This window comes from Ruditapes philippinarum, unplaced genomic scaffold, assembly GCF_026571515.1.
Source record: "Ruditapes philippinarum isolate M1 unplaced genomic scaffold, ASM2657151v2 ctg2159_1_1_1_1, whole genome shotgun sequence".
Classification (NCBI taxonomy): domain Eukaryota; kingdom Metazoa; phylum Mollusca; class Bivalvia; order Venerida; family Veneridae; genus Ruditapes; species Ruditapes philippinarum.
The window spans coordinates 1-144,179 of NW_026858069.1; the positions used below are offsets into that span (position 1 = coordinate 1).

Sequence of the window (144,179 nt, forward strand, 5' to 3'; positions counted from 1 at the left end):
GCCAAATATGACACAGTCAAACATTTCATGTCCCCTATTTCGTCTGGACCAATAAAGAAAAATATATCAGTCTGAAGCTAGCTGTTGGAAAAGATTTGCATCTGCAGTGCCAGGCCAGCCTGCACATTCTTGCATTTTGACCAGGATCTATATTGTAATTATGCTTCAAGCCAAATTATATTATTTTGATAATGAAATTCTTTTAAATTTGATTAAACTAATCCAAATTCAAAGCAGGGACATAAATCAAGCAGGTTAATAGTTTAAAGCCAGTTCTATATTTTCTTCACATCAAACAAAAAAATATATACTGTATGTGTAGAAATATTCGCGGGCTTCAAACTTTCGCGATCTTCGCGGTGACATTCGATCCGCGAATTCATGTTCAGCGCGAATATTTCTACACCAATAATTTTTTAATAGCCATATTTTCGCGCATCTATAGAACAATGTATATCAGTGTGTAAACGGCTGCCATAAGTCTGGTATCCGTGGCGATTTCAAAGAGTGATGTTACTGTTGTATAAACTGTACATGTAACATTTAGCTCTGTATATAAATCAGTTTGCTAGTGTAGTATTGTTTGACTGATCTGATTATCGGATTCTTGTAGAAGTATAAACATGTTTGAACAATACCATTGTATCACGCTATTTATTTTATAGTCTGAGTCATAAACGTCTTTACATCTGATCAGATTATATTTTGTTTTTCTAAAAAGCAATTATACAAATAACACAAACAATTAACGATTCTAACTGATGAAAACATGGAAAACAAAACACAATTACTCAGCCAACATTTTACCAAAATTGGTAAAAAAATTATGGTCTCATTCAGTGCTGTTTAAAACTGTGAAAAACACGCGCGTTAACGGACATTCTTTTGTTTGCCATAATATGTCCTCTAGACAAATTAGTGTCTTTGTTCTGTACAATAGCGTATAGTTTGACACCAGGTGTTGAAAATAACTGTGAAGTCCAAAATGATTACAGTTATAAGTATGTAAACAAGAACTGTCAGAGGACAGTAACGCTCGACTATTCGAAAATTTGTCACAAGGGTGTTTCATTGAGTATAATAATGCTTACCTATATGAATACATAAAATTGTCCGAAAAGGTACAAACTCTTCAAGTTTCAATACATTCCCTTCAGTAGTTATGGAGAGACAAGCTTACATGCAAAAACTTTACCAAGAATTCATGAGTCGAAAAAGGGGCATAATTATGCAAAAAAGCAAATCAGAGTTATAGGACTTGTACCAATCATCTTAGATAATCACAGAGACCAAGTGTGTGAAGTTTCAATCCATTCCCTTCAGTAGTTATGGAGATACCAGCTTACATGCAAAAACTTAACCAAGAATTTCTAAGTCGAAAAAGGGGCATAATTATGTTAAAAAGCAAATCAGAGTTATGGGACTTGTGCCAATCATCTTAGATAATCACAGAGAACAAGTGTGTGAAGTTTCAATCCATTCCCTTCAGTAGTTATGGAGATACCAGCTTACATGCAAAAACTTAACCAAGAATTTCTAAGTCGAAAAAGGGGCATAATTATGTAAAAAAGCAAATCAGAGTTATGGGACTTGTGGCAATTATCTTAGATAATCACAGAGAACAAGTGTGTGAAGTTTCAATCCATTCCCTTCAGTAGTTATGGAGATACCAGCTTACATGCAAAAACTTAACCAAGAATTTCTAAGTCAAAAAAGGGGCATAATTATGTAAAAAAGCAAATCAGAGTTATGGGACTTGTGCCAATCATCTTAGATAATCACAGAGAACAAGTGTGTGAAGTTTCAATCAATTCCCTTCAGTAGTTATGGAGATAACAGCTTACATACAAAAACTTAACCAAGAATTTCTAAGTCGAAAAAGGGGCATAATTATGAAAAAATGCAAATCAGAGTTATGGGACTTGTGCCAATCATCTTATATAATCACAGAGAACAAGTGTGTGAAGTTTCAATCAATTCCCTTCAGTAGTTATGGAGATAACAGCTTACATACAAAAACTTAACCAAGAATTTCTAAGTCGAAAAAGGGGCATAATTATGAAAAAAAGCAAATCAGAGTTATGGGACTTGTGCCAATCATCTTAGATAATCACAGAGAACAAGTGTGTGAAGTTTCAATCCATTCCCTTCAGTAGTTATGGAGATACCAGCTTACACGCAAAAACTTAACCAAGAATTTCTAAGTCGAAAAAGGGGCATAATTATGAAAAAAAGCAAATCAGAGTTATGGGACTTGTGCCAATCATCTTAGATAATCACAGAGAACAAGTGTGTGAAGTTTCAATCCATTCCCATCAGTAGTTATGGAGATACCAGCTTACATACAAAAACTTAACCACAGGGACGCCGACGCCGACGCCGACAAATGGGTGACTGCATTAGCTCGATTATTCTGCGAATAGTCGAGCTAATAAAAGAAGGCTGCTTGCGAAAACCATTGCCTTATCGTGTAAAAGTAATTCTCTTAATTTTAACCTGATGGGTGTACGCGAATTTATGATTTTCGGCAGTCACTTCCGCAAATTCAAAATAGCGCAAATATTTTATATACCCCAAAAATGGACATTTCCGCGAAAATTTGCTTCCGCGAATTTAAATACACATACAGTATTTTACCTAGCCAAGCTCTATCCAGATGGGCAGGGACAGAGCCCCCGCCCCCCATCCCCCCTGAATGGTTACAGTCTCGGATTTAGCATGTACCCTACAGAACTCTAGGTTTGAATCCTGTCAAGGAATGGGGATTATTTTGATGCAAGGATGGTATTAAGACGGCTTACAAAAGGTAATTTTTTTTCCAAAAAGGGAAATAACTACAAAATTATACCCTTCAGTAATCAATTATGTCCCTTGTCTTTTAATTGCACCTTATCATGATAAGCAAGTATTCCTAGTTTTGTGTTGATAACTTTTAAAATGTTTGAATAACGGGCTAAATTAAAGTTTATGCATGACAACAATGACTACGATGCATGGATAAAAAATAGTTGGAGGCGGTGGGGATAAAAATAAAGCATCTTACTTGAAAGCATAGGTAGGGATAGTTTGACACTTGAACCAGCCGTACTCTCACATTGCTCATGATGACCTAATCTCTCATTTCCTCCAGAATTATCATCGGATGTTGATGATAGCTCTTGTTTAATACTTGATTCCTGGTCGCCATGGAAACGAGGCATTTTTGCATGTTGTAAGTAAGTCTTTTTTCTACGTTTTCTTCTGTGTTCTGAATAACCTGATGTCATATAAACTTTGAATGCTTAACTTTATAAATATATAGAAGATATTGAATGAGTGCATGTTCAATACTGAATTTATTGAACGAGTTAAATGAAATTATTTTTTGCGAGTCTTTGGCGACAGGTTCAATAAATTCAGTAATGAACTTACACAAATATAATATTCTATTTACCACATACCAAAAATAAAATACTGTTCAAAGTGAAAAAGAATCATTTTCATTGATGCGCATATAGTGTAATGCTAACATCTAGAGCGTCTTTACACTATGTTTGTATTTCAAGCACAAATGGGCATCTGAGTAGAACCAACTTTCGGTAAGCTAGCTGGATAGCTTTCCAACATGGAAGAATCTGTAGACACTTGCTTAGTGAAAGGCAAGTGGTTTGAAGTCACAGTCATAACCTAAACTCGACATGATTTAGTACTTACCAGAATCGTTGGATATTTTGGGTCCTAATGAAAGTTGACCTGAGGATAAATCTCTATATATTTCCATCCGCTCCCTTATATCAGAGACACCTGAAATTATCAAATCTGGTTCAAAACCCATCCAATAAAGACTTTTTTTATCAATACCCTTTAAATGCATTCAAAGTGTGATTATATGCTGCAATTTAAATGATTCAAATTGCAGTAGTTGTATTTAAACATTATGAATTAGTTTTATTTTGGATTTTCCTAGATTTTCTGAGGTGTAACATGTGATAATAACACAGAAAATATTAATTATAAGCTGATTAAGTTCTTGCTTCTTCATTCTGTCCAGACTTTTAAAGTCACCTGTAAACGTTGACAGCTTAAAATTGTTGTAATTTAATCGAAGCAGATGTCTTGAAGTTTCTAAGCAAGTCCCTTCAAGTTTGACTTGCGAAGTACTACTGTAGATATTTATTTTTTAATTGCATTTACATGTAGTGTTCAGAGGCCTTATAGTAAATTTCTTTAGTCATCATAATTTTGTGAGTCTGAACTCAAACAATACAAGAGAAAACAACATTACAATGAGCACAAGACCTGAACTGTTACCTTACGATTTGCGGCGTGGCCGATCGGTTAACACCTTGGACTAATAATCTAAGGATTGCTGACCACGTGGGTTCAAACCCTGTCAGGGGCAAGCTGTTGTTTCCTTGAGCAAAAAACCTTTACACATTCATTGCCTAGTAACGGTTGGTTCCAGGAATTGATTTGAGAGTGTTTTAATAAGCTTGTAGTTTCCAACACAATGGAACTAAAATAAAATGTGCCTCGTCAAGACAAAACCAACATAATGGGTTTGCGACCAGCATGGATCCAGACCAGCCTGCGCATCCGCACAGTCTGATCAGGATCCATGCTGTTCGCTATCAGTTTCTTTACTTGTAATAGGATCTGTAAGCGAACAGCATGGATCCTGATCAGACTGCGCAGATGCGCAGGCTGGTCTCGATCCATGCTGGTCGCAAACCCATTATGTTGGTTTTGTCATGGCGCGGCTCAAATTTGTATAAACTAACACTTACCTTGACAGTAAGACTTGAACTCTGATTTGACATTATGAAGGTCAGACATAGACAAGAAGACTTGACCTCTAGGTGACCCCATTTCAGTTGTTCCACCATCTTTCACACTCACTGTTAACAGAAGAGCTTCCTCTCCAACTTCAGCCAATCTCTGCAGCTAAAAATATGCACATATGATATTGTCAACAACTACTGTGAATCAGCTTAGTTTTGTTTGCATGAAATTTCGTGGTTTTGTAACAAATGTACATTTTTTTGTGGCTTCTTAAAGGCCCATTATGTCCCAGAAATAGTAAATCGATAACAGTGACCCTAATTTATTTTTCGCTTAAAATGTTTCTTTTATCATATTCTAACAACATGCCAAGTTTAAAGAAGTTCAATTGAACAGTTTTCATTTTGCCTGTATGTCTATATGAAAACTCTCGAAATCGTCCTTAAGGTGCTTAAATGATTAAAGATGACATCCTAGACATTCTTTGCATTCATTTAATCACTGAAAAATTTAAGTTATGCATTTTCCCCCAATTTTTTAACAAAACATCGCTAAAATTCCCAATACCACGGATATGGGTCATGTTTCCAAAATCCTGGAAAACACTATCTTACTGCTTGTCAAATAGTTGAGCTAAAAAAATTAAAAAAGTTACCAAATGCTGAAGTTCCCATTTCAGCACTGTTTTTAGTGAGGTATTATTCTCCTCAGTAGACCAATCAGGACTGTTACTCATCTTTCCCACCTGCTTGACAACCACACTATAACACGCTGGTTCTAACTACAAACATCCCCTCCTGTATAATAATAATGATAGTTTTATCTGAACATAAAATAATAATAATACTCAAATAGTCACCAATGAAAATACCGTCTAAATCTAGCTACACGAATAAATGCAAAACGGACATATACTTCTTCTCTCATCAGGCTGGTGAAAATGCCAAATCGGGCGGTATCCGGACAATTCCCCTCCCGGACGATCCCCCTCCCAGTAAATTTGAATGTTTTTTCACAACCTGGACATTTCCCCTCCCGTTATTTTTTTACGGCGGACAATTCCCCTCCTGTTCTTTTATCAACCCGGACAATTCCCCTCCCGTTCTTTTAACAACCCGGACAATCCCCTCCCGCTGTTGTCAGAGCGGACAATTTCCCTCCCGTGGCTGTTGAATATATATATTATATAATATTGTTTATTTGAAAGGTATTTTTAATCAGCTTTAAATACATTTTGCTTGTCTGCTTTAACGATAATTAATAATTGTAAATAATTGGTTTTGCAATTCAGGACACATTTAATTAAGGGCGGCAATGATTAAAGATTTTTTATTGACAGTTTGTTTATCTTAAGCAGCGGCGGCAATGATTAAAGGCAGTATAATGTCAACTGATGATTGTTAAAAGTTCCGATCTTTAACAGTTTGTTGTTAAGAGTAAAAACTGTCATCTTTAATAAGAATGTTTATAGATTTTTTTATACGCAGTGGCGGCTATGTATAAGGGCCGTATAATGTCACATTCCGCTCTGTGAAAAAAACGGGCTCTGCTTAAATAACAGGAGGGGAATTGTCCGCCCTGTAAAATTAACGGGAGGGGAAAAGTCCGCCCTATTAAAATAACAAGAGGGGAAATGTCCGGGTTGTGAAAATAATATGGAAGGGGAATCCTCCGGGAGGGGGATTGAATGTCAAAAGATTTTCATGTTCTCTGTCAATGTCATTTCAATTATAATTATTTCTTTTCTCATTTTTTCAACTACACCGCAACAAAAAAGAACCTGAAAACGTATCTTTGCCTAAAAATTCATCACCGCGACTTATGCCTAAAAAATATACTCGGTTCCTATGGTATCAAGGGTTCTATGATATCAAGGTATTTAAATTTTCTGTGACTGCTAGTAAAAGAAACACATGATGATGCTAATATTTGTAAAACTTGCACACTAGATTCATTTTCATCTGCCAATAAATTTAATTTGATGAATAATGAATGTATTTGTGGCAAGAACCCTATTTTATAAAACCTTTATATTTGACTACCATTTTCCATAATGGTTTTTACACAGTCAATTAAAATATGTTATAAACACATATACTGACATATAGTCTGTTCATATAGTTTTAATTTAACAGCAAGTTAACTGTTGGAAGTTTTTCACAACTTAACTTGAAAGTTTTGACTCATCTATCCTTCCATACTTGCTTTTTTGGGGATTACCTTGATACCGTAGTAACCTCCTCTGAAATTACCCAAAATGGCAGACATTGAAAATATTCTAAAAAATTTCATTTTTATTGGTTCTTTTGAAATAAGTTTTTGACAAACAGTTCTGGAAAAGGTTCACTTATAAGATGGACGAAAAATCTCACTCTCTTATGATATTTATATTTAAATATTTTAAACGTTAAGTACCTTGATATCATAGAACCCCGGGCTAATTTTTATGGAAGTGGCTAGCCGTACGGGCCCGTACGGCTAGCCAAAAGTTCTAGCCATATGTGAGTCACGTACGTCTAGCCAGGACACACTGTATTGGCTAGCCGTACGGCAATTTTCAAAAATTTATGGAAGGCGAAAGTACATATGTTTATTATGACTTTAAGCGAGGATTTTAGTCAAGAATGTTTACTTTTTATAGATTAATCAACGTGTTGGCTTCAGTAAAGAATTAATGTTCGTACTTTAATTGTCATCTCAAGAGGTCGAGAAAAAATAGCGTTTGGATGCAGTTAAATAACATCAATTGAAATAGTTTACAAAATTTTGATAATAATCCCTTTTTGTTTCATTAAGTTTAATTTTTAAATTGAAAAACAAAACAAAACAATAAACACCGAAAAAAATTGTTGTTGGGCTCTGATAATTGTGTCAATTACCGACGGTATAGAAGTTTGTCCATCGTCCATCATTAAGGAAAGTTTGCATTATTAAAATTATTTTTTCCTTTTCACCGTTTTTCTTATATTCTTATTATTCCCCTCCGATCATTATTTATTCGATCCATGTGCTTAATTAACAGATTTAACATTTCATCTTTCATACAAATCATAAAATTAAGGACGTTATAACATGCAACTTTTCTTGACACTTAATTTTATTAAGATAGCCTATACGTATACAACGCTTACGTACTGTATTCGTATTCATTTTTTTTTTTTTTTTTTTTTGGAAAATTGCGGAGCATCTTTATTAAGGTGAACACATGTTACTAGGACAAATGCGGAGATTTGATTAAAATAGTCGTTAAAGACACAAAATAACATATGCATTTTTCGACTTCCATATAATTTTGAAAAGTGCTGTACGGCTAGCCAGTACAGTGTGTCCAGGCTAGTCGTACGTGACTCACGTACGGCTAGAACTTTTGGCTAGCCGTACGGCTAGCCACTTCCAATCCAATTTTTATACGGGTCAACGGCATAACTTTTGTGAGAATTATTTCCCGCTTTTCATATTTACATAACACATAATTTTCCAAGTCCTTAAAAATATGTTTGTACTGCGACTAGATGAATGGGAAAGGGGGTAGCGTACAGGATAATATCAGATTAAAGCGTTTTATCCCTCTTTTTTGGGGGGGGGGGGGGGGATTTCATATTTTTCTGAAGATATTCGTTCATGTTTAACCTTTCAACATTTTTTTTTCTTAGTATAAATGTATAAAAACAAATAATGTTTAAATTACCATTGACCATGAGCAGTATTACGCAAAATACAAATATTTTGTTGAGTTCGCACGAAAAAGTTGTTTTGGAAGACAGCCGGAAGTGACAATTATTGCATATTTATTCGTCCTCGTTTTGTTTCGACCTTATTTTGTGCTTGCTTGATTGAACACCACTAAATATTTTCCTAAAACTAAATTAAAGTAGAGAAAGAAAAACTTGTGGAGAGCTTCAAAAAATGTGAGCTGAAGCCTTTAAATGGCAGGTTAAATTTGAAGGACACTGACAGAGCCTAGCTAGAATCAATGAATATGAGCAAATATATTTTATATCAATGTAAACTGTAAATGAAAGAGGTCTGAAATAAAAATGGTCATAATAAAAATATAAGAATTGGATCAATTTTAAGTTAAGATATACATACATACATGTTAATATCTATATTTATCTATATCAAACTCCATGGTTATGGTTATGGAGAAATAAATATTTATTTGCTAAATATCAGGCTATTATAAAAGGAGTTCTAAAAGATGTTCTATCACAAGAATGATGATTCAAAGGATTACAAATATATATTTATTGCAATATTTAAATGATATATCAAATAAGAATAAACAGCAACTGTCTTTGCTCATCATTTTAAGTGTTAACTACTGATGTTATATTTGAAGGCAATGAAATGCTGCAAATTTTGTCTTAAATAAACTTTTCTCCGAAGCTTTTAAAGCTAGTTAATGAATCTAATAAGTTATCGTTATATTAGAGATTTTTCATATCTAAATTAAAGATTTTCTAGACCAATTAAGCACTTTAATATCAGCAATTTGACGTACATTGTCTTCAAAGCAGATATTTTTGGAACCTTCATAAAAATGACAATTCTGGTATGGATGGGAATTAAGTATGATAATTTTGATGATTACTTGACATATTGGTGCATTATGATAAAGCAGTACGGGCCCATGTTTATACTAATTGTCATGGAAGTATTGTAGTTAAAAGTATAATATTGTTGAGTAACCAAAAGAAAGCAATTTACACATTATCAATTGCACTTGCAACCCATGTAAAATACCAAAAAACAACGAGGTCAAAATATGCAAAAATAGTCCTTCCTGTGTTAGTAACGCAGTAGAAATATAATTATGAATACTGAAGTAAAAAAAAACAGTCATAAATCGCACATTACATGTAAATTATATTACTTTAATCTTGAACCTTTTACGTATCCTAAAACCTTAGTACATTTTTCTCAAAGGGCTATTAAACAGTCAAAATCATGCTCGAAAAAGTATCTTCAATTATAAATACTTATAAATAGGATCAATATTTCTGAAGAATAGAGGTGAAGGCAACATAAACCTAGAAGTTCAAAAGGGGCCATAATCCAACAATCAACAGGAATGGGCCTTGAATATTGACGTGCAGTTATGATCAATATTAAAGACGTATAGTTTGAACTAACCACTACAATCCATTAATAGCTCAAACAAACCCAACCTGCGACATTTTCAATTTTGTCGTTTTGGATTTTTTAAATCCTTTTTCCAGAGGTTAAGTTTCAAGTGTTGCACACAAAACATTTAACCAATATTTTTAAGTTATTGTCCTCGGATAGTGTCATTCATCTGCAATTTGAAATCCATATGTGAAGTGACAAGAGACATAAGTGTTATGACGATACTCGATAGCTTTACTTTGATTTTTTTTAAGCTAAAAGATAATAAAAAGTGAAGGAAAGAGGGCAATAATGGCTCTGGATCACGCTCCAGAGATACATTTTTATTTACACCAGTTGCATATGCAATTTACGTCTGCTGGGAATATTATACAACAAAAATCTATAATTTTCAAGCAAAAAAGTTTTAAATGTGTTTACCTTGTTAATCTACATAATTTTACTAATATAACTAAGTATCCCCAGGTGGTGCTCATTTTAACCAAATGGTCCAGATTTAAAATCTTTAAAAGAAAACAGTAAGAAGAAAAGGTGATGTTTATGTAAAATATCGATGGTCTGACCATTTGGTTAGGGAGAAAAAGATTTTTAAGATACACATACTATATAAAGGCCTAGAAATGTATAAATAGCCTAGGAAGGGCTATTTTGTAACTCTACGATTCATACAATTTGTAGCCACCCACAGAGCAATGCTACATGCATTGTCATACATCTCAGCTCTAGGTTTTGCAAAAATGAACAAAGGGCAATAACTCCAAAATTAGGTAAGACAGAGTAATTGTTCTTTAACACTGCACTTTTACACAATGAGATCTATCTACCTACAAAGTTTCATGTTAATATCTCTTATAGTTATGTCCCTGACAAAGTTCAAAATGTAAAAATAAACAAAGGCAAATAATTAAAAAATTAGGCAAGGCAGAGTTACGATTCTTGTGCACTGCATACATACTTAATGAGATCTATCTACCTACAAGTTTCATGTTGATACCTCTTATAGTTTTAGAGTTATGTCCCGGACAAAGTTCAAAGTGTAAAAATAAACAGAGGGCAATAATTCAAAAATTAGGCAAGGCAGAGTTACGATTCTTGTGCACTGCACATCCACTCAATGAGATCTATCTACCTACACAGTTTCATGTTGACACCTCTTGTGGTTTCAAAGTTATGTCCCGGACAAGAATAGCGGACGGACGGACGGATGGCCGAAATGGAATAAGGGGCCATTTCTTTTCTTATTTTATATTGTTTAATAGAGGGCCAATGACCCCTTACTCTATTGTTACGGAATGAACTCTATTGTTCTCTTTTGTTCTGTTAACAGTTAGATGGCCCCTTTCCCTTTTCGGTAGTGCGGGCGGACGGACGGACAAAGCGGCGACTATATGCTCACCCTTCGGGGAGCATAAAAAGGAAGTGGCCCATACTTTTTGCCAGAAGTACTAGTTGTATGTGAGTCGCATACAGTGCTTGTCTTTACACACTGTAGAGGCTAATAGTACAGCACTTTAAGGGGGCAGGGGACATATCCGAATGATGGCCCCGTCAATTTTTTTAATAACTCACACATGGTGTTTTGAAGGTTCTAGAAACTTTTGATATTTCTCTGTTATTGTTATTCTTTCTTGTTTGTGTGTAGGAAATGAGCAGTATTTTTGTTTTTTTTTATCAGAAATTAAGCATTTCTGTAGCTTTGTATGTATTTGTGACTTTCCGAATGGAGGTGAAAAAGTTAACAAGAGCTGTCAGAGGAGACAGCGAAGCTCGACTAATAAAATACTTGACGGAAGATAAAACTATGAAAGAAAAATCAATTATGTATAATTATGTATTAAGTTACAGTAAAAAAATAACATGTTAACATAATTCCAAGATCAAGGGGAATAATTCAGGAAATAGTCACGCTAGAGTTGTGAACCTTATCACACAATATGTGAAGTTTGAAGTTCCTTAAAAGTAAAGAAGTTATAATATTTCTTAAAGAAAATCCTAAGTTCAAAGAGTGATAAATCTGTAAATATTGCTTCAAGAGTTATGAACTTTGTCACATAAAATGTAATCGGTGATAAGGAATAAGTATTTGAAAATCTTGCAAGATTGGTGCTAGAGTTATGAACCTTGTCACATAACATGCGGTTAATGATAAGGTACATATGTTTCACCGTGTACATGTAGTAACGCAGGAATGTGCAAATAACGCTGGAATTGTGCAAAAGTTACGCAGAATTGTGCAATTTAGTGGCTTAAACGAGCACCGCGATAAGTAAATGGACCAATATTTTTTTTATTGTACACCAAATTGGAAGAAATGAGTTAGCGCATACGGTTGCTGAGACATTATACTTTAAACCTTATCAAAAATATTTCCATGATAATGTTTATTTTTCAAGATCATTCGTGAAAATGACAACCTGACTAGCGTTTTGGTGGCGATTTTTAGTTTCGTTGATATCTTTAAATACAATAACATACCTATTACTTTATGAATTATTATATTCGGTGTACCTGAGACATTTGCCAATCTACTCGTGTCATATTACACTTAATTTAGCAGATTAAACGTAATTGAGACCATTTTAACGAGGTAACGCCGAATTCGTGAATGAAGCACTGAAGTTACGACGGTTATCTCATTAAAAGTTGCTAAATCCTATTTTACCAGATTCCTTCTATTGTTATACGACACTTGTAGTTTGACAAATGTTTTAGGTATACAGAATATGAAAAATTAAGTTTTAGATATGTTAAATGTACATATTTATTTGACGAAACCCAAAAGTCACATTCAAAACGGTAATCAGATTGTCTTTCTCACGAATGATCTAAGAAAGTAAACAAATTCCTGAAAAAAAATGAAAGGCTGGTTAAAGAATAATGTCGTAGCAGCCGTATGCGCTAATTCATTTCTTTAAATTTGATTTAGAATAAAATATTTTGGTTCGTCTTCTTACTGTGTTATTCCTTTTGGCAATAGCGTTGCACAGATTCGGCGTTACTTTTACGATAATTGCACATTCCTGCGTTACTGGATATGCACGGTGTATTTCAAGTATGAAGTTGATCCCTTAAGAAATAAATAAGTAACAGTAAAAAATAATATTTTAAAAGAAAAATTCTAAGTATAAGGGGAGATAAATCTGAAAATGTTTGGTGCTAGAGTTATGAACTTATGAACCTTGTCATATAAGATGTGGTTGGTGATAAGGAAGATATATTTGAAGTTTGAAGTTGATAATTTAAGAAATGACAAAGTTATAGTGTGAAAAATATTTTACTGCACCAAAACTTTAATCTGAAATCTGGACGCAGACACCAACGCCAGGCCAGTAAGACAGCTCTCCATATACTTCGTATAGTCACAGGAGATTGATATTCTATTAATAATTGAAAAATATAAGCAAATAATTAAAACAATAACGGCAAATGTACCCCTCTTTAGTATAAATAAACAATAGGAATGCAACGCCTTTTGCACACTCGATACACATTTGATCTAATTACATGTGTATTAAATCAATTTAAACTAGTTAAGCATTTTCGATACACAATACAGAATTATACCTTTTATAACCGCTGATATTTTGAATCAAAACATTGCATAATAATAAATTGGCAATATTAACTAAAATGTCAACAAATAATTTTGTCTGGCACTCCTACAATTAAGGTTATTGTTTCAAGTTTATATTAACATTAGCGCAAAAGAAAAATATGTTTTATCAAACCATTCCCATTAGCTTAATCTACCTATTTTATACTTATAATTGTATGGGTCAATGTCTATAATAATATATATAAAGTAAGATTAATCCACAATCCGCCTTATGTCGTGTGCACATGATTAATACATGAGCTAAGACATATAGACTTCAGTAATTTTGAACCCATTTAGAAGTCTTAATTAAGCAATCACGCAAGGCGTTGGATACAATTATGTTGTCTCAACACATAAAGGCAACCTGTCAGTCACGAAAGGTCCCTTTGAATTTGAAACAGTTCATTCAAATTTTTATGAATTTCAATATCGACATACACAAATTTAGCTATCAACAGCATAAGGTATCGTCAAAAAATTAAGTAGTACAGTACTAATACGATCGACGAAACGGACGACTACTCTCAAGTTATAATCTGTTATGAAGGGAGACAATTCTTTTTTCTTTTTTTTAAAGTATTTTAAAAGTCAATATATGTGTAGCCTTTTGTATCAGCTGTATTACTGCAAGTACAATGTATGTGTTAGTCTAAACATATCAGCTTCAGATATATAATGAATTATGTCATCTTTGTTTTAAATGTTAGTTTTTAAGGGACACAAAACGTACCTCTAAATATACTCTATATTCTACTTAAGACTTTCCTAGCGTAGATCTGCTGAATCAACTTTTTCTTTCTTCCATTTTTTTTAAACTGTCCATAATCAATGTTGGGCGTATCATGATGAAAATATAATTCAAGTCAGACAACAATATACATGCTGAACATGGGTTCAGGTAGGATAAAAACGAGATCAACATATTGTATTGATATATTATCCAGCAATGTTTAATCTTGATGGACACTTTAATCTATACGTGAGTAACCCTAGTAAATATCCAGCCGCCAGTACCAAAGTAAGTAAAAACGCAAAGATTAGTTGCCATCTAAGAGAATATGCTTATTATGTTAAAATATAATAGCAATGATTTGCACTAAAGGCACTGTATGAACGCATGTGAAATAATTGCTGCACATGAAAATAACGGTTCACAAAAAACAATTGAAAGAAACATGTTAAATAATGACAAAAGAATTTATCACTTTATCGAAAGTAATTTTTAAACTAACAGCAAGTTAATATGAAATTTACCCCTTAACCTGCCGGATTTACGTGACGGATTTGCCCAGCTTTGAATTCTAATTCATTTACGGTGCACCAAAACAGTTTAGGTCATTTTGCTCCCAAACAGTAAGCTGAGTGTTACAAACTTAAAGCAACACCAAGGTCCAAAACCACCTCACCTGGTGGAGCTTAAAGATACATAGACTATAGTAATTTTGAACCCAAATGAGAGGTCACTTCGAATTTTGGAACAGTTCATTCAACTTTTTATTATGGATTTCAATATTGACATACACAAATTTAGCTATCAATAGTATATAAGGTATGGTCAGACTGAAATGGACGTTCAAGCTGACCTGGCTTTTTACTGGCGATAAAGGTTTTATAAGAATTATTAACATTCTTAAAATTCTAAAATTCAAGTAGTTCAAAATGTTGACCTTTTTCCGCTAAAAGTTTTCACATCATGTTAACGTCCCCGCCTTTTTAGCGACGTTAAGGCCGGTAGATTATCCGGAAGTTACATACATTAAAGCAAGCGATATTTGAAGTAATTATAATTATTACAGTAAATATTCAGGATTGTTAGAATCGCTACTCATTGCTACATTTATATGAAATTAAATGACGCAGCGCATTTCTTACTTGGTTTCCTCAATCCTAAACAGGTAAATTGAATTTAATTCGAGCAGGTTAAGGGTTGAGTACAAAAAATGCTCTTCCCGAAAGGCTTTACAACTATTGAACTTACATAACCTTCATAACCTCTGATCCCCTTTCAAAATTCCATTTAATTTAGTTCCGCCCATTGTTTTCTCGTTTAGGGCACACGCATTTTTTACTTGGGGACCATATGCCGCTTTTCACGGAATGGCACTTACGTGTCACATTGAAGGTTCCATGATAACCAAGATATGAACACATCTGCAGATGTTTCAAAATTCAAAATTGTACCAGTTCATGTTAAATGTTGAATTCTGCTGAAGCCGGTGCTAGGGGGCGTATACGGTAGTTTGCACTTGACAGTACCGTCCATGAACATGCTCAATCAAACCTAGCCTGCAACTTTTTCAATTTTGCCGTGTTTGGCTTTTTTTCTTTTTTTGATACTTACTTTCTCTATGTTACAAATATGCATGCATTTCTTTACTATGATAAATAACTACACGTAACCCGGGTTTTTCAAATATAATTGAATCTATTTGAAAGACTCGGATGTAACACATAAATAACAAAAAAATAACAGATGGAAAATTCACTATTAACCAACTTCTTTAAACAAATGGAATATTAAGTTTTAGAAAATATAAAATGATACAAAAACAGCATATAATTTTCAACAGTATCACAGAAAAAAAAAACATAAATGGTTCATTATAGTATAAAATAAAAATATTAATATACACATATTAATTTAAAGGATTAATATATAATAATTTCAGTACTCAAATAATTAAAGAAACAACTGCAAGTAGCAATTTCCCAATATATATATGTATATATACTAGGACGAAAAAGAAACACCGGGTACATAAAATATGCAACACATATTTTATTGCTTGGCCTAAAATAATGAAAATCGGTCAGATTTATATAATGCCCCATGTCGCCAGAGTTTGCCAGCAATTTCTTGCCAACAGTAACATACACCCACTCGATTGGCCAGCATTCAGTCCAGATTTGTCCCCAATTGAACATTTGTGGGACGAACTGGATAGGAGGGTAAGGAGACGTCCAAATGCCCCCACTAATCATGTCCAGCTCACACATGCCTTGCATGAAGAATGGAATAACATCCCCATGGCCATGATTAACACCCTGGTGAATTCCATGCATAGACGGATCAGGGCTGCCACAGCTGCGCATGGAGGACACACAAGATACTGATATGTCCGGCCGTGTTTCGCAAAACAAGAAGGGTCATCGTTAAAAGGGGGTATTTTTTCACATAATCAGCATCGGAAATCGATTGAAACTTCAACAGCTGGTTCCATACAGATGACATTTCATACAAAAATGAATATAATAATCCAATAATACAATTTATCCCTTAAAACAATCATTATAGGTTACCCGGCGTTTCTTTTTCTCCTAGTATATATATATAATATCCTATTTTGTTTCTTAACAAAGAAAATATTGCAGTCTCTTTGAAACAGCCATTTTCCTATTGGTCTCCATTAACAATGAAGTGACTACAAGTTTAATCAATCAAATGCTAACAATAAGCAAGAGGAATAATACATCATAATTTATGTTAGAATTTTACAAAAAAAAATTTCATATCAAAATATGACTTAAGTTTTTGGTTTTGGGATTTCAGAAATTTTATGATCATAAGGCTGATGGAGGAAGAGCTTGTGTGCCCTTCCATCCAATATGTGTAAATTATACATTGTATAAGAATATCAATACAAGACAGTAAGATTGTAATAATAATGAGTACTAATAAATATGAACTTAGAGACTTATATTAAAATGAAAATGTGAACTTGTGTGATAATTAATCCCTGATACAGACTTTAAATGTATGAGGTCATAGCTTCTTCTCCACACATTATGCCTCAAAAGTGATTAAATTGTTCATTCTAGAAAAGGCAAACATGACTTTATAAGATTTAAATAATGGTTTTAGAACATTTAAGATGGGTCTGAAATTTTCTGTCATAAAAGTTGCAAATGTAAATAAAGAAGTATTTTGAAAGGAAGTCAAAATACTAAATAACTACATATTTAACTGATTGCCAAAATGCAACAGATGCAAAAGATGGTTCAGTTAATTGGCCAATTAGTAATTTTGGAAACTGTAAAAGGACAAAAAATAAAAAGCTTTTGAAAAATGAAAATAAAGAAATTCCGGGCCATAATGGGCCTGTAAAAAACTAAGATAACTTTAAACAAGACTGACATATCAAAATCAAGTAACAAGATTATCCTATCAAATGCAAGTGTTACAATATGACGCATATAAACTTTAACTAAGTGCATCACAATCACTATTCAGCCAGCCCACATAGCGTTAATCGGTTAGAGAGCAAAATTTGTAATCTAGACATTGTGGGTTCCGATCCCGGGCTAGCCAACTAAAATTACTAATCAGTCTTTCGGATGAGACTTAAAATCGAGGTCCCATATATGAGTGCTTAAACGCTTGGTGCGTTAAATAACCAGGGGAAGTTTTTGGAATTCGGGTATCTTTCTGTATCTTGCACTATCCTCCAAAATATAACAGGGTTTGAATCCCACCAGAGATTTGGGATTCTTTCGTGTATCAAAGCTGTACAGCTTCATAACACGAAAGAATCCCAAATCCCTGGTGGAATTCAAACATACAATGTACAAAAGTTACAGGCAAGTGGTTCTAAGTCAGTGACCTCAATTATTTGCAATGAAGAGAATTAGTGCGGGAGATGTAGGCTACATATTCCATAGTTTCACAAATCCATTTTAAAACTCAAATGGCAGCCTTTTTACTTAAAGGTAGGTTTAAATCATAACACGAACTTTGGATTATTTCAAGCGTGTAAGAAGATATCCATCTATATAGCTTACATGAAGTCAGTGATCACAGAGTCAAGTTGACTAAAGATTGTTTTTTGAAATTGTTGTTATATTTTTTGTATTTTTTTTTTTGGGGGGGGGGGGCAGAGTTGGGGTTGTTTACTGGATTATTTTAGTCTATTTTCCTAACCTTTTCTTCATGATTTTTGTAAGCTTACTGGATAGCTTCCTCACATACAAACAATCTAGATAACATTGCGGTTATTGAATCATTAAGAGCAAGCAAATGATAATTTGAGATTTTATATTTCACAAACAAAAAACCAAGAGGGCCATGATGACCCTGAGTCGCTCACCAGAAACAACTGTTTTTCAGTGTATATTCTAATAAAACATTTGAGCATAGAATATGTGTAAACAAGATATGTTTGTAAAACATGTATGCCCCCTATCGGCAGCCAATAAGTCATGTGATCAGGTTATTATGCACGACTTCTGACCCAGTGAACAAACAATTAATAAGGGTTATCTAGTATCTACTGGTCATGACTAGTCACAAGGTAATAATTATTGTGACCCAATAGGTTGTGTGCAGCAATTAAAGTTATTACAAATCTTACCAAATAATATATGCATACATTTTATGAATCATGTAGGCCTCATTAATGACAGCCAAGTTCTTATATTACATAAGACCTTCAAATGTGTATACCAAAAGCATTTTTAGTTTAATATAAAAATATCAACCAAGGCAACTTGAGTTGTTGAGTTATTGGTCAGAAACCTTCATTAAGTACAAGGTCAATATGACATTGACCCCTTGACCCCAAAATCAATAGGGGTCATCTACTGGTCATGACCAATCATCATACAAAGTTTGAAGTTCCTAGGCCTAAGCGTTCTTTAGTTATTGATCGGAAACCGTTTTTACCTACAAGGTCAATGTGACCTTGACCTTGGACCCCTTAACCCCAAAATCAATAGGGGTCATCTGCTGGCAATGACCAATCATCATACAAAGTTTGAAGTTTCTAGGCCTAAGCGTTCTTTAGTTATTGATCAGAAACCATTTTTACTTACAAGGTCAATGTGACCTTGACCTTTGACCCCTTTATCCCAAAATCAATAGGGGTCATCTGCTGGTCATGACCAATCACCATACCAAGTTTGAAGTTCCTAGGCCTAAGCGTTCATTAGTTATTGATCGGAAACCGTATTTACCTACAAGGTCAATGTGACCTTGACCTTGGACCCCTTAACCCTAAAATCAATAGGGGTCATCTGCTGGCAATGACCAATCACCATACAAAGTTTGAAGTTTCTAGGTCCAAGCGTTCTTTAGTTATTGATCAGAAACCTTTTTTACTTACAAGGTCAATGTGACCTTGACCTTTGGCACCTTGACCCAAAACTCAATAGGGGTCATTTGCTGGTCATGACCAATCACCATACCAAGTTTGAAGTTCCTAGGCCTAAGGGTTCTTTAGTTATTGATCGGAAACCGTTTTTACCTAAGAGGTCAATGTGACCTTGACCTTTGACCCCTTGACCCCAAAATCAATAGGGGTCATCTACTGATCATGACCAATCACCATACCAAGTTTGAAGTTCCTAGGCCTTAAGGTTCTTTAGTTATTGATCGGAAACCGTTTTTGCTTACAAGGTCAATATGACCTTGACCTTTGACCCCTTGACCCCAAAATCAATAGGGGTCATCTACTGGTCATGACCAATCACCATACCAAGTTTGAAGTTCCTAGGCCTAAGGGTTCTTTAGTTATCACTCGGAAACCATTTGGTCTACGGACCGACGGACGGGACGGACCGACAAGTGCAAAGCAATATACACCCTCTTCTTCGAAGTGGGGGCATAACAATAATTTGAAGAAATGCCATGACCTGGGACATTTAAGCTTTAGCTTAAACTGGGCTAATCAAATAAATATAAGCAAACTTGATAAAAGACTTCCTAAGAATGCTACAAAGTTTGGTGATCATCTATCAATTATTTCAGTAGGAAATAATGTTCGAAGACTTTTTCTATTTTTAGCTTTAGTGACCCCTAGAAGGGGCTAATCAAATTAATATAAGCAAACTTGATAAAAGAGTACCCAAGAATGCTACAGTTAAAGTTTGGTGATCATCCGTCAGTTGGTTCTGAAGTAGAAGATGTTTAAATGTTGTTTTTTTCTATTTTTAGCTTTAGCAGCCCCTAAAAAGGGGCCAATCAAATTAATATGAGCAAACTTGATAAAAGATTACCCAAAAATGCTACAGACAGTTTGGTGATCATCCATTAATTATTTCTGTAGGAGAAAATGTTTAAATATATTTCTATTTTTAATTTTAGCAGCCCCTAAAATGGGCTAATCAAATTAATATAAGCAAACTTAATAAAAGACTACCCAATAATGCTGCATACAAAGTTTGGTGATCATCCATCTATTAGTTCTGTAGCAATAGACGTTTAAATGTATATCTATTCTTAGCTTAAGCGGCCCCTAAAAGGGGCCAATCAAATCAATATGAGCAAACTTGATAAAAGACTACCCAAGAATGCTACAGACAAAGTTTGGTGATCATCCATCCATTAGTTCTCTAGAAATAGACATTTAGAGGTATTTCTATTTTTAGCTATAGAAACCCCTAAAAGGGGCTTATAAATATGAGCAAACTTGATTAAAGACTACCCTAGAATGCTACAGACAAAGTTTGGTGATCTTCCATAAACTAGTTCTGTAGAAATAGACATTTAAAGGAATTTTTTTCTTTAGCTTTAGTAGCCCCTAAAAGGAGCTTATCAAATTAATATGAGCAAACTTGATAAAACACTACCAAATAATGCTACAGACAAAGTTTTGTGATCATCCATCAATTAGTTCTGTAGGAGAAGATGTTTAATGGTTTTTCTATTTTTAGGCCTAAAGACCCCTAAAAGGGGTCAATCAAAATAATATTAGCAAACTTGATAAAAGACTACCCAACAATGCTGAAGACAAAGTTTGATGATCATCCATCAATTATTTCTTTAGAAATAGACATTTAAAGGTATTTCCATCTTCAGCTTTAGCAGCCCCTAAAAGGGGCTTATCAAATTAACATTAGCAAACTTGATCAAAATACTACCTAAGAATGCTACAGACAAAGTTTGGTTATCATCCATCAATTCATTCGTTTAAAGTTTTTTTCTATTTTTAGCTTTAGTGGCAACCAAAAGGGGCCAATCAAAATAATATGAGCAAACTCGATAAAAGACTATCCCAGAATGCTACAGACAAAGTTTGGTGATCATCCGGCAATCAGTTCAGTAGAAGAAGATGTTTAAAGGTTTTTCTATTTTTAGCCCTAGATAAAATTTGAGCAAACTTGATAAAAGACTACCCAAGAATGCTACAGACAAAGTTTGGTGATCATTCATCAATTAGTTCTGTAAAAGAAGATGCTTAAATATGTTTCTATTTTTAGCTCTGCTGGTCCCTTAAAGGGGCCAATTGGAATGACATGAGCAAATTCAAGTGTGACTGTCACAAGGATGCTACAGACCAAATTTGAAGTAAACCTGCTTAGAAGTTTCAGAGAAGAAGACGATTGTTGACGCATGACGACGGACGCAAGAGCATCCCCCTTTACCTTTACTAAAAGCTCACCCTGAGCCTTCCGCTCTGGTGAGCTAATAATTATTGACCTCAGTGTGGTCTTTTAAGCTTACAAATGTCTTAAAAAATAAACTGAACTTCTTAAAACATGCATAAAAGTATACACAAAATATAAGTATTATACAAAATAAAAGTAACATGCAAACGAAAGACCAAAACAAAAATATTGTCATTGTAAGTGTTGTAAAGTTCATCTTAAACATTGTACATGCAAAGTAATCACGAAATATTATGCATAGAATGTTGACCTAAAAGTAAGTGTCAATACCACAATACCAAAGGGGCCCTTTAAAATTAGTAACTGGTAACATTAAATTCCCTTTTTTTTTTAAAAAAAACAACAAAAAACAAAAAAAAAACAAAAAAAAACCAACAAACAAACAAACAAAACCTTGTCAGTTACCATTTTCCAAAACTTTGGAAAATGCATACCTCTTTTATTCAGACTACACTGTTCCTTTAAAAAAGTAACATCTAATTTTACAGGCTATTATATATTAATAAAGTGGTCAATTAATTCCCATTCCACTTCACTTATAATGTATACATGTGTACTGTTTTTACATTTTTGTTTCTTTGTTTTTATACTGAATTTTACTAGTGTTTTTTGTTATCAATTACAATATGAAGTTTCTGCATATTGTTTAAGTGCGCCAAAATATATACATGAACATTGTTGTCTTTGACATTGTATGATGCTGACATTATTTCCGGTAGATAACTAAAATTAGTTTTGAGTCTTCAATTGAATCAGTGTCTTTCAGAAAGAAATTATATCACTAGTCAATTTTCCACAATCATTTTCTTCCATGAAAAGTACACATATTTTTTTCCTTTTTTTGAAATCATATTTTCTTTTCTAAATAAATTCCTGTAATACTTAGACAGTGATTTCTTTCCGCTGTATTTTACAGCCGAATAAAGGCTGTTTCCCCTTCCCAAAATAAGTATATTTTCACCTACAAATGCTTCTATTTTCCCCAAAAATGCCATGTGCACATTCTTCACTAGGTTAATGACTTAACAGCAGCTGACACATCAGCTAGAAGACAGAAAGCTGTCCCTATACAAATGTAGATAATACTAGATATCCTCTGCTATGTACCATGCATGTTAAATTGAACTGAAATTGAAAATTTTATAAAATGTGTGAGTAAATTTCATTTTTAGTTGTTGGAATATGCAACAATATATGCCCCTTTTCTGAGTTATCGCGCTATATTTTCCCCTTCAGAAAGCTACAGGTTGTTTTGAAAAATTGAAAAAAACACTGTTAGATATTTTCAAGAAAAATATGTAATAAAATGGTCAGGCTGAGTAAGGGTTAAATTTCCAATCAAAACTTTTTCGAAAAGTCACACTTTATATCCACATGCTTCCTGAATTTGTTTCAAGAATATACTGTCCTGTGTGTCAATGGATGAATCTCCGACTTGGCCATCTTCGTACACAAAGAAAAATCGTGTACACACATTGTCCGGTTCAGGACATACCCATATTGCATTGTTCTTCTTCAACGGTGATGTGATCACCTCGCATATGGCAATACATGTAATATTGCTAGAAGTTAAGAACCGCGTCTTTGTGTCTGGCTTGGACTTGTTTTTGTTTACGCTGTGTGAGCCATAACCCATCCTGGAATAGTCCATCGATGTTGAAATATGTGGGCTCAGGTATATCCCTTCACCATAGGCAGCACCATTCACTTGCAACTTCGTACCCGACGCATTCATGAGACCTTGCCTATAAATAGATTTATGTGAATAAAATTTTACGATAATTTTCATTTACACTGTCTGACTGACATTCATAGTTTCATCAAAAGACATGCTAGACTAATGGCAATAAGGCAATGACCCCATAGTGAAGTTTCATTTACACTGACTTTATCTACTTTTGAGTTTGTTTAATTACTTAGTTATTTCTTTATCTTTCTTTAAGTTTTTTATTCACTTTTCTTTACTTACTTTGATCTTATTTATTTTCTTTGGGTAAGTTTTTTTTTACTTTGTGTAAGTAAGGCGGTTTTCAATCAAAGCACAAGTAGAATTTGATAAGTTAAAAGTAAACTACATGTAATCAGATATATTATGTATCAAAAATTTGAAAACCATGTGTAAAGCATGTTTCAAAAGTTTCTGTAACCTCATAACAACAGCATGCTAGACTATCCTCAGTACTTGATAATAAAACAAGAGCCAGAATAATCTACCAACTTGCACCAAAGTGTGACGCTGATGTAGGGATGAGTACAATAGATCTCTCTATTCTTTGAAAAATGAAACTGGAAAAATGGAAGTGCATGCAAAACTTTACCTGGAAGTCACTCCTTTGCTTAAGCCATAATGAGTGTTGCCACCTAACTTATCTTTTAAAAAGGCAAGGAAAAGATAAAAGATAAAATTCTGAAATGTTCTCATAATGATAAAGGTGTACCTTATTATAGAATGCCAGTTTTCTATACTGGATCCATGAAAGGCAAATGTACTTCCATGTTTTTTCTTGGCTTCTTGAAAGGCGGCCTCCTTTGCTGGGGGGCTGGATAGAAGTAAGAACTGGTGTGGTGTGTGCATGAATTCTAGCCGTCTCTCTGGTGACAACTTCACTATATGCGATCTGAAATATCGCAATTTATTTCTTAATATTTTGAAAACATTTCAAAGTAGTGAAGAAGCACAAAATAATATCCAATGAATATCAAACAATTAAATGTTATTAATGTTGATCTGTCTGTAATAATCAAATCTGTCATAAAACTTATATGAAAAACTTTCGGCATTCAACAATTTTTCAAATAATGGTCAAGGTTATATAAAGGTCAAGGACCAGCTGGTTTTGTCCTACTTAAAAAGTAGAGTCAAGAGGGTTGTTATGTTCAAGTAAAATGTATCCTCTATAATTAACAAAAGTTATACCCAATTATTATAGCCATTTCCACAATATGGGTCAATGTACTTTATGGGTAAATGTTAATCTCCTTACAATTTGTGCAACCAATTTTCTGTCAAGTTTTATTGAAATTTGTCTAGTTAATTGTTTTAGAGCAGAAGCACATACAGAGAGCCAGAGAGACGGATAAAAAGGCTAAAACCTGTGTACCCTCCTTGCATTTTCATTAAGCAGAAAATTATATTCATACTTACTTCTATAAAAATATACTTATCTCCTTGTGAACTTTTATTTTCGTAATTGTCTTTAATATTTAAAGTGTTCAGAAAACTGTATACATTTACGAGTCCTGCATTTAACATAGGTCTGTCATTAAATATATCACAGTATCGATATATCATTCGATACAATATCGATACACACTTTCAAAATATCAATACAAGGTAAAATTTATTTATTTATGTTGGTGAATATACCTCTCTATTTTGCCTAATAAGAGAAGTCACTTTTTCCGGTTTTCTTGGCTAACTTGAACTTTAAACTCTGTTTTCAAATGTCAGTGACAAAAATAACAGAACAAAACTTCATATAATAGTTTGTTGTATTTGTAATCTCTAATACAAGCATGCATAACACCATGATCCCAATTTATAACACATATTTATATGTTTTTCATTGAACCTACCGTCAAAGTCGATACATTAATGTATCGTCGATATTTGTCTCTCGATATATCAATATAAAATTTTCCATCAATGACAGCCCTTATTAAACATAGTTAAAAACTTACAAGTTAGCAATAGCTACTGTACAAACCTGTTACTAGTTATAATCCACTGTATTACGGGATATACACTTCGGTTACTCTGATCCAACTTCTGTTTTAGTGATGACGTCATACATGCCATATCTGACATGCTGGGCATTTCTTGTAACACCTTTTTAACTAAGTCATAGTCACGATTGTTTGGTGTAAACAATAAATTACGCGTGTTGTCAGGATCGATAACCGTTGGAAAAGGGTCGAATATAATATGATTACAGTTTGAAAGGGCCGCTGCACGCGTCAAACTAATCAGCAAATCAACAACTTCAATGTCTTCTACGGCATCTGCCATAACACCTAAATTCAGAAATGCGAACACGCAGAGTTCTTTGCCACAAACAGTCGGTTTTAACATTGCACCATTTTGAAATACATGTCGGGCATCACAGATTACGCAATACTCGTTCATTGTTGGAATTCTTTGTCGTACATATCTGAAAACTTGAATCAAGAATCCATCGGCAATACTTGGAACAACTTTGGCATTTTTTCCGTCCAATTTAGACAAATGCATTAAATTCAAATCTTCAATAACACACGAAGTGCTATGTTCAGGCATTACACTGGTTGTGCGTGCAAGACTTGGTAACATACGTTTCAATTTATTTAAAACTGTTGGATGCGACAACTGTCTCTTCAAATCAGTGCTTGCAATCTCTTCTGGTTTTTCTTTTGGTTTTTCAGTCTTTGTGCCTTTGTATAAATCTTCATTAAATATATCCACTTCTCCAAACTGAAAAACATTTTCGTCTTCAGACAATTGTGATATTGACCTAAAAGGTTTCTGATTTTTAATTTCGGCAGGAGATGACGATTCTGACTTAGATGGTACTGCTTCAGCAATAACATCCTCAAAAGTTTCTCCATTTCCTTCCGCGCATTTATTTGGATTTTCAAGAATCAATTTGGACGCTTCGTCAATATTTCCACGTGTAATGATTAACGCATTCCTTGCTAAATCAGGTTCTATAGAACATTCAAAACCCTATTGGTGTTTTTGATGACGGACCGCTTTGTGGCTTTCATTTCTACGCTGCAAAGGAATGCTTGCTAAATCAGGTTCTTTAGTAGTTGAAATACTAACTTAAGACGACCCATACTAACAAGCTGGGCAAAGTAATGGAATAATAACTTTTTTCATCCCGAACATTTCTTTATGGCAGGCAATTTTTCAAATAATGGCCGCTATTGGTGCTTCAGCTTTGATGTTTTCCGGAGCGCTTTGTGACTTTCGCATTTTTTCTAACTTCAGAAATGCTCCTGATAGTCCCCTCCACACAAATGATCCCATTCAGACGACAAAAAATTCTCAAGACATTTTTACGTACTTGACTTCCGAACCTAAATCCCTCCTTCTTAGATAGTTGAAATACTTCAACTTTAGGTGGATTTGACGACTCGAGGTATTGTGATAACGACAAATTCAGGCGTGTTACCAATGGCTCTGTCCTCAAAACTCCCCATGCATCTGCAGTAACCTCATCAAGAAGAAATCCAATTGGAACGTGCAATTCAACGTCAATTTCGTCAAGTGTTTCAAACAATCGGTAACTAATAGACTTTTTCTCCGTAGAGAAATATCAACCTCCCATATAAGAATAACTGGGGATTCATGGACGCTTTAATAATGTTCGTCACTTTTGAAAAAAAGGAACATCGCAAATATCATCAAATATCTCGTCTTCGTCATCTTCGAAACTGGACAGAGCATCGGTGTAGTGAGATGCTTCTGACTCATGGCTAATGGATCTGAAAATAAAAATTGATACTGTACTGCTAAAAAAAGATCAACCTTTATTTTAATTGAAATGCTACATTGACTACATTGTACAAACAAAAAGTATTGAAAAAATATAAATCAATATCAAAGTTACATTCTGATATGAACAGTCCCTCCATTAATCTTTATAAATTATAATGGATTTGTTTTGTTTTATTTGAAATTTTAACTTTATAAAAATACTTAATCGGCCTACTTAATATGGAATGCGCATATTAAAAGAATCATATTGGAATCATCATAAACACATTAATCTCCTTATGGGCATGAATGCAAAATTTTGTACAATGATATAACTGTCTTCTTTTCATGCATATTATTGAATTCCCTCGCTATGAAATTTTCGTTAACTATCCACTGAGACTTTAAAATTTAACAGCAGAATGTTCGCGGAACAGCGTGTTCCACACATTAAACAAGACAGCCAAGATGGCCAATAAATCCCTCAGCTGACCCATCAATTCATCCGACATTAGACATGCATCCTGACCAAGCTTTATGACAATTGAGTCAAAAAATGTGACCACTAGAGTGTTAATGCTGAAGGTTTTTCAATAATTGGGCGAGGTGACCTAGTTTTTGACCCCAGATGACCCATATTCAAACTTGACCTAGAAATCATCTAAACAAACTTGCAGTCCAATGTCCAGAATATTTGGATAACAACAGTAGCCACTATACAGTTAACAAGATTTTTCTATTTTTAGCTCATATGACCTAAATTTTCATCCGAGATGACCAATGTTCTGACACATAACAGCAATAACCTAGAAAAGCATCCTGACAAAGCTGACTCAAAATGTGACCATCAGAGTGTTAACAAGGGTTTTCCATATTCCGCCCGTGTGACCTAGTTATTCACCCAAGGTAACCAATATTCAAAAATGACCTAGAAGTTTTCAAAACAAACGTTCAGATTAATTTACAGAATATTTTGATCAAAACAGTAGCCACTCGAGTGTTAACAACATTTTTCTATTTTTATCTCCTTTGACCTTGTTTTTCATCCCAGATAACCCATGTTCAAACTCCTCTGAACAATCACCTAGACAAGCATCCTGACCAAGTTTGATGACAAATGAGTCGAAAATGTGATCATTAGAGTGTTAACAAGGTTTTTCCACAATTGTGACCTAGATTTTGACCCAAGGTGACCCATATTCGAACTTGGTCTAGAAGTTATCAAAACACACTTTCAGACAAATTTCCAGGATATTTGGATCAAAACAGTACCTACTAGAGTGTTAACGAGATTTTTCGATTTTTATCTCCTGTGACCTAGTTTTTCATCAGAGATTACCCATGTTCACACTCATTAGAGCAATTACCTAGACAAGCATCCTGTCAAAGTTTGATGATGATTGAGGCAAAAATGTAACCACTAGAGTGTTAAGGAACAAATGTTGACAGATGATGGACATTAAACGAATGTAAAAGCTCAACCTGAGCTAGCTCAGGTGAGCTGAAAAGGAAGGGAAAAGTAATAATGGCTTTCAGGACTCAAATATCTGCTCATCAGAAATTTATTTTTTAAAAATTGATATTAAACAAGTACTCAAAAGGTAAAGTGAATACTTTTATACTTCTAGACATAATAACTAACAGTTTCTGAGAAAAATGAAAGTTCTTAAACAAAAAGGCTTGCCTCTGATGGCTTAAACTGACATGGCTAGAGATAATCATACATTAGAATATGTAAGACTTGGGTACTATAATAATATCAGGAACAGAGAGACAAACATAATAATAGAATTCAATCTTCCTAGAAAGACTAGTGGTGCGATCATCCATGTTAATTCAGCTAAATGATTTAAGATAATTGTGTAAAAAGTGCAATAAAATCCCCAACTGCAATCAATAAATTTCCCTTTAAATTGTCGTAAAAATTCAAAAAACATTCCTTCAAATACATCACGTACACGATTCATAAACGGTCATAATGTTCATAAACCTTTCACTAGAATTTTCATAGAAAAACGGTTCAGGCCATCGTTTTAAGATGGTCAAATTTTCGTAAGCACATTAATTTCTGAACAGTACAATGTCATAAACGGTGCATAAAATGTTCATAAATATTCAGGGAACAAGTTTGATTTTCATGTAATAAATGCGGAAAGTCCATACCTAACAAATATCCTTTCCAAATAATTAAATTCCATCTACACATTAAGGTTGTTCATCCCTGGAAGTTTAAGCAAAATCTGCCATTCGGTTTAAGAGGAGTTTTGTTCACAAAATTTCTTTATGGTATATAGTGAAAAAATCAACAAAGGGCCATAATTCTGTTAAATTTGGTCGCAGCAAAAATTTCTTCCTTTAATGCCATCTACACATTAAGGTTGTTCATCCCTGGTAGTTTAAGCAAAATCTGCCATCCAGTTTAAGAGGAGTTGCATTCACAAAATTTCTACATAATATATAGTGAAAAAATCAACAAAGGGCCATAATTCTGTTAAATTTGGTCGCAGCAAAAATTCCTTCCTTTACTACCATCTACACATTAAGGTTGTTTATCCCTGAACGTTTAAGCAAAATCTGCCATCCGGTTTAAGAGGAGTTGCGTTCACAAGATTTCGGGACGTACGGACAGACGGACGGACGGACAAGTGCAACGCTATATGCCCCCCCCCCCACTTTGTGGGGGCATAAAAACAAATACATATATAAGATTTCAATCTTACCTAGATAACGCTGGTGGTGTGAGATCATCCATGATTTAATTCAGCTAGAATTGATTTAGATTAAATTGTGTAAAAGTGGCAATAGAAATCCCTCAATCTGCAAATCACAATATAAGAATATCTTATTTTAATGGTTAAAATTCAAACGAAAACAGTCACACATGTTCATAAACGGTCATAAATGCTCATAAACACTTTCAACAAATTTTCATTATAAAAAGGTCATGGGCATGTTCTTAGATGGTCATAAATGTTCATAAGCAGTCATTAATGTTCATGAACAGTCACAAATGTTCATAAACGGTCATAAATGTTCATAAATATTCACGGGAATCAGAGCTTTGGATAATGCATGTCATGTAGATAATGCGGAAAGCTCCATAACTCTACAAATTGTCTTTTCAAAAGTAATTAAATTTCATGATTTTCGTTCTCATTTTAATTTACTATCCTAAACATTAAACATGTACAGTACACATACATTTAGTTAAAACATGAATGAGATATTGTTAGAAATTTTAACATAATTCACATTTATTTCCTTATCATACCCAAACAAGAGCTGTCAGAAAGACAGCAACTCTCGCCTATTCTTAGTGCTTGATAGTAAAAGTGCCTTGATAATGTTAATAACAAAAGGACAATTTTTTTTATTTAAATCCATGTAACAGTTATAGGCCCTGGAGAGAGTCCTATTATGCTCTCAAAGAAGAGTATAAAATTTCAACTTGTTTCAATAGAATATGAAAATAACTGAGGTGGTATGCAAACCTAAATGTAAATTCTAAGTTGAAAAAGGGGCATAATTCTGACAAATGCTTGATACAGTTACCTCCTCCTGTCTAAAGGTTGGGGTCATGATGGTGAACAAGTGTGCAATGTTTCAAAGCCATATGTCAATGGACCTTGAAAATATTTGAGGTATTACAAAAACTTTAACGTACATTCTAATTTGAAAAAGGGGCATACTTCTGTCAAAATATTTGATACAGTTACCACATCCTGTCTACAGGTTGGGGTCATGATGGTGAACAAGTGTGCAAGGTTTCAAAGCCAGAGTCAAACTTACGTTCCATATCCGAAACTCTTTTATCCAAATCCTTGACACTGCATTTTGAACCACTAGACGAAGCACGTGGTTTAGTGTTCGATTTGGAATGAAGCGATCTTACCGAAGATTTGTCACTTTGTCACTTTTCTCGGTGTCAATAATACTGTCATCCTTATCACTAGCGGTCCGAACCGCTGCTTCAGTCATAATAAAAAAAAAAAACTAATAAAAATCTAACAAAAAACTGCATCGCTGTAACAAGCGAGCATAAGTGTAAACGTCCGATTGTTTTCACGCTAAAAGTAAAACTGAGGGGCGCATGCTGTTTCGGTCTTAGACGCTTGCTTTTTATTTTAGTTTTACACATGCGCCTCGGCGTGTCCGATTGTAAACAAAGGGAAGTAAATCCTACATGTATATTTATGACTGGTAAGTTTAACGAGTGAAATATAATTATGCAAGACAGAGATATGGTTCTTTATCACTGCACTTTTACACAATGACATCTGTCTACCTACAAACTTTCATGTTAATATCTCTTATAGTTTTAGAGTTATGTCCCGGACAAAGTTTACAGTGAAAAAAATAATCAAAAGGCAATAATTCAAAAATGAGGCAAGGCAGAGTAACGGTTCTTGTGCACTGCACACCTTCCCAATGAGATCTATCTACATGTACCTACAAAGTTTCATGTCGATACCTCTTATAGTTTTAGAGTTATATCCCGGACAAAGCTCAAAGTGTAAAAATAAAAAGGGAAAATAATTCAAAAAATAGGCGAGGCAGAGTTACGGTTCTTGTGCACTGCAGATCTATTCAATGAGATCTATCTATCTACAAAGTTTCATGTTGATACCTCTTGTAGTTTCAAAGTCATGTCCCGAACAAGAATAGCGGACGGACAGACGGCCGAAATGGAATAAGGGGCCATTTCTTTGGTTATTTTCTATCGTTTAATAGAGGGCCAATGGCCCTTTACTCTATTGTTACGGAATAAACTCTATTGTTCTCTTTTGTACTGTTTACAGTTAGATGGCCCCCTATCCCTATTCCATAGTGCGGACGGACGAACGGACAAAAGGGCGACTATATGCTCACCACTCGGGGAGCATAAAAAGGAAGTGACCCATACTTTTTGCCAGAAGTTCTAGCTGTATGTGAGTCACATACAGTGTTTGCCTTTATACACTGTAGAGGCTAGTAGTGCAGCACTTTAAAGGGACAGGGGTCATATCCGAATGATGGCCCCCGTCAATTTTTTTAATAACTCAGACATGGTGTTTTGAAGGTTCTAGAAACATTTGATATTTCTCTGTTATTGTAATTCTTTCTTGTTTGTGTGTAGGAAATGAGCAGTATTTTGGGTTTTTACCAGAAATTAAGCATTTCGGTACCTTTGTATGTATTTGTGACTCTCCAAATGGAGGTGAAAAAATTAGCAAGAGCTGTCACAGGAGACAGTGACTAATAAAATACTGGACGCAGTAAGGAAGATAAAACTATGAAAGAAAAATCAATTATGTATAATTATGTATTGTTATATTAAAAAATAACATTGTTAACATAAATTCCAAGATCAAGGGGAATAATTCAGGAAATAGTCACGCTAGAGTTGTGAACCTTATCACACAACATGTGTGTAATGATAAAAAATATATATTTGAAGTTTGAAGTAAATACCTTAATAAGTAAAGAAGTTATAATATTTCTTAAATAAAATGTAATTGGTGATAAGGAATAAGTATTTGAAGTTTGAGGTAGATACCTTTAAAACTAAAGAAGTTATAGTAAAAAATAACATTTTTCCAGTAAAATAAATCTAAGTTCATAAGGAGATAATTCTTGCAATATTGGTGCTAGAGTTATGAACCTTGTCTCATAACATGTGTTAATGATAAGGTATATATATTTGAAGTATGAAGTTGATCCCTTAAGAAATAAATAAGTAGAAGTAAAAAGTAATATTTTTTAAGAAATGTTCTAAGTTCAAGGGGAGGTAAATCTGAAAATAGTTGGTGCTAGAGTTATGAACCTTGTCATATAAGATGTGGTTGATTATAAGAAAGACATATTTGAAGTTTTAAGTTGATATCTTAAGAAATGACAAAGTTATAGTGAAAAATATTTTACTGCGCCAAAACTTTTTATCTGTAATCTGGACGCGGACGCCAACGCCGGGGCGAGTAGGACAGCTCTTCATATACTTTGCATAGTTGAGCTAAAAATCAAGCTTCGACAGGTGGCGCAAAACAAGTACGAAATTTCGAATAAATTTTGTGAAAAATCTAAATGTTTGACAGACACCTTTTGGTCATTTTTGAAAATGTCATTGATTGCACTGTGTGTTAGTGATATTTTTAAAGGAATCGGGCGAATTCTGGAGTACATCTACATCGTACGTTTCCGCAATCACACTTGATTAAAACGCGACGGGAGGTGCTAGGTCAAGAAAAAGAAATATACATGAAATGATAGAAAGTGAGAAGAGGTTGGATAGGTCAAAAGAAAGAGATATAGACAAAAAGTCTGGCCAGCTATATTTTCGCCTCTTCAACCCAAACCTCTCCGGTTACGGTGGCCGCGGCTGGCACAGCCTTGGATATCACTAGTGGGTACTTGTAGCCGGGCCCCTTATGGCGGATTAGAATGTGAGGGATGATAACCCCTGCTTGAAGGATACCAAGTCAGGGGACTCTGCAATGGGTGCAGGTAGGCTTTTCCAGGCTGTGGCTGTACTAGAGAAGGAGTTCTTGTAGTACGATGTAGATGTGGATGGTTGGTGTAACTTCTTGGAGTGGTCACGTCTAGTGCGGCTTGGGGCAGGGGTGAGGTAATCGCTGACTGGTATGTCTACAAGGTAATTGATGATCTTGAACATTATGGTCAGCTGGGATTTAGTCTGTCGTGACTCTTATATCTCCCACCCCAAGTGTTGGATCATGGAGTATACGCTGCTGGTGTTGTGGTAACGGTTCGTCACATATCTTGCAGCTCCCCACTGGACCATCTCGAGCTTGCGTGTAAGGTCCTTGGTATAAGGGTTCCAGACGGTGGAGCAATATTCAAGGCCTGGTCGCACGACTGACATGTAGGCTGTGCTCTTGACCTGTTCGTTGCTGATGCGCAGATTGCGTCGAAGGAAGCCGAGTGTGCTGTTGCCCTTCTTCACAATCTTGTAAACGTGTTGGTTCCAGGAGAGGTTTCCAGACATATAGACTCCGAGGTACTTGGCTGTCGAGTCCATCTCGAGTGTGTGGTCCTTTAAGGAGTACAGGTATATGATGGGGGTTTTCTTCCTGTGGACCCTGATTATGCTGCACTTCTCTGGGTGGAAACTCATGCCCCAGCGTTTCTCCCACAATGCCTGTAAAATGTGGCAGTCCTCTTCAGTGGCGATTTCCCGGTATACCACACAGTCGTCCGCAAAGAGCCTGGCCTTGGACGTGACATGAAGTGGCTGGTCGTTGATGAAGACCAGGAAGAGTATGGGTCCGAGCACGCTTCCCTGGGAGACTCCGCTGATAACGGATGATGGGTCGGACGTTGCTCCATCAACGACTACCCGCTGAGTGCGACCTGTGAGAAATGCCTCAAGTATGCTGCACCCAAATTCAAATAGCCCAGATTGGTATATTTTAGGTGTGATTTTTGCTGGGTGGGGGTAATCATAAATTGCTGTCAGTCAGTATTTTTTGCAGCAATGCATGCAAACTATTATTTTTTCAATGTTTGTCTTATATCCTTAAATAATGCTGTTATCTGAAACAGATTTTAAAATATTTGGAATAATTGTTTCTGGCCACACTGAAATACAAATTTGTTCATTTTTAGGTGCCCTGCGCCCTTAAATGTTACTTTAACTAAAAAAATAATTAGTAATGCAAACTTAGACTTCTAGATCGATCTTACTTAGATGAAAGTTTCTTTAGCTAGATCGATCTGACCCCTTAATAAAGAATGGAATTTTCATCCATAAAAACACACTATAATTTGCACCGAAAAAACAAGCCGACAAAAACTGTTTGAACTAATAAGTCGAAATGACTTTGGACCGAGTTAGTTTCGGGATAAGATAAGATAAAATTATCTCAAACACAGAACAAACACCGATGAAACAGATATAGATTTAATAAGAGCTTAGACACACTCTTATATATTAAATCAAATGAACACTACTGGGATCCTACATATTACCGGACAAAATATGATGTTTTTCCGCTGTAACTTTTATTTAAAATAACGAAAAAGAATTGAATTTTACCCAAATAATTTTGGGTTCTTGATACACGTAAACATTCCTTTATCAAACATGAACTTAAATATTTGACCGTAGAAATGTGTCTTTAGAGTAGGGCATTATAAGAGGAAAAAATCGTGTAGACAACTCAATTTACCGGACATTGCGTTTCAATTTTTTTTAATTCCTGAATTGAAATTAATCTTTAAATAATCAGCAAGGAAACTACGACTATTGAATGGCAAGGTTAAGATATTGGAAAAACCCAGTATGTCAGTAAAATTGACACGGCAGCCATGCTTGTTACGAAGAGGCCAATATAGGGGTGTAATTGAAATTAACACTATTAACTCAATTAAAGTATTGATTCTTCATAATCTTTAAACGTATGAAACATTTTGATATTCAAATGGAATTATGTTCTTTGTCATACAGTTCCCTTTTGTTCATCATGTAGCATGGTACAAAAGCCATAAAATCTATTTAATTTACATCTCATGTAGAGTTTCCTCCCATGGGCGTAACCCGTTTCCTTATATGTTTTATAATTTGCATTTCTTTGTAAAAGACAACAACGAGATACAGTTTGAACTAAATTTAAAATTACTTTTTATCATTAGAATATGTTACGATTGTCTCCTGAGTTAACGTTGAGAAGAATTAACAGTAAAACCCATCTAGCATAACCCATTAAGGGCCATAATATTTGGGCATACGCAGAACAGATTATTCCCCCCGCATGACCAGGTCATGGAATAACTAGTAAACAAAAGGGTATGATGTTAGTAAATAAAGAACTGAATCAACAATATTTGCCTGAGAGTGGTTTTGTTGTTATATACTTTGAAATAGAAAGTGCGTGTACGATTCAGACCGGATGATTTTTTAATCGAAACAAAAAATAAAGCCTTATTTCACAAGAATAAATTTTGTCCGGTAAACTGATTGTCCGGTAAATATGTAGGACCCCAGTAAAGTAATTTCTAAATAAACAATGAAATATACTAAGCATATCAGTCTAAAGGTAAGACAAATCATCAACTTGAACAGATATAAATTATGACTTATTTCAGACCAATAAAAATATAGATTTAAATGAACACAGATCAAAATCGCACAAAACAGAAAATCACATAAAATAAAAGTCAAACTGACTTTAATTGAAGAAAAATTAAAATACATGAAAGGAAATTTAACAAACAAAAAAAAAGTCTTAGAAATCTACTTTGTAAAAACAAGCAAACAAAAATAAAATGGGTTGGGAGGGAGAGGCGAAAAAGATCTGTATCAACCAATATGTGTCTAAGAACTGTAAAAAACTGAATTTATAACAATTAACGCGTAGGAATACAACTAAATCAGTGACCCGAAAAATACGAATACCTAAAGAATGACCCATCAGATGAACCAATACAAATTTCTGTATTTTATCGGTAATTAATAGATTTTAGATAAATCGAAAATACTCTACATTATAAAGGTAAGACGGACGGACCGGAGTTAACACGGAGTCTCTTAAGTTATAACACATCCTTATCAGATACATAAAATGTTAAAAAGACATGTCGGTTAAAAATACTGATAATGATACTTACAACTCTGTTCTTGTATTACTTGCAGTCCGGTCTGTTGACTTTGCAATTCCACAACCGCAACTATTCGGCCCTTTCCATCAGTCTTCGGATTGACCTGCGGCATTTCGGTCTAAACAAATAGTAATTTAATGCTGGAAGTTGTTGACAAGTTTATTTCAAATATTTGTTGTAAAAGTCCACCTAAAATAAGTGAGCAAACAATACATTATTTCTATATTTATTATTATGGTTGTAGAAACCGAAAGTACAAAAAACCAACCTGTTGACTTTTAGTCGGATGTTTCCACAGCCGAGATAGTCTGGTTCCCGGTCGTACTTTGCTACGTAAAGAAACAGTTATATTTTCAAGGGTAGAGTTTTTTAACGTAAAAGCATCTTATATTAAATATTTTTTTCTTGATAACTATTAAAAATAGTTTTACTAGGCCAAGGTACATTACAATGATATTTAATTCTAAGATTTCTATATCTACTACAACAAAACAATAAATGATATTCATTTTCAATTACATTTTGGTTGCAGATATTAAGTAATACAAATAATCTATATTCCTCTATACAGCTAAAATGTTATGAATGGTATTTATAAAAATGTTGCAATGAAGGTGATGATTCAAGTTTATATTAACATTAGCGCAAAAGGAAAATATGTTTTATATATAAGATTTTCTCAAACCATTCCCATTAGCTTACATTACTTATTTTATACTTGTAATTGTATGGGTCAATGTCTATAATAATAGATATAAAGTTAGATTAATCCACAATCCGCCTTATGTCGTGTGTACATGATTAAAACATGAGCTAAGAGATACATATAGACTTCAGTAACTTTGAACCCATTTAGTAGTCTTCAGCAATCACGCAAGGCGTTGGCTACAATTATGTTGTCTCAACACATAAAGGCAACCTGTCAGTCACGAAAGGTCCCTGTGAATTTGAAACAGTTCATTCAATTTTTTTATGAATTTCAATATCGACATGCACAAATTAGCTATCAACAGTATAAGGTCTCGTCAAAAAAATTAAATAGTACAGTACTAATACGATCGATGAAACGGACGACTACTCTTAAGTTATAATCTGTTATGAAGGGAGACAATTATTTTTTCATGGGCAGTCTTTTGAAAGTATTTTAAAAGTCAATATATGTGTAGCCTTTTGTATTAGCTGTATTACTACGACCGAATTACGGACAGGGCGGACAGTGAGACAGGGTGGAACGTACCAGGGTGGACCGTATGTTCGGATGGGGCGGACCATATTTTGGGACAGGGCGGACGGTGACTCGAGACGAACGGACCATAATTTAATGTATTAAAAATATTTAAATACTGAGGTTGCCTTCTTATTACTTTTAATATCATTATAAACATATACATATACGCCCTGTCCTACGACCGATTTATATGTATTTGTCAAAAATCCCAATATAGTCTTAAGATAGATTTTTAAAGAATATTACATTTATTTATTCCATTTTAACCTGTTGTTATCTACTTATGCATCGTATTTGTATTTGTATAGGATTACCTACTGATCGTTCCTGTAAAGATTGAACAAAATCAAGTATATTGTTTTGAACCAAAGGTTGTATAAAGAAATCGTTGATAAGGCCTAAAAACGGACACACTGCCGTAACAAAAGCCCATACCTGAGAGTTACAATATCAGAACACACAAGTACTGTATATATGCTCTTTCCTTATATAATTATGATTATTTTTGTATAATAAGTTTAAATGTATTTCAAGTTCCTCGTACAAGTATTATATTATGTCTTATATAGGGAGATAGTTCAAAAAGTCATTTATGTGTAGTTACTGTTCTTCAGTACTATCATTCTTCTGACGGGTAAAAACGGAAGCGGTGCATAAAATACCGAATGACACCTTTAACCCATTACCGCATGAGAGTTTTGTGAATAAATGGCTGTTTTCATTAAAAAGCCTCCTGTTACAAGTTCGAGGTGAAGTTTCAATAAGATAGCATTGCCAGTTCAGAAGTTGTTCTGTGGAAAAGCATTATTTAAAAATAAATAAGTATCATAAAGGTAGATAATTAAAAAATTAAACAAGATAAAATTATGACTTCTGTACATTTCACTTCGTCATATTATTTTCTATCACTGTATGATGTTTTAATCAAATTAGTTCGATATTTTTCAAATCATTCTCCGAACAAGCATTATTTAATATTACAAACGAAGATAATTAAAACATCTAAGTAACGTACAGTTCTGATTTTTTGACACTGCACTTCTTCTCACAATTCGAAGTTTCAATGAAATATCAATGATGGTTCAGAAGTTATACTAAATTAAAGCAAGATAGAATCACGGATCTTTAACACTGCAGTTCCTGTCACTGGTATTTATAATTGTGTAAAGTTTTAATAAAATTCCTCCAATACTTTTCAAGTCTTTTCTCTTCAGAAAAATACTAAAAGTACTTCCTCTTTTAGTCCCTACAACTGTGTGAAGTTTCCGTTAGATATCATTGATGGAATTAAAATAATGATAATTCGGACAAGCATTTTTTTCTTAAGGTAGATAATTATGGTTCTTGGATACTGCACATCCCCTTAAAAGTCTCTATCACTGTGTAAAGTTAAAATAAAACTCCATCATTACTACAGTTTCAGGTTTTTCTACGGAAAAAAGTTCAACGGACAGACGGAAGGTCGGACAAGTGGCAATTATATGCCCACCCTTTGGAGCCAATAAAAATGGGCACAGGAAGTGTGCTGTGAATTTGTTTGAATTAAACTATATTTAGATTAACATTATTTGATTGGTATACACGTGTACTCGTACGGCTTAAATTCAATCAAAGCCGATGTTACTTTTCTGTCATGTTTGTATTAAATAAAATAGCTTTAATAGTTCATTTAATATATATAGAATGAAGTTGAACGATTACGTTATATATGTCTGAATGGTTAATGAATAAGCTTGAGTATATTTTTTTTTCTTTATAGTAATTTTAAGTGTATATATGTTTATAAAGCCTGTAACAAGCAATAAATCATGTTAAGTTGAGTCTTCAGTCGTGTAGCTATATGTGTATTAGGCAAATAAGCAATAAATTGAAACTATATTGCCATGCATTAGTTTCTTGTGTTTTTTTATTGCTGGCCATCACTGTCTTGGGTGGTAACCGGTTATACAATATATGTATATAGTATATTCTGAAAATCTTTTTATAATTAAGAAAGAAAGAAAAATATTAGATTCTACAGCCTGATCTCTTTTGGTCGAATTAACTTGGCATGTCTTGAACCGGTTTGAAATATTCTATTATTTTACATACAACCTATTGAACATCACATTTAAAAAAATATGTTATTTTTTCATCCCAGTTTCTATATTTTTCGGAATTAAGCGTCCTTTTGCCCAATCCGCGTTTTACTTTCTCCTTTCAGGCCACGTATAACGACCAAATACACGGAGTAAAAATTGTAGTGACACCGTTTGCCACGCTGGAGGCCGCCATCTTGGAATAACAAACCGGCAATATTGGTTTCTAACAAAAACAAACCGTATTTTTTAGTTTTATAGACAAATTATCCATCTATTTCAAGTATGGAGCATATATTTTACATATTGCCATTGATCGCTGTGTGTATATGTGTCTCATATGCAGGAGAAATGACATTTGAGCTCCCAGATAATGAAAAACAATGTTTTTATGAGATGATCGACAAGGATGTAGAATGCACACTTGAATTTCAGGTATATACATGACCTCGCAACCTTAAGTTATTTCTAAAAGATATATATATTTCTTTTTCAGCTTATCAAAACTAAAAACACAACACAGATATGCTAGTTTAGGTGACCTAAACTTCCTAAAAAGTGTTGGATCAGCAAATAAATACCATAATTTTGTGATTGACATATTTGCATAAATTATACGAATAAGGCAATGCCTCAAAGCAAGCTCTTTGACAGAAATTAATATGAAAAAAGGCAAAGGAAATGAACGGGGAAGTCGGTCAAAAAATCCTTTTGTGACATTTGTCATACTTTTGGTCGCACTATTCACTTAACACCATATTTTACATTTGTTTTAAAACTGCCATTCTGTATTTTATGCACTGCTTTTGTTTATACTGGTTCCCTGTCCAATTATGGTTTCTGTAAATGTGCACAGGAGACCAGTCTACGCATCCTGATTAAAATAAAAAATGAAAGAAATTTTCTTATCTGACTTTCCTGTTCAAAGGCTTTGCCTGCTTTCATAATATGAAATTAGGCAAAGCCTATGAACAGGGAAGTAAAAAATCCTTTCATTTTTCTGTTTTGAGGTGTGATTCGGTATTATATGTACACACTTCCGTTTTCACTCGGAACACTCGACGATTATTATTAATCCAAAAAGTTGAGATTTGTTATGTTATCGGAATGCACCACCTTTTATCCTTGAGTTACATTGTAAATGGCGGCGCCTATCTAGAACTGACACTGAAAATTTCATTGATGGGTATAGAATTCTATATATATTTTTTCAATTGTTTTTTATTTGAATTTTCTTTTAAATATACATTTGTAGTCTATAGCCGGGCAAGCCAAAGCCCGGGCCCGCAAAGCGACTTTGTCTTCCCCGTAATATTAAATTAGGCAAGGCCTATGAACGGGGAAGTCGTTAAAAATTCCTTTTATTCTTTCTGTTTTAAAGGTGTCATTCGGTATTACATGCACCGCTTCCGTTTTCACTCGGAACACTCGACGATTATCATTTATCCGAAAAGTTGAGATTTGTTCCGTTATCAGAATACCCCGCCTATTATCCTTGAGTTACATTGTAAATGGCAAGACAAGAACTGACACTGAAAATTTCATTAATGGGTATAGAATTCTATATATTTTTTAATTGTTTTTTATTTGATTTTCTTTTAAATATACATGTGTAGTCTATAGCCGGGCAAGCCAAAGCCCGGACCCGCTTCGCGGGCCCGTTCTTTGACTTCCCCGTATTAATGGTTGATAATATGAAAAAGGCAGAGCCTCAAAGCGAGCTCGATTTTCTTTTACCGTAAGATATATTAAAACAATCGTTCATTTTTATTTTACATTTTCCGTTTTAAAATTGTCATTCAGTATCTTATATACTGCTTCCGTTTATTCTGGTTCCTCCTTTCTATTATGGTTTCTATATAAGTGCGCGGGACACCAGCCACGCTTCCGTTTTCAATCAGAGTACATCAGCTTTTATCCTTATCTTGTAATTCGAAAAGTTGTGATGTGTCCCATTCGGTACTTCGGACGAACGTTTTCAAAACCATAACTTAGCAGGTACTAGCGTTACCGTAAAGCTCGCTTTGCGAGCAGGCCCTTCGGGCCAGCTCTTCGAGCTAGCTATTAAATTTAATTGTTGTACAATCAATTTTCTGAACTCACAGTATCAGTTTTGTAAGCAGATTCTAGTACATGTTGGCTTATCAGTTGGGTTTGATTTTCTCTTGTCATAGGTTATAACTGGAGGTCATTATGATGTAGACATGGAACTTACAGATCCCTATGGTAAATCTCTATACAAAGATGTGAAAAAACAATATGACAGTTACACATGGACAACAGATTCAAAGGGGGTCTACAAGTTCTGTTTTAGCAATGAGTTTTCGACGTTTACACACAAAGTTGTATACTTTGACCTGGAAGTGGGAGATGAAGACCCCCTCGCGAAGAAAGAGGGAGGTGACGCACACGCCACTGCTATGACAATGGTACAGAATTTTTATCATCTTTTCTCTTCTTTCTGCCCCACCCCCCATACTGTCCCGCCTAAAATCATACAAAACTCAACTTTGAAGATGAATTCTTCTATTTCATAGGTAAAGATGACCAAATTTGCTTTTTTAGAAATAACTTAGTAAATAAGTACTTCCATTTAAATCTATCCATGTAGTCAGTAGCATACTGTAAACATGCCTTTTCTCAGTGTCACTACAGGTGAGATTACCAGACCCATCTCCAATGGCAAATATGCTTATTTTGTTCCCAATTTTCAAATAAAAACGGGTTAGGTACATGTAATGGCCTGATAAAAATAGCCATTTTCTTGATTTTGATTGTTTTCTAAACATACATTTGCTTAGCTATTAAATGTTGTTTGGTATAGATATGTAATGCATGCATGCCTTTACTGTGGTGGTATTGTTTTATTTTATAAAATCTGGTGATGGCAGTTGATAGAGTACAACAGAAAAAAATCTCTGTTACAGGGTCGAGAAAGGTCGAAAAGACGGTTATTCCGTACACTGTGCCAATAGTTTTCATTTATTTATAGAACAGATTTCTTAAAAAATTGTTCATGAATCATGTTGCTATGGAAAATCAGCATTTCTAACAGTCACAAATATGATCCATAAATTGAGATATTCAATTATAACCTGCTGAATCGTAATGGAATTGCCCTGCTTTGAATTTGGATCAGTCAATGCAAAATTCCAGGGATTTCAAATTTTACAAAAATTGAACTATAATTATGTACCAGTAGAATACTAAAGAGCCTAAAAAGACTGCACAGAAATTCTGTAGGCTGGCCTGACTCAATACTGATGACAAAGGCCATTAACTTACTGTTCCAGCAAGTAAATTTAAAGGCACATTAAGCCTTAGAATCAAATAAATTTCTACTTCTTAGGTAAGGGCATACATGAATATTATAATGTTAAAAAAAATGGTTTTAGAGAATGTAGGCTGCTTGTTACCTGAAGAAAGTAGTGCTTAACGTGAAATAATTTGTCATAAAAGTAGCAAAATGTAAAGTTGTATTTTTGACTTCCATACAAAATACTTAATCACTTTAACTATACAAAGTTCCAAAAGGCAACACAAAGAAAAATTGGTTCAGGTAATTGGCCAATGTGCAACTTTTTGTTAAGTATAAAAGTACACAAAATTAAAAAGCTTTTGAAAAATAAGAGTAAGAGCATTTTGGGGGCTTTAAAGTAAATGTGATGCAGTACAATACAATAGAAATAATTCAGTACAATACAGTCAATACAATACAATTATGAATAAATGCAGTACAATACAATAAATGCAGTACAGTACAATAGAATAAATGCTGTACAATAAATGCAGTACAATACAATAAGTGCAGTACATTGAATACAATAAATTCAATAGAATACAATAGAATAAATGCAATACAATTAATGTAGTACAATACAATAAACAATAAATGCAATACATTGAATACAATAAATGTAGTACAGTGCAATAGAATACAATAAAATTAATACAGTACAATACAATAAATGCAATACAATACACCACACAGTATTAATTCATGGAGTTTATTATATATTTAAGTAAGATGACAAAGAATCCTATCATTTAAGTGTTTAAATTGACATCATCAATAAAAAAATTGTTGATATCAATGTAGTAAATGTTTTAACTGTCACAGTCTGTCTTATGCTGTCAATAAAGAGCCAAGGGGTCCATTACATGTGTAGTAATGGTATAAAACATGAATTAAGACAATGTCAGTATATTTAAATTTATCATTATTAACTGACTTAATTCTAAATGAAGAATCTAAACACAATTTGACGTGTTTAGAAATTTGAATGTTAAGTCTTTTAAAGGGATCTTAGTCCTGTTACATGTACTTTACAGAAAGGTCTTTGTGTTATTGTTCTACTCAGACACCTGTTTGTGACCAAAAAAAAAAACATGCACAGAAGAGCCTGAAGTCTTCTTCCATTGTGAAAGCCTAACAAAAAATCATTAAGCAAGTCCTTTAAATTCTGGTATGTTAAGAATAAATTATACCACCACAGCAAAGGCATACATGTAGTTATATAGTTTAATATCGGATAGTGAAATATTACATTATCATTTAAAATAGATCTTCAAAAACCAAAATTAGAATTTCAACTACCTTTTCCCTCTGATTGGGGTACAATCATGTAAATGTTTATTTATAGTTTGTTTTCCTTTTTCTTTAGATAGATGTGTTGGGAATTTTTCGTAAATTGTTTCTTGGTTTTGAAGCATTTCAATTTAGGACCCACTCCTTCCTCTTCCTTGATTAGATGTAGATTTTGGTACATGTTCTCTTCCAATCAATTATACCTATCCTTTCTTTAGTATAAGTAGCATTGTGTTTGAATTGTTTTTTTATGTGCCAAATTAAATTGGACCAAAATTTGGTCACATTCCCCTTTCCAAAAAATATATTTGTTTTCTCCAACTGCTGACAAAAATTATCCTCCATGGTTTTTTATAAGCTCACCAGAGCCCAAAGAGTTCAAGGTGAGCTAACTTGGACCTGTGTCTGTTTTCCGCCATTAACATTTTTACTACTTTATGTAGAGCATAATTATCTTCTGGTGAGCAATTATTAAGAGTCATCATGGTCGTCTATGCTTGAGATCCTTTTGTTTATTGATGGGCATTTCTTTGAAAAAGTAATAATGTTGTATACATGTAGTTAAATTTAGGCTTTTTGTAATTTTTCCCAGATTTCCCCTTCCATAACTCAACTTGATTTTCCCCTATCCATGAGCCTTGCAATTTTTCCCCTATCTATGAGCCTTGCAAATTTTCCTGTGTGAGTGATTACTGCAGTCAGGGTCTATGACACTGCTTTGTTCAGGATTTTAAAATTAGCAGAATTTAAAGCTCTAGGTCCCCACCTACATGTCTATGGATTGGAATATGGCTAGTTACAATTTCTTTTAAGATGACAAGGTTTGTTCAATGATGGTACTACACTGAAATTATATACCTGTTTGAATTTTTATGCCACCGCAGCATCTGCGATGCGGTGGCATATAGCGATTCACCTGTGTGTGTGTGTGTGTGTGTGTGTGTGTTTGTTCGTTTGTTTGTTTGTGTGTGTGTGTGTTATATAGATTATATAGTGAACTTAAAAAATCTTCTTGTGAAAAACCACTAGTCCAATTTCAACCAAACTTGGCAGGATTGATCCTTGGGTGAAGGGCTTCCAAAGTTGTTCAAAGAATTTAATTCCATGCAGAAATCTGTTTGCCATGGCAACCAAAAGGAATTATAAGAATAAATTTAAAAAATCTTCTTGTAAAGACCCAAAAGGCCTAGAGCTTAGATATTTTGCATAAGGCATTGTCTGGTAGACCTCTACCAAGATTGTTCAAATTATAGCCCTGGGGTCAAAATCGGCCCCACCCGGGGTCATTGATTTTCACTATATGTACATATAGTAAAAACTTAAAATACCTTTTTGTTAAAGACCCATAGGCCTAGAGCTTAGATATTTTGCATAAGGCATTGTCTGGTAGAACCTCTACCAATATTGTTCAAATTATAGCCCTGGGGTCAAAATCAGCCCTGCCCCGGGGGTCATGGATTTTCACTATATGTACATATAGTAAAAATTTAAAATACCTTCTTGTAAAGACCCAAATGGCCTAGAGCTTAGATATTTTGCATAAGGCATTGTCTGATAGACCTCTACCCAGATTGTTCAAATTATAGCCCTGGGGTCAAAATTGCCCCCGCCTCGGGGTCATTGATTTTCAATATATACATAATATACATATAGTAAAAAATCAAAAAAATCTTATTGTCTGAAGGTACAAGGCTTAGAGCTTTAATATTTGTTAAATGATATCATATATAGGTACTCTACCAAAGTTGTTCAAATTTTGCCTCTAGTGTCAAAATTAAAAGTGAACTTTGATATCAGCTGACCTAGATTTTGACAAAGTGTATTACATGTTGTCCTTTGATGCAGTCATGAAATTTTAGGCTGTGTGAAATATGACCTTCATCACCAAATTCACTAGACTCAAGTGCATTGATATATTCCTACTCTGATCTTTTATAGAGTTAACAATAGATTTAACCACTAATCTGATAATAAGAATTAGATATGCATTATGACAATTTTCAATTGTATAGAAACAAAAAAATCTGTTCCTACACTACTATTTAGTGTTGTTTTATTGCGGTGGCATAGCATTTTTCTCAAATGCAATCTTGTTTGTTTTTAAAGCAAACCTGAGGTCATTCCAATATCGCGCCTAGAAATAAACCATATGTCCTATCATAAAAATTTACCATATGAGTATGACTCATCTTATGACCATATCATAGACATTCACCTTTGACCTTATCATAGAAATTCACCTTTGACCTTATCATAGAAATTTACCTTTGACCTTATCATAGACATTCATCTTATGCCCTTATCATAGACATTCGCCTTATGACCGAATCATAGACATTCACCTTATGACCTTATCATAGACATTCACCTTATGACCTTATTATAGACATTCACCTTATGACCTTATAGAAATTCACCTATGACCTTATCAAAATATTCATAGAAATTCACCTTATGACCTTACCTTAGACATTCATCTTATGACCTTATCATAGACATTCACCTTATGTCCGTATCATTCACCTTATGGCCTTATCATAGACATTTACCTTATAACCTTATCATAGACATTTACCTTATGACCTTATCATAGACATTCACCTTATGACCTTATAGAAATTCACCTATGACCTTATCATAGAAATTCACCTTATGACCTTACCTTAGACATTCATCTTATGACCTTATCATAGACATTCACCTTATGTCTGTATCATTCACCTTATGACCTTATCATAGACATTTACCTTATGACCTTATCATAGACAATTACCTTATGACCTTATCAAAGACATTCACCTTATGACCTTATTACAGACATTTACCTTATGACCTTATCACAGACATTTACCTTATGATCTTATCACAGACATTTACCTTATGACCTTATCATAGACATTTACCTTATGACCTTATCATAGACAATTACCTTATGACCTTATCATAGACATTCACCTTATGACCTTATTACAGACATTTACCTTACAACCTTATCACAGACATTTACCTTATGATCTTATTACAGACATTCACCTTATGACCTTATCATAGACATTTACCTTATGACCTTATCATAGACATTTACCTTATGACCTTATCATAGACATTCACCTTATGACCTTATTACAGACATTTACCTTATGACCTTATCACAGACATTTACCTTATGATCTTATCACAGACATTTACCTTATGACCTTATCATAGACACTCACCCTATGACCGAATCATAGACATTCACCTTATCACCGTATCATAGACATTCACATATCAGCTTATCAGTAGACATTCACCTTATGACCGTATCATGGACATTCATCTTATCACCGTATCATAGACATTCACCATATGACCTTATCATAGACATTCACCTTATGATCTTATTACAGACATTTACCTTATGACCTTATCACAGACATTTACCTTATGACCTTATCATAGACATTCACCTTATGACCTTATTACAGACATTTACCTTATGACCTTATCACAGACATTTACCTTATGATCTTATCACAGACATTTACCTTATGACCTTATCATAGACATTCACCCTATGACCGAATCATAGACACTCACCTTATCACCGTATCAAAGACATTCACCTATGACCTTATCAGTAGACATTCACCTTATGAGGTATCATGGACATTCATCTTATCACCGTATCATAGACATTCACCATATGACCTTATCATAGACATTCACCTTATGACCTCATTATAGACATTCACCTACATGTATGACCTTATCATTAGACATTCACCTTATGACCTTATCATAGACATTTATCTTATGACCTTATCACAGACATTCACCTTATGACCTTATCATAGTCATTCACCTTATGACCTTATCATAGTCATTCACCTTATGACCTTATCATTAGACATTCACCTTATGACTTATCATAGACGTTCGCCCTTTGACCTTATCACAGACATTCACCATATGACCTTATCACAGACATCACCTTATGACCTTATCATTAGACATTCACCTTATGACTTATCATAGACATTCACCTTATGACCTTATCATAGATATTTATCTTATGACTTTATTATAGACATTCACCTTATGACTTTATCATAGACATTCACCCTATGACCGTATCATAGACATTCACCCTATGACCTTATCATAGAAATTCACTATATGGCCTGATCATAGACATTCATCTTATAACTTTACCATAGAAATTTACCTTATGAGTATGACCTTATAATACAATTTCACCATATGACCTTTGACCTTAATGGCTTATTTATTTCCATATGAACAGGGACTTCATCTTTAATAATTCCAGAGACCTTTAAATAGATACTTTGGGGCAGTATATATAATCAACAAGTCCATTATATGAAATATGGTGATGATTTAACTTAAAATGCAAAATTAATTCAAGGTAAAGAAAAAATCACATCATAACTTGTACCAAAAAATGATTTATTTTTTTTATTTATTTATTTTTCTTTCATTATATAAACAGGGTTGTATAAATAACAATAAAAATTATTGATACTGACATTGTTCTTAACTCATGTTATCTATTTATAGCTTGAATCAAGCGCTGTAAATACACACGACCAGCTAGAGACAATTCTAGATCTACAAACACATCATAAGTTAAGAGAGTCACAGGGGCGGGCACACGCCGAGAATCTTAACGAGCGTGTTTTATTGTGGTCTATCGGACAGACAGCAGTTATTCTCATTATAGGAATCGGACAAGTTTTAGTGTTACGAAGCTTTTTTACAGATAAAAGAAGAGGACCTTGAACTTAATTTAGGAATAATTTTTTAGCTAGTTAACAAACATTTATTAAAATTGATAAAAGAGATTCTTTTTAAAATGGAAGTTAAATGAAGTTTGAATTTTAACTGTAAGGTTTATTACTTAAAGAAAATAAAATGGATACATCTCAAATAACGATCACGAGGGAATCATTGAGGTGCTTATATAAATATTATAGCACTGTAAATTTCTTTACATGCCCGTTGTTTAAATTTTTGTTAAATTGTCAGGCAAGAGTGACGGTGTGGGTGGGGGGAAAGTTGAAGCTGATTGAAACAATTGTTAAAGTTTAAGCGGTTAAATACCAGAAGGAAAATTTCAGTTCAGAGAACTTTTGTTGATAAAAATTCAGCAACAAGCCGAAATAGCCAGAAAAAAATAAGTTCTACGTCTGTAGGATTTAAGTGCTCATTATGCAGGGAAAACGTTAACTATGATGTAATGTTCATACATATAATTTATACGTGTGACAATGTGTGAAATTTTGTGTGTAATACTTTGGGAAAAAGTGCATTTTGCAGGAATGATGACTTAAATAGTAAGAATTTGGTGTTATGCAAGCCAACTAGGAATAGATTAGCTATGAAGTTGTCAGTATTGTTTTCATACATGTAGAAACAAGGAGGAGAAACTGACAGCTTGGTGTGAAAGGGTTGTAACTCCTTCTTTATTTAATATGAGTTACAACCCTTTTGCACCAAGCCCTCGAAATGTAGTGCTCAAAGATAGTTAATTTTTTGTTCATTCGAAAAGTTTTCATTCCATGCTGGGATTTTTTTTTTTGATTTTTTTTAGAGAGAAAGATTTTTTACTGGTAACTTGTTTTTAAATGTTAACTTTATGAATGGTATTTATAAAATAACATTTTGTCTCATTAGTGTTATTCTAGGATTATACTCATCAAGTAATTCATACACAAGTGATTGATTTTTAGGAAACTAAATATGTATGCTTTTACATTTTGTTGTACATATTCATGAATTAAAATAATGTTATCTTATTTGATAAATAAACAATTTAACATTTACACCTAGTACTACATTTGTACCCGAGAATGTAGCCCTATTTTGACCCCAAAAGAAACGAAGCAAAAATTTAAATTATGCCTTTTAATATATGCCTGTACATACATGTATGTTACTATGTTACATTCATAAGTATCATATGGTACAAGAAAAATCCATATTGTATGGTGCAAGGAAAATCCATATTGTATTGTATAAAGAAAATTTCATTTTGTATGGTACAAGGACATTCATATTGTATGGTATAAGAAAAATCCATATTGTATAGTATAAGGAAAATCCATATTGTATGGTACAAGGAAAATCAATATTGTATGGTACAAGGACAGGGCTTGACAAAGGAGTTAATGCGTATGTGCCATGGCAACTTGTTGGCTTACTAACTTCAGGTCTTCACCTTGATTTCCTCCAAATTGTTATTTGGAGTGGGGCAAGTCTATGAAGAAAAGGAGCTTAACCCATTACCAGATATATACGCCTTTTCACCCCCCCCCCCTTTTGCTTTCTCAAATGGTGAAAAAATGCCTTATTTAGGCCCCCAGACACTTGTTTTTGTTTAAGAAATGTTGTTTAAAAAATTGACCACTTTTTCGGCGCGGCCCCCCATCCAAAAGATACATCAGGGGGTTGCCAGAAGGGGGATGTGCCCCCTTCTGTTTGGGGGGTTTGAAGGGGGGCGGAGTCCCCCTGATCGCCAAGAACATTTTGGACTTGTGGGAGGCTAAAAATGGCCCCAGGTCGATCATAAGGTACCGTGTAAGTAGCAGCACTTTGAAATCAATTTAGATGGAAAAAATCAACGCAAAATAGTGATTTTTGGCAATTTTTGAGATGTCCCCTCGTTGCCATGGTAACAGGAAATTTCAGACTGAGCATGTTGTTACAAAGGCAATGGTCCAGTCAACATTTGTGCCAAGTTTGATTAGTATTGAAGCAGTTTTTATAGTTTTATAGCAACTTGAACTTGTAACGGGAGACTTTTCAATGAAAACAGCCATTTTTCACAAAATGCTCATGGGGTAATGGGTTAAGAGTTAAGGCAGCAAATCTTCAGACAAGTTTTATGAAAAGTTGAATTTTCTTTAATGAGTAAAAATTTTAATAATAAAGTACTATGAATTGTAAGACTTTTAATAATGCTTAATTGCTTAATTTTCTTCATTGTAAACAGAGAAAATCATCTAACACTTCTTAATGGGTATTATTAGATATAGTTCACTCCAATCAATCCAGACTTTACAGGGCATAACCATTTAGCCCACTAACATGTGATTGATTGAGACTGAAGAATAAGGTCAATTTATTGATTTTGGAAACTTTAGTATTTCAAATAGTTCTAATTAATGTATAATTGATTGGTCAGCATTTTTTTTTCAGCAAATAATTTGATATTCCAGTATTTATGGATTTATCATTCCATACAAATAGTGTATGTTTGTTCTTTATATATCATAATACCATATTTATATATTTGATAAAGGGATACAATGTATATTTGAAAGACTAATATCAATATGTAAACTTACACCAGACATTATTTTGGACTTTCATTGATGATTTTCACACAGCAATTATAATACCTCCCCCGACCACCATTGTGAGGGTTATTCCCAATATTATATCATTTGCTTTTAAGATATGATAAATATCTGCCATAATTCTATCATTTTCATGAAAACTGATAAAAATATTTTATGTATTGGCGCTTTAACAATATTTTGCTTCATATGTACAAAAATGTATTAAATAATTTGACAATTCACAAAAATCAGCTGTTTATATTGTTTTCTTTTCATACTACATATACTTCATTTAAATTATACTGAATATTGACCCACAAAATCTCTGCCACAAAGTTGTGTTTAGGATGGGGTCCTCTTAATTTGTTACAGAGGTACCGTATACATTGCTGTAACGTAGCTGAATTAAATTTTGCTTGCATTTTGTAATTAGGCTAATACAGTGAAGTATGGATTAGTCAAAATACTATTCACATTTTTGCTACAATTGTCACAAATATTATAGTTTTCATATCCAGCGCTATTTCCTTCAGGAGAAAATTATCAAAAATTCATTATTATAACATGTTTGCCCTATCCAGGGTGTGACAGAAAGAAAATGAGCCGCGCCATGACAAAACCAACGTAATGTGTTTGCGGCCAGCATGGATCCAAACCAGCCTGCGCATCCGCACAGCCTGATCAGGATCCATGCTGTTCGCTTACAAACCCTATAACAAATAGAGAAAATGATAGTGAACAGTTTGGATCCTGATCAGACTGCGCGGATGCGCAGGCTGGTCTGGATCCATGCTCATCTCAAACCCATTATGTTGGTTTTGTCATGATGCAGCTTAAATGATTTTAATGTGGAACATTGAAGCTGATTTCTATAATATGTTCAAAATAATTAAATTAATGTTTGAATGTGCTAAATTAAGTATTGTACACTTGTATGACACTGTAAATATATTTAACTAATTTTATGTTTTGTGTTTTGAATGTGTGAAGTTTGAATCCATTTCATTATAATTATATGTGATGTGTTTTTTGTTTATATACATATATGTACATTTTGGACATAGTGTGTATTGTGTAATAGATGATGCAAAACTATCACTTTGTTTGAACTTAATTCAGAATATTATCCCTCCTTATTTTTGTCATGTTAATTTCCCATAGGCCAATGGGATTTATTCTTAATGTTAATTCAAGTGTAGCATGTGACTAAAAATAGGTAACAGTGCTTTTTTACAGTAAAAATCTGAAAAAATAAAAACAATTGAAAATCTGAAAAATAGAAACAATAGAAAATCTGAAAAATAAAAACAATAGAAAATCTGAAAAGTAAAAACCTTTAGAAACAGTGTCACAATGAAGTGTTTGTCCAGGGCAGGGTTTTTCATATAGAATCTTTCTATTTGAAAGACCCTGTTCAGGGTAATAAAATAAGTAACAGCAAATATTATCCGCCGGATGATATCCTAGCCAATGTGTTATCTATATAATATTTATACGTCCTGTGTAGTGCAAGAGATTTTTTTTATCAGTTTTGATATTAAGCAGTATTCTTAAGAGTAAGCCAGTTTTGACCACGTCGACTATAACCTTACATTTTCTATTAAGAAGTGGTTTGTCCGTCATTAGCAAATTGTTTATCATACTGAAAGCATTGTGATAGTTTGAAATCATCTACTAAAAACAAAAACATGTATGTTATTGTATTAATAACTAAAAAAACACATTATATACGTCTCAGATATTGTCTAATTATTTCTATTGCTTAATTTAATTCAGAAAACATATCTGATATCAGAGTAAAGTAAAAAAAAAATCAGCAAAGACTACTTATTTTTCTTTAGTCATATACCCAACAAATGGCTTGAACCATTTGCTCCTTACAGCTGTGCAGGTCCGCTGCAGAAACCAGCCAGTGACTATTTATTCTTCCATGTGAAGAGACTTAAAGCTAACTTACGGAACGTCGGTGGTTCTACTCAGATTGATGGCTTGTGGTTAATGTATTGCTTCTAAACTGCATATGTGACCAACACATAAGTGGTTTCTTGCATGTCTTTGGGACAATGACCAAGAGTCGTATATACAAGATACTCAAAAATACTCGTCTTAGTTAAGTTCTACATTACAAAGGTTTTTGTTTGCTACTAAGCAAAGAACTGGGAATAGTTTGTCCTATTGCCAGGATAGTGTTGTTTCGAAGTGTTCTCCATGGCATTCTTTGCAGCATTGGTGTCTACCCTATAAAACCAATTTTTAATCGAGTACATGTTATTGTTTAGCTTTAGTTTTATATAAAATGCAAAACTGAACGGGTCTAACTTACACTTATTCTGCAGGATTACTGCATTATCACCGAGTTATGAGGCTTTGATGACTGCAAAATCTATAAATTTCGCTAAAAAAAGACACATATTAAAGACCAATTCAAATGTATTATAAATCTGGTCTGCAAAACCGGGATTTAACCTTAGCTCAGCTTAAAATTTAAACATGTCATTACAATTTGTAGGGTTTTTAAAAAATTGTGACGAAATACTGGATTTTATGCATCTTTAAGCTACAATGGTTGAGGTGGTTTTGACCCCTGGTGTTGCTTTAAGTTTGTAACACCGAGGTTAGCCCTGTTTCGGCGCCATATGACCTAAATTGTCTTGGTGTGCCGGAAAAGCAAACGAATGAAACAAAATTTAAACAATATACATTGAGGGTCCGCCAATAGCATGGTCAGCCAGCCTGTACAGATGATTGTCTTCATGTTACAGAGCCTAATAACTTTCAGTTTCAGGTTGTTGAGGGTTATAAATATGTCTGAAGAAACAAAGCTATACTTACGGTGTTCTCGCACAAACAAAACTGACACATCTGTGCTACTTTTTGTGTATTGTTTCAGACGCCTACTTTGGCACAACCACTGACCTTCCTAAAAATCATTCTTGGAATCTGAGACAACATCCTCGGAATTTCATTAGGAGGAGGATTGCAAATGGACTATGTTTATATAAAAAATCTTAGAATTAAGTCTTTCCAGATTTATTCTCAAAATAAATCATCAGAGTCTTTGTTTATTATTCTTGCTGCATGTTTTCAATTAACACAATTTAGGCCTAGTATATTTATAAGGTTAAATTATATATATTTCAAGTCTGCGAAGAGAAGCCTTTATTTAAGAGCATAATGTTAATAAATTTAGTATGATGTCAATAATTTTTAATGAACTTTTCATAAGTTTATTGAATAAACAGGGAACTTGGTATCTTACAAATGTTAGTGTTGTTTTTTGTTGTTGTTTTTTTATAAATAAGACTGGCACAGGGCAAATATGATTTATTACATAGCGGGCCTGGTAACAATGTAAGTATTTTAGAAGGTATACTGTGTAGTTGGTGGATGAATATGTGCAAGTTTATTTTAAAAAATACATGAACTGAACAAAAAGAATATTTGGAACTTTTTACAAACAGTTTCTTGTTACACTATACATATCAAAGACAATAAATAGCAAAGCACATGATATAATTCAAACATTTAAAGTATATTGAAGAATGAACATATATTGCTGCAGAAAAATAATTACACAGCATTTAAAAAAAATCTATATCAAAATAATATAATTTTATTATAAACATCACTAGCGTTAACTGAACGTTTACAATACTTATGAAAAACGTTTTAAACCAAGCTTATAAACATATCTTTTCTTTTACTATTTTTAAAATAAATACTAATACAGACTTTTCCAGTGACTGAAGTAATTCTATGAATTGATACACACTAGGTCTTGTATAATAATACATATTAATGAATTTTAATACGGATTTTCTGGTATAGACAACAATACAAATAAGTATAAAATGAAATTAATTGAACATTTATAATGATATAATTATTTCTCATATTTTGTACAGATGGAGACGGCGGGACACACAATGTACGAGAGCCTTAGTGACATTCTTGACGATCAAACACACTTCAAGTTACGTGAGGCACAGGGTCGCATATTTGCGGAGGAACTCAACAAGCGTGTGATGTACTGGTCAATCGGAGAGTCAATTGCGGTGCTTATAATTGGTATAGGACAGGTGCTCGTACTGAGAAGTTTTTTCACTGAAAAGAAAATGTCTGGCATGCCAAATGCTCATTAACAAACGAATGGTTTCCGGCTTGCCTGTTACTCATTAACGAACGAATTGTTTCCGGCTTGCCTTTTGCTCATTAATGAACAAATGGTTTCCGGCTTGCATTTTGCTCATTAATGAATAAATGGCTTCCGGCTTGCCTTTTGCTCATTAAGGGATGAATGATTTCCGGCTTGCCTTGTTCTCATTTATGAACGAATGGTTTCCGGCTTGCCTTTTGCTCATTAACGAATGGTTTCCGGCTTGCCTTTTGCTCATTAATGAACGAATGGTTTCTTGCTTGTCTATTGCTCATTAATGAACGAATGATTTCCGGCTTGCCTAATACTCATTGATTTGATTAAAAAATATTCGAACAAATTTGAGATGTACGAATGAATTAATTGGTTTACATTGGATAAATCTCTACAAACCTTTATTACAGCACTATTTTTATTGACAAGTAAAAATTATTGTTCACACCATTTAAGATTTTATTCACAAATCACTATTTTAACATTGTTATTGTAGCCTGAATAAAAGGTGACATCATTTGCTTGTTTGACAGATTTAAACAACAGTTGTTTCGAATTTTTGTTCACTTTGGAAAAAATATATATATCTATGTGTGTACACCATTGTAGATACGATGCCTTAATGACTTGTATATGTAAAAGATATTTCTATTATCTTTGTCTAGTGTACACCAGCATTTAATTTCGGTTATAAGGCAATGTAGATTTTTCTCTTAAAATTCTTAGAAGAAAAAAATGTTGTATATAAGTACGAATATGTACGAATTAAGAGCTTTATTTAGTTTAAATTTACATATATAGTGTTTTGCCTTGTTACAAAGGCCTGTTTTATCTAGTCAACTTTTGTTCATATGTCACGTTAGTATAGTAATATGATTAATGTGGTTTCTTATTCATTATGTACATGTATAGGTTAGTGTTTCTTTGTAAGCATTTTACAAAATCATATTGTACAAGATCGGCATATTTTGATAAATGCAAACTAACGAACATTATTCAAATTGAGTGACAATATACCCATTCTTGGTCAGTGAACAGATAACAAAAGTAACTTGACATTTTGCCATCATTGTGTTCAATTTAAATTTTTTCTATCAATAATCCGCTGGACAGATGGAAATTCCTATAAATAACACGCAGAATGTATTCTTTAAAAGAAAGGGGACAATCTTCTTATGATTTAGGTAGCTTTTATACTGCATTATAAATGTATTTTTTTCTTTTCTTAATTTCTTCTTCATTTATTGGCCAGTAACCATTACTAGTAATACTAGTAATAGCCAATCTTTTTAAATATATATTGCTAAATCAATTCAGCAACACATCTTGTCATTGACAGCGAAATGAGTATAATGTTCGTCAATTACAAGATCGATAAATGATCAGCCGATCTATCAAAGTAAATGTAAATACACATGTACTCCAATCTCACTGGGCTAAAAAAGTTTCAGTCACTAAATAATATAAATAAATGTTCTTTTTTATATTTTTATATATACGTTAGTACTCATAAGTAAGCAATATCAAATTATAATTCGGGCAATAACAGCGGAAATTTAGTGTTTGAAATTTTTTTTTACAAGCAGTCCATTTATTACTACACTTTTTAATATCCGATTTATTAAGTCAATGTGTTACGATTAATTTGAAATACTGCAATCCTATTGGACAAATATAATTTCAAACACTTATGGCTTTTATATCGTGTATTAATGTTTATTTTTAGATTTTAAATAAATTTTAGAATTGTAGAAAAAAATAGTTACAAAATAACTTACTTAGCAGAATTTTTATATAGATATATTGAAGTTGATACTTTTACTGTACAATTCTTCGATCTCTTCTACCAGGATAAACTTCACGTACTGGCATACCAGTTTATGTATGTACTTATGTTCAGAAAACAGTGTAATTGTCAGATCAAACAATGGGTATATTTCTTTTCTTTGTGTTTCAATACATACTTTCTGGGAATACGTAAAAGATACTTTATAATATACCATTGTCTTGAACATATTTATATCTGTAAATAAAGTAAATAATTGGTTTACAATTTGTTTTCTTTCTGTTATCACTTTCCAAACTTTTATTTTAGAACTGCCTCCAAATAGAAACAGCGCCACCGGACTGTTGATACCACGCCATCAATAAAACTTTTCAAATTTAGAACTTGTAATAAATGCCTTCTTATAGAAACAGCGCACCGGTCTTTGGATACCACGCCAAGAAATAAAATATATATGCTTTGTAACTATAGAGAAATAGGATGTGAGCAGCACTATTTTCTTTAATACCTACCCAGATAGCAGACAGTAGTTGGCCCAACGTTGGGCCAATTACATTTGCTTTGTTGGCCCAACACATAATGCCAACGTTGGCCCAATGTCAATTTGCTAATTGGGGCAACGGTGGGCCAACGGTTGGTATATGGTTGGCCCAACGACTGCTTTCCTACTCTTATCGTTGGCCCTCCATTGGCCCAATGACTGGTTTTCCTTCCTATCGTTGGCCCAACAGCAGATTTCCCTTCTTATTGTTGGCCCCCCGTTGGCCCACTGACTGGTTTCCTATAATAAACATTGGCCCTTCGTTGGCCCAATGCCTTATTTTCAACTATCTAAGTTGGCTCTCAGTTGGCCTATCACTTTGTTTCCTACTCTTATTGTTGGCCCTCCATTGGCCCAATTACTTGTTTCTTACTACTAACGCTGGCCCTCAGATGACAAGACCAAAAACAGCATGTCTCCTAGAATTCAGAGAGACCGTAAAATAAAAGAACATAAAATATTCTAATTACTACAATTTATTTCTAAATGTTGTTCACATATCATTTTCATTTTCTTCTCTTTGTTGTTGCAACTTTTTAGTCAGTCTCTTCCTCCGCCCGCCTCCCCTATCCTTGGCATATCTTAGCCACTCCTTCATTGTCTTCTCGATTTCATTATGAGTAGACCCCTGTCTACTTCCTCTTACAGCATCTGAAATTTATACAGTTTACTGATTTTATTTAAATATACACTACTAATTAGAATTTACTAGTTTAAAGGCAAATAAAACTGAAAAACTGCAAACAGAGCTAAGGGATAAGACTTTGATAGTAAAGAAATATTTTAAATTACAAGTCAATAGATTTAATAGTAACAGAGATATTTGACATAATTAAAAATTTTAACCTAAAATTTTCAAGTTAAAAAGAGGCATAATTCTGTCAAAATGCAAACAGAGTCATGATGATCATTTACAACACAAGAGTCATATCTTACACCCACGGTGTAAAATAAATTTTTAGCACCGGTGAAATCAACTTTGAAAAAGTAAAAATACAAACCTAATATGACTGTTTTAAGTCTAAGTTTTTCGAATGGTTTTTTCGAGCCTTTTCCAACCCAGTTGTATTCTAGGGCAACTTCCTGAGACAAAGTGTGAGACATAACACGGCGAACATTGCTCTCCACACTATCTCCTCCAATTAGACATAAATTTGCTGTCTGAAATGAAATAAAAACAATTTTGCAGTCGGGTAAAGTAATTTGTGTTTAATGCGAAGTTACACTTTAAATTAAATTTACACAAAGTTTCGTATACCACTACCAAACATATTAATATAAATTACCTATTTATTACTCAGAGCAGATTGTATGAGCTTAACAGTGCTTTGTCAGTTTGTACTACCTTGCAACTTATCAAAGATTTTTTGCAGTTATCACAATAAATTTAGATGTAAAATTATGCACATATCATATTTTAAGCTGATTAACACTGATATAATTAAATGGTTTTAATTTCATTACAAAAATCAAATTCATTTTGGCTTGTTTACCTGAAAACATCAAAGTATTTTCCATTACCAATCCGCCATTTTGTATTAATCACATGACCTGGTCACGTGGATAGTATAACAGGTTTTAAAGCACTAATTATGTGCAGGTTTAAATACATATATATAAGTAAGTAAGTAAGTAAATTATTTATTATTGTGACATGTGCATAGTCAAATACAAATAACAATCGTATATGTGTACAATTATAGCACCCGGCCCAATGGGCCTATAAGTCACCAATGTAATGATTTCATAATGCATCACATAAAACATAGAATGTATAAATCATGGTATAAACAAATATAAAGTGTAACCTGATTCTGGTTAATGCTTACAAACAATATTTCAAGGGCCTCAAACGTTTAACGTTCTATATGGAACTTTTTATTATCATTGTCATTATTTTTGGATATCACAGTTTTTTGTTTTGTTATGAATAAATTCGTTTTCGCCTACACATAAAGGCAGCAACAATATATTTAGACATTTTACGAGGATATTTTGTCATTAAGTGTTCGAGTTTGTGTTCGGTCACTAGGTTTACAAATGAAATGTCTGTTAATAAGTTGTCAAATACAGTATTTCTAACATTTGAATATAAACAGCATTCTAGTAAGAAATGTGTCTCTGTTTCTATGGCTCCGGAATTACACAGTGTACAGTGTCTATCTTCTACAGATTCGCCGACATATCGACCTGTCTCTATCCGTAAAGGTAAAATGCCAGTCCTGAATTGAGCTAATAATGACCTTTCATTTTTCTTTAAGTTTAATAATAAATATTCCTCAGTTTTAAATTCCCTTTTGAACAGTCTGTATGTTCTTAATTTTGGTAAGTTTTGAATGTTTTGAATGTCTCGAGCCCATATGTTTGAATAATAACTATTAATGAGAGTTTTTGCTTGAGTGAGATTATATATTAGAAGCGTTTATTTTAAAGATTAAAGTAAAACACTCTAGATCTACTTACATTTTTCAGTGTTGAGAAATTGCAGTCTAATTCAAATTTATTTAAATATATCTGTAAACACGTCCATGCAGCTCGAAATCAAGGGAGGGAACGGATGGGTAGTGCCAAAATGATCCTATTTCCATTCATTGATTACATAACGAGAGGTTAATTATCATGTTTACAGGGTAATAGTAATGTTGAAAGAAATCTGAACACCCTCTACACCGTAGGCATGATACAGTTTATTGCTAGTTTTTTACCGGCTTCAACATTGGGATTTTAGTCTGGTTCCCTGTGATTATTGACGTAGTAACAGGGGCAGGTAATCCACACTAAGTGGATTATGGGTAAAACTAGTTAACTCCCACATCCGGTCAGTCATTCCTCCCTTCTTTGAGATCTGGAGCATGTCATTACACAAAAAAGTACAAACGCTAAGTTGATAAATACTTATGACTGGATGGTCATCAAACTAAAGCACGGCAATCATGCAAAGAAGACTTTCAACATGGGCCGTGTCCTTCACTCATAAATGACATGTGACCTTTACCTTGAAGTTCAAATGTTTAAGTTTTGCTTGATTTATTGTTATATATAATTGTAATTTTGGTATTTATAAATGGGTGGTCTTCATTTTCTCCATACTTATATATACACTACAAAATAAGGAAGATTAAATAATCGTGACCTTGACCCAGAACTGACCTTAATTTTTTTCCCCTTTAATTTGTCATAAGTTGGTAATCCTTCTTTATTGGAAACAGCAATCCTTGGTGAAAGACAATTAAGTGTTGTAAGTATATTCAAAATTTTATTGATTTCTATTACACGGGGACAGTTGAGGGGGTGTATTATATATCACTTTTTAACACGTTCCAATAGCTTATATAAAGCTGCATGCCTCCAGGTGAATCAAAATATTTTTTTTCAAAAATCAAACTTTAGAAAAAGGCACTGAGCTTTTAAGAAAAGTAAAGAGACATATAAGATAAAAGTAATAATTCCCATGTTTTGTGCGATTTCTACTGCGTTTCTAACGAAGTAAGGGCTATTTATGATGCATACTTTGGTCTCTTTTTTTTTTTCAACAAAAAAAATAACATAAATCTTGCTTTAAAAAATGTCATATATACATACTTTCACATGTCTACACAATCCTGTAGTATTTAGAACATCATTTTGTAATATGTATGTAGCGTGTTATTTTATTAAATTAAATAATAATGTAGATGATTAAAAAAGCAAATTGTATTATAAATGTTCTATTATAGTAGAAAGAAGTGAAAAAACGACATAAGGAAACAGGACATTAACGTTGCCGGCAGTTTGCGTTTAAGATAACGATTGTAAGGTTCATAAATTATATTTTTAAGTACATGTAACTTTTTTTTAAAAAAGGGGAGTCAAACAGAAAGAGGGGAACGAAGTTTAATTTCGATGTTAAAGGAACTCCACTGAGGTTAATAAGCCTAAAACATATTTTTTTTTTATTTTTTCGCATAGATCAACACGAGCACTTAAAACAGAAATAAAAATAAAATATAAGAAAGAATACATTGAAAATCGTGTGTTTGTGCGATTCTCTTTCCGATTTGAGTGAAAAGCGTTTAAACACTTTCCAATTTTGGGTCATTTTCCACTTTTATAATAATTATTATGGAAAAAAACGGAGCGAGATAATGATCTGAAATTTTGCACATAAGTTATAAGTATAAATCTACATCAAAATAATTATAGAGTAATAATCTCAAAATAATATTTCCAGTCCCGCCATGTCAAAAATGTATGAACTCTTTTAATATAAATTTTAGACAACATTATAAACTGTTTAAAATGTCACTTTAGGGACTCTGTAAACTTGTATAACTTTTCAATTGAGATCAGCCGTCTGAAACACACTACAGCTATAAAAATATTTTATTGGTACGCACACCATCAAGTGTGTGATTGTACCAGAGATAGGAATTTTCAATCGGAACATCCTCGGCTATTATACATAATAACTTCGGACATAATACGGATTGAAATTAGTTCTACCACGTACTTTTAGATGTAAACAAAACCAGAGCGTGTAATTAACAAATGTGTATATTTTATATACATAGGAAATTAAGGTTTATTTCGGTAAAATTATGACTGAAAACATATCTGACATTAATAACGAATTTAAAAATGCCCACTGATGTCGAATTTTAAACAAATATCAATGCCAACCGGTAGTCGATTTCTACAACCAAAATAGTAAGTATATAAATTGCGTAATGTTTACTTTTATATCTTTAATTAATTTAGATGGACTTTAACTAGATATATCGGAATAAGCATAGCCAACAACTCCAAGCATTTTCACATGTCGATCTACTTTCTTAACGTAGGTGTGACCGAAATACCGTATCCGTTCTGTGTATTCGAGGTCCTTTTGGTCTCAACCCGGTACGGAATTAGACCGGACCCATTGTAGTTTAGAAAGTAGTTCTTTAAAATTTTGAAATGGCCCAGTTTAAGTCATCTAGCTCTAGTTAGATTGGTCATAATTAAAGTGTATTTATTGCATGTCTGTAGTTTTTGTGTGTTATATGATGACATTAAAAGTTATTTTTTGTATATTCTCCAGGAACTCATTTGTTGGTGGAAGGATAAAAGATGCACTACCCACCAGCTGTCAGGAGTTTTTAAAGAGGTGAATTTAAACAGTGTTACAACAGAATGAAGATTTCTGAAAAAAGTAGATGGCTAACCTATTATATTTTGGGCCTCATTGGACTTAGATAGTGTTAATGTTTAAAGTTGAAGACATTATATAATTCATCAAGAACAGTGGAATACAGAATTAAGCCTCAAATTTGACTATTTTACTATAGAACAAATAGTACGAAAATTCACTGGTCCGAGTCCAAGATAAGAAATAAGAAAAATTGGAACTGGTTGATGGATATGGATGAAACTTTGCATCAGTGATGTGTTTATTAAAAGAAGTCAGGGAAATAAAGGATAACTGACAGGTTTGAAAAATTTAAATTTTATTTCAAATTTTAAATTTTGACATTTTAAATTGGGATATAATTATGTTGTTATTGTTATCTCCCCTTCAAATGTAGATGTCTGCTACATGTCAGTAAGCAGGGAGAAGGGTACAGAGGTTTTTCATGAAAGATTAACCACATTTTATTGAATTAAAACTGTAAAGATAAATTTCGAATTAAAAATGAAATTTAAATTTTGTAAAAAGCAGTTTATAAATTGATGAATTTTATTTTTGCACCCTGTGTTTAGCAATATACTATAAATCTAGCTTATTTTTATAAGATTTATATAGAAAGTGATAATTTTTAGAGGAATGCATCTTAAATTATGGATAAATTATGCATTGCAAGGAATTGGGGAGTGTGTGGTTTCAGATTGGTTACATTGGTAAAAAAAGGGATTGGCAAGCTCATTCCAGAGATCTCTAAGGGGCCCAAGAAGCACCGGCCATTGGATTCGAACAAGCACCATAGTAGCCTTTTGCTCATATGGACCACACATTATATGTTTTGATGTTTCAGCAAAAGATTGATGCTGTAGTAATCAGTATGTAAATATTCACTATTTTCTTGTATTTCAATGAAGCAGAACTGACAATTGAACAGGACAAATGTGATTTATAAAATTTGGAAATAAAGGCATTTTCAGTGTAGTGAAACTTGATGTTTTCCTGTGTTGCAGAATGTATTTGCTATTAATATATACACATAAAATATTTTCTGGTCATTAAACAGTGTACTTTATGGATAATTGGCTCATTTAGAGTAACACAGTTTATATTATTGTTGTTGTTGTTGTTGTTGTTGTAGCTGCTACATCAGTTAATTTAGGTTAGATTTATAATGTCTAAACTGCTATTTTCATGCAGTCATGCATTTTTCAGCACACAATATTTATATAAGCTCTCCTGTTTGAATTAGCAAATCTAGCCATTGATTAATTAAGACATTATTTTCTTTCTTTTTCAGATATCAGAATTACAGCATAAATGCCTCTTATAATTTTCTTAGGCTTGTAATAGTGTTGCATATTTTTTCAGACCGTACAGTTACCAACGCCTGGGTTTGAGTACAGGACCTTACCTTATCCTGGTAAAGATCTATGGAAGGACTCCTTCAGCTCAGTTTGGCAGCAGCTTTGTCAGGACACATTGAGAAGGTAATAACTTTTGTCTAGTTTGAAACTTCAGCTATTGACGGTAGCGACTCCCAATGCTCGGGCAATATTTTTTGTACCTAGTTATTTTGATGTATATCAGGAGAAAATTTCTCTAATTCTGACTATATTAAGACTTCTCAATGATTTAAAGTGGGAGACGGTATGTGTCATCTTTTTTAAGCCTTATTTGTTTGAGAGTTGGCTAATCTTACTTTGTCAGAAGACATAGCCCATGGTTATATGGTAACCTCTTTGCTAACCTTAAGATTACCTCTGTTTGTCTTTATTGATATCTTAAGCAAACAATGTAGGGTGTGTATGTTGGTTCTTTACTTTATTTACCATGGTATATAGGTAAAAATCATAATCAGTGCGTTTTATTACAATATTGAAGGAAAAAGTTATGAAAAAAGCACATTTAATTGTGATTACTTGTATTTTAACCCAAAATTTCATGCTCCCATTTAAAGAAGTGGAGTTTTTATTACAATTTTTAAGCAATAAGGTCTTATTCTTTCATAAAAATAATTGTATGACATTAGTCGGTAACATTAAACTTTATTCGAAGAAAATCCATTGACAGAATCAAAAGATATGACAGAATTTGTAATATAAATTTTTGCGTAAAAATTCTATTGGCCGAGCCTGACTTTTCGCATGAAGGTTCATATTTAAGAAATTGTACTGCATTAATGTAATTTGTTAGAGACATGTCAAACCTATATGATTGTACTTGTATAACACTAAGTTACTAGGAAATGAGTATAAAGTTTGGCTTAACTTAAATTTTGGGTTCATTTAGGTCTCAACCCGGTACGGAATTAGACCGGACCCATTGTAGTTTAGAAAGTAGTTCTTTAAAATTTTGAAATGGCCCAGTTTAAGTCATCTCTAGTTAGATTGGTCATAATTAAAGTGTATTTATTGCATGTGTGTAGTTTTTGTGTGTTATATGATGACTTTAAAAGTTATTTTTTGTGTATTCTCCAGGAACTCATTTGTTGGTGGAAGGATTAAAGATGTACTACCCATCAGCTGTCAGGAGTTTTTAAAGAGGTGAATTTAAACAGTGTTACAACAGAATGAAGATTTCTGAAAAAAGGAGATGGCTAACCTATTATATTTTGGGCCTCATTGGACTTAGATAGTGTTAATGTTTTAAGTTGAAGACATTATATAATTCATCAAGAACAGTGGAATACAGAATTAAGCCTCAAATTTGACTGATTTACTATAGAACAAATAGTACGAAAATTCACCGGTCCGAGTCCTTATCCGGAAACTGGATCCCGATAGAAATGAGTATAATAATATATGTATACATGTATTGTATATGTCGCGGAACAGGAACGGCGGTGTTACCCGGATAACGGTTTGTTTCAGGTCATTCACAGTTGTCACGATGTAACGCAGAATTTGAGAAATGGAACATTCTCATTGGACAAAATTGTATTTCAATCACTTATATCTTTAAGGACCAGTCCAAATTAATAGTTTATTTCCGCATTAAATAGCGGACGTTTTCAAGTATACTCATTGCTAACCCTATTGCAAACGATACTTCCCTCAACATACAAAGTCATATAAAACGAATAAAAGCACAACTCAGTCAAATTGTAATTTGTAGCTAAAGCAATTAACAACAATGCATACAATATTTCATCATATTTTATATCACACAATAATATGTATCTACTACTTTAAAGAAAACACTTTGACGCCATTTTACAAATTTACAAAATTTAATGCATATCTGTTCACACTACCTATGAATGAAATATATGTTATTCATAATAATTTACTTTCTACTTTTGGAAAAAATTAACGATATAAACCGGACGGTAACCCAAAGCTGAATAAACTTACACAGACCGAAATACTCCACGTGCACTCGTGTAACGCTTTACTAAATATCCTGACAGTGACTGTATTACCCTAAGGGGAAATAATTCCATTCTAATTCGTTCCTTAAACGAAAGAAATTTTATGTCTTTTAAAAAAAACCTACAAGGTCGAGCAAAAGATCCACGTCGCTATAGATGTGCAGTGCAAAAGAACCGCAACTCTGCCTTTACGCTCTCTATATTCATACATATGTGTTGTTTTATTTTTAGGTTTTCTGAATATGGGTTTCTGTCTTAGTTTTAAGTTTTTGACTGAGATAATTTTGTAAGTTTTTTTTTTACTTTTTAAATTGCAGATAAAATTGATGCACTGAGGAAAGTATTATGTTTAATGATAAACAAAATTAATGGTATGAATGTTCATTTCTTTAACATGTTATATTTTCTTTGATTGATATGTGTTCTTTTGTGTGTGTGTTTTTATTAGGTCGCATTGTCAATAAGATGTTGCAATCTGTATTTGTCTCAATGTGTTACCTTCGGTAAATAAATATATTATTATTATTATTATTATTATTATTATTATTATTATTATTATTATTATAATTGCCTAATTTTGGAGTTATTGTCCTTTTTTATTTTTACTCTTTGAACTTTGTCAGTGACATTACTCTGAATATAAGAAATAGTTTCTCTGCGTCGGGAGCATTACCCGGTTCACCGGCTCTTGTTTGCATTGTTGTTCTTTTTAATTTAACAATGTAACATGTCGATTGCCCGTGCGCTTGTACAAGCTATCGTATGAATCGTAATAAATTCTCATGTCCTGTTGATAGTTTACTGAATATTTTATAGAAACTGCAGACATACTTGTAGGACATCTAACCGACTGTTTTAATAAGATATTTGATTCAGGTCTTTTTCCTAAAGCCTGGTCATATGGTTATATCGTCCCAATTTATAAAAAGGGGACAAAAATGCTCCCAATAACTACAGAGGAATAACACTTAATAGCAACTTCGGAAAAATGTTTACTAGTGTTTTAACAAAGCGTGTTGAAAATTGGTCAAGTCAATTTAACATATCTTCGGATGCTCAGTTCGGTTTTCGTCACGGTGCAAGTACAGTCGACGCGATTTTCGTTTAAAATTCGTTAATCGAATATTTTTTATCACAAAAGTTACGCCTTTATTGCGCTTTCATAGACCTAAAGAAGGCCTTTGATTCTGTGTACAGGAATGCTTTATGGTTTAAGCTCTGTAAGGTTGGTCTGGATGGAAAAATACTTAGAATATTCAAAGCAATGTATGCTACTGTGAAGTCATGTATAAAACATTGTAACACTTTTACAGAATTTTTCGATATTTCGCTGGGTTTGAAACAGGGCCTAAATAATTCGCCAATTTTATTTTCTCTGTTTTTAGAGGATATTGAACTTTTTCTACAAGAAAATATTGATAGTGGTATTTCATTATTCGATTTGTGTTTAATTATTTTGCTTTTTGCAGACAATATGGCTATTCTAGCTAAAACTCCTATGGATTTACAAAACAGTTTAAATAAATTATATGAATATTGTATGAAATGGGGTTTAGAGGTGAATACAAATAAAACCAAAATAATGTTTTTTAGGAAAACAGGGCCTTTAAAAGATAATGAAAATTGGTATTATAATGATATTCTATTAGAAATTGCTGACAATTTCAACTATCTAGGCGTAGTTTTTAATTACAATGGGTCTTTTACACTTAATAATCAATACGTAATTGGTAAAGGTTTAAAGGCAATGTCTGTTTTATTAAAGAGCATCAATAAATATGAGTTAACCCCTAGCATTGCGTTGCAACTTTTTGACTCTTTTGTCGGCTCAGTGCTCAGCTATTCTAGTGCTGTTTGGGGATTTTCTAAATCAAAGGATATAGAGCGATTACATCTTCAATTCTGTAAATCTATATTAGGAGTGAAACAAAGTACTTATACTGCAGCAATCTATAGCGAATTAGGTCGTTATCTATTATTTATTAAACGCTAAGTGCAAATTATTACATACTGGCTTAAAATAATTAATAGCGACAATATCATTTTGAAAACTGCTATGTACGCTTCGTTTGAATTACATGAAAACAACAATCAATGTTGGGCTTCTAAAATACATGGAATATTAAATGAGTACGGGTTTTCTGATGTTTGGAACAACCCATTTCAATACGAAGCCAAATATTTTGTTAAACTTTATAAACAAAGAATGATTGACTGCTTTTTGCAAAAACTTTCTAGCGATATTTCAAACAGTCCATTGTTAAGTAATATATATGTACATTTGCATAACTCATTTGAAATGGCAAACTACCTGAAAATTCTCCATAACAGAACTTATAGAAATTGCATAGCAAGATTAAGATTATCGTCACATAAACTTCGGATTGAATCAGGTAGATATGGTGCTAATAGATTACCCCGAGAGGAACGCATATGTCAGCTTTGCGATAGTAATGAAATAGAAGATGAATTCCATTTTATATGTGTTTGTAATAGCTACTCTAATACACGTTCTCTTTACATTAAGCAATACTACTACAGAAGACCAAGTATGTTCAAATTGATTGAATTATTAAGAACCAAAAAGAAGTCTGAATTAATAGGTTTAGGTAAATATTTGTATTATGCTACAAAACATCGAATTGAACAACTAAATGCTTTGTAAATCAATGTATAAATTTGTCTCGTTGTATTTGAAAGTGCTATTGTTTATTTCTTGAAATTACTTGATAATGTGTCTAGTATGAAACATTGTTAAATGGAATCTTATCACAGCATATGATTAAGTTTAAAATCCATTTTTTATATCTTAAAGAATGTAAACGCTTTATAATAGATAAGCTCACTTTAGTATTAAATGGTGTTAACGTTCATTCTCCAAAAATATGCAAATTGAAAATTTGTGCTACAACTTTGTTCATGTACCATGATATTGTGTTTGATTGTACTGTATAAATGTGTGTAATATGACTATGCACTGAATGTATACGTCAATAAGTTATCTATCTATTTTTTCATTTGCATATTATAACTTGTATTTAAGAATAAGAAGTTCTTGCGAAATTTTCCTGTTTCTTTAAGTGACTTTAGGCCGAGTTGACTTGGAGCCGGGTTGACTTAAACCGCATAGAAATGTATCATCTATATGTACAAATTATTAAAATATATTAATTTTAAATAAAGTCAAAGCATCAGTAAGTATACAATATAAAGAAAATTACAGTCGAAATTTACTTATTAATTTATACACATAACTGTTGTCTAAATTGTTAATCATAAATTGTATAATTTTATTTCTTATAATCATTTTTTTGGCAGATTTTTTTCTATATTTTGATGTCTTTCGGTACGCCGTCAAAAATGCTGAAATACATGTATGTACTCAATATCGTACTGTATTTTTATAAAATGTAAATATCTGTTCTATTAGAATATCTTTTTAGTATATGTTATAGGTTATATACAGAGTTTTAAGAAATTAATTTTCGAGCGAACGAAGTGAAGTGAGAAAATAAGTTTCTTAAAACTCTGTATATAACCTATAACCGACTTACAGTTAGCCCCGCCGATTAAAGTCGAGTGCATTATGTAAATAGGTTCGGTATAAATTTAATACATAGAGGTGAGTTACAGCACTGTATGGTAAATATTTCGGCAAAATTTAAACAAAATAGAGGACAAACCTTGGCGAACTATGCAAGAAGGTATTTTGTAGTGCTAACTCCCTTGTGATCTAAAAATGACTCCTAAATTAAGACACATTACGACACGAAACATTTAAGTAGCTCATAACATTTGATCATTTTATTGCTAGAAATTTTATGATAAAATTATAATGTGTTGCCAAGAAATAACTGTATACTTTTATGGAGAAAGTTGAATAAAGTTAAGATAAAAACAAAAATTGTGTTGCAATCTCAAATGTACATACATGTATTTGTGTGTGTATTTGAGTTTATTTATACATTATAATTATTATTATTATTATTATTATTCTTATTATTATTTTATTATTATTATTATTATTATTATTATTAACTATTATTATTATCATTATTATTATTATTATTATTATTATTATTTTTATTATTATTATTATTATCATTAACTATTATTATTATTATTATTATTATTATTATTATTATTATTATTATTATTATTATTATATTGTACTCGCTACCGGTTATATGCGCGACTCAGAATGATGCCCAAATCCAGAAGCTTCTCCTTTCTTTAGCGTGCCAAATGTTAAACGACTCAAATAAAGTACCTAGATTTTAAGTCTCTTCCTAAAGACTGTTGGCCAGCCCGGGAATCGAACCCACAATGTCGAGATCACAAGTCGATTGAGCTATGCGGGCTGGCTCACATACATGTATGTATTTGTGAAGCAGTTAAATACTAAGTTGCCACGTCGCTATGGGAAGTGTAGGCAAAATAAACAACTGTTTAATAAAATTGTTATAGGAACATCAACTATTTTTGTCTTAATTGTTATTAAATTTTATTATTAATATAATATTAATTCAAATATAATATGGCAGCATTTGCAATACTGATATTGTTCACTCTCTTTTTTGCTGCAGGTGGTTATTATAATACATGTATTTCTATCATGTTGACAATGTTAATGTCAGAAACACTGCCATTTATTGTAAAAGATTTGCTATGGACATATGAAAAAATCGGATGTACTTCTGATACTTCAGTCTGTTTCTGTATGGTTCTGGATTCAAACATGTTTTTGTGGATTCATCATATATTAAAATCAAAGCTAAAGGTAATGTTTATAATTCCTTCTGACCAAAGTCCCTCCGAAGAACGTTAAAATCCCAAAGTTATAATCAAAAAACCTTTTTCATCAAACACTTGTTTGATAATAAAAAAAATTGTTTCGGCAAAATTTAAACAAAATAGAGCGATTTAACTGGCAGACTGTTAAAAAGTAGCTGACTGAACGCTTGTACTGAACTTATATGTAGTAGCTATGGGACATGCTTATCTTTTTAAACTTTATCTTTTAAACTTCATGTTTATGTTATACTTTGTTAAATTAGAGTCTTACGAATTAAATTTATAAAACATATGTTCTGTTCTGTTCTGTTTTATATGTGTACTTAAAATCATGCCCGATATTTGAAAACTTCGGAAATTTGCATTTGTGAACTCACCTACCTAATGTGTTCATTCAGTTGTGAACTAATTAAGACGTGGCCCATTTGTTCGACAAAGTTTAATGTCATTTTTCCAGCTCACCCGATCGTGTCGTCGGCATCAAATTCTTTCTTTATATTAAAGGCCCATTATGTCTCACAAAAGTCTGTCATTTTTATTTTTCAAAAACCTTTTTTATTTTGGGTATCTTGTTACAGTTTCAAATAAATTCTCATTTACCACATAGATGAACTATCTTTTCCTTTCTTTGCTCTGCTGGTAATAGTAATAATTATATTGAATTAGTATATTTTATTGAAATTTATTCAACAATTAACCATTAAGGAGCCATAACTGTGCCACAAGAAATTCAAGCAGAAAATCTTGATACTATGCACAACTAGGCATGGTGAAAAACATTCCTGTGAAGTTTCACTAAAAAACGCCTATCGGTTTTAGCGATGAAGCGCGGACAAGATTATCAAACAGACGGACGGACGAACAGTGCGATTACTATATGCTGAACCTTCGGGGCATACAAAGTATATATGACATGAGGCATCCGTATGTTGTTCTACATAAACTACATGTATCAAATATCTGTGGTTTCCTGATTGCTTTAGATAGTGAAAACTGTTGGGACATAATGTGAAAAATATTGCTTTGATTACGAAGTATAACGCCTTTCTAGTCCGTTTAGTTCATATGACTGATCAAAAGTATAAACATTATTGTCGTTTGAACAAGTTACACCACTTTCATTACTTGCGAAATGTATGATCATTTGATCTAAACCATGTTTTGAAAGAGGAATAATTTATTCAAGTAGGAGTATTGGAACCACCCAACTAGAAATTGCCGAAAAGTTTGAACTAAAAATACCACTAGCACAACAATTATGTCGTGCTGAACGATCTTCAAGGATCGAAAATATAACATTTATTGGTTAAATGCACGGGAAGACTTTTTACAGCAGCCACGGCACAAATAACACATAAAAATAGATAAATACAGAATCTCTAAAGAAAGCCCAACACGACAAAATTGAAAATGTTGCAGGCTCGGTTTGATTGTTTGACTATGATTGATTATTTGACTCGATTCAGTTTGACTATGATACAAAAGAGAAAGAACATCAAAACACTCGGCAACACTACGCCCCCCCCCCCCGTACACATCAGATAGACTCGTGTTTCAATGCCCTTTCTATTACATATCTATCATTTCACACTCTATCAAATGTCTTTCGACAGTCAAGGTAGCATACGTAATCATTGCTATTTTTATTTTTTGAAAAAATACATGTAGACCTACGTATCACTAAGTGTGAGCGAAATTTTTGCCAAATTTTAGGGGTACTTTTTATTTTGTACGAGTCCATAAATTTGCAATTCTACTACAATTTAATAATATCAAAAGCTGACAGCTGAAAACTGTAACTCTGATTCTATTATATCTTATTTCTGCATTGAAAAATTAATTGCTTTCTGTAATAATAGATCTCAGGTGGGTGATTTCAGACCAACTTGACTCTCTTGTACATTGTATAAAACTTTCAAACATTATATTCCTTTAATATTAAAGAGCAATAATGTTTACTTGATATTCGAATTTACTAGTGTTAAATTTGTTTTCATTTGTTTTGTTTTTTAACTTTGAAAAGTCAGACAATTTAAAGATAATTTATAGAAGTAAGTAGAGTTTATATTATTCTTTCCTGCACCTTTATGCAGATAATGGCAAGCTTTACAGACAAATTTAAGATGACTCTTTCTAAGATGTCACCGACACAACTAGCGGAATACTATTCAAGCTGGGCTGAAAATATGGGATATGAAAAGGTATTTCTTAAAGAAAATTTACTTTATTTTGTTCGTTTGTTTTTGTTGTTGTTGTTGTTTTTTGTCTGTTTTATTTGTGTGTGTGTTTTATGTGTTTGGTTTTTTTTTTCCATTTATTTATTTATCAATATTTATTTCTATTATTATAATTGGGTATTAATTGTCGTTTTGCATTGTATTTATAAAAATGATACGAACTTTTTAACTGTGAAGTTATATTTAATCAAAAAAGCACAATCGCAATTAATTCTTAAATCTCCGTAAGACTTACTAACAGAGATGTAGATAAAAAAAATTATGTCTATGTTACTAAGAGGATTCCAAACACATTTAAGAATATACTGACCGGATATGGTGTTTCCGTGAACATTCAATCGAATCTTCTCAAACTTCGGAAAAGTTATTAGATTTGATAAGGCATTTTGCATTTAAACACAATGTTATAAATATAGAAGGAATGGAACATAATGTTTAAACATAACATAGATTTTCTGTTTATCATGTTTTCTAGGACATGAACGAGTGCAAGTTCCGTGCGTCTTCAATAGTTGCTGACGAAATGGCAGCGTGCTTCCCTGAAAAAAGAGATCAGCTACATATCATGGACATTGCATGTGGAACTGGTCGTGTTGGGACTGCGGTAAGTAATATTCACTATTGTAGATCATGTCTGGACTGCGGTAATTAATTTTAACTGTTGTAGGTCATGTCGGGACTGCGGTAAGTAATTTTAACTATTGTATATCATGTCGGGACTGCAGAAAGTAATGTTAACTATTGTTGGTCATGTCGGGACTGTGGTTAGTAATTTTAAGTATTGTAAATCATGTCGGGACTGCGATAAGTAATTTTAACTATTGTAGCTCATGTCGGGACTGCGGTAAGTAATTTTAACTATTGTAGGTCATGTCGGGACTGCGGTAAGTAATTTTAACTATTGTAGATCATGTCGGGACTGCGATAAGTAATTTTTACTATTGTAGGTCATGTCGGGACTGCGATAAGTAATTTTAACTATTGTAGGTCATGTCGGGACTGCGATAAGTAATTTTTACTATTGTAGGTCATGTCGGGCCTGCGGTAAGTAATGTAAACTATTGCAGGTCATGCCGGGCCTGCGGCAAGTAATGTAAACTATAGTAGGTCATGTCGGGCCTGCGGTAAGTAATTTTAACTATTGTAGGCCACGTCGGGACTGTGGCAAGTAACGTTAACTATTGTAGGTTATGTCGGGCCTGCGGTTAGTAATGTTAACAATTGTAGGTCATGTCGGGACTGCGGAAAGTAATTTTACTATTGTAGGTCATATCGGGCCTGCGGTTAGTAATTTATTACTATTGTAGGTAGGTCACACCGGGCCTGCGGTTAGTAATATTAACAATTGTAGGTCATACCGGGTCTGCGGTTAGTAATTTTAACTATTGTAGGTCATACCGGGCCTGCGGTTAGTAATCATACCGTGCCAGCGGTTAGTAATTTTAACTATTGTAGGTCATACCGGGCCTGCGGTTAGTAATCATACCGTGTCAGCGGTTAGTAATTTTAACTATTGTAGGTCATACCGGGCCTGCGGTTAGTAATATTAACTATTGTAGGTCATGTTGTGACTGCGGCAATGTTAGCTGTTACATTCTATATGAGTTACTAAGTCGATTATGCAAAGTAAGGGTTTAGAGAAATTTGAAAATTATTCAAAAAAGATACTTTACATTTCTTCCGTATTACCCCTTACCATCTGGAACCGGAAGTGCAAGTGATTAACCTCAGAGCCAGGCCAGTGTAATTATTTTTGAAGTCTGACCAGCAGGCTTTATGCTAGCACTGTCAGTAACTTTATGTATGGGTAAGAGTTTGTATTTAGACGACCGTAGGGAGTCTTATCAAACTCTTACCCATATAACTGCAAATCGGCTCTTACAACTTGATATCAGATGAAAATATAGAAAGTGTCACCTCTTTAATTTAGCATAACATTATTTTTCACCGGCAGTCACGTACAAACAAGGATGGGGTCCAATTACTTAATCTGGCATGTAAAACAGTGAGTTTTCAACAATACCTAGGATTGTTTATGCAATTCATTCCTGTCATATAAAACAAAATAATGTTTTTCTTACTTTTTGCTAGAAAATATTAACAGCCAGCAATTAATAATTGACATTTTTCTTAGAGTTAAAAGGATATCAAAAAGTTACTGTGTACTCATTTGTATCTGCGAGCTGAGCTCCATGTGTATTATCTTTGTAATAAATTTGAATCCTCACATTGCTACAGTGTTTAGAAACACCTGACCTTGGCTTATTAAAATATGCCAATCACAATTTTTACTATCAGCACTGGTTTCTTCATGAAAAAGCGGTTACACTAATTACTGCCGAGTAAGAGCCGATTTGCAGTTATATTCAAATAAGTTACACTTTAAATGGAATGTTCAAATTGAAAGCAGCGCAAATTCTTTTTTTGCACAATGTGGCCGACCCACGTGACCTTTTGGATATCGTAGTCACGCATTTCACTCGATTTAAGTAATATTTTTACCGTTTCTTTGTGAATAGTTTGGAGATAAATATAGATCTGTATTTATACATTACATTATTATTAACAACTGCATATATATATATTACATGCAGTTGTTAATAATAATGTTATATCTATATATTTCTATTCATCATGTCAAATGATTAATAAATGCATGTTGGTTGCCAAATTTATTTAACACGGCTGTAACCTTTAATGAAAGAAAATAGATGCTAAAGGATTAAGTTATAAAGATAATAATATTAAGGGTATTTCATTCGTGTAAATTGCAATGAATTTTGAATCATTCGGTACATGCGGTATTATTTTAAAAGCTTTTTGTCCTACAAATTCTACAAAAACAATCACTCTAAAAGGCAAGCTAAAGTATGTTTGCCATGGGAACCGAAAGAAAAATACTGAAAAAAACTTTAAAATTGTCCCCAGGAATCATGGGTTTTCATTATATGTTTACAGAAGAAAAAAATTTAACAGTCATCTTCTCTTAAACCATGTAAGTTTGATCTCAGGTAGTTTGCCTCTACAAAGTGTGTTCAAATTATAGCCCCTAGGGTTAAAGCTGCATGCCTCTAGATAGATGATAGTTTTTATGAAAATTTTGAATTTTTTTTTAAAGTATACAACCAAAAGGAAGCTATTTATACATTACAAACAGCACTCACAAACTGAGGTCAAAATATTCGGAAATAGCCATTACTGCGTTAGTAACGCAGTAGAAATATGCTTATATGTACATACTGAAAAATTTATCTATAGTCGCATGAAACATGTAAATTATTACTAACATCTTAATTTTGTTTTTCTTTGCCTGAAATCTTAGTATATTTTTCTCAGGTTTGATTTTATTGACATATTTTTGTTTCTCTGCAGCTTTGAAATTGGCACTGTCCCGAGGGGGGGGGGCATTACATATGCAAATGCTAGAGCCCTAGAACGCATTATAAAATTACATTTGGGTGATCTAGCATCGATGTAATGCTATAAAGCCTGGTATGATGTTTAAATTGTTGAAAAAAAATTAATAAAATATGTATAGGATATACATTTTTTTCTCTATAAATACAGTTTTTATTTTCATCGAGTGGTATGAAAATAAATATTTCACGAGTGGCGGTAGCCACAAGTGAAATGTGATAATTTTCATATCACAAGAAGAAAATTCCTATATGTATAGAAAAGAACTTGAATTTTCTGTTATTACATTCTTTTTCTCTTTTACGACCTCACATTTCTTAAAAATTCTCTTTTAATTTGTATAACGACTGAATTAAGAAGAAAGTAGTCCGACAAGTAACCAGTGAGAATACGAAACATATTTCACTGCTGTTAAAAATAAATCTTTTTAAGGTGAAAATACGGAAATTGAAAATACGCATTTTATTTCATCAATATTTCTCAATATTTCATTATAAGTATATATAATAAAAGAAATATACGATACTTAAACTTTTCCTTTCGATTAGAAAAATGTAACAATTCAGGCATACAGCTTCTATGGTCAATACTTATTGAACTTCAAAATTGTAACATAGAATGCCTCTTCTACACATGAATATTGTACGTAAACCGGAACAAAATATTATTTGATATTTTAACTAGGGTATTTATCCGTTTCGAAATGATTTTGTGCATGCCTCATTCGCCTTTAAAGCTTTTATCTACCATGTTTATTTCATAGAAGTAAAACAATAATTTTTGCTGCAGATATATAGCTTTATACACTTTAAATTACAAAAAGCCATGTTTTCTTTTACAATCATTAGAGTCTAGACATTTGCACTTAATTTTAATTAAATGTTTAAACTTGCACTTTTATGTGGTTATGAAATTTGTGGTTTTGGAAAAAAGACATTATTGGCAGACATTCAATTTTATTAATCAAATAACGAAAACTACTTCTAGCGTAACAGTATGTGCATGTATTGCTGATTGCCATTAAATGAAAAAGTTGAAACGAAATATACGAAACATAAAACTTCATAAACAGAAATTTGAACAGATAACATCTTTAATTGTAGGCCATAAATTAAAGGAAGCTTTCCGCTTACATGTATAAAATTAATGCAATTAAGTAGAGTTACCCGAATTCAATTCGAACTTTAAATGAATAACTGGCGTCTGGATGATATTTTCTTCATTCTTCTACTCAAGAAAGTCTTTAAGTTAAGTTACCAATGATTCGTTGAAGATACAGTCTATTTTGTTGATCCTTTTTTTTTCGCTCTTGATTGGACCGAAATTGCATGGGTTAATTTCAACCTTCAAATCCTTACTGGCTACATTTGTATTTTATCTTCTGAAAACAGTTTGCTATTACATATGTATAGTACAATTGCAAGGCAAATTTCAATAGTAGACATGTTGTCTTTCTGTTATGTATGGTGGCTGATTTGGTACACTTTGCGTGTTGCGTTGTTGATAGCGACAACACAACCTACATCGTTATCGCCTATTTGTCTTGTCGCTAGCGAAACGCGCCAAAACGCGCGTTGTCGCACTGTCATCCTGTCGCTAGCGAAGCATGTAAATCTGTACGTTGTCGTGCGGCGTATTGTCGCTTGGCTAATATATATACAAATAGCCAATCCTTCGATTTGAGCTGAGTGACAATGTGACATCGCGGCAACACGCCGCACGACACGCGCTGTTTCTCGAGCATCATTTACGACAGGACGGCAAGACGAAAGTCCGACAACACGCCGTTTGGCGCTTTGTTGTACTGTCGCTTGTGACAACACGACGCTCGAAAGTATTCCAAATCAGCCACCATATTTATGTAATAAATAAAATATGTTCTGCCTAATTCAACAATTCCGCCAATGTAAAGAACCTGAATTATTTTCTTCACAGCTGGCAGCGTATGGGTTTACGAACATAGACGGCCTGGATTCTTCATCAGGAATGTTAAATGTGTGTATGAAAACTGGACATTACCACAACCTTTATGAGGAATATTGTGGTTATAATACATTACCTATCCAAGATGGTACGATTTTTATTTGTAGTGTTTAACAAGCCGTTTAATAGAATGCTTTTATTTCTTACGTGATAGGCGTTTATAAGCTACTTTCAATATTTTGTTGGTGTCCGTGACCAAGTGGATAAGTTTGTTTGGCTTCAAACAACTTGCCCCTTACCGCTATGTGTTCGAATAATGTCAGAGACCTTGAATTCTTCTATATAAGAATGATATCAAGCAAGCTGGCAGAACGTCATTGGTTCTACTCAGCTGCCTACTTGTGTCTGATATAATGTATAGAGGGGCACCTGTGGTCTTCCTTCTCCACGTGACCGTTATAATATATAGTGTCCGTATGACTTAGAACACAACAATACAAACAAACAAACATACAATCCACATGTGTTATCATTTTGATTCAACGCATTGTATTTGATGGTCTAACCAGTATTACTACGGTTGGTTAACACACAGATTTTGCAAGTCTTATTTACATTGCATTTATTGTTAGGTAAGTAACAGCGGTTCAGACAAGAGTAAGAGATATGGCGTTGTTATAATCCAAATAACTTAATTTTAACACATGTACGAGGGGTGTCCCAGAATTACGTGGACTTTTGCTGTTACTCAAAAACTACTGAAAATAAAAACAAACAAAATTAACATGAACAAAATGCAACTTTATTGCATAAGTACAAAAAATTTCAAAGTTGTCCGGCAACTGGATCAGTGTCTGTGAGCAGGGTAATGAGACAAGGGGTAGCGGGTGCGGGGCAGTCCATTCCGACGTTACGACGTCATTCCGGTGGCGTCGCTAGTTGTTAATAAATGCGTGGCGTCGAATGTCAGTTTTTTTTCAACATAGTCGCCGCCTAACTCAATACACCTATGGTGTCGATATATCCACTGGTCGTACACCGCCCTCTCTAATAATAATAAAGCATACTATTAACTTTTGTTACGATAATAGTGTTAAAGACGACGGTGATAATGCTGACGCCATATTATTATTGTTATTTTATTATTATTATTTATCATTATTATTTATATTATTATTATTATTATTATTATTATTATCATTATTATTATTATTGTTGTGGAGTTTATTTTGTACGCAAAGACAATGTGTGTTAACAAGGGAAATAACCTATCATGCGCACTGCTTACTATAGCAGTTTGAGTTCACTTTCTTAAAAGCTGAAGCGGATAAATTGCGTTTACAATAATAAATTGTGATTAGCTTAATTAAAAAAAAAAAAATTTAAACACAAAATTATTGCTTACCCTTGAATAGTACTCAGCATTGACCTTGGTGTAACGCCTGTCCCGATCTATGACGTCCTTGACTTCCTTCATTGACGCCGCAGTCAACGTTGACTTTCTCCCACGACCCTTGTCGTCTTCAATGTCCTCTCGGCCGTCTCGAAAACGCTTATGCCACTTGAAAACGAGTGATCGACAAACAGGAGGTATCACTTTTGAAGTCTCCAACATTTCCTGCGTCTGTGTTGGCGTCTTCCCAAGATTAACACAAAACTTGATGATAGTCCGATGTTCCGCGTAATCCGTGGACGTCATTTTTTGTTAAATATCCAAGAGCAACGGTTGTCAGTTGACCGCTGGTAAACAATAACGGAAACAGCTATGACGTCAAAATTTCAAACGAATGTTCATATGACGTCACTGCATATGCTTATGACGTCGCGCTTTATTTTACGTATAAATACGCAAGATATACGAAAGTAAAGACAACTTAGTAATACAAAATATTGGACTGCCTCCGCCCTGCGCATACTGCGTTACTATAGCGACGTAAAATATAGAGAAGCAATGTTAGAAATTTGAAAATAATGGACATATTCATTAAGGATATGTTAAAGGTATTGTGTACAAATTTGCTAAAAAAATGCATTAAAAAATAAAAAAAAGGGTTATAGCAAAATTCCATGTAATTCTGGGACACCCCTCGTAGTTTTGGATTGAAAATACGTAACGTACCATAATATTCATTTGTCTGTATGATGTTCTTTCTTGTGTTGATTATTATTATTATTATTTCAAATATAGATGTATATGATTGTTTGGGTGTAGCGGGTGGAATTGGAGGGGGTCATATACCTTGCTCTGGAATAATGGAAATGATCCGAATCGTAAAACCAGGTGAGTTTGTCTTTCATCTTTTGTACTATAATTAAGCCTTGGGAATGCGATCGTTTTCTATTTTCAAAAACTTTTATTTTTTGATAGCTTGTTACAGTTTCCAAAAAAAACACTATTTGCCATATAGTTAAACTATCTTTGCTTCTTTTGCTCTGTTGGCAATTTAAAGAATTTGTGTATTGGTATTTTGTATGAAGTCTACTACTTTGTTATCATAGTGTTACCTTTAATTTAGGACACGTTCAGCACTGCACAAACATCTTACATGATTTTAATCCACCTGAAAGTGAAACACAAACACTTATTTGACATATATATAAGATGAATTTCTGAGGCATAATGTGCCTTTAAAATGACGTCGTATGTCCCTTTTGTAACTGACGTACAGAATGAAGCCAGTAAATGAAATTTATTATTTACGTCACTAAAATTCTAAATGACATTTATACATGTGCTAAACATGGAACTATTTTTTTCAGGCGGACTTATAATAATAGCGATGAGGAAAGAGTTTGAAGAACGCGTGGGCAAGGATATAGAGGACATGGACGCGCTTATATCAACAGTGGAAAATAAAAACAAGGCGGAATTAGTTGAAAGGCGGGAAGTGGATAAATATTTTGTTGATAGAGACGGGATTCTCTTTAAAATACGAGTGAAATAAAAATGACACTACTTTTTGTAAATTGTCAGTGACTAGTTTTTGCAAATATATATATATATGAATAAACGATAAAAAATTATAATTATATTGAATAAGATGGAAGAATCGGTCATTTATTGTATATTTATATGTCATTTTATATGTCCTTATATATGCTATGTTTTAACAACCGTTACTTTTGTAAACAAAATTTAGAAAACGGGTTACCGCCGTATAAAGTACTGCAATATAGTTGTCCTCTATTTTTGTTTTCGATTTGCCATAATCATATATGAATATCGCCATCAAACTAGTTTTTTCTTGACTATAATAATACTGTAATTATATAAGTATGGTAAAGTATATATGTCGCAGTTCACCCATTTATTCTGGATGTTGGTCGGTCTTTGGACTTAAGAATAGGATATGACTGTAAGACTATATTGCGCTTAAATTCTACTGAACTTTGCTCTGGTGAATTCAAAGTGGCTTACCTCCGTCTTCGTATGATAAACTACAAAAACCACCACATCATTATATACGTGGTACAAGAGGAAACATGTAAAAATTGAAAAAAAATAACTGATTGACGTAACCCTGCGACATCCTTGTACATACTGTGACCAATAAGACAGTGTTGACCCCGAGACATACCGGTATGAACTTGTTCGCGTTTATCTGTAATAACGAGTCCTATCAGCATAACAAAAAACATGTTACTCGTATTCGTTCATTTTTTTTTAATTTGAAACTTTTGTTCCTTAAGAAGTTGCCCGAAAGTTTGTCAAGATCAGTGGAGAGAACTCTTGTAATAAAACGTTATATATGCATTGTGCACTTTCGTAAGTTATCACCCTTCTACACATATGAACGTCTACGCAACTCGACTCCAAGAATCACTTTCGGTTCTAGCTAAATGTGGATTAAATGAATGGCCAAACACTGATCCTTTTCTGTGAAAAGAGTACAATCACCTGTACCGAGCGGCCAGATATCAATCTTTGTAAAAGAAACGTGCTTAATAAAATATTATAACGCACCTTAAAAGAGTAGATGGTTAAGTTTAATTCGTAATACTTTAAACAACGACCTGGGATTTACCTCATACATTCTGCAAACATTACCAACCTTTTGGTGTAATTAGTAATACTTTAAATAACGACCTGGAATTTAACTCATATATTCTGCAAACATTACTGACCTTTTGGTGTTATTAGTAATACTTTAAATAACGACCTGGAATTTAACTCATATATTCTGCAAACATTACTGACCTTTTGGTGTTATTCGTAATACTTTAAATAACGACCTAGAATTTAACTCATATATTCTGCATACATTACTGACCTTTTGGTGTTATTCGTAATACTTTAAATAACGACCTAGAATTTAACTCATATATTCTGCAAACATTACTGACCTTTTGGTGTTATTCGTAATACTTTAAATAACGACCTAGAATTTAACTCATATATTCTGAAAACATTACTGACCTTTTGGTGTTATTCGTAATACTTTCAAATTAAATAACGACATAGAATTTAACTCATATATTCTGCAAACATTACTTACCTTTGGTGTTATTCGTAATTCTTTAAATAACGACCTAGAATTTAACTCATATATTCTGCAAACATTACTGACCTTTTGGTGTTATTCGTAATACTTTTAATAACGACCTAGAATTTAACTCATATATTCTGCAAACGTTACTGACCTCTTGGTGTTATTCGTAATACTTTAAATAACGACCTAGAATTTAACTCATATATTCTGCAAACATTACTGACCTTTTGGTGTTATTCGTAATACTTTAAATGACGACCTGGAATTTAACTCATATATTCTGCAAACATTACTGACCATTTGGTGTTATTAGTAATACTCCAGATAACGACGTGGAATTAAACTCATATATTCTGCAAACATTACCGACCTTTTGGTGTTATTAGTAAAACTTTAAATAACGACCTGGAATTTAACTCATATATTCTGCAAACATTACTGACCTTTTGGTGTTATTAGTAATACTCCAGATAACGACCTGGAATTAAACTCATATATTCTGCAAACATTACTGACCTTTTGGTGTTATTCGTAATACTTTAAATAACGACATGGAATTTAACTCATATATTCTGCAAACATTACTGACCTTTTGGTGTTATTCGTAATACTTTAAATTAGGACCTAGAATTCAACTCATATATACTGAAAACATTACTGACCTTTTGGTGTTATTAGTAAAACTTTAAATAACGACCTGGAATTTAAGTCATATATTCTGCAAACATTACTGACCTTTTGGTGTTATTAGTAATACTCCAGATAACGACCTGGAATTAAACTCATATAATCTGCAAACATTACTGACCTTTTGGTGTTATTCGTAAAACTTTAAATAACGACATGGAATTTAACTCATATATTCTGCAAACATTACTGACCTTTTGGTGTTATTCGTAATACTTTAAATAACGACCTAGAATTTAACTCATATATTCTGCAAACATTACTGACCTTTTGGTGTTATTCGTAATACTTTAAATAACGACCTGGAATTTAACTCATATATTCTGCAAACATTACTGATCTTTTGGTGTTATTCGTAATACATTTAATAACGACCTAGAATTTAACTCATATATTCTGCAAACATTACTGACCTTTTGGTGTTATTCGTAATACTTTAAATAACGACCTAGAATTTAACTCATATATTCTGCAAACATTACTGACCTTTTGGTGTTATTCGTAAAACTTTAAATAACGACCTGGAATTTAACTCATATATTCTGCAAACATTACTGACCTTTTGGTGTTATTAGTAATACTCCAGATAACGACCTGGAATTATACTCATATATTCTGCAAACATTACTGACCTTTTGGTGTTATTCGTAATACTTTAAATAACGACATTAAATTTAACTCATATATTCTGCAAACATTACTGACCTTTTGATGTTATTCATAAAACTTTAAATTAGGACCTAGAATTTAACTCATATATACTGAAAACATTACTAACCTTTTGGTGTTATTAGTAATACTTTAAATAACGACATGGAATTTAACTCATACATTCTGCAAACATAACTGACCTTTTGGTGTAATTAGTAAAATTTTTAATAACGACATGGAATTTAACTGATATATTCTGCAAACATTACTGACCTTTCGGTGTTATTCGTAATACTTTAAATAACGACCTGGAATTTAACTCATATATTCTGCAAACATTACTGACCTTTTGGTGTTATTAGTAATACTCCAGATAACGACCTGGAATTAAACTCATATAATCTGCAAACATTACTGACCTGTTGGTGTTATTCGTAATACTTTAAATAACGACATGGAATTTAACTCATATATTCTGCAAACATTACTGACCTTTTGGTGTTATTCGTTAAACGTTAAATTAGGACCTAGAATTTAACTCATATATACTGAAAACATTACTGACCTTTTGGTGTTATTAGTAAAACTTTAAATAACGACCTGGAATTTAACTCATATATTCTGCAAACATTACTGACCTTTTGGTGTTATTAGTAATACTCCAGATAACGACCTGGAATTATACTCATATATTCTGCAAACATTACTGACCTTTTGGTGTTATTCGTAATACTTTAAATAACGACATGGAATTTAACTCATATATTCTGCAAACATTACTGACCTTTTGATGTTATTCATAAAACTTAAAATTAGGACCTAGAATTTAACTCATATATACTGAAAACATTATTAACCTTTTGGTGTTATTAGTAATACTTTAAATAACGACATGGAATTTAACTCATACATTCTGCAAACATAACTGACCTTTTGGTGTTATTCGTAAAACTTTAAATAACGACATGGAATTTAACTCATATATTCTGCAAACATTACCGACCTTTTGGTGTTATTCGTAATACTTTAAATAACGACCTGGAATTTAGCTTATATATATTCTGCAAACATTACTGACCTTTTGGTGTAATTAGTAAAACTTTAAATAACGACCTGGAATTTAACTTATATATTCTGCAAACATTACTGACCTTTTGGTGTTATTAGTAATACTTTAAATAACGACTAGGAATTTAACTCAAATTTTCTGCAAACATTACTGACCTTTTGGTGTAATTAGTAAAATTTTTAATAACGACCTGGAATTTAACTGATATATTCTGCAAACATTACTGACCTTTTGGTGTTATTCGTAATACTTTAAATAACGACCTGGAATTTAACTCATATATTCAGCAAACATTACTGACCTTTTGGTGTTATTCGTAATACTTTAAATAACGACCTAGAATTTAACTCATATATTCTGCAAACATTATTGACTTTTTTGTGTAATTACTTAACTTTTAATAACGACCTGGAATTTAACTCATATATTCTGCAAACATTACTGACCTTTTGGTGTTATTAGTAATACTTTAAAAAACGACATGGAATTTAACTCATATATTCTGCAAACATTACTGTCCTTTTGGTGTTATTTGTAATACTTTAATAACGACCTGGAATTTAGCTCAAATTTTCTGCAAACATTACTGACATTTTGGTGCTTTTCGTAATATTTTAAATAACGACCTGGGATTTAACTCATATATTCTGCAAACATTACTGACCTTTTGGTGTAATTAGTAAAACTTTAAATAACGACCTGGAATTTAACTCATATATACTGAAAACATTACTGACCTTTTGGTGTTATTAGTAAAACTTTAAATAACGACCTGGAATTTAACTCATATATTCTGCAAACATTACTGACCTTTCGGTGTTATTAATAATACTCCAGATAACGACCTGGAATTATACTCATATATTCTGCAAACATTACTCACCTTTTGGTGTTATTCGTAATACATTAAATAACGACCTGGAATTTAACTCATATATTCTGCAAACATTACTGACCTTTTGATGTTATTCATAAAACTTTAAATTAGGACCTAGAATTTAACTCATATATACTGAAAACATTACTAACCTTTTGGTGTTATTAGTAATACTTTAAATAACGACATGGAATTTAACTCATACATTCTGCAAACATAACTGTAATTAGTAAAATTTTTAATAACGACCTGGAATTTAACTGATATATTCTGCAAACATTACTGACCTTTTGGTGTTATTCGTAATACTTTAAATAACGACCTGGAATTTAACTCTTATATTCAGCAAACATTACTGACCTTTTGGTGTTATTCGTAATACTTTAAATAACGACCTGGAATTTAACTCATATATTCTGCAAACATTACTGACCTTTTGGTGTTATTCGTAATACTTTAAATAACGACCTGGAATTTAACTCATATATTCTGCAAACATTACTGACCTTTTGGTGTTATTAGTAATACTCCAGATAACGACCTGGAATTAAACTCATATATTCTGCAAACATTACTGACCTGTTGGTGTTATTCGTAATACTTTAAATAACGACATGGAATTTAACTCATATATTCTGCAAACATTACTGACCTTTTGGTATTATTCGTAATACTTTAAATTAGGACCTAGAATTTAACTCATATATACTGAAAACATTACTGACCTTTTGGTGTTATTAGTAAAACTATAAATAACGACCTGGAATTTAACTCATATATTCTGCAAACATTACTGACCTTTTGGTGTTATTAGTAATACTCCAGATAACGACCTGGAATTATACTCATATATTCTGCAAACATTACTGACCTTTTGGTGTTATTCGTAATACTTTAAATAACGACATGGAATTTAACTCATATATTCTGCAAACATTACTGACCTTTTGATGTTATTCATAAAACTTAAAATTAGGACCTAGAATTTAACTCATATATACTGAAAACATTATTAACCTTTTGGTGTTATTAGTAATACTTTAAATAACGACATGGAATTAAACTCATACATTCTGCAAACATAACTGACCTTTTGGTGTTATTCGTAAAACTTTAAATAACGACATGGAATTTAACTCATATATTCTGCAAACATTACCGACCTTTTGGTGTTATTCGTAATACTTAAAATAACGATCTGGAATATAGCTTATATATTCTGCAAACATTACTGACCTTTTGGTGTAATTAGTAAAACTTTAAATAACGACCTGGAATTTAACTTATATATTCTGCAAACATATCTGACCTTTTGGTGTTATTAGTAATACTTGAAATAACGACTAGGAATTTAACTCAAAATTTTGCAAACATTACTGACCTTTTGGTGTAATTAGTAAAACTTTAAATAACGACCTGGAATTTAACTCATATATTCTGCAAACATTACTGACCTTTTGGTGTTATTCGTAATACTTTAGATAACGACCTGGAATTTAACTCATATATTCTGCAAACATTACTGACCTTTCGGTGTTATTAGTAATACTTTAAATAACGACCTGGAATTATACTCATATATTCTGCAAACATTACTGACCTTTTGGTGTAATTAGTAAAAACTTTAGATAACGACCTGGAATTCAACTTATATATTCTGCAAACATTACTGACCTTTTTGTTGTTATTCTTAAAACTTTTAATAACGACCTGGAATTAAACTCATACACGTATGTTCATCTTTATGGACTTGACTTATCACTTCCCGAAGGGTGAGCATATAGTCGTCGCTTTGTCCGTCCGTCGAACCGTCCGTCTACCCGCTATTCTTGTCCGGGACATAGCTTTGAAACAATAAGAGGTATCAACTGGAAACTTTGTAGGTAGATAGATCGCATTGAGTAGATATGAAGTGCACAAGAAACATAAATCTGCCATGCCTAATTTTGAATTATGACCCTTTGTTCACTTTTACACTTTTAACTTTGTCCGGAACATTACTCTACAACTATAAGAGGTATCAACATGAAACTTTGTAGGTTGATAGATCTCATAGTGCATAAGAACCGTAACTCTGCCTTGCCCATTTTTTTTAATTATTGCCCTTTGTTTATCTTTACACTTCTAACTTTGTCTGGGACATAAGTCTAAAACTATAAGAGGTATCAACATAAAACTTTGTAGGTAAATAGATCTAATCGAGTAAATAGACAGTGCTCAAGAACTGATTGAACTTTGTTAGGGACATAACTCTAAAAATATATAAGATGTCAACATGGAACTTTGTAGGTAGATAGATCTCATTGGATAGAAGCGCAGTTCTAAAGACCCTAAACACAGCTTTGCCTTATTTTTGAGTTATTGCCCTTTGTTCATTTTTACACTTTGAACTTTACCAGGGACATAACTCTGAAACTATAAGAGATATCAACACAAAACTTTATCGGTAGATAAATCTCATTGAATAGAAAGGGCAGTGCAAAGAACCATAACTCTGTTTTGCCTAATTTTAGAGTGTTTGCCCTTGTTCATTTGTTCATACTTTTCGGTGTCCAAAACCTATTCAACCGGTTCTTGTTCTCCATAATTATATACACTACAACAATAAGCAAGATTAAATAATCTAACCTTTGTCACGAAATGACCTATATCTGTTTTCCGTTTAATTTGTTATAACTTAGTAATTCTTCATTATTGGAAACAGCAACCCTTGGGAAAAGACAATCAATTGTAATGGTAAGAATATTCAAAATTGTAACGATTTTACAATACGGGGCCAGTTGACGGGGGACTGCATATCACTTTTTAACATGTTCCCACAGCTTAGTTAAAATTGTCATATATACATACTTTTATATGTCAACACAATTATGTAAAATTTAGACCATCATTTTGTAATACGCATGTAGCTTGTTATTTAATTAATATTTTGTATGTGTTTGGGGCTTACATAGGGCATTTTTTCATTATTTGAGCCCTCAAAAGTGTGTGGAGGTGAAAAGCCGTCAAAACACGCCTATATGAGGTAAAAGGTTAACATACTTTTTTATCATAAGATAAACATTTAGTTATTTATGAAAAACGTAATAATTTTATATACACAGGTAATATAGCGATTAAAAAATCAAATTATATTATTAATGTTTCAGTAGTAGAAAGAAGTAAAAAAGACGACAAAGGGAAACAGAACATAAATCTTGCCGGTAGTTTTCGTTTTTATAATAACGATTGTAAAATTCATAAATTATACTTTTAAGAAGGAAACGAAGTTTAATTTCGATGTTAAGTATGAACTCATTAAATATTGTGAAACTTTAATAAATTTTAAACGAAATCATAAACTGTTTAAAATGTCACTTTAGGGACTCTGTAAAATTGTATAACCTTTTAATAGAGATCAGCCGTCTGAAACACACTTCACCTATAAAAATGTTTTATATCAAGAGTGCGATTGTACCAGAGATAGGAATTTTCAATCGGAACATCCTCAGCTGGCTATTATACATAATAACCTCGGACACAATACGGATTGAAAATAGTTCTACCACGTGCTTTTAGATGTAAACAAAAGCAGAGCGTGTAATTTTTGATAATGTATAACGAATGTATATATTTTATATACATAGGAAATTAAGGTATATTTCTGTAAAATTATGATTGAAAATATGTCTGACAATCATAACCAATTTAAAAAGAAAATTTTTTAAACAAATACGAGTCGGCATTTAATCACGGATGTGATTAAATGTACTTTCGATTTTTACAGTCAAAATAATAAGTATATAAATTGCGTAAAGCTTCAAATATGGACTTTTACTAAATATATTGGAATAAACAAAGTCAAAACCACCAAGCATTAAATTATTATTGGTTTACATGTCTAGTTTCTTAGCGTATGTATTTATACTATTGTGTTCGAGGTCCTTATCCGAAGAGTGACGGAAAGGGCCGAAAAGTTGCACTTCAAGAGTCAGTTCTGTTATTATTGTGCATTTTTAATATTGACTCAACTGAAAAAACTTGCGTTAAAACTTTCTTCATTTTAGTTTTATATACAACATTATTTTTATTTTTCCAGTCAAGATAAGGAAAGTGTGTTATTGACCTTTAATTAATGTGTTGATTATATGCGTATACATGTACATGTAAAGATGAAACAAATAAATAAATGAAATATAAAAATCTAATGATTTATCAATAAAATGAAACTCCATTAACGATCCCAATAGAAAAGCGGACAACTGCATGAGTATATTAGTATATCAAATTGTGTATATCACCGTCCAGGAACAGGAACGGCGACATTTACCCGGTTAACAGTTAATTTCAGGCCATTCACAGTTGTCGTGATGTACCATTGGACAAAATTATATTCAACCACTTATAGTACGAATTAAGTTTATTTCCGCATTTAAAAGCTGATGTTTTCATACAGATATGCTCATTGTTCAAGCGATAGGATGGTGCACATCCGTATTTGTGGGGTTTTTTTTGTGTGTGTGTGTGTGTGTCCAATATGTTTGCAGTTTTTCTAATGAATCGGAACAAATCGGCTTAAAAAGTCACTAACTTTATATCAGGTTAATAAAATGTTATGTCAACTGTTTTGTACTGCACAGGCGTAGGCGATTTTAAAAGGCGCGACTTACAATATTGATTACGCACGTATGAAATCTAAAAATGCCCAACAAAAAATCTATTACCCACATCCAACCCCCCATTCCCCAACCACCCACCCCCACCCCCAAAAAAAGGAAAAGAAAAGGTTTACAAACGTTTTTTTTCTTCTTAAAAATATATAATAAGATAAATTAATGAACAAAAGACATGACACACAACTTTGACGCTGCAATTGACCAATTTAATTTTGTAAGAATTTATGTTTTCTAATTAACATTAACTAAGCATATACTTAGAGGTGTAAATCTTGCATTTGCCTTGGTCGAATAGCAGCATTTTTTTGTATTGTTGTTTAACAATGTGACATGTCGATTGCCCACTTACTCTTTCATTTGCATATTATAATTTGTATTAACGAACTTCGGTGATCCTACAAACAAGTAATTTCTGTCAGTTTTTATCAGATTTACAACAAAACTATTCAATAATGTACAGAGAATCGAATGAATTTGATTGACTGGTGAATATCAAACATGAGTCTTTAAAAAAAAACTTTTAAGAATAAGAACTTCTTGCGAAATTTTCCTGATTCGGAAAGTGACTTCGAGTCAGATTGACTTGGAGCCGGGTTGTCTTCTACCGCATATAATGCTTCATTTATGTGCACAAATCATTTTTAAAAAATATAAATTTTAAATAAACTCAACGCATCAGTAAGTATACGTTAAATTAGATTTTTAAAAATTAAATTTATAAAACATCTGTTCTGTTCTGTTCTGGTTTATATGTGCACTTTTAACCATGCCCGACATTTGAAAACTTCGGAAATTTGCATTTGTGAACTCACCTACCTTGTGTTTATTCAGTTGTGAATTTAAAACGAGGCCCATTTGTTCGACAAATTTTAATGTCATTTTTCAGCTCACCTGATCATGTCTTCAGCAACGATTTCTTTCTTGTACGTATGATAGACTGTTAGGGGTAATCATTTGAGGACGCTCAAGAAACATTATATAATTGTTTAATGAACAGTATGGTCATTGAAACCTTTTAACAGCCTAACAATAATATTTATATCTTTAAAAATCCTTTTTCATAGAAACTGCAATGTCCAAAGATCTGATATTTTACATCGCTGTAGGTTCAAATCCCTCTAGAGAACATTTAGTTATTTCGTCAATCGGAACGTTCTCGGTTATTATCTAGAAGACTGACGGAAAGGGCTGAAAAGTTGCGATTGGTGCTTTTGTGTGAGGACGCTATCAAGCTAGCTTACGGAACGTCAGTGGTTCTACTAAGTTGTCCGCTTGTTTCTGAAATAATGCACAGAGGGGGGGGGGGGCCTGATGTCACCAGTTAAGGTGGAAAGTTGCCATATGACCCTCACTGTGTTGGTGCACCAAAAACAGGAACTGTCACTGAAAAGTGACTTATGCCCCCGAAAGGAAGCTTTGACACAGAATCCACGATGTATATATAGGCCAAATTACCAGAAATATACTCCCGACCGCCTTTGATAAATATGATTCATTGGAGGGTCATAGACGAATGGCAAAAATCAGCCGCCATATTAACGTACAGATATACACGGTGATAGGCAAACTCCTCACACTGATTACCTCCCTTGGCAGAATTGTTAACAAGGGGAGATCAGTGCGTAGGAGATTGGGTGATAGGGCGTTTAACAAACGTCAAAATATTTTATTTTTGACCGAGACACCGTATCTTTCTGTCGTACAAAATGGACGTTAAGCATGCATACGAGAAGAAAACACTGAATGAAAACAGCAGAAATTGTCAGAGCAGAGAAGCAATATAATTAATCTTGCTGCCGGGAGTTTTTTTACTTTAAATCCAAAATTTACACTTATCATCAATGTCGAAAATATTTGAAATGTGTTCCGGTGATATTTATTGACAAAGGTTTTCATACCGCTGATTAATTTCACGTTGAAATTATCATTTATCAACGAGTTCTTGTTTAAAGTTATTCCAACATGCACATATTCAATACCCTCACATGTTGTTTTTGCACCTTTTGTCCACTTTCTGTGACGAATTGCTTTCTCGTATTCAATCTTTGGCTTATGGTAGACAACCACAGAACATTTGGAAGGATTGTACTCAAAACGCCATATGTTGTGTGGCTATAGCAAATGAACTATATGATCATTTGATCTCAGCCATGTTTTGAAAGAGATTATAGGACCATGCCGTCTGCAAGTGTAGGGCTACTTATGTTCATGTTATACATACAAAAACCTAGGTTTGATTGTTGATCAAGTTTTAAGATAAGGCCGTTGATGTTAAGAAGATATTTCCCCGCTCTGTCTGGTTCCCTACTTCAACTCAAACCAGTCTGGCATGTATGCTTTGTAAAGATTATTGAAGCATCTCATGGGGTCATATCACACTCCTGTATCATAGTTTGGGGATCCTTCTGTTGCAAATGTGTCAGAGTTAAATCTTATACATATACATTTTGTACATGCATAGTGCTGTCATATTCAGATGCTCGTTCATTGGTTACTTTTTTCTGGGATGTCATATTGTGACAACAGGGAACGTGTTTTTATTTTTTACTATGATACAAAAAAGATACGCCCCCTCGTACAAATCAGATAGCCTCGTGCTTCGATGCTCTTTCCATCACATATCATTTCACACTCTATCAAATACCTGTCGACAGTCTAGGTAGCATAGTAAACTTTGCTATTATTTTATTTTGAAAAAATACATGTAGATCTACGTATCACTAAGTGTGAGCGAACTTTTTGCAAAATTTTTGGGGTACTTTTTATTTTTTACGAGTCCATAAATTTGCAATTCTACTACAATTTAATAATATCAAAAGCTGAAAGCTGAAAACTGTAACTCTGATTCTATAATATCTTATTTCTGCATTGAAAAATTAATTGCTTTCTGTAATAATGGATCTCAGGTGGGTGATTTCAGGCCAAATTGACTCTCTTGTGCATTGTATAAAACCATCACACCTTATATCCCTTTTATATTGAAAAGCAAAAATGTTCACCTAATACATGACTTAACTTGTGTGTTTAATTTTTTTAACTTAGAAAATATCAGATATTTTAAAGATATTTTATAGTAGATAAAATAGTAAATAAAGCTTATAAGCAAAAACTGAGCACACATATGCGGATAATGGAAAGTTTTTCAGACAAAATTAAGATGACTATGGCTAACATGTCACCGACACAACTAGCGGAATACTATTCAAGGTGGGCTGAAAATATGGGATATGAAAAGGTATTTCCTAGAAAATCAACGGAATTTTTGTCTTTATTTTGTTTGTTTGTCTAATTTTTTTTGTTGTTTTTTGTCTGTGATTTTTTTTTTATTTTTACATTTATTTATTTGTTTGTTTGTTTGCTTATTTATTTGTTAATTAATTTGTTATTTTTTTTTATCTACAGCATGACGTTTTAATCCTTTCTCTCATATAAGCGTGTTTCGACGGCTTTTTGCCCCCCCCCCCATCCTCCCCCCGCGTTTTTGAGGCCTCAAACAGTGAAAAAATGGCCTATTTAGGCCCCAAACACTGGTTTTCGTTTGATAAATGTTGCTAAAAAAGTGACCATTTTTTCGGAGCCGTCCCCCATCCAAATGTTACATCAGGGGGTTGCCAGAAGGGGGATGTGCCCGTTTGGGGGGTTTGAAGGGGGCGGAGTCCCCCTCATCGCTAAGAAAATTATGGACATGTGACAGGCTAGAAATGGCCTAAGGTAGATCTTAGGGTAACAAGTAACCGACGCTGAAAAGCCTTTTACTCTATCTCAATTCATTGAGAAGTTGCAGCACTTTGAAATCAGTTTTGATGGAAAAAACCAATGAAAAATAGTGATTTTTGGCAATGTTCAGACGTCCCCCCGTTGCCATGGTAACAGGAAATTTACGATTGAGCATGCTGTTACAGGGGCTATGGTCTAGTCAATATTTGTGCCAAGTTTCATCAGTATTGAAGCATTTTTCATAGTTTCGTAGCAGTTTGAACTTGTTACAGGAGGCTTTTCAATGAAAACGGCCATTTTTCGCAATATGCTGATGGGGTAAAAGGTTAATTAATTAAAAAAATAAAAAATGTCAAAAAACAACAATTTTTCACCAAAATGCAGTGCCAGGGCAGGTGTTTACATGGAAAATCTAGTTTTTGGGTAATTCTAAGTTTTTTCATCATATTTTGTTAACCTTTTCCCTCATATAAGCGTGTTTCGACGGCTTTTTGCTCCCCTCCTCTTTTTGAGGCCTCAAACAGTGAAAAGATGCCCTAATTAGGCCCCAAACAGTGGTTTTCGTTTGAGAAGTGTTGTTTCAAAAAGTGACCACTTTTTCGGCGCCGTCCCCCATCCAAATGTTACATCAGGGGGTTGCCAGACTGGGGATGTGCCCCATTCTGTTTGGGGGCTTTGAAGGGGGCGGAGTCCCCCTCATCGCCAAGAAAATTTTGGACATGTGACAGGCTAAAATGGCCTCATGTCGATATTAGGGTAACTAGTAACCGAGGCTGAAAAGCCTTTTACTCTATCTCAATTCATTGAGAAGTTGCAGCACTTTGAAATCAGTTTTGATGGAAAAAACCAATGAAAAATAGTGATTTTTGGCAATTTTGAGACGTCCCCCGTTGCCATGGTAACAGGAAATTTACGATTGAGCATGCTGTTACAGAGGCTATGGTGTAGTCAATATTTGTACCAAGTTTCATCAGTATTGAAGCATTTTTCATAGTTTCATAGCAGTTTGAACTTGTTACAGGAGGTTTTTCAATGAAAACGGCCATTTTTCGCAATATGCTCATGGGGTAAAAGGTTAATAAATTAAAAAAATAAAAAATGTCAAAAAACAACAATTTTTCACCAAAATGCAGTGCCAGGGCAGGTGTTTACATGGAAAATCTAGTTTTTGGGTAATTCTAAGTTTTTTCATCATATTTTGTTAACCTTTTCCCTCATATAAGCGTGTTTTGACGGTTTTTTTGTCCCCCTTTTTGAGGCCTCGAACAGTGAAAAATGCCTTTATAGGCCCCAAACAATGTCTTTCGTTTGAGAAATGTTGTTTAAAAAAGTGACCACTTTTTTGGCGCCGTCCCCCATCCAAATGTTACATTAGGGGTTGCCAGAAGGGGAATGTGCCCCCTTCTGTTTGGGGGGTTTGAAGGGGGCGGAGTCCCCCTCATCGCCAAGAAAATTTTGGACATGTGACAGGCTAGAAATGGCCTCAGGTCGATGTTAGGGTAACTAGTAACCGACGCTGAAAAGCTTTTTACTCTATCTCAATTCATTGAGAAGTTGCAGCACTTTGAAATCAGTTTTGATGGGAAAAACCAATGAAAAATAGTGATTTTTGGCAATTTTGAGACGTCCCCCGTTGCCATGGTAACAGGAAATTTACGATTGAGCATGCTGTTACAGAGGCTATGGTGTAGTCAATATTTGTACCAAGTTTCATCAGTATTGAAGCATTTTTCATAGTTTCATAGCAGTTTGAACTTGTTACAGGAGGCTTTTCAATGAAAACGGCCATTTTTTGCAATATGCTCATGGGGTAAAGTGTTAAAGTGTCATTCTTCTGTAAATTTGCTACGTAAAACTAAACAAATAATAGGCAAGAATTATATAACTAGTCAAGAGTTATAAAACAGGAATAAAATGTTAAATAAATCTAATTATTTTGAAACTATAATCAACAAAGCAATTAATTTCTTTTAACTTCGTAAGACTTACTAACAGCCTTTCAAATTTAGAATTAAGCTCTACACAATTCAAACTCCATATGTTTGTTTGATGTATAATAAGAGTTCATTAAGGTCTAATTTTAGATTTGAAAGGCATTTTGCAAAACTAAACAAAATGTCAGAATTATTTGAAGCGTGGAAACATTAAAACATTAAAACATAAAACGTTTAAATTTGTATTTCTAGGAGATGAACGAGGGCAAGTTCCGTGCGTCTTCAATAGTTGCTGACGAAATGGCGGCCTGCTTCCCTGAAAATAGAGATCAGCTACAAATAATGGACATTGCATGTGGAACTGGTCGTGTCGGGACTGCGGTAAATAATATATTTACTATTGTAGCTCATGTCGGCACTGCAATAAGAAATCTTAACTATTGGAGGTAATGTCGGGACTGCTGTATGTAATGTTAAATATCGTAGATGTAGCTGGACTGCCGTAAATAATGTTAACTATTGTAGGTCATGTCGGGACTGCTGCGGTTAGTAATGTTAACTATTGTAGGCCATGTCGGGACTGCTGCGGTTAGTAATGTTAACTATTGTAAGTCATGTCGGGACTGTTGCTGTTAGTAATGTTAACTATTGTAGGTCATGTCGGGACTGCTGCGGTAAGTGATGTTAACTATTGTAGGTCAAGTCGGGACTGGTGCGATTAGTAATATTAACTATTGAAGGTCATGTCGGAACTGCTGCAATAAGTTATGTTATCTGTATTTAGATGAATTATATTACATGCAGATGTTAATAATGTTATATCTATATATTTCTATTTATCATGTGGAATGTTACATGGCTATATAATAAATGCATGTTGGTAACACAGTAATGAAAGAAAATAAATTCTAAAGGATTAAGTTATTAACGGTATTTCATTCGTGTAAATTGCAATGAATTTTGAATCATTCAGTGAATGCGAATTATTCTAAGCGTAATGATCACTGCATTTCGGCGTTTTATTTCCTTTGCAACTTCATGGGGGAACTTATAAATATAAAATCTATCCAAAGGTTGATATTATGTTATTATCTCACCAGAGCAGAGCGTGCTGTCAACACTTACCGTCAATTGTCCAATATCCGCCCGTCAGTCCGTACAAACCAGAGCTACATTATGGGGTTTGGTCTATTGTTCTCATAACAATAGATGTCATTCATTCCGTTTCTCTTGTGGGGTTATTTTCTGCATTGTGGGGTTAAAAAGAACAAAAGAAATAACAAAAGAAAACCCCATAATGTAGCTCTGGAAAGAACGTCCGTCCATTAACACTTCTTTGATCTAGATATCCTTCCAAAACTGGGTCAATAATATCAATATTAATACTTTCTAGAAATTATCCTTGAGTGATTATCCTTCAAATTCCACACAAAAAATCACTAACATGCTAAAGTTTGTTTGCCATGGCAACCGAAAGAAAAATACTTTAAAAAAAAAACCAAGTGAAGTATAATTTTGATACCACAAGAAGAAAATGAATTCTATATGTATAGAAAAAAACTTGAATTTTCTGTTTATTATATTCTTTTTCTCTTTTATGAACGTACAATTCTTAAAAAAAAAATAAAAAAAATTGTGTATTGGCTGAATTAAGAAGAAAGTAGTCCGTCAAGTTGCCAGTGAAAATATGAAACATATGTTGCACTGCTGTGAAAAATAAATTTTTAAGGTGAAAATATGGAAACTGATGATACGCTTTTATTTCATCTATATTTCTCAATATTTCATTTATATGTCCATAATAAAAAAAATACGATACACTGTACTTATGATTTTCCTTTCGATGTGAAAAAGTAACAATTCAGGCCTACAGCTTCCGTGGTTAATACCTATTTAACTTCAAAATTGTGTCTCTGTTATTAAACACACATGAATATTGTACGTAACCGGAACAAAATATTATTTGATATTTTAAGTAGGGTTTTATCCGTTTCGAAATGATTTTGTGCATGCCTCATTCGCCTTTAAAGCTATTATCTACCATGTTTATTTCATACAAGCATTTTGGAAAAAGTCAAACAATAATTTTTGCAGCAGATATATAGCTTTATACACTTTAAATTACAAAAGCCATGTTTTCTTTTACAATCGTTAGAGTCTAGACATTTGCACTTAAATTTAATGAAATATTTAAACTTGGGCTTTCATGTGGTAATGAAATTTGTGGTTTTGGAAAAAAGACATTATTGGCAGACCTTCAATTTTATTTAAAATTAATATACAAATCAAATAAGCCACGCCATGACAAAACCAACATAGTGGGTGTGCGACCAGCATGGATCCAGACCAGCCTGCGCATCCGCGCAGTCTTATCAGGATCCATGCTGTTCGCTTACAAACCCTATAACAAGTAGAGAAACTGATAGCGAACAGCATGGATCCTGATCAGACTGCGCGGAAGCGCAGGCTGGTCTGGATCCATGCTGGTTGCACACCCATCATGTTGGTTTTGTCATGGCGCGGCTCAAATAACGAAAAGTACGTCTAGCGTAACAGTATGGATTGCTGATTGCCGATAAATGAAATAAGTTGAAACGAAACATAAACATTAAACTTCATAAACAGAAATTTATTCAAGTAATATGGACAGATAACATCTTTAATTGTAGGCCATAAATTAAAGGAAGCTTTCCGCTTACATGTATAAAATTAATGCAATTTAGTAGATTAATCCGAATTCAAATTCGAACTTAAAATGAAAAACTGGCATGTAGATTCTTCTATTCAAGAAAGTCTTTAAGTTTAGTTACCAATGATTCGTAGAAGATACCCGTCTATTTTGTTGATCCTTTTTTAGCTCTTGATTGGACCGACATTGCATTGGTTAATTTCAACCTTCAAATCCTAACATATTTTAACACAGTGGCTACCATAGCAAATTTTAATAGTAGACATAGTGTCTTTCTGTTATGTATGGTGGCTGATTTGGTACACTTTGCGTGTTGCGTTGTCGATAGCGACAACACAACCTACGTCGTTATCGCCTTTATGTCTTGTCGCTAGCGGAACGCGCCCACTGTCGACTTGTCGTCCTGTTGCAAACGAAGCATGCCAAACAGTGCGCTGACGTGCGGCGTGTTGTCGCCCTGTCGCTTGACTAATATATATACAAATAGCCAATCCTTCGATTTGAACCGAGTAACAATGTGACATCGCGGCAACACAACGCACCGTATGCCGTATGGCATGCATTATTTGAAACAGACCGCAAGACGAAAGAAAGTCCGACAACGCGCCGTTTGTCGCTTTGTCGTGCTGTCGGTAGCGACAACACGAACCACGAAAGTGTTAAAAAATCAGCCACCATAGTTATTTAATAAATCAAGTATGTTCTGCCAAACTCAAAAATTCCGCCAATATAAAGAACCTAACTTATTTTCTTTACAGCTGGCAGCTAATGGGTTTACGAACATAGACGGTCTGGATTCATCATCAGGAATGTTAAAAGTGTGTATGAAAACTGGACATTACAACAACCTTTATGAGGAATATTGTGGTTATAATACATTACCAATCCAAGATGGTACGATGTTTATTTGTAGTGTTTTATACAGGCCGTTAGAAGTCTAAATTATTTGTTACGTGATACGTGTTTATTAGGAACTTATTTTGCTTCTTTCTATATCTGCTTGGTGTCCGTGACCGACAGGATAAAGTTGTTTGGCTTCAAACAACTTGCCCCTTATCGCCATGGCTTCGAAACCCGTCCGGGACTTTTAATCCTTCCATCTGAGGAAGCTATCAAGCAAACTGGCGGAACGTCAGTGGTCTACTCAGCTGCCCACTTGTGTCTCATATAATATATAGAAGGACACCTGAGGTTTTCCTTCGCCACGTGACCATTATAGTGTCCGTATGACTTAGAATGCAACAAAACAAACAAACAAACAGACAAACAAACAAACAATCCACATGTGTTATCATTTGATTCTACGACTTTTATTTGATTCTCTACCAGTATTACATGTGTTATCATTTGATGCTAAGTCTTGTATTTGATTGTTTACCAGTATTACTGTTGGTTAACAAGTCTTTACATTACATGTATTTTTAGGTTAGTAAAAGCGGTTCAGACAAGTGTAAAAGGATGTTGTTATTATAAATATGGTGGTTGATTTGAAGCACGTTGCGTGTGACGTTGTCGATAGCGACAGCACAACTTATATCGTGATTGCCTTTTCGTCTTGTCGCCAGCGACTTAGGCAAAACAGCGCGTGTCGACGCACAATAAGCGTTCCAAATCAGCCACCATAGTTATTATTCAAATAACTTAATATATGTAATTTTGGATTGAAAATAAACAACGTACCATAATATTAATTTGTAAGAAGTTGTTGTTCTTTTTTGTGTTTATTATTATTATAATAATAATTATTATCATCATTTTAAATATAGATGCATATGATTGCTTGGGTGTAGCTGGTGGAATTGGAGGGAGTCATATACCTTGCTCTGGAATAATGGAAATGATCCGAATCGTAAAACCAGGTGATTTTGTATTATAATATTTTAATATCTCTTAGTTTAGGAAAACATGTGTACATAACTATGTTATGGTGCTGATTTGTTACACTTTGCACGTTGCATCGTCGAACATGCCGCGTCGCCGCTCGGCTCAAATCGAAGGATTTGCTACTTGTATACATAAAAACCAAGCGACATGGCGACAACGCGCCACGCGATAACGCGCCGTTTGGCTTTATCGACAACGCAACGCGCAGTGTACCAATTCAGCCACCATACTATTAGGACTGAATGTTTGGTAATCAAAACGGTACCATCCGAGGACTGACGTGAGGTTATATATTTTGTTATAAAACTTTTTTGTATAATAAGCTGTACGTGTATTAGAAATAAAAATAGATTAGATTTAAGCATTATTGTGAAAGTTATACTCTATCCCAAATATGAAATTTAGAATGGAATGTTTTATTTACTTTATGACATTTATACATGTGCTAAACATGGAACTATTTTTTTTTTCAGGCGGACTTATAATAATAGCGATGAGGAAAGAGTTTGAAGAACGCGTGGGCAAGGATATAGAGGACATGGACGCGTTAATATCAACAGTGGAAAATAAAAACATGGCGGAATTATTTGAAAGGCGGGAAGTGGATAAATATTTTGTTGATAGAGACGGGATTCTCTTTAAAATACGAGTGAAATAAAAATGACACTACTTTTTGTAAATTGTCAGTGACTAGTTTTTGCATACATAATTATTTTGAATAAGATGGAAGAATCGGTCATTTCTTGTATATTTATAAGTGACATTTTATATTTCCTTATATATGTCATGTTTTAACAACCGTTACTTTTGTAAACAAAATTTAGAACACAGGTTACCGCCGTATTAAGTACAGCAATATAGTTGTCTTCTATTTTTGTTTTCGATTTGCCATAATCATATATGAATATCGCCATCAAACTAGTTTTTTCTTGACTATAATAATACTGTAATTATATAAGTATGGTAAAGTATATATGTCGCAGTTCACTCATTTATTCTGGATGTTGGTCGGTCTTTGGACTTCAGATCAGGATATGACTGTAAGACTATATTGCGCTTATATAAATTCTACTAAACTTTGCTCTGGTGAATTCAAAGTGGGTTACCTCCGTGATCGTAGATTCAATACTTTAAATAACGACCTGGAATTTAACTAATATATTCTACAAAAACCTACACATCATTATATACGTGGTACAAGAGAAAACGTTTAAAGATTAAAAAAAAACTCATTGAGGTAACCCTGCGACATCCTCATACATACATTGACAAATAAGACAGTTTTGACCCACAGGCACGAGTATCGGACTTGGGAAGAAAAAATATGACCAGATTGATAAAATAACCTGTGTTCATCTTAAAAGTGTCAAAAACCTATAAAAAAAATAAATAAATAAATTATGACAAATTATGACCCCTGCTTTAAAAAAATACTATAAGTATTATAATTATAAGTCTTATCAGCATAACAACAAACATGCATTCATATATACAAGAGCTTTTTAAAACAAGAGCTGTCCGTAAGACAGCGCGCTCGACTTTTTTATTGCTTGCCAATAAAAAAAGTTTTTGCAGTAAAAGGCAATACAAGAATCTCTGTATTTTTAAAGTGAACTAGTTGTTTGATACCCTTGAATATTACAGCAATGTTTATATGACATAATTTATGGTAAAGTGAACAAGTGGATAGGAATGAATTTTTTTAGATTTTTTAAGTTTTTTAGTGCTTGCCTATAATACAAAACATTGACAGTTAAGGGCCATAATTCAAATAAAATCTTTGACAGAGAATTACCTTCTCCTGGACATGTTTGGGAATCATGATTGTAAACAAGTATTCCAACTTTCAAATTAATATCTCAAACAGTTCAGTCAAAAAGTGGACTGGTACTAAAAACTTAACCAAGATTCTAAGTCGATAAAAGGCCTTAATTTTTAAAACAAATCCTTGACAGAGTTACCTTCTCTTGCGTACAGATGGGGTAATGATGTGAAATAGCATTAAAAGTTTCAAAGCAATATCTCAAAGGGTTAAGGCAATAAGTGGATTTTACCCATATTCAATGTATTTTCTAAGTCAAAAAGGGGCATAATTCTGTCAAAAACCTTGACAGAGTTATGTCCTCTTGTCTGTTGATGAAGGTCGTGATGGTAAACAAGTATGGTCAGTTTCAAAGCAATACCTCCAATGGTTTTGAAATAAAGTGAGGTGGTACAAAAAACTTAACCAAGCTCAATACACTTTCTAAGTCAAAAAAGGGCCATAATTTCTGTCAAAAACCTTGACAGAGTTATGTACTCTTGTCTGTAGATGGAGGTTATGATGGTGAACAAGTATGGTAAGTTTCAAAGCCATACTTGTAATACTTCTGAAATAAAGTGGGGTGGTACGAAAAACTTAACCAAGGTGTGACGCCAACGCCGACGCCGACGCCAACGCCGACGCCGACGCCGGGGCGAGTAGGATAGCTCCCCTTTTCATAGAAAAGTCGAGCTAAAAATGGGTCAAAGACAGAAATTAAAGGCCAGGTTGCGTATGTGTACAAAATATCATGAGGCTGTGTATTGTTACTTAAATTTGCTTTCACTGACCATTGATGTTGAAAATTTAATTAAGTCAGTAAACCGGAAATGGATGAGCAACAGACCTGAAATGGAATCCCACAAAATGGGACCACATGTCAAAGCTGTGAACCCGAATCAAGAGGCTGTGGTAAGTAGTACCCGAGAAAACTGTTACGAAAATTTCCTACCATTGACCATTTATGTTGAAAAATTAACTAAAAAACAGGAAGTGGATGAGCGACAGACCTAAAATCAAATCCCACATTACGGGACCACATGTTAATGCTGTGTGCAAAATATCAAGAGGCTGTGATAAGTAGCTGCTGAGAAAACTGTTACGAAAATTTCCTACCATTGACCATAAATGTCAAAAATTTAAATAAGTAGGCAAACAGGAAGTGGATGAGGGACAGACCTGAAATTGAATCTCACATTATGGGACCACATGTTAATGCTGTATGCGAAATATCAAGAGGCTATGATAAGTAGCTGCTGAGAAAACTGTGACCATAAATGTCGAAAATTCAACTAAGTCAGCAATCAGGAAGTGGATGAGCGAAAGAGCTGAAATTGAATCCCACAGTACGGGACCATGTGTTGATGCTGTATGCCAAATATCAAGAGATTGTGATAAGTACCTGCTGAGAAAACTGTTACGAAAGTCTTTTCCCCGCCCGTTGCTGCCATTCACCATACTATAACCCGGGTTTGCACCTCTGGAACCCGGCTAAAATTTGAAAATTTTGTTCCATAAACAAACGTTATTTGAAAACAAATTTCTTGTTAACGAAGTTCAAGGGAGACAACTCTTGCAATAAAACGTTATATATGCATTGTGTACTTATCCCCCTTCTACACATATGTACGTGTTTTGTCTGCATTCAAACTTTGGACTCCGAGAATCACTTTCGGTTCCAGCTGGGTGTGTATTAAATGAATGGCCAAGCACTGACTCTTTCTGTGAAACAACTACCTGTACCGAGCGACCGGATATTAATCTTTTACGACCGGATATTAATCTTTGTAAAAGAAACGTGCTGTGAATTTATATTAATAAAATATTATAACGCACCTTAAAAAGAGTAGATGGTCAAGTGATATCCTAAAACTTTAAATAATGACCTGGAAACTAACTAATCTATTTTGCTAATGTTAACACCTTTTATGGACTTGACTGGTCCTTGTTTGTAAGGCATATAAAAATACACTTTTATAAAGAGATGCACGGATCATGTCTGTAAAACGATCAGATCATGTCTGTAAAACGATCAGATCGTGTCCGTAAAACGATCATGTCTGTAAAACGACCAGATCGTGTCTGTAAAACAATCAGATCGTGTCTGTAAAACGATCAGTTCATGTCTGTAAAACGATCAGATCGTGTCTGTAAAACAATCAGATCGTGTCTGTTAATGGATCAGTTCATGTCTGTAAAACGATCATGTCTGTAATACGATCAGATCGTGTCTGTAAAACAATCAGATCATGTCTGTAAAACGATCAGATCGTGTCTGTAAAACGACCAGATCGTGCGCCAGTAAGGTTTAACGGTATAGAAACACACAAATATATGAGTTTTGTAGTTTATTAATATTGCCTAAAGAATCGGCAACAAATGGCGTACATGTAATACGAAGGGGAACAACTCTTTTACAATAATGTTCTGTATATGTCCGTACCATACCGTACGCTGACAAACCGTACCTGACTACACTATGGCGCTACCTTTCTTTCTTTTTGAAATTTAACTTATTAACGTATACATATCCTTTTAAGATAAACTAAGTGATGAAATATAGTCTAATAATTGAGACACTCTTAATAATCAAATCCATAAACGTTTAACAAAACAATGATATAAACAGTTATTAAAATGGTAACTTATTAATTATGTATGTGTCTATGTAATGTAATCATCAAGGTATTTAGGTTGCTTGCGGAGCCTCTGCGGTCTTTCTGAATGTAATTCAGTCCCCTCATTAGTATAACTTAAACTAGAGTTAGTACTGTCAGTAAGACTAAGAGATGTTTCAGTGTCAGGTTCATGTGTGTCCATTTCTCCACTAACACTCGGAGGACTCTGAACTTCAGGCATTTCTGTAGCTCCTAGTGGTGCAGTTAATGAAGGCGGAATATGAACGTTGTCCTGAGGAACACAAATGTCACTGTCTATATCGTCGCTATCATTGTCTTGCTGGAATTTGCACTTAGAAAGATTAAAATTTTGTATTTCTGTGGGAACGCGGAAACATTCATTTTGTTTCACTTTATACGAGGAAGCGCGTAACTGGTTACCGATGAACTTCTTTATGTAAAACCAATCATCTTCTTTTGACACTACAAGGTATCTTTGCCTTGAATGTAATTTATTCTTGTCAGAATATAAGTAAACTATATCTCCTACACTAACATGAGAGGCTTTCACAGATGACTTAGAGCTTTTGGACTTTTCACTTGCACTGTGATTTTCTAAACGTGCCTGATACTGTTGAGAAATAACATTTCTGTCCGAAATAGGAAGTTGTTCATGAGTAAACTGATTTCTTTGCGTCCACAACTCTCTAGCTGATAATCCTTCACGACGGATGCGACAATTCAGTTTCGCGACAGCAATCGCCAGTTGAACCTTAGAAAGCGAACCGCCATCTGGCTCAATACGTATGATCTCATCTTCAAGCTCTTGAATTGCTTTTTCTCCTACAGGGTTTTTGTTAACATTTTTCACGCGACCAATATCTAAGGTTATATTCAGACGACGGAGTATGGCGTCATCTCTCAAAGATGTAAAACATGGAGCAGCGTCAACTCGAATGACAGCAGGAGGTCCATGAATTGGATGTAACTCAGTGCACAGGCATACTAAGGAATCTCTTATAGTATCTCTTCTTTCATTTTCTACTATGGAGGCAACAGTGTATGAAGTTGATGTTTCTCTTAACACAAGTACTAACTGTTTATTACGTTTCATGACGTCTGCAGCGAAACTCATTCCTACTACCTCAGGAGGGTCTTCTGAGGATTGAGTACAAAACCCTGTTGGTAGTTTACGTAAAGACGCGCAGCTATGACACATGTCAGATACTCTTTCAACTGCTTGGCTCATGTCCAAGGCATAAAAATGTCTCTTCAAAACCTGTAGAATTTGATGTTTTGATGGATGGTCAAGTTTGATATGCAAGGCGGTGATAAGACCATCAATGGCAGATCTGGGTACGACAATTAGGTCAACCGAAGACACAAGAGGATCAGTATGTTTTACGACAAGTATACCATCCTTGGCAATAGATACAGAGTTGAGGTAACGTTTGACATCTTTAACATTTGTTAGTTTCTTTGAAGGCCTAGTGCCTTGTAATAAATGTGAATGAACGCGTCTAAGGTCTGGGCACTCTGACTGAATATCTTTCCAAGCTGATCTGGATGTGAATGGTAAGCGGCTCTTACTGTTAAGTACATCCTCTATGTTAATCGCTCTAACAACAGAATCCTCAGTGATATGAATAAATGTACATATTTGGCAAGTGGGGTTTTCACATTCTGGTGCGTTGCGGCTGGCAAAATCAGATGGGACATTGGCAGAACCAGCAAGATGTTTAACATGTACTTGATATCGGCTAACAACAGAAAGAAAGGATGTCACTCTTGGACTAGCAGAAAACTCGCCTCTACATAACTTATCAATTGCTTGAACACACGGTTTACTGTCTGTTAGCACACACGTCTGCTGACTGGACTGTATAATGTATGGACTGAAGTGCTTGACTGCGGCTGCAATGCCAAGAGCCTCTATCTCACAAGGTAACCAAGTGACCTGGTGTTTTCGTAACTTGGCACTGAAGAATCCAGCGAGTAACAGCTTGCCATGCCACGTAACGTATAATGTAGCGCCAATGCCACGTTTCTTGACTGACCCATCAGTGACTATCCAAAGTTGGTCTGTAGGTCTAGGAAGGACAATTGACTTGTTTGAATTTAGTGCTGACTGAGTGTTTTTGAAAATGTTTAAGTGAGGCTTCATCCCAAACGATTTTGTCTGAAGAGTTCCCACCAGCTGTAATGTTGTCAAGTGGAGCTATCAATTGCGAACAACCAGGTAGAACACGACCTAACACCTTGTTAGCGCCAATGTATGATCGTAAGCCATGGACAGTTTGAGGGGGTGGACAAGCCGAAAGAGAAGCTATACGATGTTGCTTGCTGAAAATTTTCCTTGGGACCATATCCATCCAAGGATCGTAGTGGATCTTGGACATATGATGGTTTTTGTGGGCTTCAGTTTCAAGTTGTTTTTCTGTAAAGCATCTAATTGGCAAGGAGTTCGTCTGTAGTGTTTCCACCGATGTACAAATCATCTGCAAGTTTCGCCACAACACCTTCTTGCAATAAATCACCTAGCACACGACACATGAGTTCTTCCAATGCTGTTTCTGAGCCTGGCATACCCATGGCACATCTTGTATAAACGCGTATGCCTTTGTAAGGTGTCGCTACTCCGCAATACTTCATGGACTCCTTCGACAAAGGAATTTGGTAGAATGCGCTTGTTAGGTCAGTTACTATTATGTATGTCCATTGACCTATTGTACGAAGTATAGTGTCTACGTCTGGCATGAGTGAAGGCTGAGGTTTAGCATAACGACCAACATCAGCAAACGCTGTGACCAACCGAAAACCTCCCTGACCTTTTTTTACCAAGAAAGAAGGGTTTAAGTATTCAACTGTAATTGGGATATCTTCTGGGCGCGAAAACACTCCTTGCTGTTCTAAATCATCGAAGTGTTCTTGTAGCTCAACTAACTTATCTCTTGCATATTGAGGTAGGCGTCCTTTACGCTGAGGTGGTTGAACAGGGCCCATGTTAACAACTGCTTTGAATGGCCCAGAAAAACCATTATATCCAGACAGAGTCTTATCAAATACACTATCATATTGCTCTAAGATGTTCTGGAAACACTGGCGAGTATTTTCAGGTAGTATAGCATCTGGGTCAACTGATACGGTATCAGAGAAATGATTATTGGTAGTCATCTTGGCATGACAAGTACGAACCAGGGGTGTGTCTTGAAAGTCTTGAGCTTTTGTATCATAAGAGTCAACAGTGTGGCGAGCTTGACAAACATGTTCATTTTTATGCACATGGATGGGATTGGTCGTTGAATTCAGTAGTCTTACTTTACCAGACACTGCTTCAATAACTTGTGGAAGTGGCCATTGTTTGTTACTGGATGCTCCGAACTTGGGCTCTATGGCAAGTGTGCCATCTGGATCAATGTTGTCTGGTAAAGTGACCTCCAGGTAAGATCCCGGCCATGTAATTGAAGACATATTGGAACTTGACCTAAGGACAAAAAGCTTGGGTCCTTCGAACACTGTGAGAAACCGAGTCAGGTACCTCTGGTGCATAAAACACTGTATCAGAACCATGAATAACAATTTGTTGCTTTGCAGGTCTAACCATAATGTCATTTGTTGCCATGAAAGGTATTCCACCAAGTAAATCCACATCTAAGTTTTCAACCACTAATGCCTCAACAGTTAAACTCTGTTCGCCACGAGTAAGAACTATATGTGTCTCGCCAGCCACCTTTAATGGGGTGGAACCATCTGCCTGGAGTGCACGTTGATTGCTTTTCTTAATAGGTACTCCCATATAGTGTGCAACAGACAATTTCAACATGTTGATTTCTGCTCCAGTATCTAGGGTAACATTCAGAGGAAAATGTTTATAAAATGTTTTTAATGTTGGAGACTGTTTGGTGCTTACACGTCTAGAAGTAGCCGAATGTATACCATAGCATTGAGATTGCTGATTGTCATCTTCGTAAGACTCTTGATCGATTTCCGGATCCCCAGCAGTTTCGTCCGAGACAGTTTGACGAACACTTGAAAGATAACGCTTGTCTTCCTCAGGTAAGAATTTGCATTTGCTGAGAAAATGATTGAATGATCTTCGGCCAGCTTGTTTACATAAGGGACACGAAGGGGTGGCACGAGAGATTGATCGAAATTTTCCGTTGTCTTTAGAACCTTTAAAAGCAGAACGCATGACTTTTGCATCAGCTACGGCATGTATTTCGTCTAGCAAACTGTCTAAAGCGAGAGAAAATTTCAGGCTTAAGTGTGGCTAAAGTCCTTGAACGAAGTTCTGTTCCGTAGCGCTGTTTTACTAGTGCCGGCAAACGATTGTCTATTAATCTCAACCATGTTAATACAACCAAGTTTTCGACTGTTGGGGTAATCTCTTCGTCTTCATCTGGTACAGTTCCCATATGAGATAGGCCACCGTCTTTCTTTAATGTGTTATCTTCGATAAAACTTGATAAACGCTGGTATAAATCCTCTGGTCTCTCTCCTGGTTGAAGTTGTATACTGTCAAAATCCAGAAAATGTGCTCCTGTTGACTGGAATCCGAAATGTAAACGAATTGTCTGCCAAATAGTTTTTATTGACGTTGCATTTTTCACGATAGTGTTACGAGAAATTATTGGGCAGAAGTTTGCAATTTGCCCTAACATGAGTTCTAGATAAATCACTTTTTGTGCAGCTGTGCGCCTCTTTGCCTCAGGAACTGATTCGCCATCATCAGTAAATCCGCGTTCTGGGTTTGTGTTTGTTTTTCGCTCCCACTGAAATCCCTCAACTAGGAACGGTGCAAAATTGGGATCCAGGGACAAAGTATATTGTAAATTTTGTCTCCAAGACTCGAACGATGTAATAGTTTCTTGTTTGGTCAAACACCATTGCTTGGGTGCACGTACTTGAGCCATTATTGTAAATGTTTATGTGTTTTGTCACTACGCAGTAGAGTAGAACTATCCGGGTTTTTTTTGCACTTATTTTGACGTGAAATGTCCACAACAGTGTCCGCAAATTACTGGGTTGCAGATTGAGAGTGAGTCCTTTTCCTGCTGCCACCACGCCAGTAAGGTTTAACGGTATAGAAACACACAAATATATGAGTTTTGTAGTTTATTAATATTGCCTAAAGAATCGGCAACAAATGGCGTACATGTAATACGAAGGGGAACAACTCTTTTACAATAATGTTCTGTATATGTCCGTACCATACCGTACGCTGACAAACCGTACCTGACTACACTATGGCGGTGTCTGTAAAATGATCAGATCGTGTCTGTAAAACGATCAGTTCATGTCTGTAAAACAATCATGTCTGTAAAACGATCAGATTGTGTCTGTAAAACGATCAGATCGTGTCCGTAAAACGATCATGTCTGTAAAACGACCAGATCGTGTCTGTAAAACAATCAGATCGTGTCTGTAAAACGATCAGTTCATGTCTGTAAAACGATCAGATCGTGTCTGTAAAACGATCAGATCGTGTCTGTTAATGGATCAGTTCATGTCTGTAAAACGATCATGTCTGTAATACGAGTAGATCGTGTCTGTAAAACAATCAGATCATGTCTGTAAAACGATCAGATCGTGTCTGTAAAACGATCAGATCGTGTTTGTAAAACGTTCAGTTCATGTCTGTAAAACAATCAGATCGTGTCTGTAAAACGACCAGATTGTGTCTGTAAAACAATCAGATCGTGTCTGTAAAACGATCAGTTCATGTCTGTAAAACAATCATGTCTGTAAAACGATCAGATCAAGTCTGTAAAACGCTCGTGACTGTAAAACGATCAGATCATGTCTGTAAAACGATCAGATCGTGTCTGTAAAACTATCAGATCGTGTCTGTTAATGGATCAGTTCATGTCCGTAAAACGATCATGTCTGTAATACGATCAGATCGTGTCTGTAAAACAATCAGATCATGTCTGTAAAACGATCAGATCGTGTCTGTAAAACGATCAGATCGTGTCTGTAAAACGATCAGATCGTGTCTGTAAAACGTTCAGTTCATGTCTGTAAAACGATCAGATCGTGTCTGTAAAACGACCAGATCGTGTCTGTAAAACAATCAGATCGTGTCTGTAAAACGTTCAGTTCATGTCTGTAAAACGATCAGATCGTGTCTGTAAAACGACCAGATCGTGTCTGTAAAACAATCAGATCGTGTCTGTAAAACGATCAGTTCATGTCTGTAAAACAATCATGTCTGTAAAACGATCATGTCTGTAAAACGATCAAATCAAGTCTGTAAAACGCTCGTGACTGTAAAACGATCAGATCATGTCTGTAAAACGATCAGATCATGTCTGTAAAACGATCATGTCTGTAAAACGATCAGATCAAGTCTGTAAAACTCTCGTGACTGTAAAACGATCAGATCATGTCTGTTAAACGATCAGATTATGTCTGTAAAACGATCGTGTCTGTAAAACGATGAGATCATGTCTGTAAAATGATGAGATCATGTCTGTAAAACGATCACGTCTGTAAAATGATCAGATGGTGTCTGTAAAACGATCAGATCATGTCTGTTAACAATCAGATCATGTCTGTAAAACGGCGTCATGCTATCCTAATAAACTAGATACTTAATTTTACGCTGTTACTGCAGGAGCATTAGCCCTTGTCCTTCCACTCTGCCATTACCAATTGAATTATAGTATTTAATGTTCATATGATACTTTTATTATAGAATATATAATGTGCTTTCCTAGTATAAAAAGTTATCCACTCATGTGTTTACTGTGCCTTTCAAAATGAAATTTGGATGCCACATGTTTTCTGTTGTCAGATAATGAAAATGTTAGAATGTTTTCCAAGTATTGCTGGAGTGTTCAGAAGTATTGCTAGAAAAATCTATACCGCGGGCTTAGCGCAAAACGGTTGTAACTCAATTTAAGCAAATTTTACAGGAGTATGAAAAAACTTTGTAAAACTTTTGTTAATGAATAAAAATGTTTTATTTTAGGAAAATATATACATTTTAGTTAAGGAATTAGAAACAAAATAATAAAAAAGAAGCAAATTATTTTTGAAAAAAGATATTTGAATAAGTTCAAGTTACAACCGTTTTACAAATAAAATTTTGATAATTTGTTACATATTTTTTTGTGCAAAAGGGTAGTATCTCAAGTTACAACTGTTTTCCGCACACATTTTGAGCAATTTTAATTATTTTCTTTGTGCAAAAAGGAAGTATCTCAAACTCATATCTTTTTTATAGGATTTAATAATTGGATAAAATAAAATATTACTTCTAAATCATATAAAATATATGTAGCCATTATAAAATAAGATTATAAAATAAGTGCAAGTCATGTTTTGAATGATGAAAATAATGAAAGTAAGTATAATCAGTAGAGAATCAATGTCCGCAATAGAGAATAATATAGCCTATACCACTTTATTTAAAAATATATATATAGTTAGCGATAAGCTAAAATTATTTTTGATGGTTAATTATAAATGCTATTCTATGGAATGGTATAAATGCTATCTTAGACACATGTACATGTATTTCAAAATAAAAGTATGGTTTAGCCACCCTTTCAGCTGCTGGGCATTTAATCCATACCCCAATTGATACAACAAAATTATGGTCTTCAATTTTAGCAAAATCATTCAAAATCTTTTAGATTTCAAAATGTTTTAAAGGATAATTACGCTGGCTCTGATCTTTACTGGTTGCATGATAGAATGTGTGACACCATTAGAAGGTTTAGAGTTTAAGCTGAACATTTGAAAAATATTTGTTTGGAAATATGACAAGAGACACCATAACAACTGTGAATACAGTCATGGTCCTCATTATGTGTCTTGACTTAAAGCTACAGTCTCACTGACATCCGGGCAGAGCCCCGGTAGACTTCCAGGGCTCTACCAGGAACAACCGGGGTACATCCCTAACTCTGCCGGCAACGTTTGGGATGATCCGGGAACATCCGGCATTCAACATTCAATATCACCGGGGTGATCCGAGATGATCCGGGAAGTAAAGCTTTGAAGGCTTCATCCTAAGCTCTGCCTGGAATGTCTGCAGGGTTACACCGGGGAAGCACAGTAGCTCTGCCGACACAAACCGTGGATGATCCCCGGGTATATAGCCAGTAGAGCTACGGCAGAGCCCTGGTGAATGCTGGCAGACCCCCGGTAAATGCCGGCAGAGCCCTGGAGGATGCCAGCAGAGCCCCGGAGGATGACGATGGAGCTACGGTTGATCCTGGTAGAGCCCCGGCAAGGCCCAGTTCATTTAAAAAGAATCACAACAATTTGCAATGATTGCACTTGTTTGTATTAAAACCCTTCCCATTTCCCTCCTATCCGGTATTGCATAAGGATTTTTCAGAAAATCATCATGAATTACTGTTCTGGAACAATAGATATTATATATCATTTTTTGCGGTTTTCAATCTACTGGGGGTCCAAGGAAGCACCGGTATGAACCGTAGCTTCACCTGGGCTCTGCCGGGATGGTCAGGAGCGCATCCTGGTTGGTTAGTTGGGAATTACCGTAATGCTGTCGGGGTTAGTGTGGCCGCAACAATAATTTCGTCCCGGATAACCCCGGTAACTTACCGGGTTGGTCCTGGGCTCTGCCGGGAGTGAGTGAGACCATAGCTTCAAATTGATGGGTGCTGATAAATCAAATTCTACTTGTTATACCTTTCAATTTCAGTTATAATATCAATAACATGTACTTTGTCCTTCTAGGAAGTTCATAAAATCTTAGAATATCTTTAAATTACCTTAGCCCACTGACCAGTTTACATGTAGTACATTCTATATCCAAAAAAAAAAATTCTTTTACTTCTGGGCATATTTTGGTTGGTAATATTGTCAAAAATTTTTTCCTTGATCTTCATTAACTTTCATAAAGGTCATTGAATAAACACTTGTATCAAACAAATATATTGATATATTTGTTATCTTCACATATCAGTAAGGTGAGGACTATATTTGAATAGATGCCGGGCTACTGATCTGAAGGTCTCTGGTTTGATTCCTAACCAACACTGCGTTATGAAGTCACACTTCTTGTGTTTTTGTTGTTTTTTTTGCTTAATTATTGCAAGAATTGAATTAATTTGAAATTGTTTTAATCTACTTTTAGGATAACTTTTAAGTAGTGTGGTGTTTCCTTTTGTTTTATCAAGATGTTTTCGTAAGTACTCAGACATATACGGTTTAGCGCATACACACTACAGATGTAGTTAATAAAAAAAGTACACAGATAGTATACACAAAAAAAAAATGATTTGCACGAGTTATTAGAGAAGGGCAATTTTAAAATCAAAAGAAATAAAGTCAAACCTAAGAGTTTATAATGTCTATAATGTTTTGAAGCAATGTCTTAATTACTGCTTGTGCTAAGAGGGATTCTTAATTAAGACCATTTAACAACTGGTTATATTATTAGTTATAAAAAGATTGTTGACAGGTTATATGACCCTATATAAGTGGTTGTTTGTAAATATAACCAGAGCCGTTAGGCAAGGGTTATATTGCAAACAGTAGTTTATATACGGCCATATTACCTGTCAACAATCTTTGTAACAAATTTATAATACAGCAAGCATTTTTTTTTAGAGAAAAAAGTAAGATGCTTTTATGAATCGACAGCAGCTGTGTATATAAAACTATATAAACATCAGGATTATCCAATGAAAAGCAACGTTACAAACGTGCAGTATTATAAACATTCATAAAGATTTAAAAGTAGATCAAAAGTTTTCCGAATTTACTGGCTATAGGGTCAAATGAACTGCTGAATGTCTGTAATAGCTTTGCCCTGATTTGTATTTGGAAAAGTTAATCAAATCAATCAATTAATCAATCAATATACAGGTACTAAAATTGAGCTGTCCACAGTACAGAACCTGAACTGAGTGCACAGGTGTTCAGGCTGGCCTGGATCTATACTTGTGGCAAGAACTGATCATTTTCTGTTCCAACATGTCAAGGGTTAAAGACTTAATTCATAGATTGCCACAGAATTAAAACTGGATGTTTATAATATTAAAACATGGTCCTCTTCAAATTTGGTCTTATCCTGAATTTGTGATATAGAGTTTAATATGGACTTCTTTTAGGCAAATTCTACATTGTATGTGGAAACAATCATATTATATTACTCTTAAGCTATGTTTTTGCTATTTCATTGTTTCAAGGCAGTGTCATTCCATGGTTCTTTTTTCAGTATGTCATTTGCGTCAATGGTTTGTTTGGGGATTCTAACAATGGTCTTGGTTCCTGCCACTTTGTCCATTCCCTTCAAAGTGTGTCTTTAGTTTGTATAGTTAGAGATTACACCCCCACCTCCCTCTCTTTAATTTGGTCCCATATCCCCTTCCGTTCTTTTATCTTTAATTATACTTTTATGATATACTATTGTAGTTCTCTAATCCATTCACAATAATAATATGGTTTTTGAAAATGTAAGATGCTTGTACCATGAAGAAAATGGTGATAAATGTAATATAATTTGTCATAAAAGTAGCAAAATGTAATCAAAGCATTGGCAGTATTGACTTCCACAAAGAATATTAATTCACTGTAACTGTAACTTCTTTCAAAATTGCAAAAGATGAAAAAGATTGATCAGGTAATTTTCCATGAGTAACTTTCTTGATAAGAAACTAAAGATAAGAACACTAAAATTTAGAAGCTTTTGAGAAATAAAAATAAAAGCAATTCTGAAGCGTTATGGGTCTGAGCTAGGTGGCCTTGACATACCTTCCATGAACATACTTTGTGCCTGCAACAAATTCAGTTTTGCTACTATGAGCATTAACTGGAGATATTCTGAATTAGATCTACATGTACTTGCATTATTTTTCAAAATATGGAAACATTTTTCTGCCCTGTAAAAATAAGTGCGGCGCTAATTTTCAATCCATAAGGGGCCAAATCTGTCCACCTTGTCATTTTTTAAACTGTATGTGTTATTGGAGTCGGGGGCGGGGGGGGGGGGGGGGGATGAAAGTTATTTCATTTACTTAATATCAAACAATTGCTGATTGTGGCAGTGGATCTTTTTCATTTATTGGAATTAATTTATGAGATTGAACTATATTGTAATATACATTTAAATATATTTCATGAAGATAATATGTGATGATATAAAATCACAATTTAGTTGGGTTTTTTACCAATATTTAAGGTTTATTTAGATATATCAAAACAAAAAATCTTTTCTACTGTCTTTATATCCTTCTTTTCATGTGATGATTCAAATAAAACAAACAGAATGCTAATTTACTTCCATTGCAATATCAGAATTTTCAGCGCAAAATGGTTGTAACTTGAGATACAACCATTTTGCGCTGAAAATTAAGAGCAATTTGAGATACAACCTTTTGACAAATATTGATTTAACTTGTTAATTTTCAGAATCCATTTAAAATACTCACTGAGGATATGCATAACCACAAAATACATTGAAAATGTTAAAAATGTTATTTTGTGGAAAAAAGTGAGTTACAACCGTTTTGCGCTAAGCCCACGATACATCAAAGTATTCCTAGAAACACCTGTACCTTGGAGTAATGCTCTGAACGTCTGTACTTAAAAGTATTGCTTGAAACAGTTACAAGTATATTAGAATGTATTGAAAGTATTGCCAGAAACATCTGTATATTAGAATGTAATGAAAGTATTGTTAGAAACATATGTATATTAGAATGTAATGAAAGTATTGCCAGAAACATCTGTGTATTAGAATGTAATGAAAGTATTGCTAGAAAAAACTGTATATTACACTGAATGAAAGTATTGCTAGAAACAGCTGTATATTAGAATGTAATGAAAGTATTGCTAGAAACATCTGTAATATATGTTATTTTGGTTTTGGAGTGATATATGTGGATATATTACCTGCTAAGATTTTATATCACACGAGCCGTTAGGCGAAGGTGATATTTTATCTTGGCAGGTAATATATCCACATATATCACTCCAAAACAAAAATAATAATTTTATTACCCTTCCCCTGCCGAGTTTAGACGATTTTTAAAAAAATCATTGCTGTTTCAAATGAAACGTCGAAATAAGATTCCCTTTAGGGTACCTCTTCGTCACAACATGACGTCCCATAAATACAGGACGTATTCTTCCCATACCTAACGAATGTAAACAAGAGAAAAGGAGTAGTCTATTGAACGCACTTTTTTGTAATTAATATCAAGCTTTCACAAGGTCATATTTGTTTTCGATACTGATGGTAATATGTATCATTACTCTACGTTGGTAAATATTCATCATTTGACAGTTAAAAAGTGCTCGTAAATCGGAATTTACACCGCGTAAAATAGAACCGTACGCGCATCACTTCAGCGCATGTTGTTTAGAATGTTGGGTACCCAACGGGGGAAATTTAGTGTGTATATTACCCGTCTGGCTCGGTTATATCAATTTCTTTCGGGTGATCAATATCCAATCAAAAAGGTGGAAAAAATCTGGAAGGGTAATAAATTAGAATGTAATGAAAGTATTGCTAGAAACATCTGTGAAGTAGAATGTAATGAAAGTATTGCTAGAAACATCTGTGTATTAGAATGTAATGAAAGTATTGCTAGAAAAAACTGTTTATTAGAATCAGGGCTGCCAACAGCAAATTTCAAAATCAGTGGAAAATACGCCATGGGTCAAGGGGGCTGCGCAAGCCCCCTTTGCAGGTCCAGGGCAGAGCCCTGGTGGGGGTTCATGGGGCGAAGCCCCCGAAAGCTCCTGGATTCTGATGATTTGGTATGCCCTAAAATCAATTTCCTGGACTCTAAATTTGACAAATATCCGACATTTTGACGCATTTTGACAACAGACAAGAGCGACAATGTAAAATGTAATTTGATTGGTTATTCTAAAATAGAATGCCGGAAAAGACTCGATATGACCAATGAGAAAAGTGCTTACAGACGTACCATAGGCGGTTAGCATAACAATAAAAGCCGAAGCGTGCCGGTTTTTGGGTACTGTATAAAATATGACGAATGAATTTATTGTCTTTGTTGAATTTACATCGATCTTAAAAATGACCCAGCTCACGAAATCTGCGGATTTCCGCGGATCCGCGGAAAATTGGCAGCCCTGTAGAATGTAATGAAAGTATAGCTAGAAACCTCTGTATATATGAATGTAATGAAAGTATTGCTAGAAACATCTGTGTAGTAGAATGTAATGCAAGTATTGCTAGAAACATCTGTATATTATAAAATGTAATGAAAGTATTGCTAGGAACCTCTGTATATATTACAATGTAATGAAAGTATTACTAGAAACATCTGTGTAGTAGAATGTAATGAAAGTATTGCTAGAAACATCTGTGAAGTAGAATGTAATGAAAGAATTGCTAGAAACATCTGTGAAGTAGAATGTAATCAAAGTATTGCTAGAAACATCTGTGAAGTAGAATGTAATGAAAGTATTGCTAGAACATCTGTGCGTTAGAATGTAATGAAAGTATTGCTAGAAACATCTGTGTAGTAGAATGTAATGAAAGAATTGCTAGAAACATCTGTGAAGTAGAATGTAATCAAAGTATTGCTAGAAACGTCTGTGTATTAGAATGTAATGAAAGTATTGCTAGAAACATCTGTGTAGTAGAATGTAATGCAAGTATTGATAGAAACATCTGTACATTAGAATGTAATGAAAGTATTGCTAGGAACATCTGTACATTAGAATGTAATGAAAGTATTGCTAGAAACATCTGTGTATTAAAAAGTAATGAAAGTATAGCTAGGAACATCTGTATATTAAAATGTAATGAAATTATTGCTAAGAACATCTGTGTATTTGAATGTAACGAAAGTTTAGCTAGGAACATCTGTATATTAAAATGTAATGAAATTATTGCTAGGAACATCTGTGTATTTGAATATAACAAAAGTTTAGCTAGGAACATCTGTATATTAAAATGCAATGAAATTATTGCTAGGAACATCTGTATAAAAGAATATAATGAAAGTATTGCTAGGAACATCTGTGTATTAAAATGTAATGAAAGTATTGCTAAAATAAGCACCTGTAACTTGACCTGCCAGAGATATAAACAAAGCTGGATTATGAATTATAATGGTCGTAGGTCAATGAGCTACTTTTAACATAGTATCTAACAGCAGTATTATTTTTGCAATCACATTATTCATTGTGGTTCTATTAATTTTCATCTGCAGGTAAGGCTTTTGTTGGAAAATACAAATATATAACCTAAACAATCAACATTGATTATATTCAAAATTTTATTGATTTTTTGCACAAATTTACACAATGTAGTATAAAGTGAACATTTTTTTTACATATATCCAACACGCACCCCATTGTCCAGTTAAAAAATAAGTCCGGACAAACTTTTGCAACATGTTTTACTTTACAACAAATTTTACATAAACCAATGCAGCATAAAAAACATGCTCATGAAACAATGTCATTTCTTAAAATGCTTTGTTCTGATATACTGTATGTACCTCATCAAGAAAATAACACCTAATTATAATTACAATTATCAAATTTAAAGTGGCATGTCTCCAGATTGCTGCTTATTTTCATTAAAAAATTTTAAAATGTATAGAAAAGTAAAATATTGCGAAGATAATAAAGAAAATTATATTACACACTGCAAACGGCACTTACAACCAATGTATATGACCAAAATATGCAAAAATAGCCATTTAGATATGGTGAAAAATACTACAAAATTGGTCTTTTACCAGAAATAACACGGAAATTATTATAATTATTTCGAATCTTTTTTTTTACTTTTCCCACAATCATTACATTATTCTAAAGATCGATAATCTTACGTATTTTTCTCATCTGGAGGCATGCGGCTTTAAACTACTTGAATGAAATTTTACACATTGGTTTACAATAGTCCAAGAGCCTTAAATAAATTGTGTATCATTTAAATAACATTTGGTGCATAAGTATTCAATTAACATAAACAAATACATGTATTGTAATGAACGAAAAATTAACTTGTATATCCTATGCTCACAGAGCAATTATTGTTGAAGTACCATAGAAATATTAGTGCTATTATTACTGATATACTACATTTAAACATGACTGGACATTCAATCTATCAATGACATCTATTACTGACACATTTATTTGAAACTTATAGAAGAAAACTTTTAACATGTTTAAAGGGACTCCACCGAGTTTCCCCCCCCCCCCCCCCAAGACTGGACATTTTTTTTCTTTTCTTTTTTTTTGAGATTGATGTTTCATTTTATGTAGGTCTACACAAATAACTTGTCTTGCTGGTAAGTCAACATTCATTCTCTCAAGTATTTTTATCCACAAAGTTACACTGGCAAATCTCAAAGTTATCTTATATCAAAACACAGATAGGCAAAATACCACAGCAGAATATTAAGAAAACAATAAACAGATTAGCTTTAAAATTTGAAAAACTTCGGCACACTGGTATCCTCTGACATCCACAAGACTTCAACATTCAAGTAAATGTTCAGTAAAAATAATCATATGCTGTAACTACTTATGAATATCAACAAAAACATACAATTCTATTAACTGGCACATCTGAAAATCTTAATTCTAAAGCCCTGTAACCTGCATTTATAAAACATGTCCAGACGGATGTAAAGCCCTGTAACCTGCATTTATTAAACATGTCCAGACGGATGTAAAGCCCTGTAACCTGCATTTATAAAACATGTCCAGACGGATGTAAAGCCCTGTAACCTGCATTTATTAAACATGTCCAGACGGATGTAAAGCCCTGTAACCTGCATTTATTAAACATGTCCAGACGGATGTAAAGCCCTGTAACCTGCATTTATAAAACATGTCCAGACGGATGATCAATATAGTATTGGTTTTCTTTAAAATGTCAAGGTTACAATATATTGATTAGTTTTACGATATTATTATTACATCTTGTCATTTTAATACTTCCAAGTCCTTTATTAAAGAACCATTACCAAACTATCAGCACAAATTATTAAAGAAACCAAACTAAAATAACAGCAGGGCAAAATGGTTGTTATATACCATACCATTGTCAGGTTCTGATATCAGCAAAGTTTTAATAACTTGTATTATAATGTTTTGGTCTAATAATGAATACAAAAAAGATTACTCATTAGACAATGAATTCATGTACAACATAAAGATCCTGTAACTCAATTTTTTTAATGGTTTTATAGCATAACTATGACGCTTAAATGAAGATATTTCAATATTAAGTTCCAAAAATGCATCATTTGTAAAGATATTACAGAATTTTCTTTCATGTAAATAAAGGGAGGTAATTAGAAGTCAAAGTCTATGCCAAACTTTTCAGTAAGAAATGAATGCATATATTTTAATGGTTAGTTATAATGTGAATAAACATTTGCAGAACATATTTAGCATATTCTTGGATGTTTGAAAATTGTTTTAGAAGAATAATTATATACATATATTAAAATTTCACTATGTATTGTTACATGTACATCCTTAATTACAACATACAGGATCTTTAAATGATAAAAAATATATTTACAGATCAAATCCATCATCGGTTTTCACTACAATACTTTCCAGAAGAATAGTTCTTGTTTTCATCTGGAAGTAAAATAATTCTTACTGCACAGCACCTTCCTGTATATATACAGGCTGGTAAATGGAAAATTTGCCCCCTAGAAATTTGACAACCCGCCCCCCTTTTTTGATAAGGTCTGTATTGTACGGTTTGACATTATCACACAATCTGTTTTGGAGCCATAAATATTTGCCTCGCTACTTCTTATGTATCACCCCCCATGACATAAGTAAGTAACAAATAAAATTCACTTTAGTGAAAAGCCCCGCATAAAAAATATAAACAAAAAATTTTCTGGGTTTTCTACGCAAAGAAAGAAAAAAAAGAGAAAAAAATGAAGAATTAGATTTTGAATAATCTTGTTCCATGAATAAATGTTCAAATTTTCAAATTGATAAAAAAAACAACAACAAAAAATTTCAAGAGACATTGCATCTTAAGTCAGAATAATTTTATAACATGTAATAATAAAATCAACAAGTTATAAATAACTTAAAGTATGGTGAGTCATTAATGTGATGCACACTGTACACGTTGTCCTCCCATACCCTCCTCATCCTCGTCGTAAGCCTCGCCACGACGATGCTGTGCCCTCGCGTCGTATTCCACCAGCGTGTGTTCCTCAGCTCCGTCTGGAATTATTACTTCTTGACGTTTTGGTAAACATGACTCGAGCTCAGCTAGTTTTTTATGTTGTATAGATCCCGCTTCAGGAAATATTACGTTGAATTTGATAATCAAACGTCCTCGTGTAAATGGGTCGCGATGTAAAGGCATTCCTTCATTCAAAACACATTTGATGTCATTTGGCTTCACAACTTCACCTGCAGACAGAATAAATTTATATCTATGTATTTAAATTTCCTTCTTTAGACAGTCTCGTTAAAAATTTGATGTATCAAAATCATATTGGCATAAAGTGTTAGCCACAAATGTAGGTAAAATGACTTTTTTCCACTTTAAACAGACTTTATTTTGGGTATGTGATAGATAGAATATTAAACTTGTGTAAGTTTATTACTGAATTTATTGACCTTGTTGAATAAAATAATAATATGCTTGCCAGAGGCTCGCACGATATTATTTTATTCAAATCATTCAATAAATTCAGTATTGAACAAGTTCATTACAGAATTTATTGAATAAAATAATAATATGCTCGCCAGAGGCTCACATCATATTATTTTATTCAACTAGTGCAATAAATTCAGTATTGAACTTACACTCATTCAATATACTCTATGTGATTAAAATTACAATTGCAGAATAGTTGAGCAACTAAATATTTCACTGAAATTTTGTTTTCTGCAAGGATGAAAATTCTCAAAGAATTTTGCATATCTTTTCCAAAATGTTGTACCATTAATTGCGTGTTAAAGATTTTTATATCTAAATTTCCTCACCTGGCAAGTTTGTTATAACCAACGTTCTTTTATCCAATGTTTCTATAGTTTTCTGGAAACCACACAGTGCCTCGACTAACAATAAGTCCATCTCCATAATCAAGTCAAGCCCATTACGTCTGAATGTATTGTGCTCCTTTTCATCCAATACAATGATAATATCTCCGGGTTCGAGACCCGGCTCTTGGTCCCCTTCTCCAGCAAATCGGATATTTTCACCATCTTTCATACCTGTAATACACATGTACATATGTCTCTTTAATTGTTAAAAGAAAAAAACACACACACACACACACCAAGTTCTATAATTAGAATTGAACAGCCATGTTTGTTTGTTGGAATTCAAGTCACACAATTATTGTAAAAGGTCATATGGCAACTTTCCAGCCTTGGTGGATTACATTTATAAGAAGGGGTGTCATGTTCATACGTTTAACATACATGTGAACTCTCCCACTTTTAGCGGGAGACTCCCACTTTCTGCAGCCATATTTTCAAAGAATTTTCTGAAAATAAGGGGTATTTTCACAAATTAAAGAAATATCCCTCTTTTAATATCAGAACTTTCTTCTTTGTTTATTGCAAATTTTACAATCTTTTTGCATTAAACTCTCCCACTTGATCATTGAAAAAAACTCCATAACTCTCATACATGGGGGTCCATAGGCCTTAATTGCCAATAAATAAGTCGCCCTAAATCGCCAATGGAAAATCCCAAGAAAGCTTCATGACACTACTCAAACCTCTAGCTCCTGTGAGACAAGTGATCTGAAATTAGTTAAACCTACACAGAAGATTTAATTTATAGATTAGTATAAAAATCTCAAGTCCCTGGTGGGTCAGTGAAAGGTAAGAGGTTTAAAATCCTGGCCTTAACAAAACAGATATTTTGTTTAATTGGGTTTTACGTCACACCGACCATTATAGGTCATATGGCAACGTTCCAGCTTTACTGGTGGAGGAAGACCTCGGGTGCCCTTCTGTGCATTATTTTAGGCAAGAAAGGGCACCCAAGTAGAACCACCAACATTTTGTTAGCTAGCTGGATAGAAACCTCACTTGAAAGAATGCAAAGTCCCTGTCAGGATTCGAACCCACAGCAGTGAGGGGGCAAGTGATACCGGTACAGAAGCAATATGAATATACAGTAAACATATTTATATTCATATAAAATTACAAGTTTACCTTTGTCAACATGGACTTCTAATATTTTGTGGTCATCAACAGTCTTCTTGCCAAGACAAGTCTTGCATCTTAGTTTCGGATTTATTGTCTCCCCTTTGCCTGAACATTCCGAGCACACAGACTGCATTTGTTGTACCATGCCGGGTCCCAGCTGTCTTATATGTACCTGCATACCTGTTCCCTTACAGTTTCCACATTTTTCTACAGCTCCCTCTTTCCCACCCTTACCTTTATTTATGGAGAAAAATGTGAAACATGAAATACATGAAAGCACCATAAACCTTACCCGCTGAAGTTACATTCAAAATGAGTTTTTGAAAAGGAAATACTAATATATATATAACAACTAAAAGAATTCAAGTTTTATTAACAGAACTAAGCTGCAAATCAGGTCTGTTCAGCAAAAGCATGGATGCTCGCAAAATTCATCCAATCAGTGTATGATTTATTGAGAGTAAGTTTATTTATATCAACTTAGTCATTTCATGGGACCACATGAAGATGCCATGGAATTTTTTTTGATTGCCTTTTTTTCCTAAATATTCACAGGAATTTGTGTGATCGATTTGCCTTTCTAGTAAACTAAAGAACTCTAGTTATTGTCTGGAAACCATTTGCTATTTTTAGTATCGGTGACCTTGACCAAAGGGGGTCTAAATGCAACACCAACTGGGGTCTTCATATAAGCTTGCTATACACCAAATTTGATTAGAATTTCTCATTCCTAACCGTAGTTACTGTCTCGAAACCATTTTTCTATTTTCAGTAATGGTGACCTTGACCCTTGGGGGTCCAAATGCAATACAAACTGGGATTTCCTCATAAGGTTGCTATATACCAAGTTTGATTACAAAACCTAATTCCAAACTCGAGTTATTATCCAGATGGACTGACAGACATACCGACTGACAAACTGACCCCTATGTACCCCCTGGTATAAAAATGCCAGTTTTTTTAATGACATTATGCGTTCATATTGAGATTACCAATAGGTTGTACAGTATAGAATGGAAAATTTCTTCTCCGTGTTTACACAAAAGCTGTTTGTCTAACATTTACCAAGAGACAGTATAGCAGTTATCTGTGTTTTCAAATATCAAATATGAGCGTAATATATCTTTAAAGTTCTAAACTTAGCAAATAGCATCAACCAATTTCTGTCAAAAACAAACATTAACTGAATACAAACCTTCACATTTCGCACAGATAACTTTTTTCTTCAAGGACAATTTTCTAGTTGTGCCATTGTATAAGTCTTCTAAAGATACTTTAAGTTGGTGTATAACATCCTTGCCCTTCTGTGGGCCTCGCGACCTTCCGCGACTCCCACCCCCAAAAAACATATCAAATATATCCATAGGTGAATGAAAGTCAAAGCCACTGCCGGTTCCGCCACCTGAAAACAAATAGATAAAAAATGTCAAATTTTACAGTGTTACAGACAGTTAAACATTATCCTGTTGATAATTCTTATATAAATCTTGCCCAGCCTCTTTTAAAGGCACATTATGCCTCACTAACAAGAAACTTTTTCTTTCTTTATGAAAGGGCACTGCAGACAGAAGTTGTATAATGTAAAAACAAAAATTGTTTTAGAGCATGTTATATGCTTATTGTTTGATTAAAGTAGTGATGAATATAAAATTATTTGTAACAATAGTAACAAAATGTAAACAATAGTAGTATTTAGATACAAGCGGAACTTTTTACATCTGTTTATGCTTTAATTTGTATCTCCTACAACACAACATTGTAGTGACTGGCCGAATTAGATTTAAATGAGGTGTTAACTAACCTTTAATGGCTTCCTCCCCACCTTTGTCATATGTTTCTCTTTTCTTTACATCAGACAAGACCTCGTAGGCTTGACTTATATGTTTGAACTGTAAACACATAATATATTTTAATAGAGTACATGTAGCTACATTTTAAACAGGAAAAAAATTTAAAAGAATAGCTTCATGTTGAATATAATCATGGCTTTTTCTTGCAAAATATTTGCTTAATTTTAGGGAAAATTAACATGTTAATTTTTTCCAAAAAGGGGAATACATGAAAAATTGATTTTACCAGAGTTTCAGGGGAAAAAACTGCTTGATATTATTATTTTTTTCCTGTAGGAAAGACACCTAATAGATGGTCCCTGCTATAAAAGGAGAGAAACACCAAGTTTGATAATTTGAGTTAGTGTTGATAGAAACTAGGGAATTAAATTTGTTATTTATTCATTTTTTTATCCATGAATATTATTTTAAATTTATGGGGCACTGACGATAGAGAAAAATAATCTTCATATGGACATGTTTGGGACTTCCAATCAATCAATGACTTGGGAGAGGGAAACTTCAAAAGAGTTTGTTGTTTGACATGCAGTTCTTAATAATATTCAACAGAATCAATTTTTTATATTATAACCAGTATAAATATTATAACGAACCACTTAAAAATTACTGGATCTATATAAATTCAATAATAGTTTTGATAAATAATTCAATGATTTTTTTTCTCCTCATTGATACCTTATCAGCCTGAAAAAACTACAGAAAAATAGCAGTGATTTTCTCTTCATATAACAGAGGCATATTAAAGGCCTCTTCCCAATTGGTATATCCCTACTCTGAGTCTGACCTTTTATTTGAATAACAATATAACCATACACATTGACATATAGAATTAGATGCTCTTTTGATAACAAATATGTTGTGGTGAAATTCTTATTGTATCCACTAATCTGATAATTAGAATTAGACAGGTCAGGGATCTATGCATGGAAACTTTCTTTAAAAGCATGCAGTTTTCCCAAAAAAATCTTATCTTAAGCCTGCTTTTTAAATTCCCAAATCAGCATTTTAAGTAATGTTTCTTCACAAAATCAAGAGGCTAAGGCCTCTTAACAATTAAGCAAGAAAAAACCACTGTTTAACATGGAGCTAAATATACATACATCTGTGTTATTGGGAATCTTCAACTGACAAAAATTTCTGCAATTATCTCAACACTACATACATGTATATACACAACAGAACCGATGACTTTATACAATGTACATTGTATTTCATGGACATCAGTAAATACATTGTCTACTGTGATAATAGGCGTTTATGGATACCAATAAAGTGTCAAAATTATCAATAATAAATGATTGACAGAGAGTAAACACCATGTTGATTGTAACAAATACATGTACAAACACAGCTTGTATGTATATATATTAAAATGACAATAATGCTCATTTTTACTTTGTCAAATTTGGAAAAAAATGTTTTTTTATGCATTTTTTCAGCTACCAATAAGATTAGTCATCATAAATAATGATAGCTAATGAACAGCTTCCACTGTCCAGGTAGAACTATTGAGTGGTGATTTATATGAATATGTTGGATTTAAATGACTTCTGGGAAATCACTTGGCTTGTGGGAATTTTGAACAGCCATTTTAGGAATTTAAACATTGGAAATTTTGATGTCCATTTTCTATTGGGAACAGTACCGTTTTAGGGTAGTAGTAATATAAAGACAAAAAACACTGAACACACAAACCTTTTCTGGATCATCAGGGTTTTTGTCTGGGTGGTATTTTAATGCCATTTTTCTGTATGCCTTTTTAATTTCATCTGGTGTGGCTGTGGGTTTGACGCCCAGCATATCATAGTACCCAGTTTCCTTCACCATCCTTGATTAAATCTAGTTAAAAGAAACAAAAATTTGAATTATTTAGTTCATTGCAAAAACCAACAATTATTATTATCGTTTTCTTCAGGATGCTATCTGTGAAAACCAAAAAATAGTTTAGTAAAATATCATTTTGTCTACCCATTGTTCCAGGTTTCAGTGATTTTTTCCCCTGTATTTTACAGCCAAATAAAGGCTGTTTCCCCTAGCTCAAAAATGGTATATTTACCTACCCCTAAACATAGCTAATATTTTCCCCTGTAATGCCCTGTGCACTTCTTCACCAGAACCATTACTTGACAGCATCTGACTTATTATATATCAGCTAGAAGACAGAAAGCTGTCCCTATAGCCTCTGCTATGTACCATGTATGTTAGATTGTATTGAAATTAAATTTTTTCATAAAATGTGTGGGTGAATTCCATTCTCAGTTGTTGGAATTTGATTTTCCCCTTTTCCGATTAATTGTGCTATATTTTCCCCTTCACAAAGCCACATGTTGTTTTGAAAATTGGAAAAAAATCACTGGTTTTTTCCCTAGTATTTTGGGAACATGGCCCATACCCTTGGGATTGGGTTGTAGCGGTGTTTTGCTAAAAATCGCGAAAAAATGTTTTCAAAATTTCCAGTAATGTTTAATGAAAAACAAAGATTCAATGTCTATCATGGTAACTTTCAATCACAACAAGCTGTCTTCACACTTATATCTCTTGTTCTAATGGATTTAAATTGTTCAATAATACTGCTCCACTCGGCATCTTGTTTCTATGGTTATGAGCACAAATCCTCATGTGAGATTCAAGTGATGTTTGGCTCCTTCTAATACTGCCAGTATTTGCCTGATGATACTTTGTCAACAAGTTTTTTGTGGCCTTTTGCAAATCACATGTCCTTCCAATTACAAGTAAGATGTTCACCTAAATTAGTTACACAATGAAAACTTTGTTTATATCTGTTGATGAGAACAACTTACAAAGTTTGCAACATTATCCCCCCCCCTGCAAAGCTGTAAAACAGCCAGAACTTCTCTCATATTTTCCAGAAACTAAAAATTCTTTGGTCTGGAACTGGCACAGACTCATAGAGGATATTTGTTTTTGTTTTGCATGCAAGATTGAAATATAATTTCACTGAGTTAACACCAGATGTAATATTTTCCCCGAGTGGCGTAGCCACGAGTAAAATTGAATAGCTGGTTTTCACGAATGAAATATATATATAAAACAAACAAATTTTCTTTTTATTTCATGCTTTCCAAGTGATTTTAAGTATTTCTTACTGATTTTGATGTGTAACGTCGAGCATTCTCCTTTGTGACATCATCACATCATCAGTTTTGAAATATAGTTCTGTTAAATTTCGCTAATTTTGTTAACTTTTTAACATGATGTATGATGATACCGATTTTCTTTTCCTAGAGAAGCCAAATTTACGTATGACAGCATTTATTTCTGCCTTTCATTCCATTTAGTTTTGATTTTCTTTTCATCCGCATTCAGATATAGTCCGGCTGCAGTGAAAATTATATTTTATAAATTTCACTAGTGGTTTATCAGAATATAATCATCTGATATACTACAATAAAACACTGGAAAGCATGAAATAAATCAGAGCTATTATTTTCACTGAAGACAGTATTTTCAAATTTCCGCTTCTGTGTCTTTTGAAGATTCGTCATCATGTGAAATTGAATATAAAAGTATGTTCAGTGAAAATAATAGCTCTAATGAGTCTGACACTGAAGCATTCTGTGCCAGTTCCAGACCAAAGAAATTCGGGAGTGAAACATCTGAATTAACCGTTTTAGGAGTGAAATGTCTAGCTTTGTTCAGGTGACGTCTAGGATTTCATGATATTTACGGACAGTCTGTAAATTTATGGACCATCTACAATTTTATAAAAAAATTTATCTGTCGCTAAGGCCCTAAATTTATAGACATTAAATACAAAAATTATAGAAGTTATATTACAAGAGCTATCGGTAGGACAGCAACGCTCGACTATTCTTAGTGCTTGATAGTAAAAAAAAATGCTTGATACAATTACCTCCTCCTGTTGGTTGGGGTAATGATGGTGAACAAGTGTGCAAAGTTTCAAAGCCATATGTCAATGGACTTTGAAAATATTTGAACTATTACCAAAACTTTAACGTAAATTCTAAGTCAAAAAAGGGGCATAATTCTGTCAAAATGCTTGATACAGTTACCTCCTCCTGTCTACAGGTTGGGGTAATGATGGTGAACAAGTGTGCAAAGTTTCAAAGCCATATGTCAATGGTCTTTGAAAATATTTGAACTATTACAAAAACTTTAACGTAAATTTAAGTCGAAAAAGGGGCATAATTCTGTCAAAATGCTTGATACAGTTACCTCCTCCTGTATACAGGTTGGGGTAATGATGGTGAACAAGTGTGCAAAGTTTCAAAGCCATATGTCAATGGACTTTGAAAATATTTGAACTATTACAAAAACTTTAACATAAGTGGTTACGCCGACGCCGACACTGACGCCGACGCTCAGGTGACTACAATAGCTCTACTTATTCTTATCAAATAGTCGAGCTAAAAATTCAAAACCACAGGTTAAAGTTCAAAACCACAGGTTAAAGAGAATGAGGTTACTGATTAGGCTTACAGACACTTCACCCCCCAGACACTTCACCCTAGGCCCTTTTTTGCAGACACTTCACCCCTCAGACAGTTCACCCCTCATTTTAAGAAATTTGATTGAGACACTTCACCCCTCATTTTTTTAATTTTGTGTTAAACAATTATTTATGTAGATTATGTTAAATACATTCAATAGTGATTGAGTATGTTTATTGTTTTAAGCCATTGTCTAATAAATTTTGAGTTGATTTAATTCTTGAAGTTTTGGTTTTGAATTAAGTTTGATTTCAGCTTGATCCTTACCATATAATAATAATTGAGTTACGTTCATTTGGTGATGGTTTGTGCTTTAACCTTGTGCTTAATTTACATAACTGGTGCTATTTATTTGTTTAATAAATTACATTATGAATGATCTTTGTATTAAATGCAGGATAATTGTGTCTGATAATGATGATAAATAATTTATATTTATATTTACTATATTTTATAAAGCAACTGATTCATTCATTCATATCATTTATATTCATTTTATTTATTTATTTATCTATTTAATTTATTTATTAAGAATAAATTTAATTTTCATACAATTATACCATTTTAATTCAATTCTCTAATCAATTGTGAGATAACCGTTGAATAAACAACTAATCAACATGTGGAATAAACAAGGTGACATGCAATTAACACTTAATGGATGAAAGTGCTGTGATATATCATTTGGCAATACAACCAATTAACCTTAATCAGCTTTAAACTTAGTAAAAATAAAGGTAATATGCAAAATTTTTAACCAAATAATACTAAAAATAATTAATATAAACATATATAAGCATTTTGTTGTTGACCAAGTTGTTTTATTTACTTTATAGAACAAAATTGGATGAGGGGTGAAGTGTCTTACTGATTTTGGGGGGTGAAGTGTCTTAAGGGGTGAAGTGTCTTCAAAATTTGAGGGGTGAAGTGTCTGGGGGGTGAGGTGTCTTGCTACCACTGATTATATGATTAAATATAACAGTATTCAGATTCAAAACAATTTACTTTCAGTTTTCCCTTTTAACAAAAATTTGTTTCTAATTACCTTTGTTTATATAAACAATCAATATAACAACTTGTTATAAGCTGCGGATTTTATTCTAAAACTAAAAACAGCAAATTTCTCATTGAATAACAGTAAATTTATGGACTGAAAAATCTTTAAATTTTTAGACTAGGACAGTCATTAAATTTGATGCCTGCTCTACTAATCTGGATTATAATTTGATGCTTTTAAAACCTGCACATAGGTTTGAGCTTGTAATTTTCGATATAAAATACAAAGACGGTCCATTGATTGGTTAGAAAAATCGAAACAAAAACATGGAAATGAATGTCAAACAAAAAAAAATATTTTTCCTGCTCTTAAAGACAGACTTTTCAAGATCAAAACATTTTTTTTTCGCCATTACCTTTTTCTAAATTGTCCACAATAATAGTTTCCGATTGTGTTGCTTTATTCTCCTGTAATTTTGACGTAAAATGATATTTTCTGTTTACAACGTGCGAACTTTCCAGACGTTCGTCGAAACATGCAAATTAGTTGTAACTGGCTTACATACGGGAAAGTTTTCAAATGCGTTGATAGAACGGGAACAAGTAAGAGAGAGTATCCAGAAGAAGGCAAAATTATTGTAGATTCTACTTCCGGTGAATCGATGCGGTAAATTTCGCATGTGAAACGATTTGCTTTAACGATGACTTCGCAACAGCCCCCGAAGCAACAACAGGTAATTTGCAGTGAAATACAGTAGATGGTTTTTAAAATATCATTTTTGGTTGTTTATCGCTTGAGAACACACTGTCGCACATTGAATTGTACATGATTATTTGATTCGTTCTTGCTTCATATCGTACCAACATATGAAAGGTAATATGAAATTAGGTGCTACCTATGGCGCGGAAAGCTGTTATGAATTATGATTTAAGCATAACATATTTAGTGTACATGTAAACTGCTTATCTTTCTTGCTGGTATTTTGTACCGTAAACAAAACAAATAAATTGGTTAGTGTTCAACTTGTCATCAGAGCACTCAGAATATTTAATGTAAAGGCCTTAGGGGGGCCACCGCGCATGCATCGGCATTTGGAAAATCCCAATTGCAACTACTCGGCCCTTTCCGTCCATCTTCGGATAAGGACCTTGAACACAATAGTATGAATACACAGAACGGATGCAGTATTTCGGTCTAACCTATGCTAAGAAACTAATCATGTAAACAAATAGTAATTTAATGCTGGGAGTTCTTGACAAGTTTATTTCCAATATATGTAGTAAAAGTCCACCTAAAATAAGTGAATTCATAGGTACAAAAGCAAACAATACATTATTTATATATTTATTATTATGGTTGTAGAAACCGAAAGTACAAAAAAACCAACCTGTTAGTTGGATTTGTTTAAAATGGGCATATTTAATTTACAAATTGTTGTCAGACATATTTTCAAGCAAAAGAGTACCAGAACAGACATTATATGTCAAATATATACATTTGTTTTACATTATCTCTGTTTATGTTTACAGTTTACATCTGAAACCATGTGGTAGAACTACTTTCAATCCATATTGTTCCGAGGTTGTTATAGATAATAGCGGAGGCAGTTCCGAATGGGAAAATCCCATCCGCCATTTATCAAAGATGTTGTTTTAACGTTATTTTTAAATTTGCTAGTTTATCAAATAATAATCGTAACTTTAGAGAAATGATTCTCCGGCTCTGTGGTCTCGAGCATTATTACTTTGTCTCGGAAATTGGCCTAAAAGTGGTTGTGATTTTCAGTCCTTCACACAGAGGGAACTTTTCAGTGATTTTTTATGCCCCCACAAAGTGGGGAGCATATAGCGTTGCACTTGTCCGTCCGTACGTCCTTCCGAGCAAACATTTTGGGTTAATAGGGGCTATATAACAGTAAAGAGAACAAAAGAGAACATTATAGGTTCATTCTGTGATCATAGGGTTTAGGGGCTAGTAGCCCTTAAGAAAACAAAGAAAATAACAAAGAAAATAGCCCTTAAAGCCAAAAGGTTGGAACGTCCGTACGTACGTCCCAAAATCTTTAGAACGCAACTCTTCTTAAACCGGATGGCAGATTTTGCTTAAACTTCCAGGGATGAACAACCTTAATGTGTAGATGGAAGTAAAGGAAGGAATTTTTGCTGCTACCAAATTTAACAGAATTATGGCCCTTTGTTGATTTTTTCACTATATACCATATAGAAATTTTGTGAACGCAACTCCACTTAAACCGGATGGCAGATTTTAATAAAAAGTTCCACATAAAAATCTTACATACAGATATATGCATGCTCTTGTTTACGAGCACATCTGCACAGTGGGGGCATCCGTGTCCTTTGGTCACAGTTCTAGTTTTGGCTTATATTATTACAGATATTCTATCATATTCCCAATTGAAAATAGTATATTATTTTCCCAATGCACAGTAAAAAACTCCCTTTTGAAAGTTACAAACCAAAAATCTTGAATAACAAATTCTGAAATCTTTGAAAATAAGGGCTTCTTCACTGTTATGGTGCTTAGATGTTTGAAGATGCGGTCCTAGACAGTGATTCTTTGCACTGCAAAATTTAAGTCATGCATTTTTCTCAATTTTTAACAAAACATTCTATGGGTATGGGTCATTTTCCCAAAATCTTGGGAAAAAAACACCCTGCTTTTCTAATGCATTTGCATCTTTCTTTCTTGAACTAAAAATGATAGAATGAGTATTTAGCATTTGTAGTTAAACTTTAACAAACATCATGCATAGATCCTTATGTCTTTAAAGTTATAACAATTTACCTGTACACTGACCTGTTATTATTTTATTTTCATCAACAACTCCTGTCACTTATGTATTTCAGATGGACAAAGGGTCCGGAGATAAAGAGAAGAAGAAGAAGGAAACTATTTTAGATTTATCCAAGTACCTGGAGAAACCGATACGAGTAAAGTTCAGTGGAGGGAGAGAAGGTATACGCTCAAATTTTATAATAGACCGGACTTGCTTTTAGAGCTGTCATGTGGGTTTGAATCCCGACAGTGGACTTTCGATTCTTTCATGTGAGGAAGCTACCCAGCTAGCTTACGGAACGTTGGTGGTTCTACTTGCCTGAAATAATGCACGGAAGGGCACCAGAGGTTTTCCTCCACCAGTAAAGCTGGAACGTTGCCATATGACCTATACTGTTTTGGTGTGACGTAAAACCCAATCAAACAAACTAACAAATTTGGAGCTGTCATCAATGAGGGCAATATCGATGTATCGCTGATATTTTTCTGTCAATCAATAATCGATACACATTAGAAAAAAAAATTGATAATTTTGATAATTTATTTAAATGTCTTTGAATTACGAAAATTCACCCAGAACATAATTATACATTGTACAAAAGCAGGTGGTCATGTCTAACACTAATCTGTTGTTACATAATGGGCACATTTCATAGCAGTGATGACAAAAAATGGTCAGGCAAAAATCATGCAAAGGGTTTTTATAAACAGGACACAACATATTTATATGAACAGAGCATATATTTTATTTAAATCATTGAGACAGGTATGAAAGTCAATTATTTACAAGTAATTACAAATATATGTCAATACATCAGTATATCGCCGATATTTGTCATTCGATATCAATGTATTGTCAATATGCGTTGCGATGAATCAATGACAGCTCTTTTTGCTTTGTATTTGGAATTGTCCAGCTGTGGAATTTACAAGCAGTTAGCAAACTTTCACATTGTTTTTGTGATGTTTGATTCTACTCTATAACTGAAGAATATCAAACAAAATGTTAATGGTATTTGTTATATTTTATTTCAGCAAGCGGTATACTGAAAGGTTATGATCCATTGTTAAATCTCGTATTAGACGACACAACAGAACATTTGAGAGGTAAGATGGGCAGAATAAGTTTATTAGACTTAAGGTTTACACTCGTCTGTTTGTCTGTCCGTGATCTATGTTGTAATAATAGCTGGACACTTACTAGTCCCCTACCGGTTCAATCGGTTACATTTCAGGGGAAAGTACAGCTTTTTTTTAGGGGAAGATATACATACTTTGTGTCAATGGAAACAGCACTTATGAAGTTGTAAAATATAGAAAAGAAGATCCCATTTTATTATTAGGTCAGATTTGAAATTTTCGAATAATTTTCTATGTGTTTTTAAAATTATTAAAAATCATTCAAAATAATGAATTTGTTAACCTGATTTTCAGATTTTTCTACAAAATTATTCATCAAATTATTTGAAATATCCACGGATGGGCTTGATTTGTAACCTTAAGTGCTTGTTTGATCAGTTTAGTAAATATATTTTATAACGTCTAAGCATTCATTGTTCAACAATCAGCCGAAGAAAATGATTTAATTATTATGCTTTATTAGTCCCCTACCGGTTTAACCGGAGGGGACTTTAGGTTTACCCTCCGTCCGTCTGTCCGTCTGTCTGTCCGTCTGTCTGTCTGTCCGTCTGTCTGTCAGTCTGTCAGTCCGTCAGTCCGTCCATCCACAAAACTGGATCCCGTGATAACGCAAAAAGTACTGAAAATATTTTTATGAAACTTGATATATGGATAGATGGCAGTATGGAGATTATGCACGTCTTTTTTTTTTCTTCCTATGTTGAAAATTCTGGTTGCTATGGCAACAAATAGTCTGAAAATATGGCAAATTTAACACATAAACTGGATCCAGTGATAACTCAAAAAGTACTGAAAATATTTTTATGAAACTTGAAATATGGGTAGATGGCAGCCTGGAGATTATGCACATCTTTTTCTTTTCTTCTTATGTTGAAAATTCTGGTTGCTATGGCAACAAATAGCCTGAATTTCAAGATTTCTGATTTAAATTTTCAGCTTTTTTCACTATATGTTCTTTATTCTTAAGGTGTTTACTTCAAACTTTAAATATAAGTTTCTGGTCATCAACCACATCATATGTGACAAAGGTTTATAACTCTAGCACAAAAAATATCAGTATTACCTCCTAGAACTTAGATTTTTTAGGGGAAAAATGTTGTCTTTTTAAATAACTTCTTTATTTCCTAATGTATCTACTTCAAACTTCATTTATATGTTTTTTATTATCACTCGACATTTTTGAGAAGGTTAAATACTCCAGCAAGACTATTTCCAGAATTATGTCCCCCTTGAACTTAGATTTTTTTCGAGAAACTGGTATTTTCACTTCAACTTCTTCATTCCTTATAGGATTTACTTTAAAATCCCACATCGTAGTAATATGACAAGGTTGTATAAACATAATTTATAATATTATTATAAATGGCAATACACAGGAGTGTATGACAATTAAAGAACTTTTTGAGGGACCGGTAGGGGACTACTGTATTGCCCGCAATACTATCAAATGCTTGTTTTTAGCTTGACTATTCAAAGAATAGGTAGAATTATTATACTCAGAAGGTGTAAGTGTCACACTTTGGTTATGTTTTTGCATGCAAGTTTGTATATTAAAAATTCTGAAACTTCACACACATATTTTGAAGCATAATGGGTTTTTACTGAACAAGGCCCATATCTCGAATGTGGATTTTGACAGAATAATGGCCATTTTTAATCGTATTTTATCAAAATTCTACATTATCCACGCTCTTGTTCACTATCAAGCACTGACAATATTCTAGTAAGCTGTCCTACTGACAGCTCTTTTTCATTTCTGGTTGAATTTGTAAACAAATTGATAATATTTTCAAAAAATTATGCTAAAGAAATTGATAATTAGATTAGTAACTAAATGATTATTCATGATTATTAATTAGCTAGTAAACAAATTAATAATTAGAGATACAAATTTATAATTATTTCTGATAATTAAGTAAATAAAATAATAATTATTTTGGATAATAAACTAAAATAAATGATAATTATTTGTGATAATAATCTAAACAAAATGATGTTTATTTTTCAGATCCAGATGACCCCTATAAATTAACTGAGGACACAAGAAGTTTAGGTCTCGTTGTGTGCCGAGGGACGTCTGTTGTGTTAATATGTCCGTCGGACGGAATGGAGGCGATAGCAAATCCTTTCGTGCAGCAGGACGGATGATCGCTATGGCAACATTGTGTTGTTGTTGTTGTTGTGTATATAATGTAAAGACTGGAGAGTTTATATGATAATTCTTCAACTGAAGTGATGAATTTTTTAAAATAAAAAGCAAAAGAATAGGTATGTTCAGAAACAAGGGAAAGAAGAACTGAATGACTGAAATATTGCCGCAAAGTTGAGCAATGTACCGTTGAAGAGTATCAGTGTTTAACGGTTAAAAAGAATTGTCATAGCTCTTAAAAAGCAATTTTTTGTGCTCGCAATGTTTGTTACGTATAATTTACATAAAAGTATCTATACAATTCAATTGCAACCTATCTTCGCATACAAAATTACATGAAATGCATTATATTCTTCTCATTGTTTATATTTCATAGTTGAAAGTCTTCAGTTTGGCTGCTGGTACAAAAAAATATATATTCAATATAGATCTAAATGTTAGAGGAATTGTTTAGTATCATTTTTACGAAACCTGGTATACAGTGGTTTATAGAAATATATCAGTGAAATATAAAACTGATATTTCACTGTTATGAATTTAAACCCGTTACGTTGTTTCACTGAAATACCAGCATGCACAGTACTGGAAACCAACTTAATAACGTGACGTTGTAAATACAATATGTTGTATTTTTATTTGGCGCGCTTTTCATTTAGTATAGATTAAAATGTCTTTAAATGTTTCTTTGCATATAATAAAAGGAAAATTGGTTTAAGTATAAGATGGAAATGATTATTTCACCTAGTGAACACCAAAAGTTTGTATAATTTTACTCGTGACTGCACCACTCGCGAAATATACCTTTTTGCTGCTCACTCGGTGAAATATATTCCGATCTTACACTTACTAAACAAATATCCTGTATCATAGCCCATGCCCTTTTGTCATTTTATGAGGAATGGTCAGTTAGTTATGTAAAAATTTTTGTCAAGAGACGTAATTTTAACTTTGATGGACCTTGAATATATTACAATTAACATTTCCAAAAAAATCAAGAGCTGAAATTTCGATTGCATTCATCACTTGTCATATTGGTTTCAGTGAATTTGATAATTTGAATATAAATTTGCATACTTGCAGTTTAATGGCATGAGTCTGAAGATTGTAATTTTTACATTGAATTACGTTGAATAAAGTTCAATTGACATAACTCTAAATATTTCATTATATTTCAAAAGATGACCATTACTGTAAGAGTTACTGTGCTTTGATATTATTCCATTTTTGTTGACTATTATTTTGAAGGGAAAGATAGCAAATTCATTTTCATTCATATTGGAAGGTTCATTATGTCAGTGATTCAATCACATTAATTGTAACATACATGTACATGTACTTATTTCCTTGTATTTACTATAAAACATTTTGAATAAATTACATGCTGTAAACATTATAGACTTTAAACATTTATGTGCAGTAAACATTTGTCAATGGAGCGTCTGTTGTCCAGTGGTTAAGGTCACTGATTCCAAACCACTTGCCACTCATAACTGTGGGTTCGAATCCAGACTGGGACTTGGATCCTTTCATGTGAGAAGGTTAACCAGCTAGCTTATTGAACGTCAGCGGTTCTACTCAGATGCCCACTAGTGCTTGAAATGCGGCACAGAACAGTAATTGAGGTCTTCTCTCACAAGTAAAGCTAGATATGTTGTTATGCCACCGCAGCATCTGCGATGCGGTGGCATATAGCGATTCACCTGTGTGTGTGTGTGTTTGTTTGTTTGTTTGTGTGTGTGTGTGTTATATAGATTATATAGTGAACTTAAAAAGTCTTCTTGTGAAAAACCACTTGTCAAATTTCAACCAAACTTGGCAGGATTGTTCCTTGGGTGAAGGGCTTCCAAAGTTGTTCAAAGAATTTCATTCCATGCAGAAATCTGGTTGCCATGGCAACCAAAAGGAATTATAAGAATAAATTTAAAAAATCTTCTTGTAAAGACCCAAAAGGCCTAGAGCTTAGATATTTTGCATAAGGCATTGTCTGGTAGACCTCTAACAAGATTGTTCAAATTATAGCCCTGGGGTCAAAATTGGCCCCGCCCCGGGGGTCATTGATTTTCACTATGTACATATAGTAAAAAACTTAAAATACCGTCTTGTAAAAACCCAAAAGGCCTAGAGCTTAGATATTTTGCATAAGACATCATCTGGTAGACCTTACCAAGATTGTTCAAATTATAGCCCTTGGGTCAAAATCGGCCCCGCCCCGGGGTCATTGATTTTCGCTATATGTACATATAGTAAAAACTAAAAACACCTTGTAAAGACCAAAAGGCTAGAGCTTAGATATTTTGCATAAGGCATTGTCTGGTAGACCTCTACCCAGATTGTTCAAATTATAGCCCTGGGGTCAAAATCAACCCCGTCCCAGGGGTCATTGGTTTTCCTTATATGTATATAGTAAAAACTTAAAAAAAATTCTTCTAGCAATTGACAAATGCTAGAGGTAAGATATTCTGCATGAAACAATGTGTTGTAAACCTCTAGCAAGATTGTTCAAATTATAGCCCTGGGGTCAAAATTACCCCCGCCCTGGGGGTCATTGATTTCAATATATACATATAGTGAAAAATAAAAAAATCTTATTGTCTGAAGGTACAAGGCTTAGATCTAGCTTTGATATTTGTTAAATAATATCATCATATGAAAGGTACTCTACCAAAGATGTTCAAATTTTGCCTCTTGTGTCAAAATAAGCCCCGCCCCTGGGAGCCATAGGTTTATCTTATATGTATATAGTTAAAACTTAAAAAATCATCTTCTCTAAATTGACAAAGGATAGAGTTAAGATATTTTGCATGAAACATTATGTAGTGAACCTCTAGCAAGATTGTTCAAATTATAGCCCTGGGGTCAAAATTGGTTCCGCCCCGGGGGTCATTGATTTTCATTATGTACATATAGTGAAAAAAAAAATTGGTCTGAAGGTTCAAGGCATAGAGCTTTGATGTTTGATATATAATATCATCTATAGGTCCTCTACCAAAGTTGTTCAAATGTCAAAAATTGGCCCTGCCCGGGGGCAGTGATTCTCATTATGTACACGTAGTAAAAACAGAAAATAAAACAAATGTTTTCTGAATGGGAGAAAGCTATAGCTTAGATATTTGACTTGAAATGTTGTTTGGTGGACCTGTATCAAGATTGTTATTAAACCCTTGGGTCAAAATTACGCCTTGCCCAAGGGGACAGTGACCTACTTTCTTGTCCTTTGATGTACAGCAATGACATTTTGACCATGTGCACAGTTTTAGTTGTAAAATTGAACTTTGACCTAGATTTTGATGATGTGACCTACTTTCTTGTCCTTTGATGTACAGCTATGAAATTTGAACCATGCGGTGGCATAGCATTTTTCTCAAATGCAATCTTGTTATGGTAGTCTTACTGTAAAGCTTTTTGGCCAAAAAATTCTAACATCGTCCAATATCGTGCAAATCGGTTATTTCCGGAACATTATTTTTTCGAAATATTGAGCATTAAATTATTTACAATTACTCATCCATTATCCTTTTATACTGATTTTCGGTTATAAAGGGTTAAAAATTATTGAATACTGAAGATTGTGAAAAATAATGTTCCAGAAATGACTTACTACGATATTGGCCTATGTTAGAAACTTTTTGATGGGAAAGCTGTACAGTAAGACTTCTTAATACTGTAAATGTTATTGATGGAGTAAACTCAGTGCCTTGAATATATTTCCTCATTTAAACATCAAGTTGTCATTAACATTAACAGGAAATTTTAGGCATGCTGTTTTGAATACCTTGAATTAATAATGGACAACACATAAAAGTACATGAATGTCCATTTTGAAAGTTTATTGGTGTAATGATTGGGTATCAAATCTTAAAAATATTATTAAATATTATCTTCAAAAATAACTGTGAACATTACTCAGTTACATGATACATTACTGGAGAATAAATCATGAAAATCCTGATCATGTGTTCTTTTTAATGTTTTTATTTGTAAAGGCCCATTGTGCCCCCAAAAATGCTTTCAAGCTTTTTATATGCCCAAAAGATTTTTGGCGCATATTGTCTGTCCGTCAGGTTTTCTTGACCAGTCTGTATTTTTTGAACCAGTGGAAGGAAATTTAAACTTCTTGGCAGAAATGTTAACCATAATGAGACGATGTGCAGAGTGCAGGATTGACCTTTTTGAGGTCAAGGTCACACTTGGTCATTTTGTTTCAATATCAAATTTTGTGTCAGCTCTGTATCTTTTGAACCGATTGAAAGAAATCAAAACTTTTTGGCACAAATATTACTTATATTGAGACGGTGTGCAGAACTAAAGTTTGGACTGCGTATGTTCAAAGTTGGCCCCGCCCTGGGGATTAACTGATTTACAATTAGGAGTATGTATGGGAGGTTTTCGAACTGTTGGAAAGAAATCAAAACTTTTTGGCGGAAATATCACTTATTTTAAGATGGTGTAAAGAACACAAGCTTGGCCTTCCTAAGATCAAAATTGCGCCGTCCCGGAGATTAATTGATTTATATAGACTTACATAGGAGTTTTCGTGTCCTGTCTGTACCGTTGGAAAGATATTGAAACTACTTGGCAGAAATGTTAACCATAATAAAATGTGTGCAGAGGGCAGGTTTGGCCTTTCTCAGGTCAAGGTTACACTTGGTCATTTTGTAACAATTTCAAAATTTTAAATCCGTTCTGTTTCTTTTAAACTGATAGTATTGAATTAAATCTATTTGGCAGAAATATTTATATTTCTCAGATGATGTGCAGAGCGCAGTTTTGGACAGTAACCTAAGATCAAGGTCACACTGACTCATGTAAGTAGCTGTAGCTTTAATTAGAAAATAAAATGTTGTAATTATACATGTTGCTGTTTGACTCTTTCCATCAGAAAAAGTATTACATTTGCTTTTAAATACTTGACTTTATTTTGGTGAAAGAAATTAGTTGATTGCAGATCTTTCACTTAACTGATAGCCTTCCCTGGAAACCACACTCTATGTTTTGCATTTCTTTATTAAATATATCCCTTCCCCCAATAAAATGTTACCACTGTCTGTTTTAGT

At 33.6% G+C, this 144,179-nt stretch overlaps 8 protein-coding genes and 1 long non-coding RNA gene across 12 annotated transcripts; 4 read left to right on the forward strand and 5 right to left on the reverse strand.

Annotated features, from left to right (window-relative positions):
- Positions 1–3,088: 3,088 nt before the first annotated feature.
- LOC132751999 (uncharacterized) lies at positions 3,089–8,550 on the reverse strand (the record flags this gene model as incomplete). The annotated part of the gene is given in 5 exon segments (XM_060742228.1): positions 3,089–3,256; positions 3,694–3,783; positions 4,767–4,923; positions 5,417–5,558; positions 8,450–8,550. Coding segments are annotated over 4 exon segments (496 nt in total), but the record flags the coding sequence as incomplete, so codon positions are not given.
- Positions 8,551–15,839: 7,289 nt separating this feature from the next.
- LOC132751990 (protein mono-ADP-ribosyltransferase PARP6-like) lies at positions 15,840–27,165 on the reverse strand (the record flags this gene model as incomplete). The annotated part of the gene is made up of 4 exons (XM_060742219.1): positions 15,840–23,616; positions 24,310–24,489; positions 25,579–26,573; positions 26,836–27,165. Coding segments are annotated over 4 exons (1,893 nt in total), but the record flags the coding sequence as incomplete, so codon positions are not given.
- A 53-nt stretch (positions 27,166–27,218) lies between these two features.
- On the reverse strand, positions 27,219–37,255 carry LOC132751991 (uncharacterized). Its single transcript, XR_009628750.1, has 3 exons — positions 36,933–37,255; positions 30,050–30,146; positions 27,219–27,337 (listed from the first exon to the last, which is right to left on the reverse strand). It is a non-coding gene; the product is annotated as an uncharacterized LOC132751991 (long non-coding RNA).
- A 3,131-nt stretch (positions 37,256–40,386) lies between these two features.
- LOC132751992 (transmembrane emp24 domain-containing protein 7-like) lies at positions 40,387–58,359 on the forward strand. 2 transcript variants are annotated; one of them, XM_060742221.1, is made up of 3 exons: positions 40,387–40,664; positions 42,404–42,658; positions 56,066–58,359. In XM_060742221.1, exons 1-3 carry the CDS (start codon positions 40,515–40,517, stop codon positions 56,300–56,302), a joined length of 642 nt encoding a protein of 213 aa, XP_060598204.1. In that variant the 5' UTR covers positions 40,387–40,514; the 3' UTR covers positions 56,303–58,359. The 2 variants fall into 2 exon arrangements, with proteins under 2 accessions (XP_060598204.1, XP_060598205.1); XM_060742222.1 differs by lacking the exon at positions 56,066–58,359 and adding an exon at positions 49,378–50,642 and having other exon boundaries at positions 40,388–40,664.
- Positions 58,360–73,918: 15,559 nt separating this feature from the next.
- On the forward strand, positions 73,919–83,014 carry LOC132752000 (uncharacterized). Its single transcript, XM_060742230.1, has 5 exons — positions 73,919–74,142; positions 74,654–74,782; positions 79,531–79,666; positions 81,707–81,799; positions 82,279–83,014. The coding sequence occupies exons 1-5, from the start codon at positions 74,029–74,031 to the stop codon at positions 82,461–82,463; spliced, it is 657 nt and encodes a 218-aa protein (XP_060598213.1). The 5' UTR covers positions 73,919–74,028; the 3' UTR covers positions 82,464–83,014.
- An 11,968-nt stretch (positions 83,015–94,982) lies between these two features.
- On the forward strand, positions 94,983–102,863 carry LOC132752001 (ubiquinone biosynthesis O-methyltransferase-like). The gene is made up of 5 exons (XM_060742231.1): positions 94,983–95,182; positions 97,851–97,979; positions 101,046–101,181; positions 102,054–102,146; positions 102,645–102,863. Exons 1-5 carry the CDS (start codon positions 95,069–95,071, stop codon positions 102,827–102,829), a joined length of 657 nt encoding a protein of 218 aa, XP_060598214.1. The 5' UTR covers positions 94,983–95,068; the 3' UTR covers positions 102,830–102,863.
- A 3,773-nt stretch (positions 102,864–106,636) lies between these two features.
- LOC132751998 (uncharacterized) lies at positions 106,637–108,754 on the reverse strand. The gene has a single exon (XM_060742227.1). It carries the CDS (start codon positions 108,752–108,754, stop codon positions 106,637–106,639), a length of 2,118 nt encoding a protein of 705 aa, XP_060598210.1.
- A 12,062-nt stretch (positions 108,755–120,816) lies between these two features.
- On the reverse strand, positions 120,817–133,605 carry LOC132751993 (dnaJ homolog subfamily A member 1-like). Of its 3 annotated transcripts, none has more exons than XR_009628752.1 (8): positions 133,456–133,605; positions 129,267–129,410; positions 127,523–127,610; positions 126,917–127,123; positions 125,728–125,955; positions 124,543–124,773; positions 122,387–123,963; positions 120,817–122,166 (listed from the first exon to the last, which is right to left on the reverse strand). XR_009628752.1 is itself a non-coding variant. In XM_060742223.1 (7 exons), the coding sequence occupies exons 2-7, from the start codon at positions 129,396–129,398 to the stop codon at positions 123,650–123,652; spliced, it is 1,200 nt and encodes a 399-aa protein (XP_060598206.1). In that variant the 5' UTR covers positions 129,399–129,410; positions 133,456–133,605; the 3' UTR covers positions 120,817–123,649. The 3 variants fall into 3 exon arrangements, 1 of the variants encoding a protein (XP_060598206.1); XR_009628751.1 differs by having other exon boundaries at positions 120,817–122,210; XM_060742223.1 differs by having other exon boundaries at positions 120,817–123,963.
- Positions 133,606–133,619: 14 nt separating this feature from the next.
- Positions 133,620–140,218, forward strand: LOC132751994 (U6 snRNA-associated Sm-like protein LSm7). The gene is made up of 4 exons (XM_060742224.1): positions 133,620–133,773; positions 135,908–136,016; positions 136,872–136,943; positions 138,985–140,218. The coding sequence occupies exons 1-4, from the start codon at positions 133,741–133,743 to the stop codon at positions 139,122–139,124; spliced, it is 354 nt and encodes a 117-aa protein (XP_060598207.1). The 5' UTR covers positions 133,620–133,740; the 3' UTR covers positions 139,125–140,218.
- The last annotated feature ends 3,961 nt before the right edge of the window (positions 140,219–144,179 follow it).

Bases quoted from the DNA above. Each gene is read 5' to 3' on its own strand.
- LOC132751998 (XM_060742227.1), bottom strand. From the start codon at position 108,754: ATGAAGCCTCACTTAAACATTTTCAAAAACACTCAGTCAGCACTAAAT.
- LOC132751993 (XM_060742223.1), bottom strand. From the start codon at position 129,398: ATGGTGAAGGAAACTGGGTACTATGATATGCTGGGCGTCAAACCCACA. The intron at 127,611-129,266 runs GTTTGTGTGTTC...ATGTGTTTACAG, and splicing joins ACCCTGATGATCCAGAAAAG to TTCAAACATATAAGTCAAGC. The intron at 127,124-127,522 runs GTTAGTTAACAC...ATTTGTTTTCAG, and splicing joins TGGGGAGGAAGCCATTAAAG to GTGGCGGAACCGGCAGTGGC.
- LOC132751992 (XM_060742221.1), top strand. From the start codon at position 40,515: ATGGAGCATATATTTTACATATTGCCATTGATCGCTGTGTGTATATGT. The intron at 40,665-42,403 runs GTATATACATGA...CTCTTGTCATAG, and splicing joins AATGCACACTTGAATTTCAG to GTTATAACTGGAGGTCATTA. The intron at 42,659-56,065 runs GTACAGAATTTT...TATTTTGTACAG, and splicing joins ACGCCACTGCTATGACAATG to ATGGAGACGGCGGGACACAC.
- LOC132752000 (XM_060742230.1), top strand. From the start codon at position 74,029: ATGCAGATAATGGCAAGCTTTACAGACAAATTTAAGATGACTCTTTCT. The intron at 79,667-81,706 runs GTACGATTTTTA...TTTCAAATATAG, and splicing joins TACATTACCTATCCAAGATG to ATGTATATGATTGTTTGGGT. The intron at 81,800-82,278 runs GTGAGTTTGTCT...TATTTTTTTCAG, and splicing joins GATCCGAATCGTAAAACCAG to GCGGACTTATAATAATAGCG.
- LOC132751994 (XM_060742224.1), top strand. From the start codon at position 133,741: ATGACTTCGCAACAGCCCCCGAAGCAACAACAG. The intron at 133,774-135,907 runs GTAATTTGCAGT...TATGTATTTCAG, and splicing joins AGCCCCCGAAGCAACAACAG to ATGGACAAAGGGTCCGGAGA. The intron at 136,017-136,871 runs GTATACGCTCAA...ATTTTATTTCAG, and splicing joins GTTCAGTGGAGGGAGAGAAG to CAAGCGGTATACTGAAAGGT.
- LOC132752001 (XM_060742231.1), top strand. From the start codon at position 95,069: ATGCGGATAATGGAAAGTTTTTCAGACAAAATTAAGATGACTATGGCT. The intron at 97,980-101,045 runs GTAAATAATATA...TTTTCTTTACAG, and splicing joins CTGGTCGTGTCGGGACTGCG to CTGGCAGCTAATGGGTTTAC. The intron at 102,147-102,644 runs GTGATTTTGTAT...TTTTTTTTTCAG, and splicing joins GATCCGAATCGTAAAACCAG to GCGGACTTATAATAATAGCG.